The sequence below is a fragment of the Bos mutus genome, chromosome 6, assembly GCF_027580195.1.
Source record: "Bos mutus isolate GX-2022 chromosome 6, NWIPB_WYAK_1.1, whole genome shotgun sequence".
NCBI lineage: Eukaryota > Metazoa > Chordata > Mammalia > Artiodactyla > Bovidae > Bos > Bos mutus.
The window spans coordinates 70,482,452-70,626,630 of NC_091622.1; the positions used below are offsets into that span (position 1 = coordinate 70,482,452).

Genomic DNA, 144,179 nt, shown 5'->3' on the forward strand with positions numbered 1-144,179 from the left:
CTGTGCCTACAATGGGATATGTATTATATATAAAGCCACTGGCCAACAGAGGATTCCTAACATTAATGATATAATTGACTCTGGCTGTGTCCTTGTCCCCAGTTTTTCCCACCTTCCTGCCTGTCCCACAGACATAACCAGTTTCCTAAATTTTGTGTTTATCATCTCTTGCTTTTTAAAAATAGTAGACTACAAGGTAGGTATCCCCAAACCATCGTGCTTGACTCTCTTTGTGTTTTGCTATGAATAATATAGATTGTGCTCCCTTCTATTGATAGTATTATACATATACACAAGAGTTTCCACACTTAGGCCATAGAAATGTAATCTGTACTTATTTTAGATAGTGTCAAGTTGTTTTCCTAAGAAATTGTACTATTTTATAGCTCAACAGTAGTAAATAAGATTCAGTTTTTCCACACCCTCACCAACACTTTGTATTACCAGATTTTATCATTTTTTGGTTAATCTAGTGGGTGTGAAATGATATCTCATTATGATTTTAATTTGCATTTCTCTGATTACTCATTTCTTTTTTGCTCACCTAGTGGATGAACCCAGGTGGCAATAGTGGTAAAAAACCTATGTGCTAATGTAGGAGACACAAGGGAGACGGGTTCAATCCCTAGATCAGGAAGATCCCCTGGAGAAGGAAATGGCAACCCACTCCAGTGTTCTTGCCTGGAGAATCTCATGGACAGAGGAGCCTGGCTGGCTACAGTCCATAGGGTCACACAGAGTCGGACATAACTGAACGATTTAGCATGCACGCATGTACAGTGGATGTAAAATGATATCTCATTATGATTTTAATTTGCATTTCCCTGATTACTAAGGAAGTTAAGAATCTTTTGGAAATTCCCTGGTGGCTTAATGATTAGGATTCTGCATTTTTACTGCTGAGGGCCCAGGTCCCATCCCTGGTCAGAGAAATAAGATTCCCACAAGCCTCGAGGTGCAACCAAAAACAAAAACAAAAACATAGGATCTTTTAATATCTTGAATAGTTATCATCTATATTTCTTTTTGTGAATTACTTTATCAAGTCTTTTTGGATTTCAATAGGTTGCAGCCATTCTTTATATACTCTTCATCCTAGTTCTTTGTCAGATATGATTTCAGGATTTTCTTCCAAGTTTGTGGCTTATCTTTTTACTCTCTTTATGATATTTTCAGCAAGCAGAAGTTATTAATTTTAGTGAAGTGAGATTGAATCATTTTTTTCCTTTTTGGTTTGTGCTCTTTGTGTCTTTCAATTCCATAGAGAAAGAGGAATTCACTGTGAAAGGGAAAACTTTAAATCTTTTAGAAGAAAATACAGGAGAACACTTTTATAACCTTTGGGTACAGAAGGATTTCTTAAACGAGACCCCAAAACTGTTAATCATAAACCACTGCTATGTTAACAAACATTTTTAGAGATTGTTAGGATAAATCAGGAGGATAAGTTGAGCTCTAGCTGCAGTCGTTTTAATCATTTTCCCTGGAGGAATACATTGCTCTGAGCTGCCACTGAAGGGGCAGTTTCAGAACAATAGGCTGTCAGCCCAGCCAGGGCCACTGCCTCTGTCCTAATTCCCATCCTTCTGCCCCCACGGCCACCACCTTCCCAGAAGGGAGGCACAAGGACCCACAGCAGTTTCTTCACCTTTAATTCTTCTTTGTTACCAGTGCTGATGGGGGTCTGTTTCCGCTAATCTTAACTGTGGCAAAATGCTCCAGGATGTCTATTCTTCTGGTTACATATGGAATTTCCTGGATTTCAGTTGATTGCTTGGGATGGGGGCTGATTAGATGCAGCTATTTCCAGGCATCCTTGCCTTTTCTTTCCTGAAAAACCATTGTGTTAGCAACATATTTTTAGGTGGGGCTACATTATTCACATACATTTTCTTTTCTTTTTCATCATACAATTTCAAACTAAATCCCCTCCCCCAACACACACACACAAAATGCCAGCATCGAGTGTTACTTTCAACAGTTCTGTTCTTTGTAATACTATTTGGGTAATCCTTATAATATTTTTAACATTTTATCATTTTAAAGCCCATTTTTTTCCCCTCTCCAATCTCATGACGCTTCCCTCCCCTTCCCACTCCTTTCTCATATGCCTATTTATGGATCATTATCCCCTTTTCCATCAACATCGTCTCAGCTTAGTCCTTGGAGGGGACTCGGTTGATGTGAGGCTCTCTCATGATGAATAGGATTTTTTTCACTCTTTGTAAAGTGCTGGCTTCCACTAAGGGCAGCTAATTTCTTTGTAGCTACTTGGAGTAAGTAGGTTAGGTTACCAGTACTGCTGCTTATCTCATTCTAAAGTCAATGATCCAATTCACATGAACACCACCTATAAATGTGGGGAAACTATTACACAGAAGCCCTAGTAATTGATTAGTAGGTATTTCCTGAAATGAATTATTTACAAGACAATGCTTTGATTCCCAGAGTATTTCTGAGGCAATTAAGACCTCGTCAGTTGCTTATTTTTTGACTGTTGGATGATGGTCATTTTTTTCCTGGTGTAATATGTGAAATGGAGACTCATTTTCTCAGTGTTCCAGCCGCTGGCTCTTTCTCATTTCTTTGTCCTGTGTTTCTGTCTGAAATCTTCTCAGGTACATGCTTGTGAAACTGTTGATCTTGAGTTTCCATCTGTCTTGGTTTGGATTGCACTGAAACGTCATGGGTTGTTTTGATCATTGAAGAAAATTGTAGTCAAGATCTGCATCCTTCTTTCTGCCTTGCCTTCTCAGGTTCAGCCAGTCATGTCAGAGGGAAAGTGAAGGGGATTTGTGGTCTCTGCTCCTGAGACCTGGATACTCTTGGGGTATGCCCACAGAGAATGGCTGCTCTGCATCTTGCAAGGCTGCTTGAGGCTGGAATTCTTGATTTTCTATGCCTACAGTATTTATGACTTTGTATGCCCCAGGCACTATATTGCAGACTGTGCCTTAAAATCTGTGGGACAGGAAGTCAGATAATAATTTCTGTCTTACACCAAGCACTTTCTGTGAACAAGGTTTTCATGCTGTGAGCTTGACTTACAGCGTCTTATTTAATCTTAGAAACACTGTGTGTCCTAGATGTGATCATCCATATAAGAAACCCAAGGCTGGGAGAGGTTGGGTGTATTTTCCAGGTCATTCAACTAAAGAGTGAAGAAATTCAATTCAAACATAGATTTACCTAACTTCATAAGGTGCGTTTAACCACTACCCTGTCCTGCCTCCCTCTTAGAGAAAATAAATGATAGGCCAGAAATACATGAAGTGGTGTGAAAGTCGCTCAGTCGTGTCTGACTCTTTGTGACCCATGGACTGTACAGTCTATGGAATTCTCCAGGCCAGAATACTGGAGTGGGTAGCCTTTCCTTTCTACAAGGGATCTTCCCAACCCAGGGATCGAACCCAGGTTTTCTGCATTGCAGGCAGAATCTTTTACCAGCTGGGCCACAAGCGAAGCCCAAGAATACTGGAGTGGGTAGCCTATCCCTTCTCCAGTGGATCTTCCCAACCCAGGAACCAAACCAGGGTCTTCTGCATTGCAGGCGGATTCTTTGCCAACTGAGCTAATACATGAAATAATACCAGAAATACATGGTACTAACTAAAACGAAGTTACAGAAAGGTGAATTCATGGTAAGCTGGAGTAGTTAAGGGTTATAGAGCAGAAGGAAGGGGTCCATAGAGAGCCTCTGACCCCATGTTTCTCAAACTCTTCTAAGTTGTTAAAAAAAAAGTAACATTTAAAAAACATGGAATGTTTTGTGAGTTTCTACAGGGGCCATGCTAATTTTCTTTGATTCTTTCCAATTTTAGTCTATGTACTACCAGTGAGTACTCTTAAGTTTTTAACTTACAACCCACAACATGACATGTATTTTACATTCAGTTCAGTTCAGTCGCTCAGTCATGTCTGACTCTTGGTGATCCCATGCACTGCAGCACGCCAGGCTTCCCTGTCCATCACCAACTCCTGGGGCTTACTCAAACTCATGTGCATAGAGTCGGTGATGCCATCCAGCCATCTCATCCTCTGTCATTCCCTTCTCTTCCTGCCTTCAATTTTCCCAGCATCAGGGTCTTTCAGATCAGATCAGATCAGATCAGTCGCTCAGTCGTGTCTGACTCTTTGCGACCCCATGAACTGCAGCACACCAGGCCTCCCTGTCCATCACCATCTCCCGGAGTTCACCCAGACTCACATCCATCGAGTCAGTGATGCCATCCAGCCATCTCATCCTCTGTCATCCCCTTCTCCTCCTGCCCCCAATCCCTCCCAGCATCAGAGTCTTTTCCAATGAGTCAACTCTGTGCATGAGGTAGCCAAAGTACTGGAGTTTCAGCTTTAGCATCATTCCTTCCAAAGAAATCCCAGGGCTGATCTCCTTCAGAATGGACTGGTTGGATCTCCTTGCAGTCCAAGGGACTCTCAAGAGTCTTCTCCAACACCACAGTTCAAAAGCATCAATTCTTGGGCGCTCAGCCTTCTTCACAGTCCAACTCTCACATCACATCAGGGTCTTTGTGACCCAGTAGATGCATATATTTATAACTGAGACAAAATTTTACTTCAATACTGGCCCCAATTCTATGCAGCGTACCCCACTTTTCTTTGTTTTACATCTTTTTAAGAATTTTTAAAATGTGGACCATTTTAAAAATCTTCATTGGATTTGTTACAATATTGCTTCTATTTTATGTTTTTAATTTTTTGGCCCCAAGGTATGTGGGATCTTAGTTCCTTGACCAGAGATGGAACCCACACCCCATGCGTTGAAAGGCAAAGTCTCAACCACTGGACCTTCAGGGAAGTCCCTATATCATTCTTGAAAAATAATTCTGGTCCTAAATAGATTCTATGACCTACAAATCCTGATCTAAAAACTTCAACAGATGGGAGACATCAAAGCCTGGATATGCATTGAGTCCTCAGCATAGAGTCTTGCAAATATTAAAGCCAAATATCTTTATTTCTTTATATGACCCAGCACACTCATGTAGCACCTCAGTGGCAGACCTGGGATAGAAGCCAGATTTCCTGATTCCCAGTCCAGGCTTTTTGAGTCAAGGAAAGCTTGTCAAAAGGGAGAGACTCTCCCGTGGCAGAGTTTCTTCACAGGCACAGGGAGAAGTGGGAGGAAACGGCAGTAGTGGGACACTGACACAGCCCCCACAACGGCCCTAGTCCAAGGTAACAGAGTGTTCAAACAGAATTAATTCCAGAGCCCATGCTCCTTCTGTGGTTTTCTCTCTTGTTTGCTCAGTAAAATGACCTGGGAACCCTTCAGCAATACCAATGCCCAGGTGATACTCGGATCAATTAAATGCAATTATTTAGGGACAGAGATTGCCTTAAACCTTCCCCAGGTGATTTTACTAGATAGCTACCACCTCAGTGCAGTGTAGAAGGTATCCTTTAAAACCCTTCCTGTTTATCCTTCAAGCCTCAACACAAATGCCCCTCTCCAGGCCCACAGAGTCCTGACTCAAATTCACAACCAAAGTGACTGCCTTTCCTTAACTGTATTCATCCAGCTCTCACAGATCCTTTCATCCAGTTTGTCTCCCCTGCAACATGGTGCCCGGATTGGGTCCCAAGCTTATGCCTGACTCATCTTTGTATCTAAGTGTATAATAAAAATTTACAGAATGCCCTTTGCTCAGAAGGCTTTTCTTCCCCAAACCATCCACATCTCGGAAATTTACTCTGATCCAGCTCCAACTCCTACTGAGGGTGATGAACACTCTCCCCAGGATCCGTTCTACCAAGGACAAAAAGGGCACTCTTGTGAGGAACGGCAAAATCCCGACCAGTGAAAACAACAGTCGTCAAATGCAGTGAGACTGAGGCATCCCTCCCCGAATGGCCGAGCTTCCTCTCCCACACATTCCCCGCCAGTCATCTCCTCCAGGTTTTCAGATTTCTGACAAGGCAGTGTGGCCCAGTGGCAAGAACCCTGGACAGGAAGTGGGGAAGAACGGCCTTCCTGTCCTGATCATGACCGTTAGCGTATCCTGCTGTAGGACCTCACTTTTCTGTTTTATTAGCTAGGAATGACAGCGTTCCAAACTCAATTGTCACCCTGTGCCCCTTTCCCCTTGGGGATTATATAAGAACGCTTATGTATGAAAACAAGCTTTGTTCAGGTCCTTGAGCTTTTCTGAGGACTGTGTTGTATAAATATGAGATACCTTTTGTTATTGTTTGTAGCCCAGGGGATTTGCGGAAAGAAGTTGAGAGCCAGCGATGCTCATTTTTATAGGCAGAAAATAGCTGCTGGAAAAACAATCTGGGGGCAGAGCACAGTGTTCTTATCGAGCAGACAGAATTATCTTTCCCAGGCAGCCACGAACACAAAACACCTGGTGTACACGTTTCCTGCCCCTTCACATATTTTAAAGAAAGAGACCTTTACCCTGATCTGTCAAGCAGTGATCTTCATGAACTTCTGTCCACAGACCTCGACAGTTATCTTGGCCTGCCGCTGTGGAGTTAAATGGTAAACATAGCTGATCATCACTCGTAGGGCATCTTCTCCACATGTCACTCAGGTCTTATCAGGTCCACACATGCATTTCTTCTTCCTAAAAATACAGGCCCTGGATGGGCTAAGAGTCAGGGGCATCCTGACATATCCACCAAACACCGAGTTGGGTACTGTTGAGAAGATGGGAAACTTGAAGACTTGATCCTGATCCAGCCATAGATTAAAATCTTTGGAGAGAAAACAAAATAAATCCACTAAAAACATTTAGAGAACTGTACAAATCTATTTATAAGATTCACTCCCTACATTAAAGACTCAGGTGTTTAAAGACAGTAGAAATCAGTGTGGGAAAGCTCCATGGAGGATGGGGATGCAGTATACACAGAAGGTGCTTGATGGTATCAGTTAAGTGAATGAAGGAAAATGGAAACGGGATTTGAAGGACAAAAAGCATTTGAAATGATTCAAATGTTGTAGCGTTTAATATTGTCCTGGAGGTCTCTGAAATGGTAGTGCTGTGTACTAAGTCGCTTCAGTAGTGTCTGACTCTTTGCAAGCCAATGGACTGTAACCTGCCAGACTCCTCTGTCCATGGGATTCTCCAGGCAAGAATACTGGAATGGGTTACCATGCTCTCCTCCAGGGGATCTTCCTGACCCAGGGATCTAACCTGCGTCTCTTACATTTCCTACAATGGCAGGCAGGTTCTTTACCACAAGCATCACCTGGGAAGTCCTTGAAATGATGGAGGAAGGAGGAAATAGCTGTGTTGGGAAAGCCAGAGCTTAAGGATTGACTTTGGAGGGAAGCAGGCTGACCTGGGTATGCCACTCACCAACTGTGTGATTCTGAGCAAGTCAGCAAGACTTCCTGATTCTCAGCAAGTCTTAGAGCACTCTAAGCTCTACTTCCCTGGTCCATTATAAGTCAGCACTCACAATACCTCAATCATAATTTTGGAGAAGAATTAAATAGATTAGTGAAGGCAAAGTTCTTAACCCAATGCCAGCCATATAGTAACTATTCAGTGTTTATATATTATTATTGTTTCTATTAGTACTAGCAAAAATATAAACCAAGGCAGGAATTGCTCAGTCTGAAAATAGGTTTTCTCCATAATAAAATAATTAAAATACTTGATATTAAGTCATATTTATGTATAATAAATTTGAGCAGCCAGAACCTGCCCATTGCATCATTGTGAGGGAAAGAAAATGTCTATTTATACCTCTCTCAAGCTCTGATTTCCTGCTTCTTTCCCCATCCCTACTACCCCTGTATCCCCATGGTCCCACTGAGCACCCAAAATCTCTCCTCTTTGCCCTCTCGTCCCCCCAGTCCCCACCTTCTTCCCCAACCTGGTGAGAGACTGGTGAGTCCTAAGGATGGATCTACAACTGTAACCTTTCAGGCAATGATGACAGACTAAGGGGTCTGGGGACCAAGATTCTCTTAAATAGTTTTTGATCCTATCAAGTCATCTATGGACAGCTAATCATCTTGAACACAAGAAGCTCTGAGCAGGAGAATTTCAAGTTCCTTTATAGATCAAATTTTCAAGAGTGAAAACTTAAGAATTCTTTCAGGCAGAGACATAGATTCGACCACCAGTGTCATAGCTAAGCCATGACATCACAGATCATTAGGGCGTTGGTAGCTGCACACAGGGGCCTGCTGCAGGCCTCTGCTTGTCAAGCTGTGATCTCTCACACCTCTCCCTGCCCAGTGGTTGACAGTCGTGCTCCTACTGGAATGGTCTTGGCCTCACTCCTAGGTTTACAGGTCCGTCTTGACTTCAAATTATTCCGTCGATGAGTCGTGTCCAGCTCTTTGTGACCCTATGGGCTGCAGCATGCCAGGTTTCCCTGTCCTTCACTATCTCCCGGAGCTTGCTCAAACTCACGTCCACTGTGTTGGTGATGCCATTCAACCATCTCATCCCAAACTTCTTAGCCTATCAGATAATGGTCTTTACATTCATCCCTTCCTTATTCTCCACCTTCTCCTTAACTCCTGCCATGATAAACTTCTCCCCAGTGCCCTGAAATACCACATCCTTTAGGTCATTGTTCTTTGATCTGAACACCTTCCCTAACCTTCACCTGGTCAACCCTTGCTCACTCTACCAGAAGGAGCTTCAGTATCATTTCCAAAGTAAAAACTATCATCTCTTCTCCAGCCTTTGGACTCTACAATTCTTTGTTCTGGGCTGTTTAGACTCCAAAAGTTTGGTATATAGTAATATGTTCAAGAACTATTTCTTGAATGAGTTCAGACTTCAATAATAGCATTTGTTATGATGTGTGGTAATTGTCCTACTTAACTTGGTTTATTCATCAGGCCATGAGTTTCTCAAAAGGATGAGGTGAAGGGAAATTGTGTCCTTTATATTTGTATTCTAGGATTCTAGGACGTGACTCATAAGGCTTTAAGTTGAATTCTGACAAATTAAAATTTTCTAAAATTTATTTTATTTTATTTTTTAACTTTACAATATTTTATTGGTTTTGCCATATATCAACATGAATCTGCCACAGGTATACACGTGTTCTAATATGTTTTTTGCAAAACTAATATTTTTTTATTATTGTGAATTCTTTCTTTCATGATTAGCTTGCCCTTCTCTGTTAAATGTTGAGTTGAGGAAAGGGATAGGGAGATGTCTCCAAAATACAGCTCAGAATATGAATAGCAGGAAAGCAGGTGAAACTGTCTTAGGTTAGAGTCTCTGAAATTGAAGGCTGAGTCTCGTGCAAGTGCTCTCAGGGACACTTTGGAGGCAAAGTTAAGTGAGACGTGGCTTCTGCTGTGGTCCAGCCTTAGCCCAATGCCATGGGAAGCTCTGGGACAAGGGACAAGGATGGCCTCACAGAATTATCCCACCCAGAGGCAAAGGAGCTGGGATTTTATACCCTTGAATTTGTAGTTGGCTGCAACCACCCCTGGACACCTCCCAGGCATTTCTGGGTAGAGGAGCTCCTGTGGACAAAGAGCGAGTCTTCAGGGAAGGATCAAGCTGCAAGCCATTGGTCACCAGCTCACAGCAGCAAAGTGAAAAGAGAGCTGGCCTGGGAAAGGACCTGGGAAGCACAATGAAAGCTTCTACCATACCCCTAAAACAAAAGATGATGAAAGGATTTACCCCTAGAAAGGATTATGCAAACCTTTATTTAAAGCCTATCTCCTCTTATTTCATTAACAAGTCTATCTGGACCAGTTGCTCACTTCTTAATAGATGAGAAATTGCAAGAGAGTAGGGAGTGCAGAGACTCTTAAAGGTAAGTGCACTTGTAGAACCCAAAAAGAAGCAGGAATTCCAAACAGCCTAGCAGTCTGGAACTTTGTAGTATAGAGCCCTAGAGGGTTGTAAATTCAAGTCTAAAAATATGGAGATTTACAGCGATACCCTAAGTCAATGAGAAAGGTTAGCAAACTGCATTTTGCATCCTATGTTTAAAAACACAGGATGTGGAGAAGGAAATGGCAACCCACTCCAGTATTCTTGCCTGGAGAACCCCAGGGACAGAGGAGCCTAGTGGGCTGCTGTCTATGGGGTCGCACAGAGTCGGACACGACTGAAACAACTTAGCAGCAGCAGCAGCCTGGACCCAGGTGATCTGTTGGATTGATGCCTTTTTGTTTTTATTTCTGCTGTATCAAAACCAAGCAACACCAAATTAATGACAAAAACGGAAGAATGAAAGGTGATTCAACTCTTCTTGATTTTTTTTTCCTCCACTCGCCAAGAGAAAATGATGCTTAGAGAATTTTAATCTTACTTGACACCTTGCCTGGGTGTTAGTTATTCTTTTTTTTTTAATATAAATTTATTTATTTTAATTGGAGGCTAATTACTTTACAATGTTATATTGGTTTTGCCATATACTGACATGAATCCACCACGGGTGTACATGTGTTCCCCGTCCTGAACCCGTTAGTTATTCTTAAATGCTCACTCTCCATGAGGAAGCCCCTAGGCCTTCCTCATCTTAGAAGGTAGCTCCAGCTGCCAGCCGAGTGCAAGGAAGCTGGTACAGCCATGACCTTCCTCCTCTGTGCACCCCCCAGCCAAGACTGTTTCTGCAGTGCTTTCAGCTGGGGTGGGAGCCCGCTGCTCCCCGCATGCTTGCCTCCCCACTCTCCCCACATCTCCAAGTGCTCTTGCCACCTATGGCTGATACGTCACAGAAGAAAACGATGCACTGACTGGGACACAACTGGAAAACATGTGGCAAAGAAAGCAGAAAGGACTTGGACTACATGAAGTCAGAATTTTACACCTGTTTGTACAACTTAGGTCTTGGTGGGAAAAGCAGAAAATTAAAAAAAAAATGCTTCAAGAAGCTTAAAATAAATAAATAAATAAATAAAAACACAGGATGATGTGCCAAGTAGCTTTAAAATATTTTGTTCAAAATTTGGAAGCTTATAGAATGCAAATAATTACATAGTCATTTTATTTTTGCAGATTATCTCCTTTGCTGTCAGTCCTTCAATAAGTGAGGTGTCACTGAACTATGCCTTGGAAAAAATCTGACCTCCAGGAGCCTGTTGAAACTCCTTGGAAAGTAGCATAACTTCAGACTTGTTTGAACGTTCTGATGGTTCTGATGCCACCTGGCACATGTGATTACATAATCAGAGCTGATAGAAACCTCCAATCACCACATACACACAGTCTGGCATAGAGCGAGTTCTAGCTTGGCATCAGACATGTGGGGTTCAAGTTCCTCCACTGTCATTACATCTGTGTAATCCTAAACAAGTCATTTGTCTTCTCTGAATCTCAGTGTCTTTGTCTGTAAAGGGGGCATAATCATATTTATCATATTAAGACTTGTTATGTCACATATTACACCAGTGTATTATATGTACTATGTTACTATATTTATTATATTAACAATATTTTTTCATCATGTCTCAGCAGCCTGCTATGAAACACAAATGAGATAATGAGAAATTGTTCATAAGAGGTGTGAAATAATTAAAATGAAAGAGTATTTGGAAAAGTAAACACTTTCATTCCTTTATTCTTTCTGATGCAATTTTTGACAGTTTATGTAAACCTATAAAACTGATGCAGTAGACATGAATGCCATCTCCCATCGATTTACTCTGCCCAAGTGCTCTACCGCCTGTCTTCCTAGGCTGCCCTCCTGGTGGCCAGCCTGTCCCCACATTTCTTGCTCTGGTTTCAGAATGAATGCCTTTGGAGAATGGGCTTTCTCAGGAAGAACATTGCACAATCAGAAAAGGCTGATCTGCCAAGTCTGTAACATTTTTTTTCCTGGAGCCTTTTCAGGAATGTGTCACAGGAGGTGGGGGAGATGGGCCATGGAACAGAGAGTACTAGGCACCAGCCACCAGGTAATAAAATGTCCGAGCATTCCTTTTCAGAATCTAATGAAGACATCAATCTTCATTAAGTCAAAGGGTCTGGGGTCCACAGCAGTGAGATTCACTAAAGCTGCTTCAAAAAGCAGGAGGAACAATGACCAAAATGCAGGCCAGAAAGCAGGAGGCAGTGAATTCTAGAACTCGATGATGTCTTTTTTCAACAAGGGTTGAATTTGCCAATAGCTATAGCAATTTTCACTAAATATGAGCTTAGTGTTGTGCCGGAGTTGGCTTGCCCCAAGAGAGCCAGTTTCTCAAGGTTCTTCCCAACCCCACGCTCAGTGATGTCATATCGGTAGCTTGTCACTGACCAAGGTGGCAGTATTTACACCATGGAAACCAGCGGGTGCCATCAATAGGGTCCCTCACACCCCATCCAGAGAGCCAGCCTACCAGTACATCACTGCTTAAGTTTGTCTCCAAATGTCAACAAGATGTGTGGAATCCTGAAATAGCTTTCAGAAGAGCAGTGCTGTTCTTGAATTTCCGTGTGAACCACTGAGGGGAAAAGGTCTGTGTATATAAATATCAGAATTTTTTTGCTTTCGGATTCCGAATCACCTTCCTCATATAACCTTTCTTTTCCTTCAGGCTGAACATGGAGAATGGCTACTACTGAACTGAGAAAAACCTGAGTCACTGCAACATCCTTGGCATTGTCCATTTGATTGTTTTTTCCCACAAGTGTTTCCCAGGCTTTAGCTTCTGCTGGTACAGAGGACCCCCTACGGACACCAATTATCCCATGGGGAGTACACTCTCATTACCGGATCCTGCAGAAAAAGGAGGGGCAAGATGCTGCTCTCTGCTTGGAGGAAGTTTGTGAAACAGATTGGATCCAACTGAAAGTGTCCAACCCTAGTGGTGTGCTGTGCTTAGTCGCTCAGTCGTGTCTGACTCTTTATGACTCCATGAACCGTAGCCCATCAGGTTCCTCTGTCCATGGCAGTTCTCTGGGCAAGAATACTGGAGTGGGTTGCCATGCCTCCTCCAGGGAATCTTCCCAACCCAGGGATTAAACCCAGGTCTCCCAAATTGCAGGCAGATTCTTTACCATCTGAGCCACCAGGGAAGTCCTAGAATACTGGAGTGGGTAGCCTATACCTTCTCCAGGGGAATTTCCCAACCCAGGAATCAACCGGGGTCTCCTGCATTGCAGGCGGATTCTTTACCAGCTAGGCTACCAGTGAAGCCTGGCCAACCTTAGTTGGAGAACATAATTTTCTTTTTCTTTTCTTTTTTTTTGGTCACATGACCTGGCTTGTAGAATCTTAGTTCCCAAACCAGAAATTGAACCTGTGCCCTTAGCAGTGAAAATGCAGAGCCCTAACCACTGGACCATAGGGAATTCTCCCTTCTTTCTTTCCATACCAAACGGTAGGACTAATGGAGAATTAAGGGGAATAAAAATACAAACATGCACAATATCCACTTCCACAGACCTGTCTCTCTGACATCTTTGTGGCTGTAGCTGGTGATCTGCATCACTGTTCCCCATAACTTACCTAGAGGTTGAAAGGAAAAGGGGTGGGGAAAAATGAGCATTTCTAGAGCACTAACTGGCTATCAGATACTACAATGTCTTAACCTAGTTGCCACAGCAACCGTGCAGGAAAGGTACTATTACTTCCATTTTTTCAGAGAAGGAAAGATAAGAATTACCTAATGTTATCAAGGCACAGAAGCAGGAATTTGAATATTGGTCTCTGACTTCAGATTTTGGGCTCTTTTCACCATTTCTACTACTTTATTGACCCATGGGAAAAACAAAGCCCAACTGCGGAGCTAGTTCTGGAGACTTGGTGCGGGCTGTCTGCCTCCCCGGGGCTGGCCTTCCACAAGGATACACGCTGAATTGCCCAGTGGGAGAAAGCCAGCAGCCTTTCAGGTACAGGGTGTGCAGTTTCTCATTGCAGCTGCAGTTTTGAGACAAACCCCAAGTCTTTGCTGTCATGTTCACTAAAGATGTAAAGCAGGACAAGAGCATGGGAATCAAAGACAATCCTGGGCAAAGTTTTGAAGAATTTTTTGTTTTCAAGCTGTTCTGTCCTATAGCCTAAGTAGCCAACTCCTCCCAATTTAGCCTCAAATTATCACCTATGTTCTTCAAAGAAAGAAAGAGAAGAATGTTCTTTCCAGTAATTTTACACTAGGAGAAATACATGATGGTCTTACCTACAGACTTCACATCAGCAATTGTTCATCATTTCGTGTCATATCCCAGGCTAAGGAATGTGACACACTCCCTTTGGTTTCCTGGGATACACCCTAACAAAGGACTTGTCTTTCCAGGTTTCAGTGATAAAGATGTTATGGATATTCGTAACTTAAATTCATAGAGTATGCCAACTCACAACTCAGTGAAGTTAGTAGGTTTTTTTTTAGATTTTAGTTGAAGTGGTGAAGAGATATTGTATTGATTTATGCTTGCTACACCTTTACACATTCAAAGACAATCATTTATGCTTCCTCTAAATCTTCTTTTTGCCTGGGCAATGACTTCTTTAATAGACTTTTTATATTTTTTATTATGTAAATAATAGATATTCAAAGGTCAAATAATAAAAATTCTAATGTAAAATGATATAAAATAAGATGTTGGTTTAATTATTAAAGTGAACACTTTAACAAGAAATTATACCTTGGGAATTTAATCTTGGCACTTTTAATCATTAATATAAAATTTTATATACAATTTTATATAAAGTATTTAAATTTTTTTATTGTGATATCCTAAAGTCTGGACTTCCCTGGTGACTCAAATGGTAAAAAATCTGCCTACAATGCAGGAGATGTGGGTTCAATCCCTGGGTCGGGAAGAGTCCCTGGAGAAGGAAACGGTTACCCACTCCAATATTCCTGACTGGAAAATTCTGAGGACAGAGAAGCCTGGTGGGCTACAGTTTATGGGGTCACAAGGAGTCAGACACGGCTGAGCAACTAACAATTTTTCACAAAGTCTAGCAAGAAAAGAAAGAGAGAGAGAGAGAATGTGTACATGTATTATGTTATGAATATGCTCAGTTGAGGAGAAGGAAATGGCAACCCACTCCAGTATTCTTGCCTGGAGAATCCCGTGGACAGAGGAGCCTGGTGGGCTGCTGTCCAAAGGATCAGACAGAGTTAGACACGACTGAAGCGACTTAGCATGCATGCATGCACTGGAGAAGGAAATGGCAACCCACTCCAGCGTTCTTGCCTGGAGAATCTCAGGGACAGAGGAGCCTGGTGGGCTGCCATCTATGGGGTCACACAGAGTCGGACACAACTGAAATGACTTAGCAGCAGCAGCACGCTCAGTTGAAAGTGTCTTTATGATCTGCAGATGGAAATGTATGCAGTGGATATTCAGGTTTGGAACTTAGGAAGTTTTGGGCTTAAGTATAGTTTTGAAATTTATCAGTATATAGATAGCAATTCGGAGAAGGCAATGACACCCCACTCCAGTACTCCTGCCTGGAAAATCCCACGGACAGAGGAGCCTGGTAGGCTGCAGTCCATGGAATCGCTGAGAGTCGGACACGACTGAGCGACTTCACTTTCACTTTTCACTTTCATGCATTGGAGAAGGAAATGGCAACTCACTCCAGTGTTCTTGTCTGGAGAATCCCAGGGACAGGGGAGCCTGGTGGGCTGCCGTCTATGGGGTCACACAGAGTCAGACACGACTGAAGTGACTTAGCAGCAGCAGATAGCAATTGGAGCCATAAGAATGGAAAAGATCATCCAGTAAAAGTACATAGAGTAAGAAGAGGATAAAGTCTAGAACTGAACCCAGAAAATCCTCTACATTTGAAACCTACATTCAGATGTCTAAAGCCATCCAAATACTTCCACCATCTCCAGGCTGACTCCAGTGGGATTCTGTCTTCTTTTACCTGTCAGGTAAATTTTAAACCAGAAAAGAAGCTTCACTGACATTTCAGATCATGTTGGATTTTTTTCCACACCAATTTGAAAGCTGCATTGTGGGAGAATTGACATTTTAAGAAATGGCACGGGAGAACTCACATTTGAAGTCAGGATGTAGGAGCAGTCAACAGATACAAACCCAAAGATGACTCAGTTATTAGAATTATCATAGCAGGACTTTTAATCAACTATTGTAATATGTTAAATAAATTGTATTAAAATATGGATATAATAGGTAAAGAGATGAAGTATTTTAGGAGAACAATTTAAACAATAAAAAATTGAAAATATAAAACTGAAAAATATAGTATCTATGACACTGGTGCTTAAGAATAGCATTTAAATACTGTGGAGGAAAGGATCAGTGAATGGGAAGAAAGCACAATAGCAATTACTGAAATAGGAGGAAAGAGAGAAAAAGATAGAAAAATGAATAGATTATCAATAAGCATGGAATAAAATCAAGTTTCTAATGTACATGCAATCTTTTTAAACAGTCGCTCCCCATTCTTTCCTCTCCTCACCCCCTGGAAACTGTGCCTTCTTTATTTTTTATTTTGTTATTTTTTGGTCACACTAAATGGCATGTGGAACTTCCCTAACCAGGGATTGAACCTGTGTCCTCTGCAGTGGAAGCATGGAGTCTTAACCACTGGACCAGCAGGGAAGTCCATATCCATGTAATTTGAGTATGAGGGGGAGACAAATAAGCAGGCAGAAAAAATACTTTAAGAAATAATAACTGAAACTCTCCAAATCTGATGGAAACACGAACCCATGGATCCAAGATATTCAACAAGCCCCATGCAAGATAAATATAGAGAAAACTCCTCCTAAATATATGATGCCCAAACTGGTGAAACATAAACAGAAAGAGAACATTTTAAAAGCAACCAGAAAAATAAGATATACATACCAGGAACAATGATATGAATGATAGCTGATTTCTCATCAGAAACTATACAAGACAAAAAACATCTTAGAAGACAATGCAATATCATCTTAAAAGGAAATAAAACTGTCACCATTGAATTCTATATCCAACTAAAAGATTCTTCAAAAATGAAGGTAAAGTAGGGACATTTTCAGATGAAAGAAGGCGGACAGAATTTGTTGCAAGTAAATTTATACTATTCAATACATTATATGCTAAAGAAAAAAATCTCAGACTAAAAAGAAATTTATCAGATAGCAACTTGGATATACAGAAAGTAAAAAATGATGAGGAAAGGTAATGAGCTCCCAGTTTCCTGTCCAACATGTAAGAAACTTTAAGAAGTCACTACTCTGTCCTAACAGTGAAAAGCTGAACAAACTGGAAAATCAACAATTCTCAGACTTCTCTGCTGGAGAAATGAGGTCAGAGGTCAAACTGTTGCCCTTCAAATTGAAGACACAAGTGAATACAGAGAGCCACACTTATTGCAGCAGAAACTTACAAGTAGACACTTCTGTGGGAACCACTGCCTGGGCAGAAAAACCTCAACTGTAATTGACAAATTGCTGCAGGCTGAGTGTGGACAACTCCGAGAATTCTCAATGAATGGTAAAATTTGAAACTAAAAATGCCTACAAGGCAAGAAAGGCATCTATTTGGTTTTTAAGACAAAATAACTCAAAGAAGCACAGAAAGCCAGTTATTGAAAAAATCCCCCAACAAATTTTAACCACAGTCCCTGTCTTCAGCTTGGACTAGAAAACAGTAAACTACAGACAAAGCAAAACCTGCTCTTTTGAAGAAATCTTATTTAAAGAACAGAAAAGAGGAAAATAAAATAGTCTTTGAAATGTGGCAGCTGGTTTTTAGAGAGCCCTGGAAACTTGCCTTAATCATTCTGGTGAAATGGAATACATGTGGTCATTGGAAGATGGCCATATTGTTTCTTGTCAGTAATGATCTTCATATGAAGGGAGGATGCTGGCCTGGGCACCATTTGATGTCACTTAGGCAATCTGAGATATCAAGGTCAAGGAGCCTCAAGTCTTCCATTCCATATCTTCACTGAATCTCCCCCATATAAGTTTCTTGTTACTGGATGATGAGTGAATGATGGACTCATCAGGGTAGAAAGACATTTCACTGATGGACCCAGCATGGTTGGGCAGCTCTCACAAAATACTCCTGTTTCTGAAATCCTGCACAAACATAAACATGTTGACTGAGCCAGCTGCTATTATGCTTCCATCAGGTGATCAAGACCATCTCAGAAGATTCTTTTGAAAGTGGTGCCCATTTTCTTCAAATACCTGATTATTTACTTATCACCCTCCAAGATTAAATGTTTGTAAATCTAACAAAATATATACAAGATCTACATAAGGAAAACTACAAAAGTCTGATTAAATCAAAGAACTGAATAAATGGAGAGATATTCTGTATTCATGAATAGGAAAACAGCATTATCAAGATGTCAATTCTTCCCAGCTTGATCTACAGACTCAGTGCAATCCCAATCAAAATCCTAGCACATTACTTAATAGATATCGGCAGACAAACTGATTCTAAAGTTTACATAGAGAGGTAGAAGAACTAGAATAGCCAACACAATACTAAAAGAGAAGAAAAAAGTTGGAGGACTGATACTACACAGCTTTAAGACTTGTGTAATGTTGACAAAAGAAAATAGATAAAAGGATTCAACTGAGAGCCTAGAAAGAGCTTTCCACAGATATAGTCAACTGTTCTTTAACAGAGGAGAAAAAGCCATCAGTACAGTCAGTTCAGTTAAGTCGCTCAGTCATGTCCGACTCTTTGCAACCCCATGAATCGCAGCACGCCAGGCCTCCCTGTCCATCACCAACTCCCAGAGTTCACTCAAACTCACATCGATAGAGTCAGTGATGTGATCCAGCCATCTCATCCTCTGTCATCCCCTTCTCCTCCTGCCCCTGATCCCTCCCAGCATCAGGGACTTCTCCAATGAGTCAACACTTCCCATGAGGTAGCCAAAGTATTGGAGTTTCAGCTTCAGTATCAGTCCTTCCAATGAACACCCAGGACTGATCTCCTTTAGGATGGACTGGTTGGATCTCCTTGCAGTCCAAGGGACTCTCAAGAGTCTTCTCCAGCACCACAGTTCAAAAGCATCAATTCTTCGGCGTTCAGCTTTCTTCACAGTCCAACTCTCACATCCATACATGACTACTGGAAAAACCATAGCCTTGACTAGACAGACCTTTGTTGGCAAAGTAATGTCTCTGCTTTTGAATACGCTATCTAAGTTGATCATAACTTTCCTTCCAAGGAGTAACCATCTTTTAATTTCATGGCTGCAATCACCATCTGCAGTGATTTTGGAGCCCCCAAAAGATAGTGTGACACTGCTTCCACTATTTCGCCTTCTATTTCCCATGAAGTGATGGGACAAGATGCCATGATCTTCGTTTTCTGAATGTTGAGCTTTAAGCCGACTTTTTCACTCTCCACTTTCACTTTCATCAAGAGGCTTTTGAGTTCCTCTTCACTTTCTGCCCTAAGGGTGGTGTCATCTGCATATCTGAGGTTATTGATATTTCTCCTGGCAATCTTGATGCCAGCTTGTGCTTCCTCCAGCCCAGCATTTCTCATGATGTGCTTGGCATATGTTAAATAAGCAGGGTGACAATATACAGCCTTGACGTACTCCTTTTCCTATTTGGAACCAGTCTGTTGTTCCATGTCCAGTTCTAACTGTTGCTTCCTGACCTGCATATAGGTTTCTCAAGAGGCAGGTCAGGTGGTCTGGTATTCCCATCTCTTTCAGAATTTTCCACAGTTGATTGTGATCCACACAGTCAAAGGCTTTGGCATAGTCAATAAAGCAGAAATAGATGTTTTTCTGGAACTCTCTTGCTTTTTCTATGATCCAGCGGATGTTGGCATTTTGATCTCTGGTTCCTCTGCCTTTTCTAAAACCAGCTTGAACATCAGGAAGTTCACGGTTCACATATTGCTGAAGCCTGGCTTGGAGAACTTTGAGCATTACTTTACTAGCGTGTGAGATGAGTGCAATTGTGTGGTAGTTTGAGCATTCTTTGGCATTGCCTTTCTTTGGGATTGGAATGAAAACTGACCTTTTCCAGTCCTGTGGCCACTGCTGAGTTTTCCAAATTTGCTGGCATATTGAGTGCAGCACTTTCACAGCATCATTGTTCAGGATTTGGAATAGCTCCACTGGAATTCCATCACCTCCACTAGCTTTGTTCGTAGTAATGCTTTCTAAGGCCCACTTGACTTCACATTCCAGGATGTCTGGCTCTAGGTGAGTGATCATAGAACCGTTCAATTTTAGCTTTTTCAGTGCTACTGGTTGGGGCATAGGGTTGGATCACCGTGATATTGAAGGGTTTGCCCTGGAAATGAACAGAGATGGTTCTGTCGTTTTTAAGATTGCATCCAAGTACTGCATTTCAGACTTTTTTTGACCATGATGGCTACTCCATTTCTTTTAAGGGATTCCTGCCCGCAGTAGTAGATATAATGGTCATCTGAGTTAAATTCACCCATTCCAGTCCATTTTAGTTTGCTGATTTCTAGAATGTCGATGTTCACTCTTGCCATCTCCTGTTTGACCACTTCCAATTTGCCTCGATTCATGGAACTAACATTCCAGGTTCCTATGCAACATTGCTCTTTACAGCACTGGACCTTGCTTCTATCACCAGTTACATCCACAACTGGGTATTGTTCCTGCTTTGGCTCCATCCCTTCATTCTTTCTGGAGTTATTTCTCCACTGATCTGCAGTAGCATATTGGGCACCTACTGACCTGGGGAGTTCCTCTTTCAGTGTCCTATAATTTTGCCTTTTCATACTGTTCATGGGGTTCTCAAGGCAAGAATACTGAAGTGGTTTGCCATTCCCTTCTCCAGTGGACCACTTTCAATACAATGCAGCAAAGATAGTCTTTTCACGAAATGGTATGGGAACAACTGGACATCCACATGCAAAAAAAATAAAGCTACACACAGACATTATACCCTTCACAAAAATTATTTCCAAAAGGTCACAGACCTAAGTGTAAGATGCAAAACTATAAAACTCCTAGCTTCTAACATAGGAGAAAATTGAGATTACCCTGAGTATAGAAATGACTTTTTACATATAACTCAGAGTCATGATCCACAAAAGAAAATGATACTCTGGCTTCATTAAAATTATAAACTTCTTCTCTGTGAAAGACAATGTTAAGAGCATGAGAAGACAGTCCACAGACTGAGAGAAAATATTTGCAAAAGATACAACTGATAAAAGACTGTTATTCAATATATACAAAGAGCTCTTGAAACTTAACAATAAGGAAAAAATGATTAAAAAATGGATCAACTACCTCACCAAAAATGATGTACAAATAAGGTGGCAAATAAACATAAGAAAAGATGCTCCATAGACTATGTCATCAGGGAGATGCAAATTAAAACATCAGTAAGGTATGGATCACAATAAACTGTGGAAAATTCTGAAAGAGATGGGAATACCAGACCACCTGACCTGCCTCTTGAGAAACCTATATGCAGATCAGGAAGCAACAGTTAGAATTGGACATGGAACAACAGACTGATTCCAAATAGGAAAAGGAGTACATCAAGGCTGTATATTGTCACCCTGCTTATTTTACTTATATGCAGAGTACATCATGAGAAACGCTGGGCTGGAAGAAGCACAAGCTGGAATCAAGATTGCCAGGAGAAATATCAATAACCTCAGATGTGCAGATGACACCACCCTTAGGGCAGAAAGTGAAGAGGAACTAAAGCGCCTCTTGATGAAAGTGAAAGAGGAGAGTGAAAAAGTTGGCTTCAAGCTCAACATTCAGAAAAGTAAGATCATGGCATCTGGTCTCATCACTTCATGGGAAATAGATGGGGAAACAGTGTCAAACTTTATTTTTTGGGCTCCAAAATCACTGCAGGTGATTGCAGCCATGAAATTAAAAGACGCTTACTCCTTGGAAGGAAAGTTATGACCAACCTAGATAGCATATTCAAAAGCAGACATTACTTTGCCAACAAAGGTTCGTCTAGTCAAGGCTATGGTTTTTCCAGTGGTCATGTATGGATGTGAGAGTTAGACTGTGAAGAAAGCTGAGCACCAAAGAATTGATGCTTTTGAACTGTGGTGCTGGAGAAGACTCTTGAGAGTCCTTTGGACTGCAAGGAGATCCAACCAGTCCATTCTGAAGGAGATCAGTCCTGGGTGTTCATTGGAAGGACTGATGCTGAAGCTGAAACTCCAATACTTTGGCCACATGATGCGAAGTGTTGACTCATTGGAAAAGTCCCTGATGCTGGGAAGGATTGGGGGCAGGAGGAGAAGGGGATGACAGAGGATGAGATGGCTGGGTGGCATCACCGACTTGATGGACATGAGTTTGAGTAAACTCTGGGAGATGGTGATGGACAGGGAGGCCTGGTGTGCTGCAGTTCATGGGGTCGCAAAGAGTCGGACAACACTGAGCGACTAAAGTGAAGTGAAGTGAAGGTATTACCACAGCTATGAGAATGACCACAATCTGAAACACTGACACCACCAAATACTGGCAAGGGTGTGGAGTAACTGGAACTCATACACATTTCGTAGGAATTCAAAAATAGTGCAATCATTTTGGAAGATGGTTTGCCAGTGTTTCACAAAGGTAAACATACTCATAAAATCCAGCAATCATACTCCTTGGTATTTATCCAAAAGAGGTGAAAACTCTTGGCTCACAAAAACTTGCACACAGATGTTTATCTGTTTGAAATAACCTTATTCATCATTGCTTAAACTTGGAAACAACCAAGGTGTCCTTCAGTAGGCGTATGGACAGATAAACTATGGCACATCCAGGCAATGGAATATTATTCAGTACTAAGAAGAAATGAGCTACCAAACTGTGAAAGGACACGAGAGAACCTTGAATGTGTATTAGCAAGTGAAAATGTACATTACTAAGTGAAAGCCTGGGAAGACTACGTACTGTGTGGTTCCAACTCTACAACATTCTGGAAATGGCAAAACTGTGGTGACAGATCAGTGGTCGCCGGGAGGAGGACATAAAGGATGAAGAGGCAAAGCTCACAGGAATGTTAGGGCAGTTAGAATACTCTGTATGATATTATAATGATGAGTACACGTCATTATACCTTTGTCCAAACCCCTAGAATATACAATATCCAGAATGAACCCTGAAGACTTTGGGTGATTATGTGCCAATGTAGATTCATCCCTTGGTAAAAGATGAAACATTTGGTTGAATGATGTTGGTAGTGGGGAAGGCTATGCATGTGTAGGTGCAGAGGGTATGAGGGAAATCTCTGTACCTTCCTCTTAATTATGGTGTGAACCTAAAACTTCTCTAAAAAAATCAAGTCTGGGGTTTCCCTGGTGGTCCGGTAGTTAAGAATTTGCTACTAATGCAGGGAAAATGGCTTCAATCCCTGGTCCAGGAGGATCCCACAGGCTGCAAGGGAGCTAAGGCCATGCAGCCCAACTACTGAGCCCATAAGCTGCAACTACTGAAGCCTATGTGTCTTACAGCCTGTGCTCTACAAGAGAAGCCACTGCAATGAGACGCCAACAAACCACAGTGAAGAGTAGCCTCCATTCGTGCAACTAGAGAAAGCCCACAAGTAGCAATGAAGACCCAATGCAGCCATAAATTAATTAATTAATTAAATAAAATTGAATACATACATACATTGAAAAAATAAAGTCTTTTAAAAAGTCTTCAGAGAGTCATAGGGGCTCACAACTCGCAAAAACTCCCACACTTTTGTGAGTTTTACTTCTAAGAGTTTTACCAGGTCTTTACAGGAAACAGTAGAGAAATCTCTCAGTGCTTCTAGCAGAAAACTAGAAAAGAACCATTTTGAAATATGCTAGAGCATTCTGTTCTTCTTAGCAAGACCTGTACTCTAGAGAAACTATTCTATCAAAGCCCAACTTCCTAGGGTTCTATCAGAGCCTAAACTCACTGGAGAAAGGGAAATACCCAACTTTAGCCCCCACCAGGCATTCTGTCCTACTGAAGGACAGAATGGTGGGGAATAAAATTGAGAAGAACTGATGAAAGTCACTGTCCAGGACACAGGTCACCAAAAGACTGAGGCCTAATCATAGGATTAGTGAACATTTTCCCTCTCCCCAAACTTTACTATCATATTACTAAAGGCATATTTACTGCAGTTCCTTTATACACTACATGATGTCCACCTTTCAACAAAAAAGTATAAGGCATGCTAGAGGGCAAGAAAAATACAATTTGAAGAGATGAAACAAGCATCAGATCCAGAGCCAGAGATGACAGGAATTCTGGAATCATCAGACCAGGAATTTTTAAAACCATGATCAACATGCTAAGGCTTTATGGGGAAAGTAGATGACATGCAAGAACACATGTATGACTTAAGCAGAAAGATAAGAAGTCTTAATACTAGTTGAAACAAAATGTTAAAGACTAAAAATTCTGTAACAGAAATGAAGAATGCTTTTTGATGTCACTAGTGGACTGATCATGGCTGAGGAAAGAATCTCTAAGCTTGAGGATATGGTGTTAAAAACTTCCAAAAGAGAGAAGAAAACAAAAAGGCTGAAAAAACAGAGCTACCATGTTCATGGATTGGAAGAATCAATATAGTGAAAATGAGTATACTACCCAAAGCAATTTATAGATTCAATGCAATCCCTATCAAGCTACCAACGGTATTCTTCACAGAGCTAGAACAAATAATTTCACAATTTGTATGGAAATACAAAAAACCTCGAATAGCCAAAGCTATCTTGAGAAAGAAGAATGGAACTGGAGGAATCAACCTACCTGACTTCAGGCTCTATTACAAAGCCACAGTTATCAAGACAGTATGGTACTGGCACAAAGACAGAAATATAGATCAATGGAACAAAATAGAAAGCGCAGAGATAAATCCACGCACATATGGACACCTTATCTTTGACAAAGGAGGCAAGAATATACAATGGATTAAAGACACTCTCTTTAACAAGTGGTGCTGGGAAACCTGGTCAACCACTTGTAAAAGAATGAAACTAGAACACTTTCTAACACCTTACACAAAAATAAACTCAAAATGGATTAAAGGTCTCAATGTAAGACCAGAAACTATAAAACTCCTAGAGGAGAACATAGGCAAAACACTCTCCGACATACATCACAGCAGGATCCTCTATGACCCACCTCCCAGAATATTGGAAATAAAAGCAAAAATAAACAAATGGGACCTAATTAAACTTAAAAGCTTCTGCACAACAAAGGAAACTATTAGCAAGGTGAAAAGGCAGCCTTCAGAATGGGAGAAAATAATAGCAAATGAAGCAACGGACAAACAACTAATCTCAAAAATATACAAGCAACTCCTGCAGCTCAACTCCAGAAAAATAAATGACCCTATCAAAAAATGGGCCAAAGAACTAAATAGACATTTCTCCAAAGAACACATACAGATGGCTAACAAACACATGAAAAGATGCTCAACATCACTCATTATCAGAGAAATGCAAATCAAAACCACTATGAGGTACCATTTCACGCCAGTCAGAATGGCTGCGATCCAAAAGTCTACAAGCAATAAATGCTGGAGAGGGTGTGGAGAAAAGGGAACTCTCTTACACTGATGGTGGGAATGCAAACTAGTACAGCCACTATGGAGAACAGTGTGGAGATTCCTTAAAAAACTGGAAATAGAACTGCCTTATGACCCAGCAATCCCACTGCTGGGCATACACACTGAGGAAACCAGAAGGGAAAGAGACACATGTACTCCAATGTTCATTGCAGCACTGTTTATAATAGCCAGGACATGGAAGCAACCTAGATGCCCATCAGCAGATGAATGGACAATAAAGCTGTGGTACATATACACAATGGAGTATTACTCAGCCATTAAAAAGAATACATTTGAATCAGTTCTAATGAGATGGATGAAACTGGAACCTATTACACAGAGTGAAGTAAGCCAGAAAGAAAAACACCAATACAGTATACTAACGCATATATATGGAATTTAGAAAGATGGTAACAATAACCCTGTGTACGAGACAGCAAAAGAGACACCGATGTATAGATCAGTCTTATGGACTCTGTGGGAGAGGGAGAGGGTGGGGAGATTTGGGAGAATAGCATTGAAACATGTATAATATCATGTATGAAACGAGTCGCCAGTCCAGGTTCAATGCACGGTACTGGATGCTTGGGGCTGGTGCACTGGGACGACACAGAGGGATGGTATGGGGAGGGAGGAGGGAGGAGGGTTCAGGATGGGGGACGCGGGTGTACCTGTGGCGGATTCATTTCGATATTTGGCAAAACTAATACAATATTGTAAAGTTTAAAAATAAAATAAAATAAAATAAAAAAAAAAAAAAAAAAACTCAGCTCAAAAAAACAAAACAAAACAGAGCAGAGTATCCAAAAATAAGCATAACTACCAAAGGTGTTACAAACACATAATGGGAATCTTGGAAGGAGAAGAGAGACAGGAAAAGAAGAAATATTTAAAGCAATAAGGGCTCAGAATTTCCCCAAATTAACATTAGACATGAAAGCACAGATCTAGGAATCTCAGCGAACACTAAGCAGGATAAATTAAAAATAAACACAGAAACAAGAAAAGACACACCTGGGTATATCATATTCAAATTTAAGAAAACCAAGCATAAAGAAAAATTCTTAAAAGAAACAGTTATGTATAGAGGAGCAAAGATAACAATTACATCCAACTTCTCTACAGAAACCATGTAAGCAAGAAGAGAATAGGGTGAAATATTTAAAATGTTAATAGAAAAAACTTCCAACTTAGAATTCTGTATTCTGTGAAGTTATCCTTCAAAAGTGAAGGAGAAATAAACACTTTCTCAGAAAAACAGAAACTGAGGGAATTTGTTGTCAGTAGACCTGCCTTGCAAGAAAATGTTCAGAAGTTTTTTAGAGAAGGGAATTGATTTTGATTAAAAACTCAGATTTGCAAAAAGAAAGAAAGAGCACCAGATAATAAATAAAAGTAAAATAAAAACATCTATTTTTCTTATTATTAGTTTATATAACAGTTCATTCAAAATAATAATAGCAATAATATGTTCAGATATGAATGTTTGTACATATATAAGCATATATATACAAGCATACATATATACATATGTTTGTGAGTATTCATTATGAAAAAAGCTCAATTTTTTTTTAAGTGTTAGTTGCTTAGTCACATCTGACTCTTTGTGACCCCATGGACTGTAGCCCGACAGGCTCCTCTGTCCTTGGAATTCTCCAGGCAAGAATACTGGAGTGGACAGCCATTCCCTTCTCCAGGGGATCTTCCCAATCCAAGGATTGAACCCAGGTCTCCTTCATTGCAGAAGGATTCTTTATTGTCCGAGCCACCAAGGGAAGCCCATACATAGGTTTATGTATGCTTATATATAAATTAAATGAGTGACACCAGTGATATAAGGAATACAAGGCAGGAATTAAGAACATTCTGTTATTATACATATCAAAACGCCAGAAGAATAGTAAAAAGCACCCAAATAATCCAAGAAAAAACATGTAAGCAAGAACAAGGAAATAAACAATCAGAACAAGTTGAAAATAAACATAAGATGGTAAGCGTAAACCCACTGGTGTGAGTTTTAACACATGGTTGCAAATTCTCTGATGTCCACTCCGTTGAATGTTGAAGTCAGTCTTTCCTCCCTTGAATCTGGGTAGGCTTATAAGCACTTTCATCAATGTGACTTCTGAGGCTAGGTCATAAGATGTCACACAACTTTGGCCTTGATCCCTGAAAACACTCACTTTTGAAACCCTGAACCAGTACGTAAAAATTTTAACCACCTTGAAGCTGACATACTAAATCTGTGGCTTAGCCATAAAATGGAATGCTACTCAGTAATATAAACCACTGATGAACCACTAATAAACAAAAAAATATGATGGAAACTTAAAAATATTTTGCCGAATGGAAAAAGCCTCACACAAGACTAACTACTGCATGACTCTTATAGTTATAGGGAAAACTAATCTATGATAGAAAAAATGAGAACTATGGTTGACTTTGGTGGGTGGGAGTTGGCAGAGATTGACTGGGAAGGGCAAGAAACAACTTCCTGAACCTGAAGGTACTGTTCAAAAGAGGTTTGGGTATTACAAGTTTATGAATTATCAAAATCAGCATATATACTTAAGATAAATTAAGATTTGTTCTGTGCATTTATATCAAAACAAAAGGCTGCAAACAAATACCGAACTCTCCTTAACGTTACGCATACTGAAATATTTATAGGGGAAAAAAAACTGATGTCTGCAATTTGCAATGGAATAAAGAAAAGATGCATTCATGGATGGATAGAATCCATGGATGGATCCATCCATCCATGGATGGATCTGTTTTTCTAGAAACAGATGAACAGATACATGAAAAAGCAAATTTAGTTAAATGTTAGTAGTAGACTCTAGGTGGAAGGTGTCCAAGTGTTTACTGTCAATTTTAACAACTATACTATAATTTGAAATTTTCACGTTGAAATATTGGAAAATTCCCCCCACCCCAAAAAGAAGAGAAATATTTTTTTTTAGAAAAAGGGGAGTGGGACTGGAAGGTAGGGAATGGGTAATTAGGCAGTTGCTCCTTCTCCTTAGAAGATTGTTACTTCTGCAGAAGAAACTGCTTCTATAAAAACTGATTATACAAAGATCCCAGCAGAATGGAGTCCTACAGGATATCTATATTAAGTGGGTTTCAAATCCTTCCAGAATAGGTCGGAAACGCCCAGGTTCCTGAAGTTGTAGGAGATTTCCTTGCCTGAATTTGCCATGGCTCCTTCATGGCTGGTGGCCTGTTTGGGATTGAGCTAGGGATCCCCAAATGCAGCAAGCATTGCTTCCAAAGGTGCTTAGACTGAGATCTGTTGAGAGGACAAGGTCTCCAGATGGACATCTCAAAGGATCCATTATTCTAGTACAAAGAATATTGCCTATATGGCCCAAAAAAAGATACAAGGGGGAAAAAATCCACTGTGCTATCAACTCCAGGAAGGCAGAATCCAATTTTCTTGCTCACCATTTTATCTCCAGCATTTTAGTACAGTGTCCAGCACAAAGTAAAAACATATTAATTAATGAAGTAAGTGATGTTCCATCCTATTGAAAATCTTGGAGTAAATTTCAAAATAAATGATCCACACATTTCAACTGCCCTCTTTACCCAGCATCAGTGGAAACAACTTCCAGCAAGAAGTATAAAGTATAGAATTGATAAAGTATAGAATTGTGTATCTTTGTCAAAATGGTTAATATGTTTTTCTAGTGAGAGAACAAACAAAATGACAATGACTACTGTTATTCTATTTATTAAGCAGGTACTATAAAGCTAGGGAATATGTTAAGCACCTTACCTTGTTACCAATACTTGCAATAATCCTAAAAGGTAACTGTGGGATGAGAAAACCAGTGCTTAGCTAATTTACCAAACGATATACTGTGAGTAAGACCCAAAGCATTCGAATGTATGCTGCCTGACTCCAAAGTTTATTTACAACACATCACAGTGTAAGGTATACATGCTGTATACCGAATGACACATAAATAAATGTAGATTATCATCTAGTTAGGTTGCTTTTCACCATGTGCATATATGGAGAATCTACTCTTGGCAAACACCTACCGTAGAACATGGGTGTGAGTGTGTGTGTGTGTGTGTGTATGCAGTGACTGCCTAAACAATTAAAAGAAGGAAGGAAGCACATCCTCCCTGGCCTTTGGCCTCTCCCTTCCTCACCCTCTAGTAAATATAAATCTGTCCAAACCAGAAAGCTTTTCCTAACTGTAGTAGAAATAGTTGCCCTAGCATTATTATTCTCCACCCAACACAGTTTTTTAAGTTTTTTTTTAAATATCTTTTCTCATGAAAGGATGCTCCTGGGGGGTTGTTGTTTCCTCATGCCCTCAGTGGACACTCTAGAGCTCTGTTCCTCTCTCCAGTGAAGATCTGTTTGAACACTGAACAAGAATATCACACATACGGGCACATAGGAACCATCAGCCTGGGGAAGAAACTCATACTGCAGAGAATCAAGACGTACTTAAATTTCGTCTTCAGTGAAATCGACCACTCCTGGTTGGGGGTCACAAAGAGTCAAACACAACTGAGTGACTAACACACACACACAACATAGAAAGTAATGTACGAAAGAAGGAATTGAAAACAGAAACGAATGCATAAAGCAGTCAACAAAAAGTTGATAATGTTATTAAATCTAACTAAGAATAATCTTAAGCAGATGCAAATGAGAAAGGATACTTACGATTGGTTCTTATAGTCAAAGGCTGTTTATATAAAGTCCCAAGACAGACAAACCAAAATTATGCTGTTTTGGAACATGTACATACTTACTAAAACTGTAAAAAATGAGAAATTTTTAAGAATCATTTTTATTGGAGTATAGCTGCCTCACAGTGTTGTGTTAGTTTCAGGTGTACAGCAAAGTGAATCCGTTATATATATACATATACCTGCTTTTTTTTAGATTCTTTTTCCATAGAGGTCATTACAGAGTATTGAGTAGAGTTCTCTGTGCTTTACAGTAGGTCCTTACTAGTTATCTGTTTTGTATATAGTAGTGTGTATATATGCTTCAAAACCACATGAACCATGAACTTCCAGATGTTCAAGCTGGTTTTAGAAAAGGCAGAGGAACCAAAGATCAAATTGCCAACATCCATCAGATCATCAGAAAAGCAAGAGAGTTCCAAAAGAACATCTATTTCTGCTTTATTGACTATGCCAAAGCCTTTGACTATGTGGATCACAACAAACTGTGGAAAATTCTGAAAGAGATGGGAATGCCAGACCACCTGACCTGCCTCTTGAGAAATCTGTATGCAGGTCAAGAAGCAACAGTTAGAAGTGGACATGAAACAACAGATTGGTTCCAAATAGGAAAAGGAGTACATCAAGGCTGTATATTGTCAACCTGCTTATTTAACTTATATGCAGAGTACATCTTGAGAAATGTTGGGCTGGATGAAGCACAAGCTGGAATCAAGATTGCTGGGAGAAATATCAAGAACCTCAGATATGCAGATGATGCATATGCACTTTCACCCTTATGGCAGAAAGTGAAGAGGAACTAAAGAGCCTTTTGATGAAGGTGAAAGAGGAGAGTGAAAAAGTTGGTTTAAAACTCAACATTCAGAAAACTAAAGATCATGCCATCTGGTCCCATCACTTCATGGGAAATAGATGGGGAAACAATGGAAACAGGGACACACTTCATTTTTGGGGCTCTAAAAATCACTGCAGATAGTGACTGCAGCCATGAAATTAAAAGACGCTTACCCCTTGGAAGAAAATTTATGACCAACCTAGACAGTATATTTAAAAACAGAGACATTACTTTACTAACAAAGTCTGTCTAGTCAAAGCTATGGTTTTTTCAGTAGTCATCTATGGATGTAAGAGTTGGACTATAAAGAAAGCTGAGCGCTAAAGAATTGATGCTTTTGAATTGTGGTGTTGAAGAAGACACTTGAGAGTCCTTTGGATTGCAAGGAGGTCCAACCAGTCAATCCTAAAGGAATATTCATTGGAAGGACTGATGCTGAAGCTGAAATTCCAATACTTTGGCCACTTGATGTGAAGAACTGACTCATTTGAAAAGACCCTGATGCTGGGAAAGATTGAAGGTGGGAGGAGAAGGGGAGGACAGAGGATGAGATGGTTGGATGGCATCACCAACTCAATGGACATGAGTTTGAGTAAGCTCTAGGTGTTGGTAATGGACAGGGAAGCCTGGTGTGCTGTAGTTCATGAGGTTGCAAAGAGCTGAACAGGGCTGAGCAACTGAACTGACTCATTGAGTGTGTATATATCAATCCCAATCTTCCAGTTTATCCCTCCTCACCCTTACATCCTGGTAACAATAAGTTTGTTTTCTGCATCTGTAACTCTAAGAGATTTTTTTGTCACTAAAACTTGATAGTGACTAACTCTGATGACGAAGCAGGGGGACTTGATTTGGGAGGGTTGTGAAATGGTTTCTAGAACACTGGTTTAATTCAATTTCTTGAATTAGCTCATTGTTCTCAGAAGCGAATCTCTTGGGTATCAAGATGGATATTGACACTGTAATTATTATTTTAACTGTACATATAAATCCTTTCTACTATTCTTAATTATGATTTATCTCATGTTAAAATACTAATTTTAGAAAATTTAAGTTCTAGTTAATATGAAGATGGAAACTGGGACAGTATAAAATTAGTGCATTCTAAATTTCTATGTTATTTAAGAAGAAATTAGAGATATGGATAAAGTTTTGCTTTGTTCAAAACAGGTAGATTTTCTTACAGAACATTGTTTTTAAATATGGCTTTTACATAAAAAACATTTTAATGTTTCCTAATTTTAAAAATAATATTATCTTATAAGCAGTGTACAATAAAGCTCAGGTAGGATATATAGCCGGAGAAGGCGATGGCACCCCACTCCAGTACTCTTGCCTGGAAAATCCCATGGATGGAGGAGCCCTGTAGGCGGCAGTCCATGGGGTCGCTCAGAGTCAGACACGACTGAGCGACTTCACTTTCACTTTTCACCTTCATGCATTGGAGAAGGAAACGGCAACCCACTCCAGTATTCTTGCCTGGAGAATCCCAGGGACAGGGGAGCCTGGTGGGCTGCGGTCTATGGGGTCGCACAGAGTCGGACACGACTGAAGCAACTTAGCAGCAGCAGCAGCGGCAGCAAGATATATAGCTTTTTCAATGCTTTAAAATCTGATGAGATTTTACATTTGTAAAATTAGCTTATTTTGCATATTTCATAATATAATTTATATTATATTCTGGAAAATTTATTTCCTCCAAAAGAGATTAAATCATTAAGGGCTGACTATTCATTATGAATAAAGTTTCATATTTTGAAAAAATAAGTGAATCGAAGTGTAGTGGCTCAGTTATGTCCAACTCTGTGACCTCATGGACTGTAGCCCACCAGATTCCTCTGTCCATGGAATTCTTCTGGCAAGAATACTGGAGTGGGTAGCCATTCCCTTCTCCAGTGGATCTTCTCAAGCCAGGGGTTGAACTCAGGTCTCCTGCATTGCAGGCAGGTTCTTCACACTATAAGTTAAACTTTTATAAGTCTCCTGCTATGGGAATCAGAATACCTCAGCTTTCTGTTTGATCTTAGGGAAGTTACTTTAACTCTCTGGATGCTAGTTTTTCACATGTGAAAAGTAAAAGACGATCTCCAGAATGATTCCAGTAATGTGTTTCTAAAGCATTTAGTTGTTTCCGAAAGTTTACTGTTATAAAGGAGGCTGCCAGTAACATCTTTGTGCAAATAACCTTCTACTTTTGTTTAGTTCAGATTAATTCCTCAGTGTAAATCCCCAGGAACAGGATTAGTAGATATAAATATGTTTAAAGCTTTTGATACAACAGACCAGATATATTCTCTAAGTTGCTTTCCTAAGGCATTATACCACTCATCAGTTCAGTTCAGTTCAGTTGCTCAGTTGTGTCCGACTCTTTGTAACCCCATGAATCGCAGCACGCCAAGCCTCCCTGTCCATCACCAACTCCCGGAGTTTACCCAAACCCATGTCCATTGAGTCAGTGATGCCATCCAGCCATCTCATCCTCTGTCGTCCCCCTTCTCCTCCCGCCCCCCCCCAATCCCTCCCAGCATCAGAGTTTTTTCCAATGAGTCAACTCTTCGCATGAGGTGGCCAAAGTACTGGAGTTTCAGCTTTACCATCAGTCCTTCCAATGAACACCCAGGACTGATCTCCTTCAGAATGGACTGGTTGGATCTCCTTGCAGTCCAAGGGACTCTCAAGAGACTTCTCCAACACCACAGTTCAAAAGCATCAATTCTTCGGCGCTCAGCCTTCTTCACAGTCCAACTCTCACATCCATACATGACCACTGGAAAAACCATAGCCTTGACTAGACGAACCTTTGTTGGCAAAGTAATGTCTCTGCTTTTGAGTATGCTATCTAGGTTGGTCATGACTTTCCTTCCAAGGAGTAAGCATCTTTTAATTTCATGGCTGCAGTCATCATCTGCAGTGATTTTGGAGCCCCCCAAAATAAAGTCTGACACTGCTTCCACTGTTTCCCCATCTATTTCCCATGAAGTGATAGGACCAGATGCCATGATCTTCGTTTTCTGAATGTTGAGCTTTAAGCCAACTTTTTCACTCTCTTCTTTCACTTTCATTAAGAGGCTCTTTAGCTCCTCTTCACTTTCTGCCTAAGGATGGTGTCATCTTTGTATCTGAGGTTATTGATATTTCTCCCGGAAATCTTGATTCCGGCTTGTGCTTCTTCCAGACCAGCATTTCTCATGATGTACTCTGCATATAAGTTAAATTAGCAGGGTGACAATATACAGCCTTGACGAACTCCTTTTCCTATTTGGAACTAGTCTGTTGTTCCACGTCCAGTTCTAACTGTTGCCTCCTGACCTGCATATAGGTTTCTCAAGAGGCAGGTCAGGTGGTCTGTTGGCATAGTCAATAAAGCAGAAATAGATGTTTTTCTGGAACTCTCTTGCTTTTTCCATGATCCAGCGGATGTTGGCAATTTGATTTCTGGTTCCTCTGCCTTTTCTAAATCCAGCTTGAACATTTGGAAGTTCATGGTTCACGTATTGCTGAAGCCTGGCTTGGAGAATATTGAGCATTACTTTACTAGAGTGTGAGATGAGTGCAATTGTGCGGTAGTTTGACGGTTCTTTGGCATTGCCTTTCTTTGGGATTGAAAGAATGGAAAAGATTGGGAATGAAAACTGACCTTTTCCAGTCCTATGGCCACTGCTGAGTTTTTCAAATTTGCTGGCATATTGAGTGCAGTACTTTCACAGCATCATCTTTCAGTATTTGAAACAGCTCCACTGGAATTCCATCACCTCCACTAGCTTTGTTTGTAGTGATGCTTTCTAAGGCCCACTTTAATTCACATTCCAGGATGTCTGGCTCATAGCAGTTAATAAACTGGCAGTAGTTAATAAAGGCTTTAAAAATGTTCTTAATCTTAAGTCTACCACTCCACTTCTAGGAATAGATGTCTAAGAGAAAGAAAAGACAGTTATGTTTATCAAACTAATATTTATAATTTTTAAAACATGAGAAAAAACAAAGGTCAAAAACAGAATACTGGATTTTATACATTTAACAATGGAAGACTGTGACTATCAAAAATCAAGATTTAGAAGAGTATTTACTAACATGGGGAAATGTTCACAGTATATATTTAGTGAAAAAGCAGACTTACAAATGCCATGCATATTATTATACAATTATATACTTACATATCTATGATGACATACATGCTGCTGCTGCTGCTAAGTCACTTCAGTCGTGTCCGACTCTGTGCGACCCCATAGATGGCAGCCCACCAGGCTCCCCTGTCCCTGGGATTCTCCAGGCAAGAACACTGGAGTGGGTTGCCATTTCCTTCTCCAATGCATGAAAGTGAAAAGTCAAAGTGAAGTCACTCAGTCGTGTCTGACTCCTAGCGACCCCATGGACTGCAGCCCACCAGGCCCCTCTGTCCATGAGATTTGAGTACTGAAAAATCCCATGAACAGAGGGGCCTGGTGGGCTGCAGTCCACGGGGTTGCTAGGAGTCGGACACAACTGAGCGACTTCACTTTCACTTTTCATGATATCTAAAATATATATACACATATAGACATAAAATAAATATGTTTTGTGTTACTATTTGGTTTCTAATCATATATATTCTAAATATACACATATGTGCTAAATATATATAACCTATATTTAAAATGTGTATCTATGTGTTTAGTCGCTCAGTTGTGTCCAACACTGTGACCCCATGGACTGCAGCCTGCCAGGCTTCTCTGACCATGAGATTTTCCAGGCAAGAATACTGGAGTGGGTTGCCATTTCCTTCTTCAGGGGATCTTCCCAACCCAGGGATTGAACCTGCATCTCCTGTGTCTCCTGCATTGCCATCAGGGAAGCTCATTTAAAACATATGATTAGAGGCCGAGAGGGCGGTGCGGCGGAGGGTGGGTCCGCCCCGCTGTCAGTTACGGGGGAAGACCTGGCAGGCGGGCGGCGCTCCCTGGCTACCTCGTCGCTCTCTCGGGCGCGCTCCCTCTCGCAGTTTTGGGAAGTCCGGGCCGCCTGAGCGGCCGCCGCCACCGCTTTTTTAAAAAAATAAATAAATAAATAAATAAATAAATAAATAAATAAAATAAAATAAAATAAAACATATGATTAAAACCAAATTATAATAATGTTATTAGGTAGAGAGTAATGTGATTTTAATTTCCTAAATTTTAAAAATTTTGTGTAAAGAACATATAAGAAGAAAAGACTTGAAGAAAAGAAAAAGCAGTAAGGAACTTCCGTGTTGGCCCAGTGGTTAAGAATCTGCCTTCTAATGCAGGGGATGCTGGTTCGATTCCTGGTCGGGGAATTAAGATCCCACATGCTCAGGGCAACTAAGCCCATATGCTGAAATAAAGACCCAGTGTAGCCAAATAAATAAATAAGTATTTTTCAAAGCAGTAAAATGTAAAATAAAACCAAGCAAGCCATTCCAGTTTACCTCATCATTCACAGTGAATGGTCTCCTTCATCCAGACTTTATTTTTCTTCATAAGAGTTTATTCAGGCACATGGTTTTGTGCTTTATGGCAAAGCCATGGGTGTTGGCCATCTTACTTTTGGTTCCCAGGGCTTCTTGATAGATCTAAAGATAATCCCATTCTCCTTACCAGTGACTGACTCAGAAATGGCTAACTCTGACAAATGAGCCATCAGGTGAAGTCCAAAGTGTGAGTAGCAATCATTTGCTTGCCTCTGAGAGAGAGCCCAAGGAGGAGATGGTTTCTCCTTCACTTTCTCTCACTGTGGTCTAGACCAACCACAGCCATCTTGCAGATCTTTGCAACTGCTGCCGAAGATCAGAAACCAGAGAGATGGAAATAACCGGGGTATCAGGTGGCAGCGCAGAGCTGCTGAAGTTTTACATCCAGTCTTGCTGTTATGTGAGCTAATACATTTTATTATTGTTTAAATCAGTGTTTCATAACTTTCACTGTGTAACAGAATCTCTAGGGAGTTTAGAAACTACCGATCCCCAGGTTATTCCAAGGTTAAGTCAAGGTCTTCAGGGGCAAACCCATCTGAGTCAGGGTTTTCTGTTCATTACACCTAAAAGCATTTTGATGGATGAAGACACCTCTGCAGACACCTCCATTGCTATTTTCCTTAAACCTTCAAGTCAGGGATTTGCTTTAGGGTTTTCTCACATCAGTTCCTCCCGGGCTGAGCTTTTTGCCTCTAAAGTGCACCATGATCAATGTCTATTTCTTGCAGATCTACCAAACCCATCCAACGCCTGTTCCATGTGACTTTGCATATTTGTAACACATTAAGGATCAAGGATGTGGATGAATCTACTCAGGCATTCCATAAAAGTGTTTATTTTATGTTTTCAAAAAATATTTCGTGAAGACTGGGCTTCCCAGGTGGCACTAGCAGTAAAGAACCTGCCTGCCAATGCAGGAGATGTAAAAGATGCAGTTTTGATCCCTGGATGGGGAAGATCCCATGGAGGAGGGCATGGCAACCCATTCCAGTACTCTTGCCTGGAGAATCCCATGGACAGAGGAGCCTGGTGAGCCACAGCCCACGGGGTCACAAAGAGTCAGGCACAACTAAAACAACTTTGAAGCCGCTCAGTTGTGTCTGACTCTTAGTGACCCCAGGGACTGTAGCCTTCCAGGCTCCTCCATCCATGGGATTTTCCAGGCAAGAGTACTGGAGTGGGTTGCCAGTGCCTTCTCCATTTAACACAGTAGTTATATGATATTTTACTAAATGTTGAGTGTAACTATCAAGTGAATATGATATTTGAATATCTTATGTTTTTGGTTGGTATACTGTAGAAGGTATAGGATGCTAGAATCTTCATATATTCTATTTTTATAAATTGCCAGTAAGCTTCAAAAATACTTTTCATGAAAGTACATTCATAAAATCACTGTTAGCAAGGAAACTGTTATAAATAGTACCTGCTTAAAAGAATTCAACAAGGTCTTAAAGATGAAGTCTCTCAGAGCATCGATGCTCAACGCAAACCATCAAAAGCACGATGTCTGAACAGTTGGTGGGTTCAATGGAGGGGGTATGTATCATGACATACATAGTGAGAAAAAAAAATCAGAGAGCCATAAATAAGAATGACAACTTTCAAACTGACCCACTACTCTACTTAACCAGGCCCTAGAAAGCAAACTGGTTTCAGGAGGGCCAACCCTGCACCTTTCAGGGACTAACCCTTCATAGAGATGGCTGTACAATTAACACAAGCTGTGGGCTGCCAATGGGCTTCCCAGATGGTGCAGAGGTAAAGAATCTGCCTGCCAATGCAGAAGACACCGGAGACGTGGGTTTGATTCCTGGCTTGGGAAGATCCCCTGGACTAGGAAATGGCAACCCACTCCAGTATTCTCGCCTGTAGAATTCCATGGACAGAGGAACCCGACAGGCTACAGTCCATGGGGTCGAAGCGTGGGACACAACTGAGCATGCGTAACTGAGCACACAAGAATGCCTGTGGGCTGCCAATAAAGCATAGTGAGCTTGCCCCACAAGATGGCAGGACCCCTGTGGGAACCCAGTCCGACCCACCACGCTACTGATGGTGTTCATGCCATTAAACAGCAAGTTAATAATTGTAGTGGTTTATCTCAACACTCCCTGCTGCTTTTAGTGCTTAACTCAAATGTGATGTTCATTAGCTTTTGCTGGGAGCAAGAGGCAGAGCATTATCAGAAAATGTAAAGATCACTTTGCGATTATTATTTCGCCCTAGGGCAAGGCTACCCTAAGTGCCCCCACACGGCTCCTGGTGGGATGTTATCTCCTGAAGGCTCTGGAAATGAGTACAACGGCATTTAGATTTCCATCCATGCCTGCCCTACTCCACCTCCACACACTCTTTTTTAAAAAATTAATACTGGATTTACTTAAGTCGCACAAAGTGCCAATTGATAAGATATGGAATAAGCAATGTTTTTGTTTCAGCGTAGCCTGGCTGACCTGGTCACTCTACTCCAGTCCCACCTGGTTCTTGCTGACCACAAAGCCACTTACTTTCTTGTCATCCTAAGTCTCTTGCACAAACTCCTGTCATCTGGTGCACTAAATGCTCAAGGCAGCCATACTGTCCTACTCTGTGCATTTTACATACAGTGCAAAGTTTGAGGGAAACCATGGGTTAAGAACCCCAGCAGCTTGTGAAGATCAGTAGTGAGCTGAGACTTTTAATAAAGTGCCTGGTGGGAGACTCTCTCGTCATTTAAGAGAGATTGACAAAGCTTCCACTTAGAGTGAATCAGTCTCTAGGAATCTCCCATCACAAGTTGGTGGACAGAAGATCCAGCCAGCATCTTAAACAGAGCAGTGACTTCATTAAGCCATCACATCACAACCTGCTTTGGCAAGGAATGAGCATTGGATTCTTAGATCAGGCATCATCAGTATTCAAATATTTTTGATTAGAAGCTGCATAGAGGAGGCCAGAAGAGAAAGAGAATGTCACTTCAGAAATTGACATCTGCCACCCAGCCAACCCTTAAACATCTTATCCTGCCCAGGCACACAAACTCCGGGGAGCCTGACAGTTGGAGTGCTAGTTAGCTAATTCAAAGGAAAGAGGCTTTCCTAGGTTCTGCTTAAATATCCAAAATCTTAACTTGCAATGATTTCCCCAGCATCCCACCTGAAAAACAGGTTATTTGCAAAAAAAAAAAAAAAACAACTGTAGCTATAAAATATGAAGATACTCATAGAAATAATTACCAGTGTTTTCACTGATTGCTTTGTTCTTACAACATCTTAATAAGTTCCCAGACAATGTAAAGTTAACTATGACTTTTTTTTTTGAGCCCCAAATGAGTTTCTGAATGTCAGGCTAAATCAGGCTGACAAAGCAAGGGGGTGGAGAAGAGCATATTGTTATGGGCTCTATAACATATTTTTAAAATTTTATTTATTTTAATTGGAGGCTAATTACAATATTGTAGTGGTTTTTGCCATACATTCACATGAGTCAGCCATGGGTGTACATGTGTTCCCCATCCTGAAACCCCCTCCCACCTCCCTCCCCATCCCATCCCTCAGGGTCATTCCAGTGCACCAGCCCTGAGCACCTGGTCTCATGTATCAAACCTGGACTGGCAATCTATTTCATATATGATAATATACATGTTTCAATGCTATTCTCTCAAATCATCCCACCCTTGCCTTCTCCCACAGAGTCCAAAAGTCTGTTCTATACATCTGTGTCTCTTTTGCTGTCTCGCATATAGGGTCATCATTACCATCTTTCTAAATTTCATATATATGCATTAATATACTGTATTGGTGTTTTTCTTTCTGCCTTACTTCACTTTGTATAATAGGCTCCAGTTTCATCCAAAAATATGGAACACTTCATGAATTTGCGTGTCATCCTTGTGCAGGGGCCATACTAATCTTCTCTGTATCATTCCAATTTTAGTATATGTGCTGCCGAAGCGAGCACTCTACAACATATTTTTGTAATACATCTTATTTTGGGTTGATCTTGATACCAACTGGAGTCTGAGGAATGGCAAATTTCTCCACAAGCCTAGTGGAAGATGTTTCTAATGGGTCCTAAACTATTTACTGAGTTTCAGCATTTGAATCAGCTTCTGGGATTAAAACCTAAACCCACTATTTCTTCCTAACTGTACAGTTTTGTACAAATCAGTGAACCTGCCAAAACTTCTATTTCCTCATCTGTGAACTGGTGATAATATCAGTACCTGGCTCATGGGCTTGTTATGAAAACTATATTTTTATAAACTGTTTTGTACCCAGCCTAGCACAGACTAAGTTCCTAATAATTTATTGATTAATATTGTTTCTGTTATTTCTATGAAATCAATGGAGGTTATGAGGAGGTGCCATTGGTACTTGAGGGGAGGGCCATTTAGTAGCTACTTGCCCAGAAATGAGACTTTGAATCTCCTTCTGACGGATGCAGCTTTATTTTATTTCTTTAGCAGAAGGGAACTTTTTTTTTTTTTAACATTTATTTTTATATATTTATTTGACTGTGCCAGGTCTTAGTTGAAATACATGAACCCTTAGTTGCAGCACACAGGATCTAGTTCCCTAACCAGGATGGATTCTGGGCCCCCTGAATTGGGAGCATGGAATCTAGCCATTGGACCACCAAGAAGTGCCCAGATTCAGCTTTAATGGCCTTGCCAGGCATCCACAGCTGGCCATTCTGGAGGGCACTCGACCTTCACCAAGGTCACCGGGCAACCTAATGCCACAGTGCCAAAGCCTGTGTTAGCAGGAGACACTGAGCGAGCTGGCTGCCACATGGAACAGTGATGGGACTTAAAAGCCTCTCTCAGAGATGACTCTCACCCTGCCAATAGAAGGGAGACAAATTGGTCCTTGGTGGCTGTGGCTCCCCCAGGTCCTTCCTCCTCAGGGGCTTCATGGTTGCAGAAACTGCAGAAAGCTCAGCCTCTTGATCCATTATCTGTCACCATTCTAATGATCTGGCAGGGAAAAATACCTGCCCTCAGTCCCTCTGGGACAGACTCACATTCATTTATGAGCCAGCAGAGCACCCCTTCCTCACAACTTAATATGTTTAACAGCTAATTGCATCTGTGTAGGGATTACACTTTACATTGTGCAGCTTTATGGAAACAAACCCCGGGCTTCCTCAGATTCCCCTAAACAGCTCCTTATCTTGGAGAGTGAGATCCTTATCAGGGCCATATGTTAGAGGGCCTGGGCTGCTTCCAAATGACCCCAAGAGAGTCTGGGGCCTCATCAGGCTGCAGGCGCCCAAATAGAGTCGCAACCTGAACCAGCTCAGAGCCCCAAGCCAAGGGAGGAGCGTCTTCCCTGCCTTCTGCCCTCCATAAACCTGTCGAAGGCCACTCAGGGCTGGGGTGGCCCACATCAGCTCCTCTCCCCAGGTGATTTCCTGTGCTGTCAAAGCCTGGGGGATTCATGAGCACCTCATGCAAAATCACAGTGAAGCCTCTGCCTGTTCCCGGGGTGCTGTGGAAGCACTAACACATGGCTTTTTAACTCACTTAGGAGCTAATCCCTCTAACCCGTGAGGAAACCAGTTAACACTAATGGCTTCCTTTTGCCAAGATGGCAAGGTGGGCTCCAGCCAGAGAACCAACTTGTTTCACACACAGTTATCACAAGTCTCGGGAGATTCCTGGCCTTGGCAGACACTAAAAACACTTCTTCCCCTGGGTTATAACAATTCAGTGAGAGACCTTGTCTTAAGGAACTCCTGGGGGAGGGAGGTCGGCAGAGCGCAAAGAGCAGGAAATGTCTCCCAGTGAGAGGAGCCTGGAGCCAGAGGGGCCCTGCTGGAGTTTTCCAGCCTGTGACTCATGTGGCTACTTCCCTACTTGACCTGGCCTGGACTCCTGCTCCTCGGCCACTGTGTCTCAGCGCCTCTTCCTGTCTCCATTCCGCCCAGGCCCCTGAACAAAGCAGAAGTCTGGAATCCACAGCAAGGACTGAAGTGTTGTGTATATAGTTGGGCGTCATCTGTGGAAGCAGCTCTTTTGAAAACAGAAAATAACTTCCCTACCCTGAGAAGAACTTGGTGAGCTCTTAGAAGTGTCTACTTTAACAATTGGAGACTGAAACTTTGATTATCATCTCTTGAAAAAGGAAGACCTAGTACATTCGTTTTCATTGATTCATAGTAATAAGTAAGGCACTTGTCGAGCACTTAGGTGCCAGGCACTGTACTAAATGCTTTAAATCTATTACTTTATTTAATACTCACCACAACCTTTTGAGGTCTGTACTGTTGTTATCTCCATTGCATGAATGAGGAAACGGAGGCTCAGAGAGCCTTGTTCATGTACCTTGTACATGATCACTTAGCTACCACATGGTGGAGCTGGGATTCAAACACGGGTCTGTCTTATTCAAGCACTCAACTTCTTTGTCTCTAATATTCTGGGCAGAAAGGGAACTTGGAGACCAGCTGAGTCAACGGGTACTCTGATCCTCAACTCTTATAACTCCTTAACTCCTTTCCAACAACTTCACAGAACAGTCTCTGCTTACTACCAGGAAGGCAGACCCTGGGAGGCACAAAGGAAAGAGCATTAGGCATCAGATGACCCAGGGTCTGCCGTTCTCATGGTTTTTATCCATTGATCTAATCGCCATTTGGGAACACAGAAGAAAGTCAGAATACTCTCCATGGACACCTCTTCATATATGAAAAGAGAGTCCTTGCTTAGTCCCTTACATCTTCTCCAGTCCAACCAGTTCCAGTTTGCCAACCATTCTGTAAGTAAGGCCGTCGCAGGCACCGTCCTCTGGGTGTGAGGCAACCTGTTAACTCTTAAGTGTGGTTGCAAGAATGGAGAGTTAGAATTAAGTTGGTCTGATCAGCTTGGAGACAGTGGGAACCCTCCCTTCGTTATCTCCCCATACTCACCTAGTTATACAACTTAAAATTTCCTCACCTCTTTGGAAACCCCAACATACCCTGAAAATGCAGTCAATGAAAGTCCTTAAGGTGTTTTGGTCTTGCTGATGCCTAGGAAAGCAAGCTAAAATGCCAAAAATCAATTTGCAGAGAGCCAATTGGCTAAAGTTCTATCTACCAAATGATAGATTTTATCATTGCATTCCACAGATACTGAGTACCTACCACTGTCTGGACATTGTTCTAAACACTGGAGATGAAGCAATGAACAAAATAGACAGAAATTCTTGTCTTGATGAAGCTAACATTCTTAATATAATGGAATTGCTCCAGCCACTTTTAAGTTCTTCTGATTGCTTTGAATGTCACTTTACAATGCCTTAATGGGCATATGAGCATTCATCTAGTATTTCTAGCAGTCAGAAAGAACAATTCAGCATTTCACATCAGTGTGATTAGTTTGGATCCCTTTACAGAATTTACATATAAATGGCAAATAAATATTATAATTTTATGCTAAAATTTATGAACTTGAATGAATCATTGAAAATGATTAAATGTATTCATGGGAAATGTAAGCCTATGTCCATCAATTTCTGAAAAATTGAAGTTTCCATAAAATTCTTTTATGAAGACAGAGTGAAAACCAATCCATTACAACTTCACAGAAATTGTCAGTACAAATGGATGTAAACTTTGTAGATAATTTTTTAAATTTGGGGGCTTATTGATAATTTTTTTTCACTTTTTCAAGATTTTATTTTTTAGAACAGCTTTAGATTTACAGGAACACTGCATAGAAAGAACAGAGTTCTTCTATACCCCATCCCCCAGTGCTGTTTCTTCCATTATTTTTTAATAATTTTTTAACTTTTTATTTTTTACTGTGGTATAGCTGGTTAACAAACAATGTTGTGATAGTTTCAAGTGAAGAGTGAAGGGACTCAGTCATACATATACCTAGTACCTGATGAGTTAATTATTAGGCAAACCAAGTATCTGACAAACTGATTCTTAGCAAATTGGTCACTGGCTAGCTGATTTGGGGCAAACTGATATTTGTAAACCAATGTAAAGTTATTGCTAAACTGTGGTGCCCCATCCGAAAATATGTGCAGAAAAATCAAATTAATTTATTTGAGTCTCTGACCAGTGAGTTTTTCTGAATCCTGACTCTGTCACACTTCGGTCTTCCCAGGCACTTGTCATCCAGCAATTCGTTCCTCATGCTGAGTCCTTATGCCAGTCTTCAAATCCAAGGGATCAGGGACGGCAGAAAATTCCACTGGAGGCTTCCATCCAGTTTGTCAATGGTAAGTTAATTAGCAATCTTTGAATCATTCAACACGCTATAAACTTAACTTCCCTATCCCCAGCATCATCATAGGAAAATAATGACCTTTATTGAATACTTTCCACTTATCAGGCAGTATGGTAGATGTCTTATGTACATACATCATTTAATCCTCATCAGGCTGAGGGAAGGAAGACTCAAAGCAGTTAAGTAATTTTCATGAGACCATACAGCTAGTAACACACTTTCTTCCCTTTGGCAATCAGATGTTTATTGTTACACTAAGCTTTTACATTTAGTCAAAATGGTTTTAATTTATAGATAAAGCTGCCTGAAAGATGGGAATCCTGAAGGCAACCATATATTAACTAAGACAGTCTTCTCCTGGTGGCTCAGTGGTAACAAACCTGTCTGCCAATACGGCAGACACAGGTTCAATCCCTGGTCTAGGAAGATTCCACATGCTGCGGAGTAACTAAGCCTGTGAGCCAGAACCACTGAGCCGTGCTCTAGGGCTGGGAAATGCAACTACTGAGCCCAGGTGCTGAACTATTGGAGCCCGCATGCCCAAGAGCCTGTGCTCCGCAACAGAAGAAGCCACTACAATGAGAAGCCCAAGCACCTCAACTAGAGAAAAGCTCATGCAGCAACAAAGACCCAGCACAGCCAAAAATAAATAAAATTATATTAAAAAAACTAAGACACTTAAAGGTACCAGACTACCTTCACATGTATCTTTTCTTTGGTTTTGATTTATCAGAAGACAAGTCAGTGCACTGCCTTCCATTAGGATTCCATCCTGATTCCCATCCCAAATATGAGCATGTCCTCAAGATATAAGTAGACAAGATCTAATCCTGGCATGACCTTGCCTCCTGGGGCTTCAAATTTTAACTGCCAGTCTTCACTTGTAACCTGGTGATGATCGCACCTAACATAAGGGGTATGACAAGGATTTAATGAGATAGTATTTGTGGAGTGAATAGTTCAATGCTTGGCATATGGTAGACAATCAACGGTCAAGGTTATTTCTCTGTCTTTCAGGCTACTCGGGTCTGAGTGACTGCAGAGCTAATTGAAATGTTTATCACCATGAAACAGAGAAACATAATGAACGTGCAATCCATAATATATGTTTATCTAAAAACACTATTAAACTTGCTCTAATATATATATCATCCGAAATTAAAACTTATTGGTACTTCCTTTTAAAGTGAACATTGCCAATTCTGTAAGTTCTGACTCAGGAATGGTTCCTGGCATGACATTTTCTTGTCTTGTTCATCAGTCAGAGAAGCAATAAGCTCTCCTGCAGTTCAGAAGACTACAAGAGTGAAAGCTGGGCAGAACACTGAAATTTACTGATAAATGAGGTGATAAGGGAAGAATGAGGATCTTTTTTTCTGTCTTCATGACAGGTCCTCAAGGCAATTTGCCAACCATATTAGACAGCAGAGGTGGGGGGGAAAGGTACAGATATCATGATCTATTCACAGTGACTGAACTAAAAGAAAATTCTATTTCTATTGACTTCAGGTATATGCTGCTTAAAAGATTCTCAAGTTGGTTTATACAGGAGCACACTTTGATTTGTAAAACAGATATATTTATGAAATGTTACACCTTACCTGATAGTATTTTGAAATACCCAAAGGGAAGTCATTGTATACAGCAATCCCTACTGAAGAATTCCTAGTAAAACTAATGGCAGTGATGGAATTTACTCTTTCTCTACTTCGAATGTTCACTAACTGGAAAAGTTTAAAATGTGGACGAGTACTATAAAGGTCAAACAATGTTACTTATGACAAAACAAAAGATTCCTTCTGTGTTGCCATACAATGCCTGCCAACATGGAATTCTTCCGAAAGCATTATCAGAATCTCCTTTTGCTATATAAGTGAAATGCAAATTTTTCAACATGAGGTGAACCAGACCAAGAAAAGCCTCATTCCCCCAACCTGCTGTCAAAGAGCTTCTTACCTGATTTTTGCCATGAGCATTCTGACCCAGGTTAAGTTCCCCCACAATAGAATCTATGTATTGTAATACCTAGAAATGTCCTTGAACTCAGATCTTTGTTCAAAAATGACTGAAAGAAGAATGAGCCAATAATGAGAAATATGCTCAGTTGGTTAAAGGGATATCCTAAGAATATGTAGAGAATTCTGGGATAAGATTGAAATTACTCCTTTCCAGGGTTCTGCTAACTTTTAACCCAAGCAGCTAAGAAGACAGTTCTGACCACTAACTGTTAAGGTGCCTGGCACATAGTAAGTGCCTAACAAACATTGGTAGAAACCATCAATGAGCTCCTTTACTGTCTTCTACATGGGCTTGTCGCCGGATCTACACTATGATGCCTCTATCTTGCTTTAGAGTCTCTATTAATTAAATGGGTTAATATTAATAAACTCTTTTCAAAAGAGTGTCTGGCACAATGTAGCATATTTAAAGTACAGTTAAATACAAACAAACCAATATTACTTGCTTATAATTGAGTATTAAAGGCTGAGTCTTTGGTCCTGATTTCTCTGGAAGGCCTGCTCTCCCACTACAGGCTGCCAGTTTTCTCGTTAGCTTAGGCAATGAATGTGGAATGCTGTTGCCCACTGTGCATCCAGCCTGAATTCTCAACATTGGGTCTGGGCTTTCATAAGTCCATTTCTGCTCTTTCTGTGGCAATGAACAGAATGTTTTCAATCCCCTTTGTCATGATAAGTCATTTTGGCTTAACGAGATTCCCTATGTAAAGCACCAGGCTCCCATGAAATCTCTTTCCCTAACAATGGCTCAGAGGGTTCTTGATGAGTCATTTCTTGCCCCACATCCTGTGAAAGGCACATGGGATCAGAGTCAGTCAGTGCTACTATCCTTCCCACTGAAGAACTCAACCCCCTTTCCTGGATTTATTCCCCCCAAATATTACTCCTTGAAGAAGGGAGAGGACAAAGAATGGGACAAAACTGGAGCAGAGATCAGCTTCTCATTCCCTGCCTTTTTCTTTTTGTAGCACATCTAAAAGTCGAGACCTTCAAACAATTCAAGTATGGGGGTAGGCTGTCGCCAGTTCCTACTAAGTATGGTGTCATAGGTTCTAAAGTATTTAGTATAAACAAAATGTGAGACTAACATAAAAAAAAAAAAAAATCAAACCATGTGTTTTCATTCTTTTATTTTTAAACCGAAAACTATGAGTGAAACTGCTGAATGTAATACTGTTCTACAGAATCAAGACATTACAGAAAGGTCATATACTGTGTTGTGTAAAAAAAAAACCTAAGATCCAATCTGATGTCTTCTCATTAACATTCACTCGTCACATATCTGTCACAGTTTACTGTAATCCTGCTCTTATCAATAGTCTTCCTTAGAATAAGTCTAACTCAGAGCTCTTTCTTATCTCTGAGTCAGACCTCAGCTGAGTCTGTTATGTCCTACCACCTTAGCTCCAGAACTTCAAGCTAACTTGACTGTTATATTTCTCTCCAAGTTGCTACTTCAGATTTCCCTTCTTCTTTCCCTTCTGATCAAAACCAGAGTAAATGTCTTTTGTTTACCTTTTTAACCTCTATTATGTGGGAGCATTCTGTAACTTCCCCCCCAAAACATCAGGCCTAAAATTACTTTCACAAAGACTGCCCAGATTTTCACTTATGTCTAAACGCTTTTGTGGGAGAGACTCATGTAGAAAACACAATTTTATAAAAACAGAGTGGAAGCCCCTTTAATCTGTGCTCACTCCTTACCTGAAAGCCTGGGCATGATATGCCTACTGCCCCTATGGGACAAGGGCACACAAATGTGAAAAGTTGTATATTAAGAGCTACTCTCTGATTATATGCCAATTAAAAAAAATAGAGAAATTTGTTTTTCAAAAAGAGCTACTCTCTGAAAGGCATTCACTTTCTGGGTTTGCTATATTTTACAATCAGGGTGATAAATATCTGAGTGAGACTTCTAAGGCATACTAGGGGAGACAGGAAAACTGGGCTAACTACAAAGCGGTGGGTTTTAGTTTTTCCTTTTCTTCTTTCATTGAAACAAAGGAATATGCATTGATAAGAAAAGCTACTCTGTGGGTAATGAACTTAAACCTCCCACCACTCTCCTCTCTCCTGTGGTGTGTGTGGGGAGAAGGACTGCTGGTGGAGGGGGAGGTGGGAGGTTGAGAGGAGAGGAAGTTTAACGGAAAGAGAGAAACAGGAGGTGAAAGGACAGGGGGTTTGAGAGGAGGGAGAAGAACAAAGCAAGTCAAGGGAGAAAATGAGAGCAGCCAGGAGCCAAGGGGAGACAGCGTGGCCTCACCTAAAACACACCAAACATCTCCAGTGAAAATTCTGAAAATAAGGCCCTGCAGGAAGCACTTTTAAAAGCTACAAGGTTCTTTTCAACACAGGGGCAAATGAGGAGAGAAAAGGAGCTAAGAACAAGGGGCATGGGAAACAGAAGAAGGAAGGGGAGGGCTAAACCTCCCCTCTGAATTATTCTGTCTGAGTTGCTGAAAGCATTTCTTTATGAAGTGCGAAGTTTCAACTGAATCCAAACCCCTGGCATTGGAAACAGTGCCAGGGGCCACTTATGAGAAACAAAATCTCTTTTTCTTAAAATGAAGAACATTCTGTTTTTCTGTGAAGTCTTCTCCATCTTGAATAGCCTAGACTCTCCTTCCATTCATTTACTGGACAACATTGTAACAATAGGAAAGACAAGACCAGACCTGACCTACAGTTTCTCATCTCTCAGAAGACCCTGCCTCACTAACTCCAGCCAATGGCTCAACCTGTAAGTGCAGTGCCCAGGAGCCACACAAACCTGGAACTGCCCTCTTTTCCATCAGAAAGTTGTACAGAACGTCTAAGTGAAATGATAGGGTATGAAAAATGGTACACTGTGTATTTCCCCAACCACAGGGGAAAAGAGGTATATTTAATAAATGACGCTGCTACAACTGCTTGAAGAAAACAAAGCTAGATCCCTACCTCAGTCCATCGTTGTTGCTGTTCAGTAGCTAAGTCAGGTCCAACTCTTTGTGACCCCATGGATGGCAGCATGCCAGGCTCCCCTGTCCTTCATGTCTCCTGGAGCTTGCTCAAATTCATGTTCATTGAGTCAATGATGCTACCTAACCATCTCATCCTCACTCCCAAATCCCCAAAGGATTTCAATGTACTAAAAGAAAAAAGACAATTTAGAATTGTGCATTATTTTAGAATTGGGAAGATCTTCCTCAATATGATTTTAAAAACTTAGAAGACATTTAAAAATATACACAGGCATATTTTTTGACTGTATAAACATTTCAAAATCTTTTATGAAAAAAATCCCACAAAGAATAGGACTACTCTTCAGTGCCAATAATCTTTAGATAACTCTACTCACTGAATTCAAGCAAAAGTAATCACTCAAAATGGCAATGTTGGATCAGAGGTTCTGACACTGTAAGGATGGTGTGTGTTAGTCACTCTGTAGTGTCCGACTCTTTGTGACCCCATGGACTGTAGTCCACTAGTCTTCTCTCTCCATGGAATTTCCAGGCAAGAACACTGGAGAGGGTTGCCATTCCCTTCTCCAGGGGATCTTCCCGACCCAGGGATCAAACCCCATGTCTCCTGCATTGCAGGCAGATTTTTACTGCCTGAGCCACCAGGGAAGCCCCATAAGGATAGAGTAAAGCGTTATTGAAAACTATAAATATGCTCCATGCTTCCCTGCACTGCTGGGTCTGGTCACCTTTCTCAGATATCTTGGTCCCTGATTTTCATGGTTGGCTGTTCTGAGAGGCATGGGGGTTACTAGAGAGCCAGAAATACTGTTAAGAGTACTTATCACATATCTCTCAGTCCATGTTTTAAGAATCTCAAAAGTGCTCAGAATTTAACAAGAGTTTGTGTGTGTGTGAATTATTTGTGCTATGAAGAAGAGGGGAAGAAGCAATTATACCTCAAGCCAGAAATATTCACCCTCAAGACAGCTGTGATAGTATTATACCATTGTATTTTTTTAAACTAATAATACATTTGTTTATAAAGTATATAAGCATTTTATGAAAATATCCTTTATAAGAAGAATAAGAGAACAAGCGAAAATAAAAAACAGCCACAGGAAACGCTGTCAGAATCTCCCTCCTCCATTTCAGAAGTGAGAGAAATGATGGGTATAGTGATGCAACCTTGCAAAGGATTCCTTCAAGTTTTTCGCTTTTTTTTTTTAATAAAATGGCATCAATTGCTAAAAGCATTATGACCTTTGTTATGCTACATAATACTGATACAAAATGTGAATAGTACAAAGTTCATTATATATAATATAAGGTTTTAATATATTACATTTGTTTCTACATAAACAGACTATAAATATATGTGCCATAGCATGTTTTATAGTCATTGCTCCCAGCCTCTCATACTATGGCACCAAACAGAAAATACATCTTTTTTAAAAAGAAAAGAATAAGGGCAGAACCAGTAGAAAGAGCTTTACGTGTTAAAAGTCTAAATAATACAATAGGTATTGTTATAACTTGAGCTACAAGGTAATTTTGAAATCTGGCTAAGAATTACTCAGAGAGTGAACAAACCAAATCATATTTTACTAGGGCATACAGGTCAAATGACTAGAATACTGACTGGCTGGGAGTGGGGAGGTGGGGAAGGGACAGTCAGGAAAATACTGAAGGGAAGGGGAAAGACACGGAGAAGGGAGAAGGAATAAGAGTAAAATCCTTCCTGAAGCTTTGACACCACAGCTCCACACCGAATCTACTGCGTTCAGGCTCAGACATATCACATCAGGACAGATAGGTAGGTGTCCATCCAGAAGAAACCAGAAGCTGGTTCACACAGTCAGAAATCCTCAACGTGACACGGAGCCTCCGTCTGAGTGTCCTTTTCTGTGGCATCTTGAGCAAAGGATCAGTCTGGAGACAAGAAGCCAGAGCTGCATCATTTCCTTCCTGGGGCTTGGCCAGGAGACACGTAAGAGAACGGAAGGAACTCTCATTAGGAGTCGGAAACAGCACAAGGAACTCTCATTTAGCCCAAATGAGAAGAGCACGCAACCTTCTAAAACCAGTCACCTTGTCTGAAGCCTTTACATTTCCTCACCAACCCTACATCCACCACCTCCACACCAGAGCCAACACAACGCATGCGCAGATTCCAGGGCGCTCCCAAAGCAAGTCAGCGTCTTCCTTTCCATCAATCCAAACCCCAGAGGTAAGACATGGCTCCAACAAGCAAAGCTTCCTAGATGGATTTAGCTCTAAAGGTCTTTCCCATCTTCAACACCTAAAGCACTTCCATTGTCTGGTTTATCTTCTAGTTTTACGAGGTGTCCGCTCCCCGGGCACCGCTACTTCTCTGAGAGTGAAGTCATTTCTTGAACTTCTTTTGCTGCAACCCTTGGGGCAACCCAGGGTAGGGTGCATCCACCATGCTTTTTAAATGAATGAAAAAAGGAATAAGGTCAACACGGGGAGAAGACACAAACACATTCTTGGGTCACAAGCATCTCAGGAAATGCTTAGGGGACTGGCTCCCTGCAGTCTGAGGTCCTTTTTTTGAAATGAAAATCAAATGTGGCTACTTCCTGGTGGTGGAAAGAACAACACTTGAAAATCGGAGCAGCACCTCTCGTGTGATTTCCAGGACTGGGGGATGCAGGTGCCTCCTTTTAAATCGGAGGAGAGCTCAGTGTGGTCCCAGAGTCAGGCTGGAGAATCGGAGCTGCACTGCCGACCTGCGGCCCAATCTCCATCAGCTTTAAAAGTTCAGCCTCCTCGCTGGAGTACACAGTGGTGTCCGTGTCGTCAGAATGGTATCCCGACTGGTAGCCGCTCGTCTGGTTTGAGCCTTCGGATGCCACAGACTCCTTGCTTTTGCTGGGCATCAGTCCACTGCAGAAGAGATGGCAACCAAATAAGTTGGCAGAGAGAAGGCAGTTCTTGTGCATCTTATCCTAACCCCATTCCCTACCCCGTGTGGGCTGTCAGTTTCCTGCAGACACAGCCCATCCCTCCCACTTGTTAATCAACATAGCAGGTTTACTCAGACAACGTCTATTTTCAGGTACTAGGATGAAATCTGAGTTTCAGATAAGTCCTCTTATTCAGGTCCAAGTCTTTCAAGCCTGAGATGAGATGAAAGGCAGTTCTTTTGGATTATGCAAAGGCTCCAACCAATGGAACCTTTTTATGGCCTTGCAGACTGACAAGTTTGTGTACAAGAATAGGAGCCAAAGGGACTCTTTCATGACGTGGGAGGAAACTGGGATGTTCTGAAAGTCCAATGGTACTTGTCACACACTGCCAAGTAGGGGATCACAAGGCCCGTGTATGGTGTTAATAAAATTCTTGAGCAACTTTAGACTTTAGTAAGCCTGAAGTGTGTGTGTACAATCAAGCTAGACATGTCAAAAACTGCTTTTTACTCATCAAAACCACATTCTTTGGAAGCATGGAGGACTGGATCACTCAGCAGCAACCAGAAAATGTTTTCAATGGTGTGGAACTGTGGTAGACGGTAATCATGTCAAAGCTTAGAAAAAAGCTTAAAAAGGCCTTTTATAGCTGGGTGTAGGCTGTGTGGAGCTTAAGTCATTCTGAAGTATAGTGATTTCCCACCTTACTAGGTGTTTTATCAATCTATGCATGTTACAAACCAAAAAAAAAAAAAAGGATTTTATTAACTCTGTGTTCATATATGGTTTAAAAGTTATTTCAAATAACTAGAAATGCATCTTTTCTTTCAATCTAACCTCAATACAATGGACTTGGTGTCTCAGACAATGGAATGGTATATAGTCATTGCTAAGCAAATAAAATACTTTAAATCGGTGAATAAAACATATAATTGGCTCTCACAATTTCTCATCATGGGCCTAAGACAAATGATAAAATTGCACAATGGCACATTTTAATTTTTTTTTCTTAACATGAGCATCACTCAATAATGCAAGGGGGCTCCCATTTTATCCAACAGTTAGATTATAGGTAGATCAAAATCTTCTCAATTCATACCTTGAGTGAAACTTCCAGCAAATAAATAACCATTCTACATCCCACTATTGTTATAAATACAGAGTTTCTTATTTATTTATTAAGTTAAAAGCAGGTGGTGGTGGTTTAGTCGTTAAGTCATGTCCAGCTCTTGCAACCCCAAAGAGCCTGCCAGGCTCTTCTGTCCATGAGATTTTCTAGGCAAGAATACTGGAGTGGATTGCCATTTCCTTCTCCAGGGTATCTTCCTGACCCAGGGATCAAACCCAGGTCTCCTGCACTGTAAGCAAATTCTTTACTGATTGAACTACCAGAGAAGATACAGGAAGCCAACTGTAAAGGCAGGTACGTCTATTCAAAACAACTACAAATTCCTATAGAACCATGTGGAAGATATTATATTCAAAACCAAATTCACTGTTTTCCCCACAATTAAATACTCAATAATTCAGCCAATAGTATTTAAAGCAAGTAGACAATGGTTTACTTAAAGACAGGGGCACCCATTTCTGTTCAGGTTTGAAAATTCTTCACTGTGGAGTCCACAAAGATTTTAACTATCTCAAGAGTTTTATTAAAGATCAAGCCAGTGACCTCTTTGTCACTTAGCCAATATCACACAAACCACTGACCAAAGCAAATATGCTCAGAAATTCCTTAGTATACATAAAATCTGGTAAAAACCAACCAAATCCTCTTATTTCAGATTCTTTTTAGACTTGCCAGGTAATGTGTTTGTTTCTGTTCTTTATTAGTTAGGTTGATGCAAATTTGCCTAACCGATAAAGATACAAAAAAAAGAAAACTCTGCGCTTATGCTCAAAGTCCTAAGTTCCTTCCAAAAATTCCCCTTGAAATTTGTCTTTTCTAGTTGGCTGAACCTTACCTAAAAGATGGGGCTAACTTGGTTCTGTCTTCCAGGGTTTTCAGCTCTTCAGATGCAAGAACCATACCACTGTCCGTCTGGCTGTCCTTTTTAAGAGACAATGAGATGGCACAGTTGATTGAGTGTATATACTGACCAATCACTTAATCAAACTGATTTCCTAACCCATCTCTGAGACAGCATTTTCATGTTCTGCAGAGAGAGGTAAAGGTATTATAGCCAGAAACTGTACCGGCTATGAGAGGAAGCAACTGCTTCCACAATAGACCCAGGCCTGGAAGAAGAGAGGAATTTAGGAAGAAGCTAAGGAGACCCGTTTCTATCCCTCTTTCCACAATAATATTATTTACACTTCAATGGAATTGGGCATGAAGCTCAATTGTCTTGAGCCTTAACTAGGGGCTTCACTTATGGAAAAAACAAGGCAGCCCAATAAGTTCCATCGCTATAATGATCCCAAGACACATACCCACAAGGGAAGCCTCATAATGAGGCTCCAAGACTCCAATGCTTAGGCTAATATTTATCTAGCTAATGTTTCATCTTTGGTATTATTTCTAAGACTATTTTTAAAAGATGTACTTACATCTGGGATGACTTTTACTTCTGGTTCTTCCAACGGGATATCTTCAAATGTTTTTACACTGACAGGCCGGCTCTTTCGCTTACTGTTCTGCAGATACTGACTGCAAAAAAACAAATATTTATATTTTAGTAGTGGTATATAGTTGACTGCAGATTCCACAAGTGATACCTAAGTTCATTATCTTTGAACCACAAGTTTAATAGCGACCTTCAAAACATCCTCTGGAAAAAGAAAAACAAAACAAATATTTCTGCTAGCACACACCGAAGGCTTAATTTCCTGTTAAGTCCATTTAAAAGTATAATATAACGGAGGGGCCTAGATGAGTCCCCTTTCCTTTGAATCTTGCTTCTGAGGTCCAGGGCTGGACTGAAGACAATAACAGCAGACTCAGTGGTCTGCCTACTACTTGGCTTCCTGATTACCTGCGATTCCTCCACTAAGCTCTCAGCATATCGACGAGTGTTTCATATCTTTCTGGCCATCTACTAGGCAAATTATCTAGACAACGTCCACAGAGCAACCATTCCACGAAAGATGGGCAGAGGAAACACTCCCAGATTTCACTGGGTTCAGTAAAAGATGCTGAACCCAGCAGACTCTGGAAAGCACCTTCTCCTGCTATATGTAATAGAGGCTTAATGGGTAGAGGTGGGCTGAATCTCACAATCTTCTATTTTTGGCCCACAGAGCTGGGGCTGTAGTTTGAGAATCATGAGATATTCCGTCTATTTCCAAGTTTACCATGGATTACACAGACTTGGGAAAGCCACGAATATATTTCTATGTCCCTGTTTCCCCATCTTTAAGATGTACAGGCCAAAGCTTTCCTTCCCTCACTCACAAAGATATCTGGAGGATGAATGAGGTGATCAGTGGTGGGTGATAAAGGATCTTAGAAACAGTGATGATCCATCAACCAAAGCTCGTTTTCCTCCTTTGAATTTCAAAGACTACCAGTTTCTTTCAGGAGTCCAGAGGACAGGACATGTCAGATAGCACATCACCTGTTCCTTAGGGGTGCTTTTTCCCTGCCATGTGACTTCGGGTGAGTGGGAGTGGTTTTGTGAAAATCAGCCCAAGTGGAGAGAAGCAAAGTTGTTTTCATAAGAAGGGACAGCAAATTCACTCTTCACTTGAACCCCACTGTACTTCCCACCTGAGGAGCCTTCCAGATATATTGCATATTCCTTGTGTTTTCTGTGACCAAGTGAAGAGAGGACTCATTTGGGCAAAGGAGGATAATGGAAACCAAGTCTTCCTCCCCTGCCCGAGGAGGCTGGTTTTTCCTCTACAAAGAGAGAATGAGGCTCACCAGTGACATCCACACTCAGGAAACCCCATGGGAAAGAGGACACAATGTATTAAAAATAAGGAGATTGAAAACCCTACTTCTCCTAAATCCAGTCCCCAAAAGTGATAGTTCTACCAAATTACTGGTACCATAGTCAATCATTCATTCATTCACTCATTCAGGAACCCTCCCATGTGCCAGGCACTGTGTCAAATGATCCTCAACTACTATCTCATGGCATCTCCATGGTACCTCTCTAGGTGGGTATCCTTAGCCCAGCTACAGATGTGGAACTAAGACATAGAAAGGTTAAGGAACTTGTCCAAAATCACATAACTAGACTACCTGGATTATCATCCTGAGGGCAATGAGCAGCCACTGAAGAATTTTAAGCATGAGATTGACAAAGTCAGATACACCTTTTAGAAAGATGACTCTGGGTTCAGGAAGGTAAGACCCAAAATCATGAGATCAATTAGGGAGCTGTTCCACTTATCTAGGAGAAGGAAGGGCAGCTTGACCAAAAGGTGATGCCTCCAGGTCTGGAGAAGTAGACAGATTCCAGAGGTATTTGGGTTGTAGCATCAAGTAGAGTTGGTGAGCTTCCTTTGAAAGGCCACTTTCTTGGTTTCTGAGCCCAATAATTCCAAACATTGTTCAGCCAGTCTCAGTTGGCAAGGCATTTTCATATACATTGTTGCATCTGTTCTTAACAAATCTACACAATAGGTTTTTCTTATTTCTTATTTGGAAAAGAGGAAGTGATGGCTTAGGGGGGGAATAACTAGAACTGGAGCTCAAACTTAGGTTTTTAGAGGCCATGCAGGGTTGTTTTTGTTTGTTTTTACCTCACTCCACATTGATGCCCTTGGAATAGCATTAGGAAGGAGAAGGGAGAAGAGGGCACTGGATATGATTGTTCAGTTCTTTATTAAGCACCTGATATGCATGCAGCCCTGCACGCTCCCATGTGTGCACTGAGCGTGCAGTGATATGGAGTGGAGGAGGGGGAATGTGGGCTACGAGACAGACAAAAGGTGAAGAAAGAACAGGTTCATTTCAAGCAGTCTAATATCAGAGCCAAATCCAGGAGCATCTAGCCAGCAGGCTGTCCCTGGCATCAATCTACAAGGAGCATTTAAATCATCACTAGCAATTAACCAAAATGAGGAAAAAAAAAAAGTATGTGCCAGAACCTTTCTCTGGGAGAGAACTGAAAAGAAGTCTTTGATAAGCTGCTTGGAGTGGGGGTGAAACTCCCAGGGGAAACAGTGGACCAACTGCAGATGGTCCCTAAACTACCCTGTAAGGAAGATGAGCCCAATTAAGATGTGTTTTCTTGCAGGAAGCATGCAAACTGGGGGCCGGAGCTGATCCATAGGGAAATTAGAGACAAAGCAGAGTCTAGACACTAGTGGTCCTGCCTCCTCACCCCTCCCCTACATACCTCTCAGCATCTTCTCTAAATAAATGCTGAACAAATATTTTTTAAAATAGTTAATGGGGCAAGAAATCAGGAGGTTGGCTCCCACAGGGATGTCTCTGTCCTGCTCTATTTATAACACAATGAAATTGAAAATTATAAGCAGGAAGAAAGTGAGAAAGACACCTCTGCTCTCCTCCTTGACTGGCAACATGAAGATAAGGGAACAAGTCCCCTGAAGGGACCCCAACCTCTCCTCTTGCTCCTCAGGGAAGCAGAACCACAGGAGAGCATCGAAATGAAGTGTGCTGTGTGGAGACGCCTGGACTCTGCCTCTCTTTTAACCTAAATGATTAAAATGTGACCGTGGTGTCTTATTTTTAGAAAAGGGAAAAAAGTGGAGGGGATTGAGTGGGGATGCAGACGAGAGATTCCAACTTCCGTTTTATTTTTCAAATTATGGCTGGATAAAAGAGAAACTGGACTGCAAAGACCAATTCAAAAAGCACAGACAGCAAATAGCAGCCAGGCCTGCGCTGGGAGTGTGGTGTCACATTTGTCCATGCTTCTGGGGATAAATGTTAGCAGCCCTGCTTCAGATCCAGCATTGCATTTGGCACTTCCATCACACATACATGACTTCATCAACTCTCAGCACCATATGCAAAGCGCCCAAGTGAGCCAAGAGGCTGCCGGCTGGGTCCTCACCCCACCTCGTCACAGAAAACCCAAGGAACACAGCTCATGATCAAATGGCTTTCTGATCAAGCAGAAGGCAACAGTGTTGCAGGAATAATTACCACACCAGAAGGCCAGTTAAACTTGAACTAGGACTTTTTAAATATGAGGGTGGAACTACGGATTTTCGGATTTTCATTTCATTCCTCCTTCTATTTGAGGCCCCTTCCTTGGTTTGGGAGAAAACAGGCCTGAGTTAGATATCGGAGGAACAAGATTCATCCCCAGGATGTGTTTTAAGCAGCTCACATAATAGCTATTATTTATTGGGTATTCTCCAGATACCAAGCAGTTAGAAACTCATTATGTCATGTAATTCTCAAAGTCATCATTTTTGTACAACACCAGTGTCCTGGCCTAGGTCACACTGAAAATTTGCCCCAGATCAGAGCTGCAAAGAGCAGACTTGGGAATCCAACCCAGTTATGAAGTCAAAGTGTTAGTCACTCAGTTGTGTCTGACTCTTTGTGACCCCCTGGACTGTAGCCCTCCAGACTCTTCTATCCATGGGGATTCTCCAGGCAAGAATATTGGAGTGGGTTGCCATGCGTTCCTCCAGGGAATCTTCCCAACCCAGGGATCGAACCCAGACCTCCTACACTGTAGGCAGATTCTTTATCATCTGAGCCACCAGGGAAACCCAATTCTATCTGACTTTAAAATCTGGATCTTTAACCACAATATCATATTCTTCCAGGTAATTGCTCTGAGTCTCATATTCAACACTTACATCAAAAGATAATAGTATCTACTTTGCCTAACTCTGGCAAAACCTGGTAAGAAAACGTTCTTTCAAAAATGCCAAAAGTTCTTGACACAGATGGAATGGACAGCTTACTAGCTGGCTTCTACCCACTCTGAGCTTTCCTCTCTCCCATGGCAGCACTCCTGCTGCCCTCCCTGTGCAAGTCCACAGGGCACACTGACCAGGGTGACTCCCCACCTGCCATCTGGCACGCTGGCCACAGGCTAGAGCTCCATTCCCCCCCAACCCTGAGCTTCAAGGTGCTCCCTGCAGCCTGTGCACACTCAAGGGGGAAGGCTGGGCCTATATGGTCAGGGGTGCGGTTACAGGAGGAAAACACCCAAAGGGGTGGGAATGGGAACAAAGTGAAGTGAAGTAGTCCCAGGCTTAGGAAAAGACAATTTTAATATCATATTGTAGAAACCATATCAACTCTTTCCTTATGCACAGGTGCTGGGAGAGAATAAAAAGAAAGCTGCCTTTAGAACCCTTCTACAAATCAGGAAAATACTGTAGTGCATGTGTTTTAAATAAGCCCAGAAGTCCCATTATGCAAATAAAATGCTGAAAATCAGACTTGGGAGGGGCTTCTGAAGATGTGCTGTCCGGTCTAATTCAGGACGCATCCCCACGGCAACTGTATCCCAGCCAGAGAGGCAAAAGTGTGCTTTCATAAACGCACAGAACTCTTCCTTCCTGAATCTTTCCTAAGCTGTTTAATTCACATTAATAAAAGAGTACATGGGGATAATTTAAATACAGATGTCTTTGTAAACTCGGTCTCTTTTTCTGGAGATTAACAAACTATGGCATTCCAGCTATTTGCAGCTGCAGGGCTTAGGATTCTGAAAGGAAGAGCTTCGGCCGCAATGTGGACCACAGATGGGAAGAGATTCACCTACCCAGGCACCCTCCAAGGAGGACCTCTCAGGGCCAAGGGTGAACGTGCAAGTGAATGCAGCAACTTCATACAATGTCCTTCCTCCACCCGCCTCCCCAGGATGACCTTGAAGCCCCTTCCCCCTAGGGGATGTTGACCTTAGACCGTACCTGATTCCTGCTGTGTTGTCATAATGGAATTTGGGGTCACATATTTCCTCTTCCTCCATACAGGAAACAGGTGAGGTAGGCAGAGAGAGTCCCGAATCCTCTTCCATGCTCAAAGTCTCTGATATGGGAAGAACAATGTAGTCTTTGCCATCCTGAAACAATAAACATAGAGTGCTATTGTTATGGCTTCAGCCCTTCAAGAGCCTTTACATGAAAAACAAAGCCCACGGGGGCTTCTTGTTTATGGGGAACGTGGCTTTCATATCTGAAGGTGAAACTTTAAGACAACTTTAAAAATGGCTTGTCAAAAACACAAGGGCACTTGAAAGGGATGTGTATACGAGAGTATACTTAAGGAACGAACAAAACACAAGATGGGCAAAACACAGAGGAGTACGCAGGCTGTAGTTACAGCTGGAGCAACAGAACAGGCAGAGCTCCGCAGGGCTTAGAAATCATTTCTTCACAAAATCCTATCTACACCAGCCAGGTCCTTTAAAGGGCATGTCATCCAATTTTAGCCTCTACACTTCAAAGCAACGGAAAAACTGATGACAGTCTAAAGAAAAGCAATATATGTGCAGGAAAATGGGTCTTCTGAGAAAAGGTTATGCAACTTAACATTAATTCATGGAGAGAAAGAAATAAAGGGCAATTTGATACTTCTCAGTGTTTGGGAAGTTTATTGATAAAGACAGATTTGACACATTGTCCCCCAGCTGTTCAGAAGAAAACCAGGAGGAAATTGGCTTCCATTCACTGTGGTAAGAGGTGTTGACTGGAGAGTAAATAACTTTCTAAGGGTAAAGACTACAATAAAATCCTCTGATGGAAGTTATGGGGCCTGGGATTTCATGGAGGGGGAAAAGAACAGAACATTTATTTTGCAGGATTCAGATATTTTTTGTCTGAAGAATGTATTTAAAATTCCTTGAAATTCTGTCCACTGTTGATATTCACCCACTATTGATATTCACTTAATCAACGAGGTTTTGTTTTTTTCAATTTGGGGGTTTTATTTGTTGTTTTTGTTTGCTTTTTTTACTTCATAAGAGTACCCGAAGACACCAAAATATACATCAGTAAAAATAAATGTGATCAGCTGCCAGGTTATGAATTAGGATCTCATCTGTTTAAAGAGGCAACTAAGACTTTTAGAAAAGCATTACTGCTCAGATCTGGAATGTGGCTCCGTATTCAGTGGCTGAGAGGACAGCGTGGTGGCCATGAGAAGGCAGCAAGAGGGCCCTGGACAGCTACGTACTCTCTGCAGAAGCTTCTTGCATGGAGGTCACAAACCTGTTGAGCGTTAGCTTGTAACAGATTTCCCAGATGCTCCACCAGCTCTGAAAATGTGGGTCTCTGATTGGGATCCCCATGCCAGCAGTCAAGCATGGTCTGGTACCTAGGGAAGCAAAACACTGATGTCATCAACTGCCTCTTTCCTCCTGATCTGATGCTGAAAATAAGCACTTGAATGAGTAAACATTTATAAAGAGTCCACCATGAGCCAAGATGCTAAATAGGGATATGAAACTATGTAAGACATAGAGCCCTACACTTGGAACATGAAGTGTGTACAGAAAAGGAAACATCATAAATCAACATCTAGTAAAAACTGACTGGTTTGTACAGATAAACTGCTGTCATTTCAAGAAGGATGACTCTGTGGTTGAGATTATCAAGGAAGACTTCAAGGGAGAAGTAAGACACACACTGGGTCACAAAGGAGGTACACAGAATGCAAAGTCTTCTAGGCAGGGAGAATATTTGTGAGTAAAGAAGGAGGATAGAGAAATATGTGTAAAATCTTACATTTCTGGTGTGGTGTAATCAGGGGCTCTCATTCTAGTTCCTTCTTTCAGTCGCCTACAAAATTCCTCATCAATCTTGACTCCAGGATACGGAGAAGCACCTGAAAGAAAACAGGAATGGGACACAATTGATTAGATTTTCCCTTACAGAAATCCCTGAGTCTAATTCACATATATATGAGCCTGACTCACACCTTCTTCACATGTATACCTTTTTCCCCCTTTCTTTCTCTCTCTTTTTTTAAGATTCTTATAACCCAAAGCTTCCAAGTAAGTTTCATCCAATGAAGGTGAGATACAGGAGTAACTGACTTTTATCATTTTCTTTGCAGCATGGATGGAGGAACAAGGAGAAGGGACTTACCTAAGGAAAATATTTCCCAGAGCAGGACACCAAAAGACCACACGTCACTCTGAATTGTGTACACTCGGTCAAAAATCGTTTCTGGGGCCATCCACTTCAAAGGGAGGCGAGCCTGTAAGGGTAGAAGACAAAGAATGAAAACCCAACTTGGCAAAAACCTGAAGAAAAAACTTCCATTATCCCTGCACACAGCTTCTCAGGCTGGCCCAGAAGAGTTTGGATTCTGCAACTTAATAGATCGCAGGGTGCATCTTTGAAACTTACATCTCCTTTTCTGACATAATCTGGGTCTTTATAAATATCCCGGGCCAAGCCAAAGTCACAGATTTTAACCACGTTCTTTTCCGACAAGAGGATGTTTCGCGCTGCCAGGTCCCTGTGGATACACTGCAAAAAGAATTGTGTGCATTAGAGTTCAGCCTGGCTGATCTCTTCTACATCTGTTGTGACCTCATGCTTTAGAAAAAAAAAAAAAAAACCCACAGCAGAAAACCAACTGATTAACAAGCACTGGGTTAACATCTTTTATCAACACTTCGGGAAAAAAGAAGTCTGTGAGGTTCACTAAGACACACATCTGCTTATTTCATAAACAGCCTCAGACTCTGAAACTAAATAATTAAGTTATAGCATGCTGATGGAGTCATAAATAGACTTCTCTTGGGCACGATTAAGAATGTGTTTCTGGTCACATCCACACATCCCTTTTGCCTGGCACCATATCGGGTTAAAATATGTTATTCTAAGGAGGCCCTAGAATGAATGAATGCACAGAAGTCAGAAAAAAGGGGCTCTCCTTGGTTTGGTGCCCTTTGTTGGTTACTCCATTTCATATGTAACCGAAGCTGGACCAGCTCTGAGAAACAATTCTGAGTGGGGCTCACCCTGTTTTCAAAGTGCTGGCTTATCACAGAGGCCAGTGAAGGCACTCTCAGCCTCTTGCCCATCAAGGAGATTCTCTGATGCACACAAAAGGAAAAGCCAGTTCTCCTTGGCTTTCTTTCTACTCTGTTCTGTCCCTCAGTTTCTCTCTTCTCTGCATCTCCTAACTTCATCTAACTTCCTACACTAAGCAGTTCTATCTCCACTGGACAGATCTGTGACGGAACAAGAGCCTTGGGGAACATTTAGAAATGAATGAAAGGCTCAGATGAGACACTCTTAGGTCCGTGGAACAGTGATGTATGAGCCAAGCATGAGGGACCCCACACCTTGCATCTCTATAGCACTTTTCCTCTGAACAAGCAAGGCACAGGGATATATTGTATAACACGGGGAGTATAGCCAGTATTTTGTAATAACTGTAAATGGAGAAAAAAATTCTATACAAATTTCAAAAAAGTTTTTTACAAAGCACTTTGTATAGTATGATTAAGCAAACCAGGAGACTCCAAAAAACACAGTCCTTCCTCCTTCCTTCTCCAAGCCCTACCAAAGAGCTTCCTTTTTTGAAGCAACCAGGTGTTATTCAAGAATCAGCTGGTAAATGCAGGGAAATGAAAGGATCCTCTCCTCCATTCCCTTCCCTGTGAAAGGAGCCCTAACTAACTGGCAGGCTCTGACCTTTAAAACATAATAAAATAAAATCGTCAGGAAGGGCAGAAAGCCTTTCTCTTTGGGAAAATCCTCTAAGATTCCACTTCTCTCCCTTCTCCTTGGGAGCGAGAAGACAAGAGTTCCCAGGCAGAAACCTCTGAGATCCTGAGGCTCTGAAAGCTGTGACAAGCTTTAAACTCCAGAAAAAAGACACGGCTGAGGGATTTCACTCTAATTTAGAAACAAACAACAAAATAAAAATGTTAAGTCCTTCTTCTCCAAGTAGGCTGCAGCAATTGCATTCTGTCAAATGATCATTTTTCCTGAAACTTGATTTGAATTTGTCTTGTTCCATGTAAAACGAGCCACTTTACTCTTGCCAGGGTGGTGACTTCAACCTCACTCCCTCCACAATGTTTACAACCTTTGGAATGTTTGTGACTTGTCACGTACCCACCTCAGCCTTTGTTCAGCCTATTTTTCTAATTTTAGCTCTTTCAATTGCGCTCTCTAAAGGCTGTCCTTCCTGGTTTCTAATTATACTACTAACAAATACTTTTTGATGGATGGTGATGAATGTAAAAGAAATGAAAAATAGGCTCTCTTACGCCAAGATATCTGCAAGGCTCAGCCCCTCACCTCTTCCAGGCCATTGCTCAAATTCCATGTTTCCCTCAAGCCATGGGAAACACTCAGTTTAAAATCAGTGTACAGAGAGAGGCAGTTGTACATACAAACATACAGCTCCTACAGACTATAACTCTTTCTTGCTTATTTTTCTACACAGTACCTGCTCCTATCTAAACCACTTGTTTCTATTGTTTGTTCCACCCACTGGAACATAATCTCCATGCAGGTAGACAGTCTGCTTACTCGCCCACATGGTGTCCTTAGTGCTTAGAACAGTGGTCCCCAAACTTTCTGACACCAGGGATCACTTTCGGGGAAGACAATTTTTCCATGGACTGGGAGTGGGGGACGGTTTGGGGATGATTCAAGAGCATTACATTTATTGGGCACTTTATTTCTATTATATCAGCTCCACCTCAGATCATTAGGTATTAGATCCCAGAGGGTGGGGACCCCTGGCCTAGAAGACTGCTGACACTTGGAAGCTATTTATCACATGAATTAATTTCATGAGCTCATAATATCTCTTTAATGAGTAGAAATGGAACCTCCCCAATAGACTCTCTTAACAGTCCCAGGAGTGGTGAATGAACTACAGTTCCAGAAAAACACGAATGGCTGGCACTGGACATCTCATTTCCAAATTTGTAATGTAAAGAGATACTCTGTCTCACCTTCCGTGATGCCAAAAACTCCATGCCCTTAGCCACTTGGAAGCTGTAACAAATGAGATGCTCCAAGGTCAGGAAGTTCTTGTACAGATCTTCAGAAACTGTCAGAAGATACAGGAGCACAGAGATTGGTATTTCAGTCAGAGAGTATTTGTTTCTAAGCTTAATAGAGTAATCTTCATTTTAAAAATTGGGAGTTAAATTTCAGGAAATAGAAACAAACAAAAAATGCTTCTCTCTTCTGTAAGTATGCTGAATCATGGTATATTATTAGCCCTCATCAAACCTTTTAGCAAAATATTGGTTTTTTCCATTTTAGCCAAATTGGGTGAACAAATCCAGGAGGCAAAATGGAGGTGAAACTGGCATAGATAACAGGGAGGTAAAAGAGGGCTTTTACAAATTTGCTGTTTTAAACTTGTTTTTTTCATGTACCCAGAGGGATAAACAATAGTTTCATATCAAGAACTCTAAAAATAAAACAACAATCTCCAGGGTCATTGAATCTTTTCTCTACAAGCTTTGTCCTAGGATAAAGGCCAAAGGTCAAATTATAATCTACAACGGATAACTAAAAATACCAAAAATATATTTACTTCTCTCACTTTCAAGCTGAGAAAATGCTGTAAACACATTAAATCAGGCCTGTGAGGATACTTCTTTTCCTTCAAGGATATGAACCAGAGATGACAGGAACATCGAAAGAAAGATAAACTTATGTAAACTCATGGTATTTACTTCCGGGCAAGTGGTACAAATAAACACTAAGACATTACTGGGTGTTTCAACATGATCTCTTAACTTTGGTCAGATAAGATAAGACACGGCTTCTCTCTTGGAGACAAATACCAGAGTAAATGAAAACTCAGATGTAATACTAGCCTTGTAAGTAATAAAAACACTTGAATCTTTTTCTCAGTGACTTTCTATGCTTAGGGCTGGAGGCCTGTCCATGAAAAAAATTAGTGAAACTTCTTCCTTTTCTAAAAAAACGAAGGCAAAATTCCAGGCCAACACCCCCTCTACTCCAATGGTTCCCTCAAGCTCTTGGGTTTCCCGCTTACTGGCCACCATTTTGTGAGAGAGAAGATGGGGCAGAGACTGCTGCACTCAGTGTGCGCTGGGTTATATGAGCTCTAGACAACCCCACCATGCTTTTCTAGACCACGTTCTACCTCACACCGCCTGCTTGGCTTCTATGGGAAAGAGGTTAGTTTTATGTTCTGTGGCCTCATGTCAAAGGGAACAGAAGTGGGTTTCTTCCATACTTCATAACAGAACTCTTCTATGCTTATGCCTCAAGAAGAGCCAGATGTCAAGAAGCCCCATCTCTTCCTCCACGGGGCTGTCTCTGCTCCTTCTGAGGGAAGCAGATATACAGGGCATCCTGCAGATGAAGAGGTTCTGGAAGTTAGGCTGGGAGCACAGCCCCACTCAGAAAGAGCACCAAAATATCAGTGGGAGCATAAGTGGATAAAGAAACAGGTATTTTCCAAGACTCCTCTGAAGAAGTATGGAAGACTTGATAAGCCACTTGGGATGGGGTAGAGACAATAGAGGCCTTTTCCAAGGCCTACACTGCCTTGGAAAAGGTTGCGTATGATTAACTGAAGGACTTCTGTTGTGCCGCTACAGCAAACAAGGTGGGGCTGAACCCCTGTGGACAATGGGGAGGCTGATCAACCACTAGGGAGTCTCCTTCACACTGAGCTTCTCCTGCTGATACATGTTGAACCAACTCTTGAAGAGCAATGGTTTGAGTGTTGCCAATTGCTTAGCTCTCCAGGAACACCAAGGTTTCTCAGGCTAGCCATGCTCTACTCACAACCTAGCCCACTGCTTCTTTAGACCTTCTGCCCTTCACTTTTGGAGAAACTGAATGGAAGCCTTCTAGAAATTTAGGTCTCTTCCAAATACTAGGTAAGACTTTTCCAGGACAAAATTCTTTGTCACATCCCGTCACCTGGTCTGTTCCCACAGAGCATGTATTGGGCATGGAGGAAGCAATGGCAGGTACCTTCCTCCTCCTCCACGTCACTGAGGGACTTCTCCTCAACAAACCCAGAGCTGGCTGAGCTCTGGCTGCTGGTGATGCTGTCTAAGCGGCGTTTAGGATCCATGGTGATCTCCCCAACGTATTCTTTCCCTTGCCGGAATTGTGCCCCTTTGGTCTATAAAGAAACAGATGAACAAACTCCTTGAATACCAGAAAATCTCTAAGATATAAACTATAGAAGCAATTGTAACTATTAGAAGAAGATGAGGGACATCAATTTCAGGATCATGAAATCTCTGGGCTGAAATTTTGGGCAGGTGTGCTAAATAATATATTTTCTTCCATAAAGCCTGGTTCCTTTTTAACTTAGAGATAAAGGCCTTGCTTCCAGTTTCCCTCAGACACGCTCCCAACATTAGGGCATTTTGACAGTGAGATTGATACTCGATAGGGCCAAATATGGCCAAGGAAGAGACAGAATAATCCTGAGCTGTTCTCCCCTTCTCATTCTTTTTCTTTAATCACCCACCTTCCCCTACTCAGCATCACCTGTAATGGGTCAGTAGATTACACTCCCAAAAACAAAACACGAGATGTGTCCTCCAGAAGGTAAAAGAGAAAAATACAACAGCCAAGAAAGTAACATGAAAAGATTCCTCACAAGTTCCTCGCAGAATTTTACCAAAACAATTCATCTGTACCATTTTGAGTTTTCCTCTGCTTTACGATGTGGCCACAGGTGAGGTAGAGAATGACATACCTTGTAGGGGACAAATTCATTTCTCTTGCTTCTTAAGTAAGTTGACAGGTTTCCAAACTTGCAGAACTCCACAATCACCATGAGTGGCCCTGCAGACAGCACAGCATGCCAAGGAAAATGTATTTTCACTCATGTTTCTCACCAAGTGTTTAATACATCAGTGAGTCAGAAAACATCACAGACAAGGCTACAACCTTTCACTGGAAGCAGGATCATAGAAACCAGCTGCTTGCCATTCCCTTCCATTGTAATTTTTTTCTTTTTCTAACAGGCCTTTCCATAAAAGATTAGTCAAAATTTCAGAAGAAAATCCACCCACTTGCTTTTCCATACAACCATGTGAGCTGATTTCATTTTAGGGGGAACTACTCTTAAATTCCTTTGCTCTCAAATTTGGGAAGAAGTTTACTTTTCTCCTCTGAACACCTTTTACATAGGAAGCAAACTTTATTATAGTGATATGGCATTTTTTAATTCATAGGAAGTTCTAGAATAATCTGTAGTTCCCATTAAATCTCCATGAAATATATTTATATCTAGGAATCTGCCAAAGTTTCCTAACTTAAGCAAGGCCATGGGAGTTGGGTGGTTCCCTCAAATACCAGCAGAAAAGTATATGCTGAAATCCCACAACCAGAGCTATCCACAGACACTTACCCCCTGGCTTGGTACAGGCACCAAGAAGATTGACCACGTTGAGATGGTGGCCAATATGAATAAGGATCTTGAGTTCGGACATGAGGGCTCGGTGTTCACCATGTGTTGCTCCTTCTACAGATACAGAACGAAGAAGGCAATCGAACATGAGGGCATTACCTTAGGAGGGTGAATGCCACACTGCATGCATCTGTGCAACTTTCCCTCCAGGGATAATATAACTACGAGCCAATTTACAGACAAGCTACATTAAAAGACAAATATAAGTTATATTTTATAATTCTAGATCAGATTCTTTAAATGCTTGATATTAGAAGGAAGCCATTGTGAGGTCTTCTTGCAAAGTGGAGAAATACATCTGCAAATGAAATCATGCCCAGATTTTCTTCTTTTACAAAAGTGGATTTTCACATATCAGGTTTACCATGCTTCTTAGGGCCTGATTATTTCAGTGCTTCCTCATAAGGAAGCAACATCATGTATTAAATATCCTCATGTGTTATGGGCTCTGCTGAAGTTCCCATCAATCTGTGCCGAGCAGGAAACTTAACAAGGGCCAGCTGGCAAAGCCAGTTGGCACATGAGGCTGATGAGGCTAAGACTGTGAGTTTGATCCTGTCCAGATGGGTACACTTCACTGTGATTCACAGACATGGTCCACACCTCAGACCCTGATGAGCCACCTCAAAATTACACACTCCCTTGTCCACAAGGGAGAAGAGGCAAAAGGAGAGAGATGGCTTCAAGATGCACAAGACCTATTGGCAAAGAATCAGCAGCACTGTCTCCATTAGTGAAAGCACATCACAATTAGAGCACAGAGCTTTATAGGCATGACCTCCCCCAATTAAAATGGGAAGACCAGAATACCATTACTATTAGGCTTAACAGTTGTTTGCTCTTATTGTTTAGTTGCTAAGTCATGTCCAACTCTTTTGCGACCCCATGGACTGTAGCCCGCCAGGCTCCTCTGTCCATGGGATTTCCCAGGCAAGAATACTGGATTGGATTCCCATTTCCTTCTCCAGGGGACCTTCCTGACCGTGTCTCCTGCATTAGCAGGTGGATCCTTTACCTCTAAGCTACCAGGGAAGCCCCTAACAACTGTTTATTAAACTTTTAATTCTTAAAATGTCACCCATAATCCTTTTTACCCCAGCACAACCATTCTTTTGCATATTATCATTTATATACTCCAATTCTAGGGAACATGGCTAGTATTTTTACTTCTTAGATCAAATTTCTTTTTCTGCTTCTTGATTGTCTATAGTTATCTTGCTAATGCACCACAGTACACTAAGAAACAATTCTGAAGTGACCAAGCTTTTATTTTCCTATGGCCCAACAACTAAATATATATATAGTTGTAAAAGCTGTTTCTTGTATGAGGGCTCTCAGGCAAGGTGGGACGGTAGGGTAGCTGAAATCTATCCCAACTTTGCCCGCCAGGCCACGGACCCTGGCATGAGAGGAACTTTTTATCCAGTTTGCCCAAAGGCATTATACAGTCCGGCTGCAAGTTTGGCTAGTGGGGCCATCTAGCCACAAAGCCACTGATACAAGCCTTTCATCATGTTTAAAGGATGGGATGAAACAGATGGAGGGACATATCATCATATAGTTTTGCTTTTACCTTTCAACATTTTGACAGCCACTGTCTTGCAGGTTGCTGTCTTGTCAATTCCAAAGGCATCGGCTTCAATCACTTGTCCAAAGGCACCACGACCAAGAGGCTTACCTAGAGTCAACAACAAAACAGACGTCGACTTTATCACTATCGAAACCACAGGCAGAGATTCTGACTTGATGGGATGACCATACATCCTAGTTTCAGGGACGGTCCTGTTGACCCCCTCATCCTGGCTTAGTAATTTAATACCTCCCTCTTCCCTGGTGGCTCTGATGGTAAAGAATCTGCCTGCAATGTGGGAGACCTGGGTTCGATCCTGCGTTGAGAATTTCCCCTGGAGAAGCAAATGGATACCCACTCCAGTATTCTGGCCTGGAGAATTCCATGGACAGAGTTGCCTAGCAGGCTACAATCCATGTGGAGGGCAAAGAGTCAGACACAACTGAGACTTTCACTTCATTGGGCTTCTCCCAGTTCCTCATTATCTTCACTCTCCAAATGTCCTGCTCTGAGCAATTATACAAGCAGCATACTTCTCAGTGACTAAATGGATGATTACTTGAATTCAAGAGATGAAATGAATTTTCTAAACCAGAATCAAACATTTGAATAGACTAGATCTGTCATCAGCCTAAACGAGGATGAGACGGCCTGGTAAACCCAATAGCAAATCAATATCGATTGAAAACACACCTAGTTTCAGCCGGTCTCTGGGGAATTCCCATTTGCTGGCATCGTAAGGCAGGCGTTCACAGTGCTCGTCCAAGGGGAGCTCGTCTGGATCCATGACGATGGATAAGTAGCCCGTCTTCAGTTCCCCTCCATTGGCCTGGAAAGCATTACTCTTCCCGGTCACACACACTCTGTTGTTTGGCTGTTGTTTTGTGTGCTTGTTATTGTTGTTTTATAGAAGCCCCATTCTTGGTGTCTCATTTTCTAAATGGCTCATGGAGTGTGAGGGCTGTCCTAGTATAATTCTGTTCCCAGTGTCCCCTCAACCCGCAAATGAGCTCAGAGTTTAATTCTCAAATCTTAATTACACTAGACAGTCCAAGCCCATTTCTTCTCCAGTTGCTTCTATCAATTAAAGCCCAGTGGTCCAGCCAAAAGTAAGTGGGTAAGAATGTTATTGTATAGAAATAAAATTGTGCCTATTGAGCCAATAACAATGGAAAGAATCAACTCAAAGAACTCCAGTCAGCTTTCATTAATCATGAAAACCAATGTGAATGGGACAGAAGGAAAATTATTCTGTTACCCGCTTAACGGTCCGTAGAACGATGACAAGAAGTAGCCAGAAGAACATAGCAATCACTGCAGTGCCTACTAGAATAATGACTTCCAAGTTTGTCTTTTCCTGGGCACCTGGCAATACACAAATGAATGACCATCAACAACTGGAAACTCATACCTTTTGACATAAAACAACAAAGTTCAATCACTAAAGCAAAATTTCAATCTTATGAACTCAGAAAAATCCTAGGCATTAATAGTCACAATCTCTAACTTGGATGGAGCTTATAATATTCTTAATGGATAATTTACAGTTTGCAAAACATTGCTCATGAAAACTTCCAACACTAAAATTCTAAAGTAATTAAGGAGAGAAATATTAATATCTTAAAAGGGAAACAAGGTGTTTGTAAGAAGAGCAGACTTTGATGGAAAGAAAACAGATCATGTTCTATAGAAAAGAAAAGTATCGTATTTGGAGAAAATAAATGTATGATTTTGTGCTGATAGTCTATATTTTGATCTGTATGGAGTTTGAGGAGGACTGTTTAAGAAAACAAGCAGGGAAATAAATGTATTCCTTTGGCCAGAGAACTATTGGTGACCATGCACCTACTAACTAGGTGCACATCACTTTAAATATGTCATGCCACTTAAGTCTTCTCAATAACCCTCAGTTTTCAGATGGAGAAGACGCTCAGAGAGAATTAAGCTATTTCATCAAGGGCACACAACAAGTTGCTGGAATGGTCAAGAGTTGAATAAGGTCTGTTTAACATCAGCTAACATTACATTACCCCATCCTCATGTGGTAGTAGCCTCAGTGAGGAAAGAGAGAGAGCTTAAGTGAGTGCATGAGTGCACAATCACTCATGAAAGGACAGAGAAGAGAAAAAGCTGAAGGTCAGCAAGGAAGCTGCAGATGCTCAGGACTCCAGAGGACAGCTCTGAGGAGGGAAAATTAAGCCCAGAGGAGGCTTTCAACTAAGAATGATTAGCAAAGTGGTGATAAGGAAGCAATTATCACTTAGGGTCACCTGCCTGTTGGAGGAGTGCAATGTGAATCAGACTGGGCCACAAGCTGTGAGCGCGGCTCAGGCAGCCTCAAGAAGACAGGAAGACAAGTAATTCATTAGTTAGCAAAATAAGAGTTACAGTTGAGAGACAAGCATCAAGTCCGCTTGGAAGCAAGCAGACTTTGTTTTTCTGGTGGTCTTACTGAAGGATTTCTTTGTTTATACACAGAGATTGAAACATCTGTTTGTTCAGAGTAGGAGGTGCAAAGATACAACTGTCTATATAAGTTGGAGCATTAATACTCCCATATGAACATTTGGGAAACCAGCAGGAGCATTAAATACGTACCTCATCCTTTCTTAATATTCTCTGCTGGTGAAAAGTAAACATAATCTCAGTGCCAATGTTACCTAGTTAGGCCTCCTTGAAACCAGCTGCAGAAAGCTAACAGAGCTGAGGCAGGGCATGGGAGAGAACTGGAAATCTCCCTTAGGATTTGCCCTAAAGCATAAAGCAGTTTGAATGTGACCAACTGCCATGCCACTCGAAATCTTTATTTGCAAGTGCAGGTTATAAAATGGCAGTAAGCCTACAGATTCAAAACGAAGTCAAAGTATTGAGATGTAACACTTGGCATCATAGATTAGACAGATTAAAGGGACTAAAATCTAGACCCTGAGAGACAAATTAGGATGAGTTCAGAGAAATCTGTCAATTCCTCCATCTATCAACACTCCTCTCCTTTCCCCCTGCATACCATTCCTTCACCCACATAATACAGTTTCATTGTCCTGTTCGTGGCTTATTTTTTTTTAAGATAGGGACACACTTTTGAAGATAAAATATTCTGTCACAAATTACCTTTCCCATCTGAGAAAAATGCTAGATTTCACATCATTCCTGCATATTCATTTAGATAAGAACCCCAAATTTTCCATTTCAGAGAAGCAATGGTCCATTGTTCACAATTGAATCTTAAGTATCTCCAGTCCAATAAAAACTATGAACCTCTGTGACTCTCTAGATAGCACTGATTTTCATGACTAGGCAGTAATTCTACCCAATAAATATAGGGGCTTAATTTTCATAACTAGTTAATTGAGCCAGACATATGAAGAAAGAATCAAGGAAAGAAAGACATTCTACCTGCCGGGCTAAGAATTTTTTCTGCAATGAGAACTGCAGAGATAGAAATGTGATGCAAGCAGAATTAAAATAACATTAATTATGTTTTCTGGTTAAAATAAATATATATTTATAGTAGAAAACTTACAAAGTACAAAGGATATTAAAAACCAGCCATAATCCTCCTACCCAAAGTACTTGAGTACAGATACAAGCTAATTTTTAAAAGCAATCTGATTGTCTATGAATTCCCACTGACCTTCTACTATGAAAAATGCCTCCACTTTTCCACACCCAAGAACACTGCATGCCTGGCAGGTGTACAGGCCTTCATCCTCCTTCCTCACCCTGCGGATAGTTAGGTTTCGGTTCCCATCTTTTAGCACAATGCCTGAGAAAGGGAGAAAATGCAGTTTTTGTTTTATTCTTAAATTTTTATTTGAATATAGTTGCTTTATAATGTTGTGTTCGTTTCTACTGTACAGCAAAGTGAATCAGCTATATGCATACATATATCTGCTCTTTTTTTGGATTTCCTTCACATTTAAGTCACCACAGAGCATTGTATAGAGTTCCCTGTGCTGTACAACTGTTGTTTAGATGCTGGGGTGTGCCTGATTATTTTGCAGCCCCATGGACTGTAGCCAGCCAGGCTCCTCTGTCCATGGGGTTTCCCAGACAAGAATTACTGGAGAGGATTGCCATTTCCTTCTCCAGGGGATCTTTCCAACTCAGGGTTTGAACCCATGTCTCCTAAATTGACAGACGGATTCTTTACCATTGAGTCATCTGGGAAGCCATGCTATACAGGAGGGTTTTTATTTTATGATGTGGTCTGGTGGAGCTTTCCAGGAAAAAAAAATTAATATACATATTTCCCTTTATCTTGGGCTAGTGTCTGACTCCAAGGAGTCAGGGTCAACTGCTATCTCAGTACCCGTGGCTTCCATGAGAATTCAGCAGGCTCTGGATACTTGAGCTCTGAGTCTACAAAATGAGTCAGACCACGGACACTAATACTGCTTTTTGTTCTGCCTAAAACAAATCAATTAACAACATAGATGTTATACTATATGACCCTTCTATGTGGAATCTAAAAAATAAAACAAGCTAGTGAATATAACAAATAAGAAGCAGACTCACAGAGAACAAACCAGTGATGACCAGTGGGAAGAGGGGAGCGGGTAGGGGAAGATACCATAGGGTACGGGATTAAGAGGAACAAACTGCTATGTATAAAATAAATAAGCTACGAGGATATATTGCATAGTGCAGGGAATATAGCCCATATTATGCAATAATGATAAACAGAGTAATAATTTTGAAAAGTTGAGAATCACTATGTTGTCCACCTGAAACTTAAATAATATTGTACATCAACTATACCTTAATAAAAATAAATGAGTAAGTAACTAATTTTTTTAAAAAGATATAATATGGACTTCAGGTAATATCTATAGGAAAATTATGCAGCCAAGGTGAGATAGACATGCTCTGTTCACCTGAGTCCTCCACAAGCGTCTCATTATCTTTAAACCACGTAATCTGTGGAGAGGGATTCCCAGATGCTGTGCAGGAAACTTCGATGGTTTCACCAATACTTGTCGTCTGATTCTCCAGGTTTCCTGTGATCATGGGTGCCATGCGCTCTGTGTACACACACAACACACACACACACACACACAAATCACAGGACATTTAGTTATGACTTTTGAAACGGTTTTCATATCAGTAAACTATTAAACCATTTAGTACACTATTAATTTACTAAGCTGAAAATACACAGAGCTGGACAACAGGAATGTTGTTCACTGAGCAAAGTTAAATGAAACAAGTCAGTTCAGACAGATTACTGCATCTCTGAACATTCATACTAGTGATGTGACCTGGTAGTCAACACAAAATTAAAGTTGTCATTCTTATTGACTTCCCTCCTATCAAACAGATAGATAGATAGATAAATTCTAGCCACTGATACCCAAGAATTCTGCCATGTTGTTTCTCTTGGAAAGTATATAACTTCAGTGCAATTCAACAAAGAACACCTTATACGTATTTGGTGTTTTTTACAAAACTCATTTGTCCTACTTCTGTTGCTCACTGTCAACTCTGTGATGGGAGTAATAGTCTTATTTTGAAGATGAAATGGGTTAAACAACTTGTCCAAGTCCCTGTAACTAAGTTAACAGCTGAGTTCAGAATCTAGCTGGCCAAAAGGTTAGTTCAGCACTATTTCCACTAAAACATAGACAAAATAATAATACTCTAACAAAAGTCAAAGATTTTTGTTTTTAAATGAAGCCCATGGGTACTTGTTTAAATGTACAGGACAACTTTAGATTTAACCTTTCCTACAAATCAGCAAAATGCTATGGAAATAATTTGTCCAAACTAACTGAATATCAAAAGGAATTTTGTTGAAAGAATCCACTTCAATATTTGGCAAAACGACAGTACCTCAACAGTGAACTGCACTAGGGCTTAAGCAAATAGACTCTAGTCTATTTCCAAGAATAATTTTTGGAAAGCAACCTGGGAGTCCTTAGGGAAGCAAACCAGCCCACCGTGAGCAAGTGTTTCCTGGGCATGGCAAGCCGGAAGCCTCCTTTACATCTCTTCCTGAAGTTTTTCATTAGCTTGAAACAAGACCAGTCACCAAGATGAACAGAAAAACCATGTTCATATATGGGCTGTGATCTGAAGAGCCTTGGGATGACTACACTCAAAAAACCTCTTCTTTTGACACCAGAGTCTTAACACTAGCAAAATCGATCCTAGTTCCCGCCTGAAAATATGCCAAGGCCTTTGAAATGTTATTCGTCTGAAACTGCAGTCTAAATTAACTTATCTGGGCAGTTCTCCTTAAAAAAACAGAACATATGCATCCTAGGAACTAGGAAGGGACACTAAGGAGATGAGAAAATGAGAAGAGAGGGCACAAAGAAACTCTCTAAATTTGCCTGATTTCCCCAGAGACAGAGGCTGCACAGATTTTGTGCAAGGTGAAATGTTAGAGGAGGTGTAGAGAGTGGCTTCATGTGGAACTTACAAAGCCTTTTGCTCATTAGAATGATCAACTCATGACTTTGAGCTGTACCACAGAGGTACGCACACTGAGTTCGCCCTCCCAGGGGCTCTCACAGGTCTTAAACAACCCATCACCACACTCTCCAGGCAGCAAATGTCTTATCAAGCAGTATGCGCCACTATGTTCTATGTTTAGAGCTCAGCAAGGAGTAAAGCAGAAAACAATCCCAGTCTTCATGGACACAGAGCATTTACTGGACTACGACAGGCTGTCTGTGTTCTCATCCTACCCACCGAGTCACCACTGTGACCTTCCAGAACCCTCCAAGCTCATGGTGGGCATTCACACATACACGTCTATTTAAAAAAATGAATGCCCAAGAATGAGGCAGAAATGTCCCTGGTTTAGGGTAATCCCCTGAAGACAGCAGTGAGTGATCCCACCATCAGGGTTGGAAAGAATAGGATTATTTTCTCTTTTCAATACATCACTTCAGCATGATTAGCTTCCTTCTGCCTTGAGGAGTTTTGGTGAGTCAGATATGAGCTCATCTGTCTAATATATAAGCACATAGAAGACAATCTTCTCATGGGCCCTGAAAGCATTACATTGAAGGCAACCCAACTGCCTCTGGATGGTCCAGAGTGACTGCCCTACCTAGGACTGTGAGCTGCCTGGCCACACAATGTCTTTTCTTAGTCTTCCTGTCCTGAGCAAAGCAGACATAGTCTCCTTGGTCCTGCAAGGATGCATTCTGCAGCTCCAAGATCAAGATATCATTTGTGCTGTTAGAGATCATGGTGGCATTCATTTTCCAAAGAGCATCCAAGTTCTTGCAGACAGGTGTGGGTAAATCGCCCATGTGGATGGGCAGGGCCTGTGGGCCGAGTTTGTACCACGTGAGGTTCTCAAACATAGTTCTGTCCGCAGAGCACCGCAGAGACACATTCTCCTGCTCGGTGGGCTGGATGCCAGGTTGCAGTGTGATTTCAGGACCCCCTGAAATGTAAAACCCATGGTTAGAAGATAGTGATTTACCTTGGGCTTTCTGCTACTGCTTTCGTGTTGCCTTCAGTCTGCAATGAAGCACCAAGAAAAGTGAAGCCCTGGCATTCCCAGACAACAGATACAAGGAGACAACCAAACTGGACAATGTGGTTTCAAAACGTAGTGTTTTGCTAAAACACATTATTTGGAAATGTAAATGAATTCCTCAGGTTTTTATAAAATCTCCACTTGGAGTCTAAGTGTGGTTTTAAGATTAAAAAATGCAAATTGAAAGAGGATAATTATAATATGAGATTTACAAACTTAATTCCTCATTGATATGTAACACCCTCCGACAGGAAAGCTATGTTTATTACCATGAATTGGCCCAGACCGCAATATTTTATCCCAGTCAGCTAAAGCCAAACCGTAAATTAAGATGAACAGACAAAATCGGCAGCATTGGGATGGCACTGCTCCAATGTCATTACAACTGTCTCCCCAAGACCCAACTTGTCAAATGTTCAACAGCCAGCCCATAAATATTGATTGAATCTCGCTAAGCCAAGCACTGTGCTAAGACTGATGACAGACACAAAAACCATGGCGCAGGACTTGAGGGTCAAAGTCAGCTGTTCTCTCTCCTGTGAGGTCAAATGCACTGACTTCCCATGAGTCCAGGAGCTACCTGAGGAGTTCTCATCTATGAACAAAAGCATCGATTATCCACCCACGTTCCCTACCTAAACCCACTGCCCCTCATGGGAGCAGTCAGGACGACAGAGTATCTATCAGCCAGCCCAGCCCCTGGAGAGCACTTACTGGTCACATGGAAGGAGATAACCCTCTCTCCTCTTCCAGCTTTGTTCACTGCTTCACATTTATACAAAGCAGACACATTGGCCGCTTGGATAACAAGAGTACTTACAGTCTGTGAAAAAAATAAATCCCAGGCCATAAACAATGGAGCCTATGTTTATGCACATGCACTCAGACCAAAACTCAGTATCCTCCCCGCCACTGCTGCGACCTGCCTACTCCATTCATACTCCAGTACTGACTGCACTCAAATCCGTGCAATTATAATTATGCTGATGCTACTCACACATTCTACAAAATGAGCTTTGGAACCATAAAGTTTTAAATGTTTTAATACAACATTACATACCTTTTCTCACTTTCATGTTTATAAAATCAGAATTACCATACAGCTGATGTACAGTTAATGGCATATGTATTTTATGTTTCTCTGATACAGTAATAGCAAGTCAATCGTGCTTCTAAAAGTCAATGGTGTTTTCAAACTGGCTTAATATGCTAGTATTTTATCATTCCACTTACCTGACAGTCAATCTCCAATATTCCTCACCTATTATTTTACCCTGCTTCCAGTCCATCCGTCCTTAAAACAGAGACAGATTTTCAAATTTAAAAACGTAAAACTCACTTTGTTTCTTCCTTCAATTAGGGCAATCTGATTTTTGTTGACTTCGATTTTGTTTCCCCCCTGGAAGTCCTCCACGTTTCTCCATTCCTTACAAGTGTATGGGTTTGTCGTTAAGGCAGTGAGGCTGTAAGACAGAGGTAACAGGTGATGTCATGACTTAATTTTCCTTTAATTTAAATCAATATCAAGGAAAGGAGTCAGACTTTGGTTATTACGTTCTTAGAAATAACTTCGAATGCACTCCGCCGAGTTACAAGACTTGGCGCCAATTAAAAATAGGCCTCGGCAATGGAGGAAAAGGTTCTAGGTAGATTCATTCAGGATACAGGAGGGAAGCAGCTATTCTGGGAACAAACCTCCATTCATAAATCGGATCGACAAGACAATTCAAGTTAATTTAGTTCAAAGGAAGGCAAGGAAACTAAGAAGCCATTGGGCTTCTTAAAGTAATTTCCCTGGGACTGTAGCCTGTGTAGGAAACGGTCAGCATCTGAGGAAGAAACTAGAGAGGCCATCTCGAAAACAACAACAGGAAGTGCACTGCTTAGGGTGGTGGTGGGTGACTTGTTGTTGCTGTTTTTCCTAAGGATGTCTGGACTTGTGTGTTAGGACCTGATAAGCCGGGCCTGAGACTCTGAGGTATATCACTCCCTTGCAAGCATCAGCACTTCCTCTGAGATGGACCTTCTCACAGATAAGGAGATTGGGGTATTCACCGGCTGACTGGCATAGGAAGAAAAACCAAGGCCTGGCAATTAACAAAGTGGCAAAGAAACTGCATTCAGAGAGGCAGACATAAGGGCTAATTAGAGAGCGCTAATCTCAAAGGAGGATACCCCAAGGAATGACATCTCCTAAGGACACAGCACAGAGAAAGATGGAAGGAGATGACGAGCACTGCTTAAGGAATAACCTTAGAGATAGCCTCCTTGGCTTAGAATAGAATCATATCATAGCATGGCTATGTCCACCAACAGAGGAGTGGATAAAGAAGTTGTGGTACATATTTGCAACAGAGTACTACTCTGCCATATAAAAGAATGAAATGATGCCATTTGCAACAACACGGATGGATCCAGAGATTATCATAGTAAGTGAGGTCAGCCAGACAAAAACAAACACTGTCTGTTATCACTTACACATGGAATCTAAAGAATAAAACAAATAAATTTTTTTTTTAAGTGCAAAACAGCAGGGGCAAAGGGCGTGGTCCTACTCACGTGGGCTGGTAGGTGCACTCCGTCTCCAGCTGCCAGTACCAGCGAATGTGACTTGGGGGAGGAACGGCGTAGACCGTGCACGTCAGCGTTTGGGAAGTGCCGTACTGATAAGAGTCCACGGGAGACAGCAGAGATTTCTCACCAATCTGAGGTGGGACTGGAGATGGGAAAGACGACTTTTGAACTGTCAGTCAGCTTGGAGGAGTGGAAAGTTGCAGTTTTCAGCACCCAAAGCCTATGTTTTGCCAAGCATAGGATTTTTGCCCCCATTTGCTTTTTCAAAGAACATTTAGACTTGGAAACAGGACACCTGACTTCTAGTGATACTCATGATAATAATAATAAACTAGTAAGTTGGGTGACTTTGTGCCAGTCTCACTGCCCTATGACTCGCTTTTCTCATCTGCATTTCCTCGCCCTTCCAATTTCACAAGACTGGGCAAGCCTCCAGAAAGAAAATACTGTAGTTGTGAACAATACTGTAAGCAGATGTATTATGTGCTGAGCATTGTTCTAAGTGCTTTACACCAATTTATTCACTTAATCCTCACAGCCACTATTATTGTTCTCCACTTTACACATGAGAAAAATTTAAAAGTGAAATGACTTGACAAGGGCACCTACCCTGCCTCCCTCTTCATCTCTCCCTCCTTCTTCACCTTCCTGCCTTCCTTCCTCTCTCCTGTCCTTTCTTATCTTCTTGCCTTCCTCCCTCCATTCCTTCCCTGCCTGACCTCCTTCTTTCCCTTTTTTCTGTTTTTGGCTCCAAAGTCATTAATGTGAAACTATCTTCTCATCACTTCCAACTTAAGGCCCAAGATTATACTTTCAAAACTTGACTTCTTTTTAATGCTTGTTTTAGAGAGGAGGGTAAATGCTGGGGTGAATCAAATGTGGAATGACTTCCTGGATGAATGAGATGGTTATTCACTGTCCATTCTTACATCTTTATTTCTTGTTCATTTCCTTCTTCCCACCCTTCCTACCAGCTTCTCAGCTTCTCTCCTCTCCCAAACCCCTATATCCAACTGGCTCCTAAATGACATTTCTGGAACCTGTTTTCTTTAAAATACTCCTTGAAGCTGATGTCCCAGAAAAGAAATGAAGCCAAGCTCAGTAGACATACAGAGCATGGCAGGATATATAAGGAAGCACTTTAATATCACATGAGAAGGTTCTGAAGTTTTAATCTGCTATGCCAGTAGAAAGCATAAAGAATTACAACAGACAGGTATTTCCCAACCTGTGTCTGGAGCAAGATATTAATGGGTGTACAGGGGAGGGGTGCACTAGTCAAATGTTTGTTAGACCTCGGCTACTCTGTCTGTCTGCCCTCTCCCACTGGAAGATGGCAATACGCAGTGTCCATCAACTTAGCATCTCTTGCATTGGCTTAACCCTGATGACCTTCTTCTCCCACCCAGAAGACTTATTATAAATAAGCATCTTTCAGGTTGGAAAAATAAAGTTCAAATTATCCTTAAATCCAAAATTTAATATCTCCCCTTTACAGCCTCAGAGTCAGGTCCCAGACTTCTGTTGAAAAAAAGATTAAAACATGTCCAAGCAATGTCGACCTAGAAAAGCTTTCTGCATTGGAGCTACCTGTGCATCACTGATACATCAACCCCGAATCAAACTAAAACTTTCCCACAAAATTCAAGAAGAATCTTCAACATTTGCATGCCAGAAGCACAATTCAAAGGTACTGCAATTGAGCCTGATGACTGTCCCTGCTAGCACTTTTATTCCACAGTATTTAGCCGTGGGCTAAACCACCTACTTTAGTCTCACATTTGACCAAGGTTCGATCATCTGGCCTCATAAGCAAACGTGTCCAAAGCACACTGCTGCCACCTCGTTTCAAGCCACACTGTTCTGGATCATTTTTATACACAGGAGCCTACTCATGATGCCAGTGAGGCAGAGGTGCCCAGCTGCTCAGGAGGACATCATCAAATTATTTGTAATAGAACGGGGGCAGAGAAGGAAAACTGAACGGACTTACCATTCACCACCAGAGATACCATGTGGCTCTGTTTCTCCTTTGAAATGGGATTGGTAAGAATGACAGTGTAATTTCCTGTATCTTTCTCACTCACTTCCATAATAGTCAGCACATGTCCCACTTTAACTGTGTGATTGGACTCAATGGGCCTTCCATTTTTATACCTATGGGGAAAAAATTCCAGGAATTAGTCCAATCTGAGGCTTTGCTTTCATGTGGCACAAGGCTCTGCATTTATTTCCAGTCGTTACCATTTTATTTCTGGAGGAGGGTAACCAAGGTACTTGACAGGGACTCTCACACGTTCCCCCACGGTGGCTTCCACCAAGGATTCCATGCCACTACCGAAAGCAACAAAAGGCTTTTCTGGAAGAAAATAAAGATAATTTTTTCTCATAAATGGCAACTTCTTAGAAATGGCCATTTCTAAGAAGAGTTTCCAGTGAAGAGTTAAAAACTATGGCTCTGAGTCGCTGCGGTTCCCACACTCCTACAGGTCCCATTCCAGCTTCTCTCTCACCGCTGGTCTCTAGCTTTTGTCTCTCCCCCAGTCTGCTCTGCAAGCCTACTGAGCACTCCAATCTCACTCAGTCCAAGCATTTGCTTCTCTGTGAAGCTTTCTCTATGTCCCCCGGGAGCCCTTGGGTGCTCCTTCTCCTCTGGTCCCTTCACACCCTATACATAACTCCATGTGCACCAGGACTCGGGCCTCAGACCTCTTCTCTCTATCGACACCGCCTCTTGTCAATTACATTCCTCCTAAATTTACATCTCCTGCCCCAGCTTCTCTGGAATCTAGGCTAATATATTAAAGTTTTCACTTGGATGTTTAATGAAGCCACCAAATGAAGCCACCAAACCCTGGGTACCCAAATCTTACTCCCCTCCTTACCTTCTTTATCTTGGTTAAGAAAACTATCATTCACTCAGTTGCTCACACTAAAAACTCAGAGGTCATCTTCTAATTCTTTTCTGTACATTCCACAGGCAGGGAATCAACAGGCAGATGCTATTGGCTCTATCTTCAAAGTTATATTCAGAATCAGTTCACTTCTCACCACCTCTACTTCCACCAACCTTGTCCAGGCCACCCATCCATCTCTCACCTGGATGACTGCAATTAGCCCATCTCTACTTCTGCCCATACTTCTCTAAAGTATTTCACATTAGGAAAAAAAACTTATATAGTAATCCTATAAAAAACATAAGCCAGAGCATGTCTCTCTCTGCTCAAAACCCATCTTGCATTCCCATACTATAAAATCCAAACTCTTATGAAGGCCTGTAAGTTAGATGCCATACAAATTATCATCTAAACTGAGACATTTATGTGAGTGAAAGAGAATAAATGGGAAATTAAGTTATTTTCTCAAAGCCCCACAGAAACTAACTAAATATAGCTTTCATCAATTGCAAGGCTTATGCTTGCAATTCAAGGAAGCCTCTCAGGCTTGTAATTGAGCAAAACTTGTAAAATGATCTTAGATAAAAGCCCTCTGCTTATTATAGTGATAATAAGAATAGCAGCAACAACAAGTAATATTTAGTGAGCACTAACTACATCAGCTCATTTCAGCTCTAAAGCTGGGCTCTGAACCTAAGCTATGTTCTTGACCCTGAGGTCCTAACAAGAGCTCAAAAACATCTTCTGAATGAACAAAATAGGATTCACTAGCTGACCTAAACGTATTTGAATTATCTCACTTTTCAAGGCAGAGCATAATTCCGAAGGCAATCTTCGCTTACCATGTACCCGGACAAACGTGCTGTTCTTCTTGGTCATCAGCCCACTGGAAGCTGCACAGATATACCACCCCTGGTCACTCCGGGTTACACCATCTATAGTCAAGGTGCTCAAAAACTTCTTCATTTCAGTCCCAGACTGGGTTTTTAGGTCCCGGTTTATAAGTTTTTTATGCTGATGCTGAAAAAGAGGTTACTGAACTTTCAAAGGCCAGCATAACATTCCCCAATAGCTTCTAGATATGGACAAAAGTCTTGGCCCTTGGTGAACACTATTTAATGCTAATAGTAGAGACTTCTGAACTTTTAACATTATGCAGATGACAATTACATTTGGTTTCAGGAGAAATAAATAGAATCAACTGAATTAGGAATTTTAAAACCTCACATAACAGGAATGAGAGAAATATAAACTGCAGAAACACAAGGAAATATGACCACAGTCTACGGAGAACAATGTCTCATGCCACTTCTTGCAAAAAATTTCCTTAAAGGGAAAATAGATCAAGGACTTTGGAGAATGGAGGAATAATGCAAACTGGAAAGACGTAATCATCAAAAGAAAACTAATCTTCACAGCTTGGACAGAGTTCTTGATTTTGCCTCTTTCTTTCTATGGGTGCTGTATGTCCTGTAGTTCTTTTAAAATGTATGTATATGCGTGTGTGTGTTAGTGTGAGCTAAGGCCCTTCAACTTTATCTGGCTAAAGAGGTCCCTGTCTCTCTCAATCAAACTTCAGTGGAGCTTATTATCAAAGTATTTGGAGGTCTGGCTTTGAGTTGTTAGTGTTACCTTCAAAGAAGGGTATTCCCAGTGGAAGTCGATCCCCACATTTAGCTCAGTTCTTGCCGTACAGTTTAAGATGAGCTTCTCTCCAACAGACAGCTCGACTCCGTGAGGGGGGCTCAGGACCACATCATAAATCTTGTACCCTGGAGCAAGTAAATTGGAAAAAGAGAAAGTGAGAGGGAAACCAAATCTATAACTTGGCTCACATTTTTCAGAAATGAAGCAACTTCAAAATTTATCACATCATTTTCCCCTGAGGGCCTCCCCAAACCTTGGGAACTCCCAGGAAAAATGGCCTACAGAGATTCACAAAGCAGCTCTAAAGGGATTTCCAATGTGTTGTAGCCCAGTGGACAGAAAAGCAGTAAAATATGAGAAGTCAGTAGTCACTGGGGCCAGCTTTAGAAAGTTACTGAACTTCCCATAAAATAGGTATACTTAAAAGAACTGATGCCAAGCAATGCTTGGAACATTGAATTTTTCATAAAATATACTCCTATAATAGAACTCTTATTTATCCTTGCTCCTGATAAGAAAGGAGAAAAACCTCAATTGCACACAGGTTTGGAGAAGGAAATGGCAACCCACTCCAGTGTTCTTGCCTGGAGAATCCCAGGGACCGGGGAGCCTGGTGGGCAGCCGTCCATGGGGTCACACAGAGTCGAACACGACTGAAGGGACTTAGCAGCAGCAGCACATAGGTTTATTGGATGGAGAAAGAGGGGATGTAATGAACTGCTTAACACTAAATCTTGAATTAATATATTTCTCAATATCTTTTGTCTTCCAGGATCTTAATATAAAAGCCAGTTTTTATTATCTAATATTAAAGATTAAAAAGGAATTGTCCTCTTACCTATAACCACAATTATGTACATAATAGACTGGTAACTTTCATCATTGATTTTTGCTTCGCAGAAGACCACGCCAGCATAACTGATCATATAGCTGGGAATACTGAAGCCTTTCTGGCTGTCCCAGGAAATTCTGTTACCATCAGGAACAAATCTTTTTTCTGGATACCTCTGGGTAGAAAAAGAAATATCAAATATTTAATTGCGTTATCCAAAAGTGAAAACCATGAACACTAAAGAATTCATCTTAAGATTACAAATTGGTTTTATTTATTGTCATATTGACCCTTTCTAAAGTTTCCTTTAAAATTCATGTTGATTTTAATGTTATATAATATATACAATATATAATATATATAATTACAATATAAACAGGCTAACCATCTTAATATTAGCTAAAAATTAAAGGTAAGAGATGATGGAAGAAGATGTAACTTACTGCACAGAGTGACACATTGAGGTCTGAAACAGTCCCCAAACACGGAATCACCACAGTTTTGTTTTTGTTCTCAGTGATGTACACAACTTCATGCTGGTCGCTAACAGAAGCAATAAATGGAGACCTGTAATCTAGATGAGAATGTAATTTCATTCATTAATGGCATTTACTAGAAAAGCTGGTCATCTTTCAGGTTCATAAACCCTAACCAGAGAAGTGAATGACTGGGAAAGATATTTCTCACTAGGCAAGGGAATCTGGAGGTAGGTCATCTGGTAGAAATCTGGCAGATTGATCACTACAGTTCTCAAAGTGAAAGAGCGCATGTCTTTATTTTCATAAACATTTTCATATACATTATACATCTCTCATATACATAAGTTTTAAAGTAAATTTAAAGTTAAATCTGTATAGTTTGCCTATCGAATTTTATTAATATTTTTAAAAATTCACATTCTTTCTCTTGAAGCAAATAATGTGTCATGAAAGCAGATTAACGGCTTGCAAAGGATCTTTAAAATAAAGAAATAACTGACCATTTTTAATTCAATTCAAGAGAAAGCTTATGTATTTTAAAATTGTGAAGAGTAAATATAAGATTCTGTATAAGGTAATGTTTAATAGTCACTGCATTTAGCTTAAGATTCGGTAGTCATTAATATTTTCAGTGACCAAAACATGAAAAAACATCATGGCAAAGACTGAGAAAAAAACAAAAGAGACTTTAATGCTGTTCAAACATTGATCATATGATGTTAATATGGTGCTGGGAAACCACTCCTTTCCCCAGAGACAGAGTTGGGGTAAAATCATGCTTGAAATCTCTGAGAGATAATGGGTCATACCAATACCCCCAACACACCTGACCAAGCATTTTCACAGCTCTTCAAGGTCACTGGTCCAAGTGAAGAAAGAGTTAATTAAACCAAAAGGGTAAAAGCAGCTAATTCCCTGCAACAGCAGAAGTTTGATTTCCTTCCCAGCTGGAAAACACAGAAAGGCAGCCAATCCAGGCCACCACATGCCACAGCCATTATCTTACGAGGCCAAGACCCACTTCCTGGCTCCATCATTGCTGGAGGGAATGGGGTCAGAAGACTAAGGAAGTAAGGTGGGGACCAGAGGGGATATTAAAGGACTATCCACAGGGAATACTTCAATGTTTTCTTTTCCATTGTTAAACTTCATGACCAAAATCTTGGACAACTCACCTCCTAGAACACTAGGCTTAGACAGGAAGTAGAATTTGATGGTATTCTCAAAGACAGGCAGTGTACAAATAAACAGTGCAGGAGATGGCTACTTCTTAGTATTACCTATCTTTCAGCTACATGCTATGAAATATTACATAGCTTGCTTATAGAGCAAGTGTTTGGAAGCTAAATTAACCCCTTGACATAAGACTAAAGCTATTCAGTAAATCAATTCTATTTCAGTACCCCCCAAAAAGGAAATAAACAAAAGAAACCCAAACAACCACCCATCCTCTCAAAATAAAATATTTACTGGAACTCATGAAATGAATTTTCGCATGTCTCCAGGTTTCCTGACTTGGGAAGAAGGAAATAACGAGATATTATGGGAGAGGTTCATCCCAGTAGTATTTCCAGACAGCCCGAAAGCAGGAAATCCTTGCAATCTTCTGAGAAAGCCTGATCTCCCAAGACTGCCAGATCAAAAGGAGCCAGAAATTCTCAAAGATCTGAGCCTTGTCTCTTTCAACTTCTGCAGAAGGGAGGAGGACACAGAATCTATCCTGGGTTGTGCTTACCCTGCACAAAAGTAATTCTCAAATATTGTGCAATCCAGGAGTGACATACATTATTTGACGGTCCTCCACTGCACTGACCATATTGCATTACTGAAATGTAGATGGCAATATGCAAGCGTGCTTCCCAAAGCTGATGAAATCCCTGATCTGTAAAAGATGCTTCTGGAAAAAAGTCTAAGCCATCCTCATCTGCCTCAGATTCTCTGGGATGTATAGAGGTATACAAATGTATAAACAAAATTTAGCTCATCTTTACTGAAAAGAAAAATATTCAGTATATCTAAGCAAAATACTATACTATCCAGTTAACACCCACCAAAGTTACATGATTGGTATCTCACTAGTTAAGTCAGTTTTCCCAGGAAAATTAAGTTAATATAAGACTTTTGAAACACAAAGGAAAGAATAATTCAGATTATAAATACTAAATACATGTGTATACCTGTGGTGGATTTGTGTTGATGTATGGCAAAACAAATACAATATTGTAAAGCAAATAACCTCCAATTAAAAAACATAAATTTATATTAATAAATAAATAAATACTAAATACACGTGACATGTATTGTACCCTATGTGGATGGTAAGCTGGCATCCACAGTGTAAATTCCAAATTGCAAGCTCTAGGATAACAGGGCACATCATCCAATATCTCAGACCACACAAGCAAAGGAAAGAAATCCTGTCTTCAAAAGGCTCTTTGAGTCAGTGTCTTCATTTGCGTGAGTGTATGGAAACTTGTTTTTCATAAAGTGTAAGAGGGGGGAAAAAAAGCTCTTATGAACAAAAAAGCTCCAGAGCCCTTGGCTGATTCCCTGTGCATTCTTGGGGAAATCTCTGAATCTGCTGTAGATAACCTATCTCTGCACAGAAACTGCTCCATAATTCATTCCTGAATCTTCCTTTTCAAGGATTTCAGGGTTTTTTTCCTCAAACATCAGAAGGCTTCTTATAAATCTCCATTGCCAGTTGCAAACACAGACTTCCCGTAGAAACAAAGATCAGAACCGAACTAATTGGGTAAAAGAGGTGTAACAGGGCCCAAGCTGCAGAACAAATCACTGAATCTTGTCCTCAGAGGAGGGCTTAGGAGTGAGGAATTCTGTGGATTCCTGTTGGCCGACAGCCTTCAGAGCGAGCCTTTGTTGTCCTCAATTCTTCTGTGCACCTATTGTGCTTTGTAACTGGTAAACCAACAGGAGAAGCGAACTGCATTTAACCACTCACCTTGAACATACACGTAAAGAACAGAGCCCATGTCAGTGTCCTGGTAGAAGCACTTGTAGGCTCCAGTATCATTTCCAATCACTTCTGAAATTGTGAGCATCTTACAGAAGACGCCATCACTGCAGTCTGTGACCTCCACTCTTTTCTCAGAGCTGCTCTGATTGTTGGGCCAGAGCCACTGCAAGTCCCTCTGACCCCTGAAAAATTCATTCCAAGCAAGTATTTAAGTGAAATGCCTATGAGGCTGTTTCTAAGAAAATAGAAGGTTTAGTTCTCCAAATTATACAAACTCCTCAACAGACAGATTCACAGCCTTTTTACCTGTGATTACAGGATATTATGGACAATACGACAAAAAGGCAGAGTCTTAATTTCAGAAATTAACTCATTCATTCATTCAACAAATATTTATTAAGCATGTGCTATGTGCCAAACATTGGTAAAGACTGAGAATACAGCAGCGAACAAACCAAACTAAAATCAATGCCTTCATGGAACCTCAGTCTAACTGGAAGACACAGGCAAAAAAAAAGTAAATAAACCTCAATGAAGGTAAAGCGTTCAAAAAGTGAATAAAATATATTGTATAAAAGGTAGTGATAAGTCCTATGAAGAAAATTTAGAAGATGCAAAGAAACAAGTGAAGAGCTAGTTCTGGAGGGAGGCAACTTGGTGAAGTGGGCCGTATGTATATTGAGGGGGACAGAGCTTCAGGCAAAGGGGAACAGCGATATCAAGGCCCTGGGGTGGATTCCTATCTGGAGTGTTAGGAGAATGGCAAGGAATCCAGAGTAGCTACAGAAGAATGGGCAGTCGGGAGAGTAAGAGGTGAGGTTAGGGTGGAAGGGAATGCAACTGTCTAAGGGCCTCACAGGACGTTGAAAGGACAGCATTAAAACACAGACTGCTTTCACTGAAGAATTTCTCTGCAAAGCCCCAAAGAAGACGGTCAACGTGAAGACAAATGTAACATTATTGACCCTTCTTTAGCGAACTTGATATCAAGTTGCAGCGACATTAATGAAGTTACTTTTAACATACTCTATCATTTTTTTCACGACATAAAAGGAGTACAGAATCTCAGGGGGTTTAAATAACCTTTCTTGTCAAGGGTGGTTAAGAGGAAAATCTATGGAGAAATGCATCTTGAAATAGGAAAGCTAAGCCAACAGCACCTCTTCCTATGTTTCTTCCCCAAGGGCTGGGTATTGGTGACCTACCCTTGATAAGGGGACTAGAGTATCCTTTACACTCGGCAAGCTAAAATAGATAGGTGTCACTGTGCTGAACACTTCGCATTCATCACGCAGAAACAATGGCAACAAGCGCCCCAAGGTTCTTTGTGGACCCTCAGCACTCTTCTCAGAGGGCAAGGTTGCCTCCACCCATCATTTCATGCCAAAGCCACACTGGTCCCAAGAAGCCTCTGGGTCTGACAAGCATAATCACTACATTAAACCCTAAGGTCTCTTCCTTTTCTTCCTGCGGTAGGGGCTGGAAGGCAAAATTTTAAAGCCTCTTTTTCTTGTCAAGACGACCTATTTCCCCAGTGAGCAAGAATCAAGAGCATGACTTCTTGCTAGCTGGTGAGTGACAGACATGTCAGAACCTCAAGCCAGAGCATGAGATTCACTCAGTAATATTAATGACTGAATATTAACTTGCTACTACAGTCAGAATTTTATCATAAAATAAAGTTCTTGAAAAATGTTAAACAGATGTCCAAAAGCCATGCTGAGAATAACAAATATGTCCCCAAACGTCTTTAACTCTTGGGGTACATCCTTGATAACATTTATTTATTCAACATTGATAGAGTATATATAACATACCACATGCTAGGTGCTACCAATAATGGTTAGCAGGTTGTATGTGTGCTGGTAAAGGACTGTAGGGGAAAAAAATATCAGTAAAATTGCACAGAATTTCGGGGAGAAGACCTTTCTCATGTTTTCATTATTACCTTAGTTCTTAGAAACCTCACTACTTATAAACAATTACAATGACTCTATTATAATTCTGCTGTATGAAAATTATTTTTTCTTTAATAAACAATAAGATATTTGACACAGGAAATCTGAATCTAAAAGGAAGCCTTACCTGCAAGTAATCTGAAGCGTTGTGTTAGCCATAACTCTAAGTATGTCTTTTTGGATGCTGAGCCTGGGGGGATCAAGGGAAACACTAGAAAAACCTAGAAACAAATTAAATAAATGAATGCAATTACCACTGAGTCAGGGCCAATAGGAAACACCTTCCATAAACATTACACACTCTATACTTTAAAAGTCCTCTTCAGCAGTTCATTGTGTAAAACTTGTGAATTTACTTTTCACCATTCCCAGTAAAAGTTCATAAACTGTGTCATAACAGGAAGAATGGGCAGATGGTCATAAACCAACACAACAGTTCTGCAATTCATGGAGCGAGGGTGGAGTTCCTGTTTTCCTGCACTGCCAACTTCAAGGTCTTACAAAAGGATATGGGACATTGAAACCAAATGAACCTTCATCTGATGACCTCACTCCTTTGGGAAAGGACCCGCTGACATTTTTTATAAAACATAGGACGCACATTAGTTGACCAAACCGCTGATTACTGAGTACTACGTAGAGCAACTTCTACATAGTTCATCGATGTACTTTGGTGGGAAATGTCCATGACCTTATTTTCCTTTATCAATTTTCTAATGCACTTACTCTGGTAACTGAACTGCCAAGGTTGAACGATCGTACATTAAAACTAGGTGAGAGGAATTGAGAAAAGAAACATTTTCCAATGTCATATAATATGCATGTGCTTTTCCTCAGAGAACAGGACTTTAAAAAGGATAATGCTAATGAATTGCAAGTGGGGAATCTCAACTTATTGATCAAAGTGTTGAGCTTGTTCTGACACCAAGCGTGGAACACAGGAAAAGTGTCTACCTAAATATACCACACAGTTTCCTTGCCATGGGTCACTCCACAGCAAGAAAACTGAGATCTCTGCCAACTAAATGCAAAGAGCTACCAGGTGTTAAAAAACCATCAGAGAAAGAAAAACTGTCCACCATGCTAGGGTCTTAATTGATATCCAGATTTTCAAAACACCACCTTAAAAAGTGATTGATGCTAGGTAAGCACCCAAGTTTCATAAGACCCTTAACTCACATCCACTAAGAACAAATGACTCTATAGGCCTAAACTGGGATTCACATTGTTGAGCAAATAAAAGAGTATTAGCAAATATGAAAATGTATGAATAAACAAGTATGAGCAAATATTTAGTGTAAATGTGCAGAGCACTGACTCTGTGGACCCCAGCGTGAACATCTGCAGGCAAAACAAACAACTGATCACACGTGTTCTCACACACTCATTCAGATGTGCAAAATACATTGTTAGTAGATTTGTTGCTTAATATCAAATTTTATTTTAAAAACTGGAAATTGTTCTATCAATAAATCTCAGAAGCTAATAGGCATTGGACCTGACATGTTTCGGGGACAGCAGTCTTAACCTTAGCATGTATCACAATATGACTAGGCCTACAAATCTGCCTTTTAACAAGCATTTCAGGTGAGGCAGGCATACATGGTTGATGGGCCACTCTTGGATAGCTGTGGTCTGGGGGGTAATGCTCAGTTATTCAGCAGAGCACTTTTCAACATGAAGGAAATAACCACCCTCAAAGTAGACAAACAGTAAAGCAAAATGTTTAGAAGCTAAAGAAAAGTCTTCCAATAATCGAGCCCTCCTGCATTTAAGGAAAGGAAAACGAAAACAATTCATTTGGATGAGCACAGATATCAAGTGTGACTGAGACATGCTCAGTTGAGAAACGTGTCAAAAACAGTAACTTAATACAATTCACATGATGACCCAAATGAGAAACAATCCATTATTTGTGCATATTCACAAGAGAAAAAAATGGTAGTAAAGACTAAGCTCTAAATAAGCTATGCTCCCACCATCACCAAAATAAAACATTCCTGAAAATCTCTGGTAAATCACCTCCACAGATTATCACACACTTTGGACACTCTTTCCTATGTTAAAAAAAAAAAAAAAGTTATCCATTCATAGGGAACGAAAACAACATCATACTACTCTAGAGATGTATCTCCAACAAAAAACTATTCTACAAGGCTATCAATAATGATAACTTCAAATTCATACATGTAGACCAACGCTCAATTTCTTTTTGCTCCAATAAGCTTCATTCATTTTCATTGGCAAGTTTGAGTTCTGCTTTTCAGAAAGTTCTAAAGAAATAACTCTAAGAAGTACATACACTGCTACTCAATAAAAAGCTCTTCTATGTTCAAATCCCATAACCAAAATTAATTCATTTGTGCACTATTACCCTTCCAGCTCAAAGACAGGAAGGAGAAACAACAGTGCCTCTGTCTCTAAAATCTGATGGCATCAATTATAGCCCGATCCAATTAAGCATGTCACACACTCCAAAAGGGCAACCTCATCATCATATTCAGGGCAACCAGATTACAGTTCCTACTGCTGTGCTATGGAACACCCTGGGCTTAAAAGCAACTCACATCTTTGGGAAATACAGAACAAACCGCAAGTTCCAGAACTTCACTCTCTACCCCTAAAGGGAGACAGAGAGAGATCTTGTCAGGGACAAATGAGTGTCCCTGGTAGAGCTGGCATGGATGAACCAAGTCATTATTAGGAAAATTCAGTAACTACAGACAGATAACCCTGTTACTGTATATGCATGTGAGTGTCCTTAAAAAAAAAAAAAAAAAAAAAAAAAGACAGGTGATTCTTTAATTTATAAGGAATTTTAATTTTATAAGAAGTTTCCCCTGAATTATGCCTTTTTTTTTTTTTTTTTTCTTTTTCACCCTCTTCCTTCTGGCCCTCGGAAGAGTGGAAATCTGGAAACCAGCAAACTGGCTACAGAGAGATGAGAGAGAAAGGCGGGGTAGAGGAAAAGGGGGAGAAGGGAGAGAGAGAAAGGAAATTTATTGCAACAAGGGCATGTGTGTTCCTAATCTTGAAGGACAGAAATTTTAGACGGCAAGGAGAGTGACGAGTGACACCCAATCTAGGTACCAAATCGCTCAGAGTTTTCAGAACGTGAACTTCTGACCATGTGCTTACCCAAAAGACCAAAGCGTTCTGAAAGATGTTAAACTAAAACTGTTTTACAATAAGAAGGTGTCTATTACTTGGAGACACTTTCGGAAGCTGTCACAGCCCCGGGTCCAAGGCCCCATTCCCCTTTCTCTCCTCGAAGAGAGTGCTGTCCTGCACCAGGAAGAAGAAAACGTTTCGCTCTCCTCTGGACCCCACTTCATACAGTGGGTGTATACAGATGAGCTCGAACCAAAAAGGAATATCCGACCATCAGACAGGGGTCCCGCTTCGACTACTACAGAGGCAGAGCTGAGCGCACGGTGCCCTCCGGCCAAGCTGGCTCCCGGCTCCCAGAGGGCTTCCTTCCCCGCGCTCGGGCAAGGATGCGCGCAACCGGACAAGGTTTCACCGCCTGTTCCCGCCTGCGGGGGCACCTCCTGCCTGCCAGCCCGGGGCGCCTTCCCACTCCCGCCTCCCAAGAGCCGGAGGGTGTATCGGCTTCTGCAGGACACTCTCCAGCCCAGGTCCCCGTCGGAAAACAGAGTCGTGGAAATGGAACTAGGCTCAAGAGACTACCAACTTTCTGGGTAAACTTGGGCTAGTTCAGTTCCCTCTTTGGTAAAAGAAAGAACACAAAGTGTCAAGTCACTTTCACCTCTCCAGCTTTATCAGTCCCGATTAGGTCCAGCTTCCAGGTCCTCTCCTCATCCCTATCTCTCCGCCCGCACCCGATCTCTCCGTTTTCTCTCTAGGGAGTGGGCTCCTTACCCACAGAGGCAGCCCGGGTCTCCACGCAGAGCCACAGAGCAAGGGCCAGCAGCGCCTTGCTCTCCATCCCGCACCTCGCGCCGGGCGCAAAGCCCAGAAATCAGGCGCCCGTTCTCTTTCTGGTCCTGCTCCGCCAAAAAGGCGCGGAGATGGACCGTGCGCAGCCGCGCAGGGCTTCGGGGCGCTCAGGGCGAGGGTGCCCCAGCTCCGGCCGCGGCTGCAGGAGCGCCTGCGGTGCCAGTGGGAAAGGATGATCCCGGCTGCCGGACAGCTCCTGGCTTTCCGTGGCGCGCAAGTGATGCCTCGCGCGGGCAGAGGAAACGCAACCATACACCTCCGGCTTTCTCGGAGTCCTGGGACTCAGTGCTGGGTGGGAGCCAGAGCCGAAACTCTAGAGCGCGGGGGCGGGGCTATGCAGGGCGGGGCTTCCCTTCGAGACCAGCCCCGCCTCTCAGCCGGGTTCGGTGCGTGGATCCGGTGCTTTCCCACGCCCACTCCATCTCTGCATCTCCCCCACTTGCCCACAACTGCGTCTGGCCCAGAGTGGCCCAAGGGAGAACGTCCCGGGTGCAACAACCCCATATCTGGCAGAAAGAAAATGTAGCCCGCAACGGGTTCTGAGGTACTACAAGATTTAGTTGGTCACTGCCTCCTCCAAACCCCCGAGATATTGGGGAGCAACACCGGGAGACCGGCGAGGGACACTGCGCCGTCAGGAGGCGCGCCAAAGTTTGGGACAGTCTTGGCTCCGCGCGCGCCCGAAGTGACTGGGGGACGGGCCGAGGCTCAGCGGCAGGTTGAAGCAACCCGGGAGAATCGGATACTGAGCCGAAGCGAACGCAGGATCGCAACCTGGTGGTGACTCCAGCCAGACTCGAGTGTTTTGCTTGGCCAGCACAGTTGTAGTTTAAAAATCTGAATCTGAATGCCTTTAGTCCGAATATTCACTTGCCCAGTTCTCCAAAGTTCCCACTATTTCCTCTTATACCTGATGGCTTCGAACGTTCTCAAGTTACCTGTCTCGCCCCCTAAAGCATTTAAATCTGAGACCCTCCCCCTGTACCTACCTTTCACCAAAAACCTATCTCGGGCCTCCCAGGAGCTGGAGGTACCCAGGGCTCTGGCGTACCTTGTTCGTGTGTGAGTGTCTCCTTGAAAAGGAGCTTTTGTCCACCGTGTGGCCTGACCAGGAGTCCCTAGCGTGACGCTTCCTGGGCCTTCTCAAGAGCACAGCTTCCAGACAGGATCCCCTTAGGCGGAGGGGAAGGAGGCCTGCAGCGGCCGGCTTCACTGGAGGGGCAATGAAGCAAAGCTCCCGACCCTGGGCACCCGGAACGGTCTGTGCCAAACCTCTCGACTTTCTCGGCAGGTGTAGACTCTTGGTGGCTCTGTTAGAGGAGAACTCGGATTCCTTTCTAACCACATGTATTATTTTCTCTCCATTTCTCCCCAAACCTGGGAAGTGACAGCACATGTCCTCTAACTTCATTAAGTAGGATCTTCTAGATCCATCTCTTACTTTCCAGGAGCTTTTTTCTTTTTCCTATTTTTTCTATTAAAAAAATTTTTTTTTACAATATTGTGTTGGTTTCTGCCATACAACAGTGCAAATCAGTGGTGAATATACATACATTGCCTCCCTCCCTAGTCTCCCTCCCCTCCCCCCATCACATCCCTCCAGGTCATCAAAGAGAGCTAGACTGGGCTCCCAGTGCTGCACAGCAACTTCTCACTTCCCTGGTGCTTTTAAATGAAAACTTAAAGGACCATCTTTCAGGAAGATGGAGAGCTAGAAATATTTCATTTCTACATCTAATCCAAATTCCTCCTCCTTGAAATACACAATCAATGTAAAGTCTTCCTTTTCTTCTTTTTTTTTTTTTAAGCTGACTATATCTGTGCTGTGTTGTGCTTAGTTGCTCAGTCATGTCCCACTCTTTGCGACACCAGGGACTGTAGCCCTCCAGGCTCCTCAGTCCATGGGATTCTCCAGGCAAGAATACTGGAGTGGGTTGCCATGCCCTCCTCCATGGGATCTTCCAACCCAGGGATCCAACTGTCTGAGCCACCAGGGAAGCCCTTACTGTATCTACTCTTCTACTTTGCCAGGTTGACAATTGAAATACTTTAACTTCGAAATGTAATGCATGTATATGGTTAAAATTATTTTTTGTATGGAAAGTTTTAGAATGAAAAGTCTTTCCTCCAGCAGAGGCAAGCATATTTTTAAAATATTTATTTATTTTTGGCAGCACTGGATCTTGGCTACTGAGTGTGGGCTTCCTCTAGTTGCGGTGAGCAGAGCGTAGAAAGACTGCTCTCTAGTTGCAGTGTGCAGGTTCCTCATTGCAGTGGCTTCCCTTGTTGCAGAGCACAGGCTCTAGGACACAAAGGTTGCAGTAGCTGTGGCATGCGGGCTCAGCAGCTGTGGCTCCCTGGCTCTAGAACACAGGATCAGAAGTTGTGGCACACAGGCTTAGTTGCTCCAGGCATGTGGGATCTTCTTGGCCCAAGGATTGAACCCTTGTCTCCTGCATTGGTAGGCGGACTCATTACCACAGAGCCACCAGGGAAGTCCCAGAGGCAAACATTTTTACCTTTCCTATTTTTCCAAGCAAATAAAGGTACATCATGATCCTCCTTCCAAAGGGTAGCCTTGGTATAAATACCATTTGAGTGTTGGCTTTTTTCACTTAAAAAAAAAAAAAAACACTTGGAGATCATTCTACATCAAGTCTTAGGGCTCCATCTTGTTCTTTTTAATAGTGGCATGGTGTTGCACTATATAAATACACTAATATTTAATCTAGGAGCTATTTGTCAGGGCCAGGGGTATACTTAAAAGAAACTCTTCTCTTCCTGCAAGTAAACTTAGCAAGGAAAACAGGATGCACTCTGGCAAAGTTGGATAAGGGGGAGGGAGATGGAACCTGGTTTGGAGCAGGCAATTTTTCTCCATCTCCAAACAATTCTTCTCTCTCAACTTTATTTACAATTCGTGACACTTCCTTTTCCACGTCTCACTTAAGAAGATAGTGTCTCCTCTGAATGCAAACCAGAACCTGCAGGCCTGTGGTAATAGCCCCCTTAGAAGTCTTAGAGGAAATGATGCGTCTTTGATGGCCACAAGACCAGAATTTGGCAGGATCTCAATGAAATCAGTCTACCACATTCCCTCCCACACAGCACAAAGAAGTGCCTTGTGTTCATGAAAAATGACAAAGTGTGTTTTTTTCTTTTTTAAGTCTGTTCCACGTGCAATACCCTCCCATTATCTGGCACCGCTGCAAAGGAGTGATTTGTGAGTTAATCAGGCAGTACAGGTAAGATCACTACCTTTCAAAGTATGCAAGTGTGTTCAGCTTCCCATAAATGGTATTCAGACATCTTTAGGAACCAAGAGTGGTGCTAAGTACACACAGGCTACCGGCTTACCTCCCAGGTCTACCTCTTACTATCCACATGATCTTGACCAACTTACTGGTTGCATATCAGAAACTAAAAGATGATAATAGTATCTTTTACCAAGGGTTTTTGCAGGAATTGAATAAGTTACTGTACATAAAGCATGACTTAACAACTGGTAAGTACAAGCACCTAGCACATAATAAGCACCAATGCCCATTAGAAAGCATTCTGCAAAGATTAATTACACTACAATGCCCAGTTTCTTTCATGTTGCTAAGATCTGAATGGCAAATCAGGCTCATTTCTTCAACAACAATTTCTCATCCCCTACTATGTGCCAGATACTACATGAGGAACTAGGGTATAGAAGGTAAAAATATAGACAACATGAACAGAAATGAGCAGTCCTCACACTAGCTCCACCCAAATTTAACTTAATCACAGTGTGCTCTGCATGTCCAGCTGTTTCACTGGGCTTTGTGCACAAAGAATATAAATGGTTCATATCACCAAAGCATAATGCATCAGTTACATTCCATGGGGCCAACGTTGGTTCCATCACCACCAGTATTTTGGACTTGATGTCTTAAAAAGTATGAAGGCTAGCAAAAGATTAATAACTGTGGAAGCTGGATGATGAGTAAAAAAGGGTTCATTTTACTATTCTCTCTACATTTACACATTTTAAATTTCCCACGATTAAAAAAAATGTTTTAATTAACTATAATCAAAGTGCTGCCTGGTCTTGTATAATACCACTGACTTTTCCACAGTCAGTTATCTTGACATTACCTCTGGGAAAAGGTTGGAGCAGAGAAGCAGATGGATGGGAACTTGAACTTTTTAATTCATATATTTCTACAACATTTTGTCAAAATGAGAACGTGTGACTTGTACAAATAAAATATATAAATCAAGATCAGCTCTCTCTTCTAGCAGCTGTTATATTTTTCAGCTATTGCCATTTGTTGATTACATATTTGCATGTCACTTTCCCCTGTTTACTTCACTTAATTTGTTTCCAATATTTGTTTTTGCTCTAACCTACCAGAGCCCTGACTACCTTGCCAGATGTTGGCTGCACTTCACAGCCCATTGTACTCATGACACTTATGCACTGGGAGATCACGAGCACCCTTTATCTCTCCGTATCCATCTTCGTTACACACCCATGTGTATTTTACTCTCTTTGTGACTTATTTTTAACTTAAATTTAAAACATATTTGTATGTTCAAGAAAAAGAAGATTTTCACCACAAAGCCAGGCTGCCTTGGATATTTCTATCAGTGTTTGGTTTCATTCATAAAGTCCCCCATCCTTTTGGGGAGTCTGCAATATATTTATGAAACAGACTTCACTACTTGCCACCTGCATAGGAAAAATCTCAATTACTATAAATATGCATGCCTATGTGCCTTCCCCAAGCTCACCCATATAGTTTCTTGTTATATCACACAAGGATCAATGTAACAATTTTAAAAAGTGGAAAGCATGCAGAGAATTTAAATAATCAACTGAAAATCCACATGGCACCAGAGGATGTTAGAAAATAATAATAGCAGCCAACATTCACTGAGTACACTCTGTGAGCAGGTACTGTTGTGAATGCTTCACTGCATCTCTCACTTCATTGCTGCAACATCCCATGAAGGCAGCAGGCACTGTTAGCAATTCTCAGTGAAGAAGTGACAAAAAATCACCATCCTTAAATAAATGTTCCTTTGCCTTCCTCAAAGTTTTCCAAAACAGAAAAGAAGTTGTTTCATCTCTCTGCAAACAATCCATGCATAGTTTTCTTACAATTAGTTAATGATTGGCTAAAAGCCAAGAGACTCGTTGCTTTTTAAAAATAAAAATAATAACAGTAAGTCAATTTTTGGAGCACTTTATATGTGCTAGGTATTTTCCTTGAATTATCTTATTGTAATGTTTACAATAACTCAGTGGAGAAGATACGATAATTATTTTCATATGGGAGTGGGGGCAAGAGATTTGCATGTTTAAGAAATTTTCCAAAGTCCCACAACTATAAGTGGTAGAATCAGGACTTCAAAGCAGAGAGGCAGTAAATATACAAGAAGCACTCTTCCAAATACATACAGTTTCTTGAAGGACTGGTCTCCTTCAGGGGATGAGGCTGAGTCAGTAGGTGTCATTGGCTTCCTCAGCCTCTCCATGATGATGGCTTCCGTTTTGCTGGGTGGATGGAAGGCCAAGGGTGACTAGGAGAATCACTCTGGGTGAACGGTCAAGGCAGAATTAAGGACACATCACTAGATCTCTCCACCTCCCATTCCAGAAACCCCATCTCAACTGGATCTTCACTTTACCCTTCAGGTAAAAGCAGGTACTCCTGTATACATAATTACTTGTGCATTTGGAGCATTTGTTCTCTACCATGGTTTTGGAGGGGTTCTTTAGTCTCCAGGACTTCTATTTGTCCTTCAATACCCAGTTCAAATGACCTTCCCAAGTAATGGTTTAGTTCTTTATTCAACTGCCTTCTTCAACTGAGATCTTCCCCAAAGAAATAGGCGGAGGTTAAATCTTACCTGAGCAGGTAGCTGAGTTTAGCAGGATGGTTATTAAGGAATAATAAGGATGATGAAATGCATGATGTTGATGCTTATTTAATAAAATGTACCCTGTACATTACATACTTATCATGTTATGTCCGATTAAATAGAGCTATTGTCAAAAATACTGTGGGGTTCAAATTATATGTGCTAGCTATATAAAATGTACCTTACAAATCATTCTGAAATTCACATTTATAAAATACTCATATAAAAATATAAATATATCCAAAGCTATACTGAATTTATACTTTACCCTAGAACAAGTTAGTTTGGACTATTTTGTTATGCACAGAGCTAAGAAATTACTTTCTTTTTCTTATATACACATAGCACTTACACAATGTATGATAATATGACTATGTTCATGTGAATGTTTCTCCCTCAAAAGCAGGAATCAAGTCAAATCTATTTTGCATTTTCGATGCCTAGCACAATCTCTGTGTATCCTTCCTTAATACACTGATGAAGCTCAAACTATTTTTATTATTTTGTTTTCTGCCCTTCTTTGTTTCTTCACTTTTTTCCCTCCTCAGAATTATGTGTCTCTTGGGTATCCATCACAATTACCTTTACAGAAAGCAACTTCCTGGAATAAATAGAACTACACAACATCAACAGACACAGAGTGAAAAAGTTCTCAATTTATTAATCAGTGAATATTGGAGTTTTGTTTTTTGAGTAACAAAAAAAGCATTATAAGATTTGCATGTGCTATACAAAAAATGTGTGACCCAAATTTCATGTCTGTGCCCTTTGCAGATTGTAACCATTTTCCAGTGAATTAATGCCATCTCCCCTTAAAACCTTATCAAGCTTTCAAAGAACTAAATAGCGCAAAAACAATTGCTTTGTCTCCTAGAGAATAATTATAAGTCACTCATCCCTCACAGGAAGAATATACCCACTTCCAGGTTAGTTGTATTAGTTTTCAGTGCTTTTCACATTTCTACAGAATAAAGACAGCGTTTCCCAGTAATGTTGCTTCACCAGCAATGAGAGCTAATCAATGAAAGCAGAAAAGTTTCACGTTCTTTGTATATAAATTTAGTCCCCAGAGTTTCCAAAACACTGGTGAGGAATCCCTTGAGGCACAAATAAAAATTTTCTCTCCGTGTGTTTCTGAACATTCATTTCTCACATGTCACTGTTTGGTATACGTAATAAAACCAAGTGGAACAACTCAGCAAGGAACACCTCACACAGAGGGAAAGTTTTAAATAAAATAAAAAGTATAACTTCAGATCTAACTGATAATCATCCCCAAATTGGTCAGGCTGGTTATAGGCAGATGAAAGGCCATAAGGGAGTCATTTCACGCATCTGACCACATAATATAAATAGAAGTTCCAGATGTGGAGAAAATGAGTCTAGTAACAAAGCAACACATCGAAAATATTAGACAAAATGATCTTTGGATTGTATACAAAAACACTTACATTTCCTTATCCTAAGGAATAAGGACTGTGACCTTGAGTCTCCCTAAGGCTACTTGGTTGTTGGTTACTTTAACCTTTCCTCATCTAAAACTTCTGGAAAGAGAAAGGCCATCCCTCATCTTCTCTTCTCAAACACAGTAGCTTCTTCTCAGACTTGACTCTGCCCAGCTGCCTGGTAGGCTACAGTCCATGGGGTCGCAAAGAGTCGGACACAACTGAGCGACTTCACTTTCACTTTTCACTATCATGCATTGGAGAAGGAAATGGTGACCCACTCCAATATTCTTGCCTGGAGATTCCCAGGGATGGGGGAGCCTGATGGGCTGCCATCTCTGGGGTCGCACAGAGTCGGACACGACTGAAGCAACTTAGCAGCAGCAGCAGCACCTCGACCACATCTATTCATTGTCAAGCCCATCTTGAAGCTCTGTGTTTGCTTGAGCCTCATTACACTGTATGTGCCTACCTCTCCAGCCCATGCCTTTCATCAGCTTAAGCTCCTTTGCTCAACTCTGAAGTGAAGTGTTAGTTGCTCAGTCATGCCTGACTCTTTGCGACCCCATGGACTGCAGCCCAGCTGGCTCCTTTTTCCATGGGATTTTTCAGGCAAGGTTACTGGGGTGGGTTGCCATTTCCTTCTTCAGGGGATCTTCCCAAACCAGGGATTGAACCCGGGTCTCCTGCACTGCTGGCAGATTCTTTACCGACTGAGATACGAGGGAAGCCCTTGCTCAACTCTAGACATACTGCTACTGCTGCTGCTGCTAAGTCGCTTCAGTCGTGTCCGACTCTGTGCGACCCCATAGACGGCAGCCCACCAGGCTCCCCCGTCCCTGGGATTCTCCAGGCAAGAACACTGGAGTGGGTTGCCATTTCTTTCTCCAATGCAGTAAAATGAAAAGTGAAAATGAAGTTGCTCAGTCGTGTCCGACTCTTAGTGACCCCATGGACTGCAGCCCACCAGGCTCCTCCGTCCATGGGATTTTCCAGGCAAGAGTACTGGAGTGGGGTGCCATTGCCTTCTCCGACTCTAGACATAGGGAATCCCCAAATCATTCTTGGCCGTCATCCCTTTTCCTCTCCCGTGAATTTCTCAGGAATCCATTTTCCCTTGTGCCTTCAACTCTCTTCTTTATGGGGATAACATGCAAAGTTGTGCTTTCCAACTCTGACATCTACTCTAGCTCCAGACTCTAATTCCAATCTGTCCTGGATATATCCACGTGTATGTCCCACCAGTCTTTTAAATTCAAAGTATACAAAACTGAACACTTGTCTCTGCACTCCTGCACTGCCTCGTGCAGGCTTCTCAAGCGCAGAGTCCATCTAAATGCTTGTACTCCATACCTTCAGCCTTGCTACCCCCCTGCCTTTTTTCTTCCACCCAAACCAATCTTGTCTACTTTCTTTATATCTCTCATATCTAACCCCTATTTTGCTTCACAAACTGCCCTGATTCATGACCATTTGCCTTTGTTCTGGAATTTTCCAATCCATCCATCACTCTGCTGCCAAAGTTATCTTCCTAAAACACCAGGTTCATCTGTCCTTTATCTTTGACTGTTGGCACTTGCATTCAACATAAAGTCCCAAATACTAAGCCTGGTGCTCAAAGCTTCATTCTTTGTCTGCTTCCTGTTTTTCCAGCTTATCTTCTAGTATACCATAGACATACTCTATATCCAGCAATACAGAGTCCACTGATCACTTACAAAGAAATGCAATATACTCTCTGGTCTCCAGGCTTTTGCCCAATGTTAGTTCTCTTTGCTTAGAATATACTTTGTTTCAAAGTCTGCCTATAGGAGGCTGGCCTCCCTTCAAAACCAGGCACTAAGAAGTCTCCTCAACTCCTACTGCTGCACCCCCATCCAACTAAATTATTCGATCCCTACCTGCAATAGTCAGAAGTCCTTGGATTGTATGTACATTGTTGACGAGTCGCTAAGTCGTGTCCAACTCTTTCCATCCCCGTGGATGTAGTCTACCGGGTCCCTCTGTCCCTGAGATTTCCCAGGCAATGATACTAGAGTCAGTTGCCTTTTCCTCCTCCAGGGGATCTTCTTCACCCAGGGATCGAACCCATGTCTTCTCTAGCAGGTGGATTCTTTATGGCTGAGCCACCAGGGAAGCCCCTTTGGATTGTGAGCAATAGCACATGTATACCTGTGATGGATTCATTTTGATATTTGGCAAAACTAATACAATTATGTAAAGTTTAAAAATAAAATAAAATTTAAAAAAAAGAAATAAACCAACTCAATCTGGATTAAATGTATCAGATCATGTTGCTATAAGTTATGGGCTGACTTCAGATAATTTTATCTAGAATCTCAGTGTGTCATCCTGCTATTTTTCTGTATAATTTGCTCAATTCTGTCATCAGGCTCTCCTTACTGTTAAAAGAAAATAGCTGTACATCTCCATACCACAGTATACACAAAAAATTCTTTGCCAGGATCTCTTGAGGAAAAAAAAAATGAGAAAGACTCTTTGTCTTCAGCAAAAATCTTTTGCATCTCATTTGCTCATCCCTATAGCAGTTACAAGGAGGCAGTGTCTTAGTCCATTTGGATTTCTATAACAAGACACCAAAGGCTGGGGAGCATTCCAACAACAGAAATTTGTTTCTTACAATTCTGGAGGCTAGAGGTCTGAGATAAGGGTGAGGACCCTTTTGGGGGTTTCTCACTGTGTCCTCACAGGGCAGAAAAGGCTGGGGAGTTCTGTGAGGTTTCTTTTAAAAGAACACTAGATCTGCCTGGTGGCTCAGATGGTAAAGCCTCTGCCTACAATGTGGGAGACCTGGGTTCAGTCCCTGGGTTGGGAAGATCTCTTGGAGAGGGAAATGGCAACCACTCCAGTACTCTTGCCTGGAAAATCCCTGGTAGGCTACAGTCTTCGGGGTCGCAAAGAGTCGGACACGACTGAGCGACTTCACTTTCACTTTCAATCCCATTCATGAGGGCTCTACTCTCATGACCTAAGCACCTATCAAAGGCTCCATCTACTCATACATCATCTTTGGGGGTTATGATTTCAAAATATTAATCATTTAATATTAATCCCTTTGGGGAGGTCACAAACATTCAGACCAGGAAGGATGCCAATAGGGTGAGGTTAATCAGAGCCTGGTAGTGGTAGTGTGTTAGTCACTCGGTCATGTCTGATTCTTTGTAACCCCAAGGACTATAGCCCACCAAGCTCCTCTGTCTATGAAATTTTCCAGACAAGAATACTGGATTGGGTAACCATTCCCTTCTCCAGGGGATCTTCCCAATCCAGGAATCAAACCTGGGTCTCCTGCATTGCAGGCAGATTCTTTACCATCTGAGACACCAGGGAAGCCCATGCAATTAAGAGTGGGGTTGATAACATCAAAACCACAACTCTGAAATGGGGTAGGGACTATTTCTCAAAGAAAAATCTAAAGGTTTTTGTAGAAAGTAAGGGGATATGAATGTTAAGGGGACAACCAACCAAGAACTACTATATTCTCCATACTCCAATTATTATTTATAATAATATATTATTATTATATTTTCCATACTCCATTATTCTATATCTGTTGTAGCACATATGATACTCTGCTTTATATCATATTTATTGGGTCCGTATTTGTTTTCATTTAATTGTGAGACTGAGGACAAGTTTAATGTAGTTTTCATAGCTATTTTCTCTAACCTTCCAATTAATTGAACACAAGCTTTTTTAGTCTTCCTCTGAAATATTCCACTGTCTTCCAATGTTGTCATCAAAATGCATCATAAATATAACTAATTAAAATTTATTAAATCAGGTCTTCTTGTGTACACTTTATATGTGTTGACTCCCTTAATCGTCACTAGTGTCTTACAAAGTAGGTACTATTATTATCTTCACTTCATAGATGTGGAAACTAAGACTCAGAGAGGTTAAGTAACTTGCCCATTGCCACGTAGTTTGCATGTGGTGGAGCCAGGATATGAGCCAAGGCAGGATGAATCTAAAGCTGTACTCTAAAGCAGATTCATGGAATGGTCCAGTGGTTAAGAATCTACTTTGCAATGCAGTGGAATCGAGTTCGATCACTGTTTGGAGAACTGAGAACTAAGAACATGGAGAACTAAGCCATGGAGCAACTAAGCTGGAGCAGGCTGTAACTCCCAAGGCTGCAAGCCACAACTAGAGAGCCCGTGCGCCGCAAGGGAAGACTGCACAAGACCCAACTCAGACCTGACGCCGCCAAATAAATAAATATTTTTTCAAAAGTTAATAAAGCAGATTTGTGCTAGTTCATCTCTCAGTAAAATACACCTCTTGATAAAACAGTCACTAAAAAGCTACTTCTTGTCTTTCAGCCCTCCCATTCCAAGCATCACTCAATATTGCCAATTCTTCTTTCCTAACATATTGGTTCTTTGTAACTTACTCTTATATTAAGCTGACCATCAAGTTCTAACCATATCTTGCCTCAACTTTTAGAATAATATATTTGAAAATCAATCTCGTATGTTGACCCCAAACTACCCTCCTAGTCTTTACACTCTTCTTTCTGACTTGATCTCCAATATCAAATAGCTAATGTTTTTCTCATTATCATGTAGCATGTAGTGCTACCTCATAATCATGTAGGTAGCATGCTACCTCATAATCATGTAGCGTAAGGAACTGATGTTGGGTTATATTTGGAGTTGCTTCTGACAATAATTCTTATGAGACTGCCTGTCAACTAACTCCTTGATGCTGTCCCTCCCATGAAATGGAACTCAGAATTATAGGGGCCCTTATTAGATTACTTAACTCAGTCTCCTGTCTTCAGTCAACAGCCATTAGCCACTCAAGACAGGTCTTGATTAGTTCCCTCTTGAAGAAGTATTGAAAAGATTCTCTATCACCACACTCAGCAGCACAGAACCTTCTCTATCGTGTGGCAGCGACAGAGTCTTCCCAAGATGTCAACACCATAAGGTCTCACCTCACACTCTGTACCCAGAAACCCACTTTAGTACCAGAGGTCTGCTCCTTGAGTACAGATGGCAGACTTCTGGGCAATCCCTATTCATTCAGCAAATTATTCATTTCCTTTTTCATAGCAAGGGAATTATGACATATATATGTAAACACCAGAATTTTAGACTTTTTACAAGTAATTGAACTACATATACAGTTCATGTTTTTTATTAGAGGCTTTATTGTATAGTTCTTACATTTGTTTTTAAATTACATTATTTAAATTACATTTTTATTTATTAGAAAATTCATTTATTAACAACAAAACAGTGGTTCTCAATCCTGACTACACATTAGAATATCCTGGGTCTGGGGAGCTTTGAAAAACTACCAGTACCTAGAATCATCTTACATCAGTTCAGTCAGAATCTCTGGGAATAAAACCTGACCAACCGATTTTTTGTATGTTTTAATGTGATTCTAATATGTAACCAGAGTAGAGAAACATCATGTTAAACTCTTGTTCATGAGAACAGAAAAGACCCCAAAACTTTGAAATTAGCACATTATAGCTCCAGGACTATTTCATGCACTGGATACTACAGTCATAGTGAGCTTTCCAAAGGGTACAAAAATTTGTGAGAAATTTTAACAGTATAACTCATAAGAATGAAATTATTCTTAGCAAACTCAAAATTATTAAGACTTTTAAATATTTTTCAACCAAAAAAATCTAATGTGAGATGGCAGTACCTTTGAATGTATTTGCCATGATTCCAGATTTGGTGCATCTTCCAAGAGTAAGAGCATTTACAACATAAAGAGACCTTAAATCCTCCTTAATAGAGTATTTCAAATTAGAATTCAGTATTTAGAGCTTGAAATGTTCTTATCTACTGCTGAAGAAAATATCAAGGAAGTAAAAGAGTCTGAAGTCAACAGTATGGTAACAACCATTCATTTTGATACAAAGAATAATAGCTTTAAACAGAAGATAAGATTTTTATGTTTATTGAGGCAATTCTTCCATTCTTTCTGAGTTATGTTTTTTGATAAGTGGTATTCTGAGACAAAGAACTGCTTGGGGGAGGTTGTAAAGGAGGAAGACACCAAAATGGAGTTTCAAGAAAGATGAATTATCTAAATCACTTTCTCTGATCTAGAAACACTGTTGAACACAATGCAGTTTGTGATGTCATTTTTCACTCTTCTTTAACTCCTAAAATCAAAAGTTAGATTCCAAAGAACTGGAGTACTATGGAGCACTAGTTCTGATAACCAGTTACAAGAATTCTTCAGGGTCTAAAATGAGGACACTGGACTACAAACATCTCTCAAATTCTTCAGGAGCTTTCAGTTCAGTTCAGTTCACTCACTCAGTTGTGTCTGACTCTTTGCGACCCCATGGACTGCAGCACACCAGGGTTCCCTGTCCATCACCAACTCCCAGAGCTTGCTCAAACTCATGTCCATCAAGTCGGTGATGCCATCCAACCATCTCATTCTCTGTCATCCCCTTCTTCTCCCGCCTTCAATCTTTCCCAGCATCAGGGTCTTTTCCAATGAGTCAGCTCTTCGCATCAGGTGGCCAAAGTATTGGAGTTTCAGCTGCAACATCAATCCTTCCAATGAATATTCAGGACTGATCTCCTTTAGAATGGACTGGTTGGATCTCCTTGCAGTCCAAGGGATTCTCAAGAGTCTTCTCCAACACCACAGTTCAAAAGCATCAATTCTTCGGCACTCAGCTTTCTTTATAGTCCAACTCTCACATCCATACATGACTACTGGAAAAACCATAGCTTTGACTATATGGATCTTTGTTGGCAAAGTAATGTCTCTGCTTTTTAATATGCTATCTAGGTTGGTCATGGCTTTTCTTCCAAGGAGCAAGCATCTTTTAATTTCATGGCTGCAGTCACCATCTGCAGTGATTTTGGAGCCCCCAAAAATAAAGTCAGCCACTGTTTCCATTGTTTCCCCATCTATTTGTCATGAAATGATGGGACCAGATGCCATGGTCTTAGGTTTTTGAATGTTGAGTTTTAAGCCAGCTTTTTCACTCGCCTCTTTCACTTTGATCAAAAGCCTCTTCAGTTCCTCTTCCCTTTCTGCCATAAGGGAGGTGTTATCTCCATATCTGAGGTTATTGATAATTTTCCCTGCAATCTTGATTCCAGCTTGTGCTTTAGGAGAACAAAATTATTCTTAACAAACTCAAGAAGTTGGAAAATGTATGTGTGTGTTTGCATACAGAAAACAGACTGAAAACTTGAATAACCTCTGAGTTTAACAGAGGTTATTCAATAAAAAATATGGAGAACTTAAATGATCTTCAGGAATCACAGAGTACTTTTTACTCATATATGCAGAAAAGAAAACTGATGAAGGACACATATGAAACTTAAAAGTAATAACTCCTGAGGACAAGGATGGGAATGGTAGTAGAAGCAGTTACATGTATTACTCTATCCTCTTTTGTGTTTTTTAGTATTTTCATTGATAATTTAGAATCATAATTTAAATAATAATAAACACAACAAGTGTTGGGTTCTCAGAAAGCTCTTAAAGGCAATCCTCATCCTCTGTAATTTATAAGTGTCTTTGTTAGCATCTCATTTGCCCATGTGGATAAGAGGATGTGAACAGAAGTGCTTGCACTTCTCTCTCCTGCTTAGAGAGCATGGAGCAATTCTCCTGGAATACTCCCTGCTTCCTCGTGGGTTTCATGGAGGTGCCAAAGCAGGAGCTTGATCTCAGAAAAGCCCGAACTTATCGATAATAATTAAGAGCTCAAATGTATTAAGTACCTGCTATACAAAATGTTTCTTACACATTATCTCATTTTCTCTTCAAAACAATCCTATGAGACTCAGAAATTTTAGGTATCTTTGACAGCCCACACCAATAGTAAATGGAAGAGCCAGGATTTAAATCTCTATCTTTATGGGCCTTCCTGGTAGCTCAGTGGTAAAGAATCTTCCTGCCAATGCAAGAGACATGAGTTTGATCCCTGGTCCGGGAAGATCCCACATGCTGTGGAGCAACTAAGCCCATGCACCACAACTATTAAACCTGTGCTCTAGAGCCTGAGAACCACAACTGCTAAAGCCCACACACCCTAGAGTCCATGCTCCGCAACAAGAGAAGCCACCACAATGAGAAACCCATGCACTGCAACTGGAGAGTAGCCCCTGCTGTTCACAACTACAGAAAAGCCTGTGCAGCAACAGAGACCCAGTGCAGCCAAAAATAATAATAATAAAGTGAATAAATAAATAAAAAGTATACATCTACATCTTTCTGGCTTCACAAACCAGTGTCCTAAAATAGAGAGAAATTAGAATTGTGAGACAATGAGGAAATTTGAACAGTAAGTGGATATCTGCCTAAGTTGGTAACATTTCTGTTACTATAACCCTCCTTAAAACTTTGTAGTTCTCCTACAACTCTTCTTGACTCCATGAGTCAAAGTCCACAACCATAAATCTCTTTGAGGCAAGTGTCTCTCTACCTTGGGCTTCTGCTGACATGGCTGGGGGACAACGGCCCCAAGTTTCTTAGAAACTCAACTGTTTGAATAATCCCGAATACCTTCGGTCTTTCTGCTAAACTTGCTGCCTCCAGTGTTCAGTGATATTTTCCTTCTAGCCCTCACCAGCAGGCTTCTCAAATGTCATCATGCTTTTGCTAGCAACTTCAATATTATTTTTTACATATATAATTCCTCCCACACATACATATTGTAACAGTTAAAAAATTTTTTTTGTAGAGAAGTTTCAAGATACTAGGTTTGGTCCATATTACTTTTTAAAACTTTTACATTGACTGATTGCAAGTTTTGATCCCTGTTCAATTCTTCAGCCTAGGTCCTTTCCTCATAATAAGCTCCTAAATAATGATCCTCATGACTGAAAAGGGGGAAATCCTTCAAAATACATCTCCCATAACTGTGAAGGGGGGAGACTCCTTAAAATACAATAGGTGATTTTTCATGAACATATATATAATATATATAATAATACCTTATGTGTAAAGGCTGCCATTGTTTCTTTTCATCGATTTCCTATGGAGTAACATACTGTATTTAGTTTCAAAGGGCTTGTTCTAAAGATATTTCCCTCTTGCAGTTTCCCATATTTGTTTGAAGGGGAAGTACAATGATGTAGTGGAGGAGTGGGAGCTTTGGCGCCAGATGAACCAAGATTATAATCTCAGCTCTGCTACGTGAGCAATTTTAACTGTGCTCAACCCCAGTTTTCTTTTTTAAATTTTATTCTACTTTAAAAATGTTATTGTGGTAAGAACACTTAACATGAGCTCTATCCTCTTCATAATAAAATATAGTACTATTATCTACAGGCACCATGTTGTACCGCAGATCTCTAGAATTTATTCATCTTGCATAACTTAAACTTAATTCTGCCAAACACTTAGAGCAGCATTAACACTAAACTTTTCCCCAAAAGATGTAGAGGAGGGAACATTTCCACACTTCTTTTGTGAAGTCAGCCTAACTCTGATACCAAAGTCAGACAAAAAAAGAAAACTGAAGGACCATATCCCTGATGAACATTGATACACAAATCCTCAACAAAATACTAGGAAACTCAACTCAACAGCACATCAAAAGGATCATACACCAGAACCAAGTGGGATTTATCCCTCAGATGCATGGATGGCTCAACATATGAAAATCAATTAATGTGATACACCATATTGACAGAATGAAGGATGAAAATCACAAGATCATCTCTTCAATATCCCTTAGGTTTTCACTAACAAGCTTCTCAAAATCCTGACAGACTCTTCCAGCTGCCACATTTGAAAGCCACTCCCACATTTTTAAATGTTTGTTGTGGCAACACCTCACTTCCAAGTACCAAAAGCTATGCTAGTTTTCTGTTACCACATAACCAATTATTCCAAAGGCTAATGGCTTCAAACAATAGGCATTTATTGTTGCAGAGTTTCTGTGGTTCTGGAGCGTGGGAGCAATTTAGCTCAGTTGTTCCAGTTTCAGGTCGCTCATAAGGTTACAGGCAAGATGTCGGCCTGGGATGCAGTCATGTGAAGGCTTGACTGGGGATAAAAAAAACTCACATGACTACAGCGAAGGAGTCAGATCCTCACTGAAAGTTGGGAGTCTCCATAGGGCTACTTGTGTCCTCAGACAAGGAGGCTGGCTTTCCTAGAGCAAGTGATCCAAGATAGCAAGGTGGAAGCCCCAGAGTCTACCGTGACCTGGAACTGAAAGTCATACATGATCACGTCCACAATATTCTATTAAGCAGTTCAACCCTATTCACAGTCTGAGGCCATTAATACAGGGATTAAATACAGTAGACAGGGGTCACTGGGGATCATTAAGGATTTGGCTATAATTTCTGTTAGTGTTGCATCGTTTTCAGCATTCAAATCTTGACCATATTTTAACAGATTTTCCCCAAAGCTTTTCATGTTCATTGATGCCATTTTAAGTTCTAACTTCCAATCGGTTTTCACCATTATATAAAAATACAATTAATTGTATTGTCCTAGTAACCTCTGCCCTTGCTAGACTCACACAGAAGTTCTAAGTAGCTTTTTGGTAGATTCTTTGGGATTTTCTTTTTCCTAGTAGATAATATTTCTGTGAGTAAAAACAATTTTGTTTTTTTCCTTTTTAATCTGTATGCTTTTAATTTGTTGGCTTCTCATATAGGCTAGAATCTCCAATATACTGTCAAATAGAAGTGATGAGGGTAGACATCCTTGCCTCAAGTCCATGCTTGAGAAGAAAGCAAGCAGAAAGCACAGTCACATTACTGTGAAATTGTAAGTTTTGCATAGATTCCTTTCATCAGGCTGAAGACGTTTCCTTCTAGTCCTAATTTATTAGAAGTTAATATGAATGCTGAATGCTGTCAAATGCTTTTTCTGAATCTGTTGAAACAATCCTATGGTTATTCTGGTAAATCGCATTTATGGATTTTTTTGAATGTTGACCCAAACTTGCATTCCTTGGATAAAAATGCAGTTCCTTGCATTCACTTGGACATGATGTGTTACCTTTTCCATATTTTGCTAGATTTGGTTTGATAATAAGGATGCTTAAAACCCAATTTTAGGAGGGATATTTGTCTATAATTTACTTTGCTTGTAATGACAGTTTCTGAGTATTTTTTTTTGTTTTTTTAATCATGGTAATAGTAGCTTCATAAAATTAGTTGAAAAGTGTTCCCTTCTCTTCTATTTTCCTGGACCATATATATTTACAGGTGAAATGATACCATTATCTTGGATTTGCTTAAAAGTAATTTGGAAGGAAGGGAGGGATGAATGTGAATATGGATGAAGTGAGGTAGGCCAGGAGTTGATAATTACTGAAGCTTAGCAATGGGTATGTAAGGATTTACTAAACTTTGCTCCTCTGTATATGTTTGAAATTTTCGATAATAAAATATTTTCTCTTAGAAATGTATGTGTCCTTTCCACAGCTCTCCCCTACTTTCCAATGACTATGCTAGACAAAAGGGTGCCCCACAGTTTCAGCAAAAAGTGAAGCAGAAGCTCAGACACTGAAAGTTTCCAGGTCCTTTTAAAGACTGCACTGATCATGAACACCCAAATGTGCACTAAGAGGAGAGTAGGATAAATCAATTACAGCTTCAGTTTAGACGTAGGATTTAAAAGTCTTAATTTCTTGGCTGTTTCTCCCATTTAGCTTTGAAAAATTCTATTCTGTAACTCAATGGTTTCAAAATCTAATGTACATGAGAATCACCTAGAGGGCTTCTTAAAACACAGATTGTTTAAGGCAGTGAAACTATTCTATGTGATACTGGCATGGTGGATCCATGTCATACATTTGTCAAAAACCATGGACTGTACAGCACCAAGAATGAGACTAATGTAAACTAGGGACCTTGGGTGGTAATGATGTGTCAATGCAGTTTCATTGACTATAATACATGTACCACTCTGGTGGGGACTATTGATAGGGGAGTAGGCTGGATCAGATCAGATCAGATCAGTCGCTCAGTTGTGTGCAACTCTTTATAGCAACTCTCTGTATTTTCTGCCCAATTTTGTGGTGAATCTTAGAGTCTAATTAAAAACCAACAACAAAAACACAGGTTGTTAGACTCTATCCTCAGAACTTTCCATGCAATAGATGTGGGGGAGAGCCCCCAAATCTACATTTCTAACAAGTTCCCGGGTGATAATGATGATGTTGACCCAACAACCACAAAAGAACTTCTCCTTTAATATAAAGCCTCAGATTTAAGCAATTCCAATTTTCTCACAGTTTAAACCCTGAGTCCAATCCAAGTAGAATATTATTTAGATCAAAGCTTCAATGACTCTAAATTTTGTTTGTTCTGTTTTGGCAAACTTTGAATATTAACCATGTACCAGGTCTTTTGCTAGCCTCTGGAGATACAAGGATACATATTAATGCATTGGCCTTGCCATTGAAATTTGATAGTCCAGTATCCTGGAATGTGAAGTCAAGTGGGCCTTAGAAAGCATCACTATGAACAAAGCTAGTGGAGGTGATGGAATTCCAGTGGAGCTGTTTCAAATCCTAAAAGATGATGCTGTGAAAGTGCTGCACTCAATATGCCAGCAAATTTGGAAAACTCAGCAGTGGCCACAGAACTGGGAAAGATCAGTTTTCATTCCAATCCCAAAGAAAGGCAATACCAAAGAATGCTCAAACTACCACACAGTTGCACTCATCTTACATGCTAGTAAAGTAATGCTCAAAATTCTCCAAGCCAGGCTTCAGCAATACATGAACCGTGAACTTCCAGATGTTCAAGCTGGTTTTAGAAAAGGCAGAGGAACCAGAGATCAAATTGCCAACATCCGCTGGATCATGGAAAAAGCAAGAGAGTTCCAGAAAAACATCTATTTCTGCTTTATTGACTATGCCAAAGACTGGTGGATCAGAATAAACTGTGGAAAATCCTGAAAGAGATGGGAATACCAGATCACCTGACCTGCCTCTTGAGAAATCTGTATGCGATCAGGAAGCAACAGTTAGAACTGGACATGGAACAACAGACTGGTTCCAAATAGAAAAAGAAGTACATCAAGGCTGTATATTGTCATCCTGCTTATTTAACTTATATGCAGAGTACATTGTGAGACATGCTGGACTGGATGAAGCATAAGCTGGAATAAAGATTGCTGGGAGAAATATCAATAACCTCAGACATGTGGATGACACCACCCTTATGGCAGAAAGTGAAGAAGAACTAAAGAGTCTCTTGATGAAAGTGAAAGTGGAGAGTGAAAAAGTTGGCTTAAAGCTCAACATTCAGAAAACGAAGATCATGGCATCCGGTCCCGTCACTTCATGGGAAAGAGATGGGGAAACAGTGGAAACAGTGTCAGACTTTATTTTGGGGGGCTCCAAAATCATTGCAGATGGTGACTGCAGCCATGAAATTAAAAGACGCTTACTCCTTGGAAGAAAAGTTATGACCAACCTAGATAGCATATTAAAAAGCAGAGACATTACTTTGCCAACAAAGGTCCGTATAGTCAAGGCTATGGTTTTTCCAGTGGTCATGTATGGATGTGAGAGTTGGACTGTGAAGAAAGCTGAGCGCTGAAGAATTGATGCTTTTGAACTGTGGTGTTGGAGAAGCCTCTTGAGAGTCCCTTGGACTGCAAGGAGATCCAACCAGTCCATCCTAAAGGAGATCAGTCCTGGGTGTTCATTGGAAGGACTGATGCTGAAGCTGAAACTCCAGTACTTTGGCCACCTCATGCAAAGAGTTGACTCATTGGAAAAGATCCTGATGCTGGGAGGGATTGGGGGCAGTAGGAGAAGGGGACGACAGAGGATGAGATGGTTGGATGCATCACCGACTCTGGACATGAGTTTGGGTAAACTTTAGGAGTTGGTGATGGACAGGGAAGCCTGGCATGCTGTGATTCATGGGATCGCAAAAAGTCAGACACAACTGAGGGACTGAACTGACTGATCCTTATCTTTAATCCTGTTTATAAATTTTATAGACTATTTTGTTCAATTGTTACCTAAGCTTTTCATTTATAGTAGATTGTTTTTAAATTTGTCTTGGTAAATTAACAGTTAAGTTCAACTGATAGTATAAAAATTACAGTGTTTTTTTCCTATATCGTGGTTTCAGGGTCTAAGTCTTCCCAAGCTTCTTCCAGAAGAAAACTTAGAAATCATCTCATTCATTCACCACCTCCATTTCACAGCTGAATAAACAGAAAGTCCAGAAAAATGTGGCAACTTTCCCAAGGTCACTAAGCTAGTAAGTGATAGAACTAGAAAATCCAAGGCATTGGACTCCAAACATGGTGACCTTCCCAAGACATCTAGCCTCATGATTTAAATTCCAAAATCAAGGAAAATTATAGATTCCTGGTGACTGCAGCCATGAAATTAAAAGATGCTTACTCCTTGGAAGGAAAGTTATGACCAACCTAGATAGCATATTCAAAAGCAGAGACATTACTTTGCCAACAAAGGTCCATCTACTCAAGGCTATGGTTTTTCCAGTGGTCATGTATGGATGTGAGAGTTGGACTGTGAAGAAAGCTGAGCACCAAAGAATTGATGCTTTTGAACTGTGGTGTTGGAGAAGACTCTTGAGAGTCTCTTGGACTGCAAGGAGATCCAACCAGTCCATTCTGAAAGAGATCAGCCCTGGGATTTCTTTGGAGGGAATGATGTTGAAGCTGAAACTCCAGTACTTTGGCCACCTCATGGGAAGAGTTGACTCATTGGAAAAGACTCTGATGCTGGGAGGGATTGGGGGCAAGAGGAGAAGGGGACGACAGAGGATGAGATGGCTGGATGGCATCACTGACTCGATGGACGTGAGTCTGAGTGAACTCCGGGAGTTGGTGATGGACAGGGAGGCCTGGCGTGCTGTGATTCATGGGGTCACAAAGAGTCGGACACGACTGAGTGACTGATCTGATCTGATCTGATATTTAGGAAATATTTCACAAATTTCAGTGGAATTTTATGGTTACATTAAATTATTGACAATCTTTGTGAATTAAAGGAGAAAAGGTGGACAGAAAAAGATGAAAGACTGGAGTAGTGATGGCTGGCATCATAATAGGATTAGTAGCTGTAGTACAGTATAGCAATAATAGATGACTTCTTGCGTGCTGTTTACTGTGACTTTCCTAGAATGTTCACTCTTCTCAACAACACCACAAGAAAGGTACAATTATTATACCCATTTTACAGATGAGGAAACTGAAGCACAGAGAAGTTCAGTCATTTGTCCAGAGAGACATGGCTTTTGTGCTTGTTGTTGAAACATGTCTGACTCTGTGACCCCATAGATTATAGCCCACCAGGCTCCTCTGTCCATGGGATTTCCCAGGCAAGAATACTGGAATGAGCTGCCATTTCCTTCTCCAGGGGGTTTTACATTCCATCTAATGGCCTTGACTATAATGAATCCCCAACTAGGGTTAAATTCTGCTAGGAAGAAAATTTAAATAATATTTAATCATTGTGTAAAGTTGCATAGCTCTTCAAAGCCCCAAATCCTTTCTGGATAGCTTAACAAATCTCAGTGAGATAGTTGAAAACAAGGAAATTTGAAACTCTTTCATCTATGCCTGTTAGAAACCAATTTAAAAACTCTATTCTTCTGAACAGGTCAAATATTAAATCAAAATATTCTTTGAGTAACTGGAATTCATAAATGGGTCACTAGGCTTCAGTGGAGTTAGAGCACCGGGCACACACAGACACAGACATGTACACACACACCCTCACTCAGTCTCACGTGTAAACAAACCTCACCTTATACCCTTGGGAATTATTTTTAGCTATCTTTAGCCAAACTGGTTTCACTTGGCAAACTATAACCACTACAGGTGGCACCTATTCTCTGTGAAGTGTTTCCTTTTCCCAGAACTGAGACATTGGCACCACATACCTCCTTACCCTTTTCGACATCTGTGTCTACTTATGTGCCAGCTGAGGCCACCTGACCCATGAAAGGAAACAAAACAAAGGTTCATGGTCATTGTCTACCGAAATGTCGTGTTTTGGTCCAACCAGACCTTGGAAACACAGATTGGGATATGAGATGCCAAGCATTGGGCCACCTTAGGAAGGGGCAGAGGAAAAAATATTTCCCTTACCCATCAGATGGTGCTGGATAAAAAAAAATAAGGCAGGACTCTAGAGAAATCAATTTATAAAGCTACTAAGTATTCACTACCATTTTCAAAGCATTGCATTTTGCTTCAGAGGTGCTACAAGGGACATAGAGAGGGCCAAGCTTGCCTTGAAGGGGTTTATAAGATTATAATCAAGTCACAGTACATACATTAGAAAATAAATCTGTAAGGTTAAGTACATGAGCATGTCAAATTTACAAGACAAGCAGCAAATATCACAGGCATTTCTTGAAACAAAAATTGAGAGTTGGAAAGGATAGGAAAACCTCAGTGATGGTAAGACTTGAAGAAGAAAAACATAATTTATTTTGTGACAAATGAAATCACTTTCTTCTAAATAGTTTACCAGGATAAAAATTACCAAGTCACATCTCTCTTAAGAGCTGAACTAGATGACACCCAAGAAAATCCTTGTCCCTGTTTCATATATACTTTTCAGCTTCTCTTCTTTTCCTATCGTCAGCTTTCAATTATCTGTAGCAGTTGAGGATAGAGACCAAAGAGGATAAATCTAGGGACATGTCATACCATTTATTTTTGCCTCCAGGTCTCTTTCTAGTTTTCAAAACTTTGCTTTTGAAAACTTTAGTAATGAGTACCAAAATCTAATGATTTGAAGACATATACACACAAATCTCGGAGAAGACAATGGCACCCCACTCCAGTACTCTTGCTTGGAAAATCCCGTGGACGGAGGAGCCTGGTGGGCTGCCGTCTATGGGGTCACTAAGAGTCGGACACGACTGAGCGACTTCACTTTCACTTTTCACTTTCATGCATTGGAGAAGGAAATGGCAACCCACTCCAGTGTTCTTGCCTGGAGAATCCCAGGGACGGGGAAGCCTGGTGGGCTGCCATCCATGGGGTCACACAGAGTCGGACACGACTGAAGTGACTTAGCATATACACAAATCTGCAAAGTTGCCTATAACAAGGATATTCATTGCAATGTTAGACGATTAAAAGATTTTGAAAACAACCTTAATATCCATCAACAAGGAGGATTTTAACATATTGCAAATCGAAAAGATAGAGCAGTAATGTCTCATATGATCCCATTTAGTTAAAACAAAAAAGGACACCTGTACCCCATGATTGCCCCTCATCTTCCAACCAATTCCAGGAGGCAATGTGAGACATTGTCAATAATGTGATAACTGTGACATCAGTAGACTTTTGTTTTTATTTAGTATTTTCTGTGCTGGTGAAGTTTTTTAAAAAAATGTTTCACAATTATACTTCTAAAATAGTTTAAGTAATTTACATGTACGTATATAATTTTGACATTTTTGTTTTTCAGATATTCTGCTTTGCAAATGAATAAGCTAGAGATATCCACTCAAAGTGAGGCAGAATATTAACAAAAGGGTCCATAAAAATGAACCATCAGGCATGAAGAATAGTCACTACATACAGATTTTTTTTTATTTCAGTGTATTGGTCATTCCCTCACAGAAAATTATAACTTCCTTAAGTAAATCTGATGGATAGATGGATGAATATTTTGATTTTGGGGTGCTAATCAATAGTTTAAAGCCTCATAAGCTTGAATCCTGCAGCTGAAAAAGCACATGCTTTTTCAGAAAAGAACCATAGAACTAACCATAAATTGTGAAAGGCTAACGTAAGGGTTTAAGAAGTGGGAAGCGTGTGGCTATGATGCTCTCTTAGTTGATGACATTCTGTGACAGCTGCCAGCCTTGAGCAAGATTGAAGACTTCCGGACATCCAAGTGGCCTTTCTCCTCCTTAGCCTGCTGGAACTCCAAACAGGGCAGCTGGATGGCCATGAACTTTGTGCGTGAGATCAGGAGGTAAGTGGGAGAGGCTCAGCCCATTCTGCTGATGCACCAGTTCAGAGAAAGTTAGATGACGCAGCCCTTTGCTTTCCTCTTGGCTTGAATAAAATCAGGAAAAGTGGTTTAGATTCAGTACTTTCTCTGCTCTTCTCAGGGTCCACATGTTTCCTGACCTTTGCCCCTTTTTTCTGTCCAGGGGCAGTCACCTGCACATGGGATTAGCTGACAATGACATCCTATTCATCTCTATGTTCTGGACCCATCATTCTGCTTCATCAGGTTGCCCATGTCCCCTGCAGAATAATTCACTTCCTATCCAGCCATCACCTGTCCACACCATCACCTGACCACACCATCACCTAACCATATCACCAAGCTGGGATTTTTTGGTTTAGGAGGAACAAAACTTTTTGAAGGAGGTCTCTATAAAACTAACTAATTTATATAGTTAAACATAACCCTCAGGAAATTAATTGGAGCTCCTTAATTTTTAAGGAGAGTATAATGGCCAAACCTTTGAAGCTGGTAATAACACATCACTCAACACTGGCTGTTCAGTTCTTTCTTTCCTTCTAGGAAAATTCATGGGATTCTCCAGGCAGGAATACTAGGAAACTTTCTCTAAGCCTTCTTTACCTCCTTTGAACCCTTTATTCCAACATTATGGGGGGGGGAAAGCCATCAGACGGAATGCCTCATCTCCCATTGTTTACCATGTCAACCTACATACATCTGTTCCTGTCTTATTTTTGTTTCTTCTGACCCCAAAATGATCTCTTCTTCTATGCTTTGTCACCCATCCTCTGCCACTTTCTTAGGACCCTAACTAACAGTTTGTTGTTCAGTAGCTCAGTTGTGTCTGACTCTTTCAACCCCATGGACTGCAGCACGCCAGGCTTCCCTGTCCTTCACTATCTCCTGGAGTTTGCTCAATCAAATATGTCCACTGAGTCAATGATGCCATCCAACCATCTCATCCTCTGTTACCCCTTCTCTCCTCCTGTCCTCAATCTTGCCCAGCCTCAGGGTCTTTTCCAATGAGTCAGTTTTTCACATCAGGTGGCCAAAGTTTTGGAGCTTCAACTTCAGCATCAGTCCTTCCAATGAATATTCAGGGTTGAGTTCCTTTAGGATAGGCTCGTTTGATCGCCTTACTGTCCAAGGGACTCTCCAGCACCACAGATCAAAAGCATCAATTCTTCAGCACTTCAGCACTCTAGTACTTCAGTACTAGAGAAGTTAAAAAACACAGGCCTCTGTGTGCTTCTTTATGGTTCAACTCTCACATCCATACATGACTACTAGAAAAATCATAGCTTTGACTATACAGACCTTTGTCGGTAAAGGTCTCTTTGTCTCTGCTTTTTAATATGCTATCTATGTTTGTCATAGTTTTCCTTCCAAGGAGCAAGCATCTTTTAATTTCATTAAAATGCAGTCACCGTTCACAGTGATTTTGGAGCCCAAGAAAATAAACTCTATCACTGTTTCCATTGTTTCCTCATCTATTTGCCACGAAGTGATGGGACCGGATGCCATGATCTTAGTTTTTTGAATGTTGAATTTTAAGCCAGCTTTTTCACGCTCCTCTTTCACCTTCATCAAGAGGCTCTTTACTCCCTCTTCACTTTCTGCCATAAGGGTGGTGTCATCTGCATATATGAGGTTATTGATAATTCTCTCGGCAATCTTGATTCCAGCTTGGGCTTCATCCAGCCCAGCGTTTCTCATGCTATACTCTGCATAGAAGTTAAATAAGCAGGGTGACGATATACAGCCTTGACATATTCCTTTCCCAATTTGGTCCATTGTTCCATGTCCGGTTCTAACTGTTGCTTCTTGACCTGCATACAGATTTCTCATGAGGCAAGTAAGGTGGTCTGGTATTCCCATCTCTTGAAGAATTTTCCACAGTTTGTTGTGATTCACACAGTCAAAGGCTTTAGCGTAGTCAATGAAGCAGATGTTTTTCTGGGATTCCCTTGCTTTTTCTATGATTCAACAGATGTTGGCAGTTTGATCTCTGGTTCCTCTGCCTTTTCTAAACCCAGCTTGTACATCTGGAAGTTCTAGGTTCACATACTGCTGAAGTCTAGCTTGAAGGATTTTGAGAATTACCTTGGTCTTACCCCTGCAGATGTTTCAGTGTCCACTCTGTTGCATTTAATACTTTCTGCCTGGCCCCTGAGGTCACTGAAGTTTATGATGCTCACCTTAAATTGATAGTATGGTGTATATCCTTCATACTTTTACACTTACATAATATAAATATATTTATTATATTTAAAGCTCTTATATTCTTAACTCTTATGGAGTTAAGATATTCTTTTTAGTAGCTGTATCATATTCTATGGGCTTCCCTGGTGGCTCACTGGTAAAGATAACACCTGCCAATGCAGGAGATGCAGGCTCAATCCCTGCGTGGGGAAAATTCCCTGGAGAAGGAAATGCAGCCCACTCCAGTATTCTTGCCTGGGAAATTCCATGGACAGAAGGAGCCTGGTGGGCTATAGTCGATGGGGTCACAGAAGAGTTAGACATGAATTAGCAACTAAACAATACAATCATATTCTATTATATGAATGTGCTATAATTTATTCAGTTATTCCTTGATAGGCATTTGGGTTGTCTACAGCCTCTAGGTAAATAATTCTCCAATATATAACCTTGTCAGTAAATCCATACATCTGGCGCTTTTGTTTCTTTTGGGCTCAGTTCATAGGTGCATACTGTTAGGTCATAACTTACATCAATTTAAATTTTTAATGAGTACAGACATGTTTTAACAATTTCTAGAAATTTCAGCAATTCATCTTACAATGATATATAAGGGTATCTTCCCTCCCCCCTCCCCAGCTCAGGCCTATATTGGATGTTATCAATATTTTAAACTTTGACCAACTTAGTGGGTTTAAAAAAAGAAAAAAGGCCATTTCATTCTTATTTGCATGTCCTGAGTACTAGAGAGAATCCCAGGGACGGGGGAGCCGGGTGGCCTGCCGTCTATGGGGTCGCACAGAGTCGGACACAACTGAAGCGACGCAGCAGCAGCAGCAGCAGCAGCAGTACTAGAGAAGTTAAAACACAGGCCTCTGGCAAGATAATATATCAAAATGTTAATCAAAGCGTTTTCCATGTTCTCTCACTGGTACCTTTGATCTCGGATGGTTATTTTTCTATCGCCCCACCCCCTACCACACTCTAAACTGAAACAAAGACTCCAAGATGCCTCAGGCCCAACTGCAGAACAGGAAGAGTTTAATGCCTGCTTTTCCTCTCCCAAAGGCTCTGGCATGAAAATGGAAATTGGAGGCAGAAGATCCATCCTAACTGGGGGCAGAGAAAGAGATGGAAAAGATTCCAGATCACAAAGTAGAAATGAGAAATGTCTTTGGCTAAGAGGACCAGGAAACAGAGCAGCAGGAAATCACTGCCAGGTAGCTCTCAAGTGTTTGCTTTCTCACATCTCACTCCCCAGCTGCTGACAACCCCTCCACCCAGCAGTCTTGGACTCTCTGAACAGAGAGAGGGTCAGGAGGAACTTTAACATCATGAGAGGTAATGGGGTGGAAGGTGGGGTGGTGGAGAAAAGAAGGGGGGTGGGGAAGAAGACAAAGGAAAACCGTAGTTCCCTGACCAAAGCAAAACCAAACAAAACAACTGGGGTTTCCCTAAAAGCCTATTCGCACCATACACGTTGCCACTGTTATCTATTTATTGTTCATTTGCATTTTATCTTCTGTGAATTGCCAGTACACATCCTATTCAAGCTGACTTTAAAAAATATATATATCATTTTATAAAAGTTCATTGTATAGTACAGACACAAATGCTTTTTCTGTCAAATGTATTGTAAATATATTTCCTCTTTGGTAAACACTGGATTTCTTTATTTTACTTGTGATATCCTGTCAACAGAAAATTTTGGTTTTGTTTTTAATATTGTCAAATGAATGTTTTTCTTTATTTTTTTCTGGAATTTCTATCTTGCTTACAAAAGTCTCTCTAATAGAGACTAATTGTTCCTCTGGATTATCTTTTTACAGTGTAATGATGTTACAAAGATGCTCTTTTATACAGTTAGACTTTTAATCCATCTGGATTGTCAGTTTTCATATTATAGCATAAACCAGGTAATGATCTGATTTTATGGCCTGGGTTCATATCCTGACTCTACCACACTCTATTAGCTGTGTGACTTTGGACCAGTTACTAAACACCCCTATGTTTCTTTTTTTTTTTTTTTTAATTCAAGTAGGGACAAAAAACAGTTTCTACTTCAAAAGCTTGTATTGAGGACTGAGTTAATACATGAAAATATCTTAGACTAGTATCTGGCACATAATAAGTGCTCACTAAGTACTAGCTGTTAACTGATCCAGTTGAAAAATCCTGCCACCATCTACTAAACAATTTTTTTCAATCAAAAATGCCCATTTTAGCAATATGAAGTAAACATATACACTTGGGTCTGTTCCAGATTCTCTGTGCTCCATCAATTATATATGAATACTATGTTGTTTCATTATTACCTTTACAGCAAATTTTTTAATTTGGTGGTGCAAGTCCTTCTCCCTAATTTTCTTTTTCAAAACTTTCTCAGTGATTTCCCATAGTATTTATCTATATAAACTTTAAAACAATATTATCCTCTAATATTCATCTATGAAAATTTAAACATTTCAAAAATAATTTTGGACATAAGAACAGAACTAAGATACCAGCTTGACCCTGCCTGGAAAAGAACTAGTACCAAACTACAAAACTCTTACCAAGAGTGGAGATCAGGTCTACCTACTTCTACTTGAAGGCACCCACAACTTTGGGCATGGAATGCAAACTCCAGAAGTTGTTGGGGAAAGAAGACCTATCCCATTCATTCAAACAAATTCCGTTATTTTGCTATGCATCGCTACATTATGGAAATCCAAAAATGTACCCCCACAGGAGGACACACAGGCAAAACAAGTCATTTAGAGACAACTGTCACACCAAATTATCCTTAATCTGGAGAAGTGCTAGCTTCTCCCAACACCCTACCCATGAGGTGCAACACAAGGCTTCTTATGTGTTTACTTTAAACTTTGTTTGGCATTCATGCTTTCTAGGATAAAATAGTTTATCTGGATTTGCAAAATCATTTCCTGTCGTTCCAAGATCAAGCACCATCTTGACTGTAAACATGTACTCTTCTGTCTGCCCGAGCAACTTAGAGGGCACCAATTCAGGTTTCCCTTCCGATTGTGACCAGGAAGAGGCCCAATAAATATTTCAAACATGAAAGGATTGTTATAACAAAGGGGTCTTAAAATCCTCCTGGGTTATCTGAACAGCTTTCCGTTTCATTTTGTTTTCACCTCTACCCCACTGAAATTGGAAGAGATTTTTTTTTTTCCCCTCAGGATGAAACAAAAGTTTATGCATAGAAAGGTTGAGATTAGAAAATAAAACGAACAACAAAGGCAACAAAAGTAAAGGTATAGATATGAAGGGGGAGAGAAAGCTATGTGAAGACGATGATCTGACCACAGGCCAGCCTTGGTAATTCCCAATCAGGATGCACCTCCTGATAGCAAACAATTCCTGCCTCAATGACAACTCCATGTATTTGTGTCATAAACACAATCCCATCAAAGCAAGTATTACACATACCTTACTGTCACATGGCAAATGCTGCCTGGCTTCCAAGATAAGCTTTATGGAGAGTGAAGAGGAAGGGACAAGAGAAACAGGTGAGAAGCCTAGGGAAAACACTTCCCTTAATCCTTTGATGTTACCAAAGTGATCAGTGATGAAAGAAGCATCATTCTTACTCCTCCTCGCCACTTCCTTAGACTGAAACCAGAGGCCAAATATCACCCAACATGGTTCTCCCTTTAAGGAGATGACTTTCTAAGACCATCAAACCAAAACCCAAAGCAAAGGACAGTGGATGTGTTATCTGGGCAAGGTTGCAAGGCATTTCTCCAGCTTTATTTCTTCAAAGTTGCTCATAATGAATGCCATTTTGAACCAAAAGACTTTATTTTCTTAATCTTCTCTAGATTAAAAAGGGGAAATGATAACCACCTTGCTATTGTTACAGAAGCCTGACAGCCCAAGGTAATTGATGAGAGGTTTAACTTTACAAAAAGTATACATTGGCAATGGAGTATTTAGCTCAATTAGAGATGACAATATCTGGTCCTATAGAAACAAATCACAGTATAACAAAAGCATCTGGATAATTAAATGAGTTGAAGATATATATATTGGTTGTTGTTGTTGTTTAGTTGCTCAGTCATGTCTGACTCCTTTACAGCCCCATGGACTATAGCTCACCAAGCTATAGTGAGAATCCGAGAATCCCAATCTGTCCATGGGATTCTCCAGGCAAGAATACAGGAGTGGATTGCCATTTCCTTCTCCAGGGGATCTTCCCAACCCAGGGATAGAATCCAGGTCTCTTTTGTCTCCTGCATTGGCAGGTGTCTTCTTTACCAGTAGCACCACCTGGGAAGCCCAGAGATATATATATTCAGTTCAGTTCAGTTGCTCAGTCTTGTAAAACTCTTTGTGACCCTGTGGACTGCAGCACGCCAGGCTTCCCCATCCATCACCAACTCCTGGAGCCTACTCAAATGTGTCCATGGTGATGTCCATGGATGGTGGACATCATGTCCACCACGTCGGTCATGCCATCCAACCATCTCATCCTCTGTCGTCCCCTTCTCCTCCCATCTTCAATCTTTCCCAGCATCAGGGTCTTTTCTAATGAGTCAGTTCTTTGCATCAGGTGGCCAAAGTATTGGAGTTTCAGCTTCAGCATCAGTCTTTCCAATGAATATTCAGAACTGATCTCCTTTAGGATAGACTGATTGGATCTCCTGGCAGTCCAAGAGATTCTCAAGAGTCTTCTCCAGCACCACAGTTTAAAAGTATCAATTCTTTGGCGCTCAGCTTTCTTTAGAGTCCAACTCTCTAATCCATACATGACTACTGGAAAAACCATAGCTTTGACTAGATGGACCTTTGTTGGTAAAGTAATGTCTCTGCTTTTTAATAAGCTGTCTAGGTTGGTCATAGCTTTTCTTCCAAGGAGCAAGCATCTTTTAATTTCATGGCTGCAGTCACCATCTGCAGTGATTTTAGAGCCCAAGAAAATAAAGGTTCTCACTGTTTCCACTGTTTCCCCATCTATTTCCCATGAAGTGATGGGACCAGATGCCATGATCTTAGAAAAAATGGAGTAGCAAAAATAGAAAAAATAGTCAACTTAGAAAAAATAGTCAACAAAAGAGTCTGAAATGCAATTCTTGGGTGCAATCTCAAAAAGACAGAATAATCTCTGTTCATTTCCAAGGCAGACCATTCAATATCACAGTAATGCAAGTCTATGTCCCAACCAGTAATGCTGAAGAAGCTGAAGTTGAATAGTTCTATGAAGACCTATAAGACCTTCTAGAACTAACACCCAAAAAAGATGTCCTTTTCATTATAGGGGACTGGAATGCAAAAGTAGGAAGTCAAGAGCTACCTGGAGTGACAGGCAAATTTGACCTTGGAGTACAAAACAAAGCAAGTCAAAAGGTAACAGAGTTTTACCAAGAGAACGCACTGGTCATAGCAAACACCCTCTTCCAACAACACAAGAGAAGACTCTACACACGGACATCACCAGGTGGACAACACTGAAATCAGATTGATTGTATTCTTTGCAGCCTAAGATGGAGAAGCTCTAAACAGTCAGCAAAAACAAGACTGGGAGCTGACTGTGGCTTGGATCATGAACTCCTTATTGCCAAATTCAGTCCAGGTTCGATGCACCATACTAGATGCTTGGGGCTAGTGCACTGGGACGACCCAGAAGGATGGTATGGGGAGGGAGGAGGGAGGAGGGTTCAGGATGGGGAACACATGTGTACCTGTGGCGGATTCATTTTGATATTTGGCAAAACTAATACAATTATGTAAAGTTTAAAAATAAAATAAAATTAAAAATTAAAAAAAAAAGAAATAGATACATCACAAAATTTTTTTAGGCTTAGTTCTATGAAGGACACTGAGGGGAGGGGCATAAGAAAAAGTACATGATCTCTCTGCTCTAAGGACTGACCTTCCTGTTAGAATAATACTTAGGCAATAAAATGAAGTAATACAAGGCAATATATGATTACACTTTTAAAACAATGCAGAAACAATACACACAATTAGACTTCCATCAGGGAGAAAATAGTTCTTTGGATTTGATTGCAATGAGATTATCATGTAGAACTCAAGCTGCAGGCTCAGTCCTTTAAATTATAAATTATTCTAGTTAAAGTATACTTCTTTATCTTAAAATACAACTTTGGGCTTTTTTCCTCCTCCAAACTGTTATTTAGTTGTTTGGGGAAGGTTTTCTTTTTCTTTCTCTCTAGAGTTTTCAAGTACATATTTAATATATTTAACTTTATTCAACTATTTGAAAATAATCTAACCTGAAATAACATCAATAATAAAATTGTATTCTCCCCCTTGAACAAAGTCAGTTTGAGTTGAACTGTGAAGCCTCACATTAAACCATTTAATAATGCTTAATTATAGTTCTGCTGCTGCTGCTGCTGCTAAGTCGCTTCACTTGTGTCCGACTCTGTGCGACCCCATAGACGGCAGCCCACCAGGCTCCCCCGTCCCTGGGATTCTCCAGGCAAGAACACTGGAGTGGGTTGCCATTTCCTTCTCCAGCACATGAAAGTGAAAAGTTCTAAATAAGGTTAAATTAGATATAAGAAATAACATGGAAACAAAGCCAATTATTCGTCATTCTAACAGCCATTTTCTACAGAAAAAATGAAAGGTCAACAGGCAATCATGGAGAAAATGAACTGAACAGTTGAAGATGACGTGTTAGTAATATATACCCAACCCTCCCAAAAGTCACTGACGCAATCATAAAGGAGGCTCATGTTATTCAGACCAGCTGTCCACACTGATCAAATCCTACAGACAGCTCCTTACAACAGGAGTCATTCAATAAATATTTATGAAATTGAGCTGAATATTCAACTCTCCACTTTAAGCAGTTATACCCTAAATCATGAGATGAATCAGACAGCACACGGAGGAGTGCATTTGAAATTCACTTAATAATAGCTAAAGTTTATACAAACAATAGTTGATTATTATGACTTTCACTCAGAAATTGCCTCACTTGCCCCTACAGAACCCTGTGAGGTGATTAAGAGGTCATTACCGCCTCACAATAATGAAGAAGAAACTTGAGTCTCAGGAAAGTTAAATGGCTGCTCACCTTACCCAATGTAAACAGGCTGGCTGGCACTGCCACCCATGCTTGCTGAGCTGCAAAAGCCGCCCTGCCTGTGCCTGTGTAACTCAATTCATCAGAAGCACACATACATGAAATGTTTCTAACTTTTCCAAATAACTGTCACCAACTGCTCTGCGGACAACTACCCGCACCCCCTTTTCCAGCTATAAAGTATCTCCTTTAATCACATCTCAGTCCAGTTCCCTAACGTCTCACCCCCTTTCAGTTAATAAAGTCTCATTTTGGCTAGCTCCCTTCCTTCCCAGAACAGGCAGGTAAGGGTAACCCAGGGCTTGGAGTTGGGGCGCAAAGGGCAGCCCTGCCCATGCATGGCAAGGTGGCCGTCCCCTTTCATGGGCCAGCAGAGTGGCAGGTTGCTAGGACCTTGTGGAGGCCTTGATGGGAGGTGCCAAGGGCAAGTTCTGCCAGGGGGCCCCAGGCAGGTGTGCTAAAGCCTGGTCTGATCTCGGCAGAGAGTGCCACTGTGGGCCAGGAAACGCAACTCTCCCATGTGGCTTTTGTGATCCCCAGTCAGCTGGCAGCCCAGGCTCAGAGGACCGGACCCTGTGGCCCTCGTCAGAGATGAAAACTCCTTCACTGGCCAAGTCTTCCAGCCACCCCATCACTCCGCTTCTCCCGGGGCTCTTGCTCGAGTTCCCAGCCAGGATAGGTGTCAGTCTTGCCTACTTTCAGACATCCACAAAATTCAGATCAAAATCTTTTGAAATCTGCGTTACTTCAGAACTCACTACTGATCTTTATCCCCAGCACTGCCAGGTAACCTCTAAGGGTAGAAAAGGAGCTAGGAATGCCCCCAAGCTGACCATATGCTAGTGTGTGTGGACGTGGAGTCAGATTGAAGTAAAGTGTTTACCTTTCCGTATTTATTGTTTCAGCTTCGCTTCTAGGCTTCATCATGTGCGTTGCACAAAACAGGCTCTCAACAAATTATTTTTTTCAAAGCTATGTGACTCTTACCTAGATGAGTTTTATAAAACCTGCTTTTAAAGAACTTTTTGTGTGTGTGTGTGTTGTTTCCATTCACTTCACATAATTGCATTCATTTTTTATACTCTACATTTTTATCCTTTCACTGTGGATTTGAAGTGGCCTTTACAATAGTAAGTAAAACTTTGCAGCTCTTTAAGTTAAAAATAATTGCATCAGGTGTTATTAAAGTTAGCATACTGTAAACCACAAGTTCCAGGATACGTATACAGTCTTACTCAAATGACAGTTATGAGCTGTTAAAACTTCATTGTAATCATAGTATTGTAAACTTTCACTCCCACAGCCATTACTGTGTGTCAGACTCTATTCTAAATGTTTCAGGAATGCTTACTCAGTTGTAAGTGTCAAATCATGTAATCCTCAGAAGCTGTGGAGATAGACAACTGTATATCTCCATTTTACAGATGAGAAAACTGAGGCTAAAGGCTCGTGACTAGAAAGACAGCAAGATTTGACTCCAGGGGTTGTACCACTCTTAACCACCACACAATATTGTCTCTCTGACTTTATGCTTCTGGAGAATACAAAACATCTTACTTTAATTTCTATCAGCTCTAGTCATAGAATTGCTAGCATTTATGAAAGCTTTATACTTTTACAAAACTGCTGAGTAAGAGCTTTAAGAGTGTCATGTCACTTAACCTCAAAGTCTGCATCCCCCAAGCCTACCCACAAGCTAGATGCAACCCCGCATTACAAATGTGGAAACTGAATCCCTAGGATGTTAAATTCCTTGGCTAAGTTCATGATATTAGTACGTGTCAAAGTGAGGCCACAAACCTGTGTCAGCCGACACCAGATTCTGTGCTCTAAACCATGACACTTTGGGTTCTATTCAAAGTGAACTAAATTAGGTTTAAACACAACCCAACTCCCAGCCACCGGGAACTGTCACCTATGTTATTATCAAGTCAGTGGTTACAAACGGATGACTCTGGGTTCCAGGCCCTCTGGTGAAGCATATAAGATCCAACAGCACAGAGCCCATGCTGCACGTGCTCATGGCCCTCCAGTGGAGCTGAATAGTGACAGAGTTTCCTCGAATCATGCAAGCAAGTACTCAGGCCCTACCCAGTCCACTTCACCCAACTCTGCCAGCTGCCTGGCACCAGTAGGCATTTGAGTTCCCAATCCTTAATCTAGAGATGCTCAGGCGAGTACTGGTCTCATGGTACTACTGACCATTGCAAACTGGTGTAGAATATAAGCTGACTCATTGGAAAAGACCTGATGCTGGGAAAGACTGAAGACAAAAGGAGAAGAGGGCACTAGAGGATCATATGGTTAGATAGCATCACCAACTTGATGGACGTGAATTTGAGCAAACTCCAGGAGATAGTGGAGGACAGAGAAGCCTGGCATGCTACCATCAATGAGGTCACAAAGGTTGGGCATGACTTAGCGACTGAACAACAAGCAGAATATGAAATACATACTTACCAACTGAGCATAGTTTCCTACTATATAAAGCAGACATGGAGTGAGGCAGTTCCAATTTCTGTGCCCCTTTGTCATTAGGCCAACTCTATTTTACAATCCCACATCAAGAGTCTAGGAGATGGCTCCTGGCAAAAGATGCGTGGCACTAACTCTGCTCTCTGGGGAAAAGGATTCCTTTAATATAGGGCTAAAGTCAACCTGCTTTTGCATGTGTGGGCTCAGCAGTCTTATTTCTCTCTCTGTAGACTGTCATCATACAGCTACATAAACCTTCCAGGCCTTCTCTTTTCCTCAGACTGGGAGGGGTAATAGGCTATTCTGTACTGTCAGCATGATTCATGTGTTAACGTGGGGAGGTGCTCATCTGAAAAGAGAAACTTGGCTTCCACCTTCCACAGAGCTTCAGATAAGACCTAGGATGTGTTGAGTAAAGACAAAAGAGGGAGAAGGGACACCTAGTCTCTGCAAAACAGAGATCCGCTAAACACGATAAGGCTGGACAGCCAGGGGATTTCTACACGAATGCTGGCTATCTGAATACCATGTGCCTGTCAGAAACAGATTTGGGAGCCAGAAAAAAAAAAATAATACGATTCCTCATCCTGACACATTTTGGAAACAAGCCAATAGGGAAACAGTCTTATCATTGAGATATTTTCCTTTTTTCAACACCATGAAAATTAACAGAATATTCTGACACTTCATTTCTCTAGGCTATAAATTTGTATATTGGTAGTCTTCCTTTCCAGGTATAGCATCCTTAGAATTCAAGTTGTTACCGACTTGGACAACAACAGAATACTTTTTGTTTGTTCATATAACAAACATCCAAGTAGTTCTGGCTTTAAGTGTAGCTGGATCCCGATACTCGTATGGTGTCATCAGGAATTAGTATCCGTCCATCCCTGGCTCTGCTCTCCTTTATGTTGGATGTCTTCTCTGGCAGGCTCTCTTCCCGTGGTAGCAAGATGACTTCCAGCAGCTCTGGGCGTGCATGTTGCCAGCTTAGCAATCCCAGCAGAGAGAAATGATCTCTCTCCCAAGCATCTTAGCGAGAGGTTCAGGGCTGTGTCTGTTTGCTCTGGCATCAGTCAAGGGTCAAACTCAGCATTAGTTACTGTGGCCGAGGGATGCAGTGTTCTCATTGGTTGGATCTGAGTTCCCACCAAAGCCAGAGGGTTGTGTCCTTTCCATCCAAATCATAAGAGCAGGGTCGGGGACATGTGATTTCCTTGAAGAAGGAGATGACCCCTCTGTAGAAAAAAGGCACTGGGCAGGCGGACCACAGATGGTCTCTATAACAGTCAGGGCTTGGAGAGGCTTCATTAATTCATTTTTCCTCTGGTCCCTTTTTCAAGTATTGAGTTCCTTAGCTTCTTAGTCCAACCCACAAATAAACCAGAAAAGTAAAAATTATTATTTTCATTAGATCACTGCACCAAATATAATAAAATGAGAGCCAATATATCAACCAAAGAACTCTGCATAAGATTTCCTGGCTAGTCTTACAAACCCAAAAGTTATCTCCAGGTAATAATAAGCATCAAAACATTATTCACCCAAACTCCCACATATTAATTCTGAGGCTTCCACATTACTCATACAGAGCCAACTCTTTATTATTAAATGCATAGAATATGAGAAACCATGGATAAAACCCAACATCTTGTTTTAGCCAACATCCTCAGCCTCTTTCCCAGATGGACCTTCACCTCAGCTGCAGGGAGCAACCGCACTGACTAATTTGACTTTCGCATCTGGTGGAACTGCTCCCACACATACCTAGATAAGTCATACACTCCTCGACACACTTCACAGAGTCTGATTAATTCCTATCAACTTACCCCCAATGCAAAAGGAGGGCACTTTATCATTTTGGCAAAAAGACTCAATTAACCGAGACTCAAAAAGCCAATAGTGAAAATCAAGTCCAAAGGGTAACATTTTAAACTGAATTCCTTCCTGCCCTACCCCCAGCTCCTACATTCCCAACCCTCTTTCCTCCCATTCTCATAATATAAAATCACTCCTTTCTCCTCTGTCCTTATTCTCTAAGTTTCTGTCACCACCAAAGCATAAAATGATCACTGGGGAGAGGCGGTAGATGAGAAATGGCAAAGGTGGAAGAGAGAACCTTGAAGGCAGGAGGATGCAGAGGAGCCAACTGTCCAGAGACGCTGGACGGGATGTGAACGGGATTTTCCAGTGGAAGGCAACACAGAAGGGGTTGCCTGTGGCGTCCACTTGGTGGTCAGTGTTATTTCACGTTAAGGTTCTCCTCATCCCATTCACTCCAAGAGCCAGACAACCTTGTTTTACTCATGTAGAAGCCTTCTCCTTGCTCTCTTTTGGAAGCCTGTGTACATGGAACCGATTTAATTACTAACAAACTGTCCAGTCTCCATCCTAGTCCGCTGCTGCCACTGCTCCCTGCTAATTCTGATTCAGGCCCCCAGTGTGCCAGGCACAGTGTCAAATGCTGGGCATGCATTCTTTGGTTTGACTCTCACAATAATCCCACAGAATGGGATACTTTTGTTATCCCCATTGTCCAGATGAGGAAATTTTCTTAACTTGCCCAAGGTTAATCTATTAACAAATGAGAGGGCAGTGACAATACACAAAAATGGAGAGAAGAAAGAAGAAACCTAGAAAATCTACGTATTGCCTAATGGGTTGTTCCATGATCAGACTGTGATTATATTAAGTACAGCTATGATCCTCTTTTTAGAATGTCCACTAAGCAAATAGTTGATAAAATATTGTATAGACTGTATTCCTTGATGTAAGGCTTGTTAAAACATTAGGAATAATTAAAACTATAGGGGGGATTAGATAAAGGTGGTCAAAAGGTAAAAACTCCCAGTTTTAAGATAAATAAATACTTGGGCTGTAATGCACAATGTGGTTAATATAATTAACACTGCTCTATATTACATACGAAAGTCTTAGGTGAGAAAATCCTCAAAGTTTTCATCATGAGGAAAAAATTGTTTTTCTTATTTTTTTATTTTGTATCTATGAGCTGATGGATACTCACTAAACAGGTAGTAATCATTTCATGATATATGAAAGTCAAATCATTATGCTGTACATCTTAAACTTATATAGTGCTGTATGTCAGTTATATCTCAATAAAACTAGAAGGGTTTCCCTGGTAGCTCAATGGTAAAGAATTCACTTGCCAATGCAGGAAGACATATGTTTGATCCCTGAGTTGGGAAGATCCCCTGGAGAAGGAAATGGCAACCCACTCCAGCATTCTTGCCTCGGAAATCCCATGGACAGAGGACCCTGGCGGGCTGTAGTCCATGGGGTCACAAAAGAGTCAGACACAACTTAGTCACTAAACAGCAAAAACTAGAAGAAAAAATCCTATAGGAATCATTTTTCAGGATCAGCATATTCTAGTTACACTGAATTCCAAAGAAATACTTGTTTTTTTCCTAGGAGCACAAATCCCTCTCTTATCTGAGACAGAACAGAGACCCTATAAGAGTGACTGGCTTGGTGATTTAAGCTTAAATTCTGACTCCCAAGAAGAAACCACATGTACACACAAAGCCATTGCAATTACAGCACTAAAAGTTAGTGTACAGTGGGATTCATACAAGATATGGATCCAGGAATTTCATTTATTGATTAGCCATGGGACTCAGGACACATCTCCTAACGTTTACCGGTTATGAGGACAACCATGATACCCATGCATGAGGTTGCTGTAAAGGTTCAGTATGATGGTGAAGGGGAAAATATGCTGTCAAGTACTAGGTGCTCAGAAAATAAATTTAATTGAAATCTGACATACACTATTCTTGGACCCAGCAATCTCACTTGTAGGAGATAAACTTCAGACAGAAAAGCAAAAGGACATAAAGATGAACATAGAAGTGTTCATTAAGTGTTGAAATTACAAAGAAGAAAAAAATCGGAAAGGCCGACAAGTCATGGTCCCTCTAGGGCACAGTGGCTGCAAGTTGAGCGGGGACTGAGCTGTATCAGTGATGGAGCTGACTTGCCTGAGCTGGGGTCCTGGACACACTAATGTCTATGAACCTGGACATATCACACAGCTTCTCAAGGCCTCAGGCTCCTCCCTCCATAAAATGGGAATAAGAAAAATGGTTACCTCAGAGGTTGTTGTGAGGATTATAGTTCATTCTTGAAAATGCTTAGAAGAATAAATAATAATAAAACAATAAATAAACAATAAAATTCGCTAAATATAATTTTGTAACCCCTTTTTTTTAAAAAAATAATTCTAAGTGCTGATGTAGAAAATCAAGTTAAAAAACAGCAAACTACATCCTGCTCTGTTTAAGAAAGTAGGTGTGTGTGTGTGTGTAATTGCACAGTTAACAAAACAAATGAGAGGAATATACAACTTTTTTCTTGACAATGTTACCCCAGGGACATGGAATAAGAGAGCTGAAGAAGACATTCTTCTTACAGAATTTGTTTAAGTGGTCAGAATATGAGTAATTTTTTTATCATCTTTAAATATTTTTCAAAGAAATAAAACCATTAATGTTACCTGAATCTATTGCTCCATTGGAAAGGAACTTCCTCCTTTCATAGGAACACTGCCAAACAGATGCTAAGGCTTCTGTTTCTCTGAAGGGTCTGAGGAGCTAAAAAGAGGGGCTCCAGGGGGTTGGTCAAACATGTCACAAAGTCCAGGAAAAATTATGCATTTGCCAGTAAGAAGGCAGCTTACTATAGCTTAAGCATTGTGTGTCTCTGCTTCTGCCCCAAATTACATTAATTCAGCGTGATAACACTGATTATATCAGGCTGATGAGATATTCAGAGGGGTAGCTTTATTCTTTACAAATCATGATTAATTATAAAAACAACTTTTGGCTGAATAAATGTTGCTAGTCATACAAAGTCTTTCAAAACACAGAGTTCAGAGGGTTGAAAGATGGAAGACCAACGGGCCAACTGACCTTTGCTGCCTGCTACCACTTTTAAGACGTTTCAAAAACCTCCGGGATGTTCCCTTTACTGAAGCGAATGCAAGTAGTGTCTCCTGGCTGTCCCTGTCTGATACTAAGAACTCTTTAAAGGCTTCAAGTCAGGCAGCAGTTTTCGCCAATTAACAACTTGATGGTCTCCAGGTCCAATGTAACTGCCCTAATTGCTCACTTATTTTCACCAGATAGGGAGTAGTTAGTAATACCCTTCAGCTGAACTGTCCATCTCTCCTAAGTCACTTCTGGCCCCTCTTTCCACCGTGGCCATGGCCTCACCTCTGCCGGGTAAGCCCAGAGTGTCTGAACGTTTAGTCATCACTTCAGAGCCATTCTTCCAGGAAAAGGCTATTGTTCCTGTACTTCCTGATCACTTACTTCCTGTCTTTTTTTTTTTTTTTTCAGAAGGGAAAGAATAAAGCCCTTTCTAAAATCAGAGGATTCTGCTCAATTTCATAATTGTAGTTCACTGGATTATAATTATTTACTTGATTTGGCCATCAAAACACACCAATACTAGCCTACCCTAATCAACAGTGTCTCTGAGCCATGGTCAACTGCCACATGAATGCCCAATACAAGTATCACCTTTTCAAAAATTCACAAGACCGTGTGGTTCACAACTGATTTTGCTCCAAGACGTCAAAGAAAGCTTGCAAGAGACTCCACCTTATCAATACTACCCCCTGACCCATTTGATGAGGAAGATAATCAGGTACAGAAAGGGTCAGCCTCTCCCTTGGCTGAAAAGGAGGTGGCAGGCACATGAAAACCTGGAAATGCCTCCCCACCTCTCCGCTCTTGCCCTTCCCCCGACTCACACGAAGATAATAACTGGGTCAGAAAACTAAGTCTCACTGTCCAGAGGGACTGAGTCACCGGGAGGGGAAAAATGAAGAGGTGGGGGCTCAGGAAACCAAGAACCTGGGTTTGAATCCTGGCATGCACACACATACATATACACATACGCACACAAACACACACTTGCTTAAGGGCTTGAGATATATGCCATCCCAATTAATTCTGACAACCCCCCCATAAGGTAGGTATTTTTATTCTCCCAACTTTACATATTAACACACTTGTCTAAGTTTAGACAGTAAAGCAGTTGACTCACACTTGTCTGACAGCAAAGTTGCACCATTAACCCCTCTATTTGCCGTGTGACTTCTGTGAGTCACCCAAACATGCTGAACCTCAACATTCTTATCTGTAAAACGGGAATAATAAGGCATACAAAATCTGCCTGCATATTGAGTTGAGAATTAAATGAATTTAGGTATATAAAGTATTCACAATACACAGAGGTGCATTTCTCCTTTCCTTTGCTTTCGTTTGTGTGCGTGCTGCAGTCATGTCCGACTCTGCAGCACTATGGGCTGTGGCCCGCCATGCTTCTCTGTACATGGGATTCCCCAGGCAAGAATGCTGGAGTGGGTTGCCTTGCCCTCCTCCAGGGGATCTTCCTGACCCAGGGATCAAACCTACATCTCCTGTGTCTCCTGCATTGCAGGCAGATTCTTTACTGCTGAGCCACTGGGAAAGCTCCCAACTTTAGTTTGCTTCTAGGTAAAATGCTTACATCACCAGGTTATTGTAAGATTTTAATGAGAAAATATACAAAAGTGCCTTGGAAATGATAACTTGCTATATAACATTAGTAATTATTATTCTTAGATATATTTTAAACAAAGATACTTGACCAGGTAGTCTAACCTAATCATGTAGTTTTCCAATTATCAGAATGGCAAAGATCCGAATGTTTGACATTACATATATTAGGGAGGTAAGGAGCATGAGCCAGAGAAGGCAATGGCACCCCACTCCAGTACTCTTGCCTGGAAAATCCCATGGACAGAGGAGCCTGGTAGGCTGCAGTCCATGAGGTTGCTAAGAGTCGGACACAACTGAGCGACTTCACTTTCACTTTTCACTTTCATGCATTGGAGAAGGAAATGGCAACCCACTCCAGTATTCTTGCCTGGAGAATCCCAGGGACAAGGGAGCCTGGTGGGCTGCCGTCTCTGGGGTCGCACAGAGTCGGACACGACTGAAGCGACATAGCAGCAGCAGCAGCAAGGAGCATGAGCAAGTTTATGGGTGTATAAATAGTCACATAAGAAGACAAATGACATTTGTCAAAATTAAAAATGCAAATAAAGATGCCTTGATCTAGCTTATCCAATTGCATCAGTGTGGTAATATAAAAGGCTACTATTATGGCATCATCTGTAGAAACTGGGGGAAAAAACTTGAAACAACTCAAGTGTCCAACACTTTAGGGCTGAAATATAATGCAAGCTGAAAATGCGAGCCACATATGTTAATTTAAAATTTTCTAGTTGCTACAAAGTAAAAAGAAACAGGTAAAATGTACTTCTGCTGCTAAGTCGCTTCAGTCGTGTCCAACTCTGTGCGACCCCATAGACGGCAGCCCACAAGGCTCCCCCGTCCCTGGGATTCTCCAGGCAAGAACACTGGAATGGGTTGCCATTTCCTTCTCCAGAATATCCAAAATATGATCATTTCAATATGCACTCAATACAAAAATTATATATGAGATATTTTGCATTGCTCTCTTTTTAAGTCTCTAAATCATGGTGTGTTCTACCCTTAAATACATGGACTAGCTACCTTTTCTGCACTCAGCACAGCTACATACACATTAACCCATACAGCAGCATGTCTTTATTGGACATTGCAGGTATAGTTACCTCCAATAACAACAACTGTTGTAACAACAGTTACCTCCAGAAAGAACCTCCTCTCTGGGAATGGGAGTGAAAGGGAAAATTAATTTTCACTCTATGCCTTTTCATGTTTTCTTATTTTCATGCCTTGGGCATGTATGGCTTTTTCAGAATAAAACTAATAAAATAATTTGTACAGTAATTCTTTACAGTAACTTTTTAATCACCCTGGCTTACAGTTAGGGACAGATGATTCATACAACATGAAGACAATCATCAGTGGTGACTGACTCTCCTATTCCTTTTACTGTTGTCATTATTTAGTAATTCAAAGAATCTGTCAGAGAGGTGACAGGAGAGCCATGGTTTGCTACTAATAGAATGGTGTCAGGCTGGGAAATATTTTTAAAGTGTGGAGGTCAGTCAAATTAGAAAGGCGGTTTTATTACTAATTTACTGCCTAGTAAGTGAAATTCACAAAGATCCTACCTGGTGGGGATTCTCTCAAACAAGCCCACTATGAGCTAAGAGAAACCTCATGGCAGGTCACAGAGCAGGAAATAGTGGGGGGTACATGAAGGCAAAGACAGGAAGAAGGGAACAGGAAGGACAGGTGAAGAAAGATGAGGTTTCCATAAACAGGAAACAACCGTATGGCCTCTTTACCTCTTAAATCTTATGTGGAGACAAGCCGAGAACCCCACTCCCAATCAGGAGGGAGGACCTGACTTCTTCCATCTGGCTTAGCCTAGTAAACACTCAACTAGATTCAAGTGAGGTAAATAACACTCCTTCAGTTCCTTCACTGTGGGTCAAGGTGGGGTTCTCGGGGGAGAGACAGAGTAGGGTGGATTGGTGGGTTGAAGGGAAGGGGACAATGGATGTGCCATGGGGATTTCACGGAAGTCAGAAGGACATGGAATCCAGGAAAGCAGTAACCAAGAAGACAGCTATGGCTGTTCTCAAAGACTTAGCCACCAGGACATTTACCAAGGCTTTGTTCATGACCCAGAAACACACCCCAGGATTTTCATATGGGGATTACTTGTGGTATAATTCAGGGGGGAAGCAAATTATAGAATAGGACATTGTAATTCCACTCAAAAATAATTCTACACACACAGATACATACACCTACACACACACAGGTGACCAGACTGGACACATATTTATTAAAATAAAAAGGAAAGAGGTGGGACCCTAGATATTAATTTTCCCTTTTAGATCATTTGTATTTTCCAGATATTTCAATAATGAGGACACATTCATTAACAACAATATAAAACAATATAAAAACAATATAAAGCAGAAATGTACTTCACAGCCTTTAGATATACAGAGAAGACGTAATTTCCTTAATTGATCTGTAACTAATTCTTTAAAATAACCACTTATTAGAAGAGAAATGCTACCTTTTCATCCTTTCTACTTTAAAATATAGTTCATTCAGGACATTAAATAGCCTCTCCAATATACTAATTTTCCTGTATGGTAGTCACTAGCCATGGGTGGCTGCATAATTTTAAGTGTTAATTAACTCATATTTAAAATTCAGTTACCCACACCACTGTATGATTTGATTTCCCTTTTAATTCTTTAAAATAATTCTCACAAAACTACAAAATAAGGTTTATTTTCACCGCCCTTTACTCAGAAATATTTTGGCTTTCTTCCCAGACATCCTTAGAGATAAAATAATTAAAAGCTGATTTTTATCTTGTATGTGTTCAATGGTTTTTAAAATGTAAAACTAGATATATTGTTGTTTAGTCGCTAAGTTGTTTCTCTTTTGCAATCCCAAGGACTGTAGACTGCCAGGCTCCTCTGTCCATGAGATTTTCAGGCAAGAATACTGGAGTGGGTTGCCATTTCCTTCTCCAGAGGACCTTCCTGACTCAGGAATTGAATCCTTGTCTCCTGCATTTCAGGTGGATTCTTCACTGCTAAGCCACCAGGGAAGCCAAAAAAATAAATAAACAAAATAATAAAGATTCAAGGATTATATACAAATAACTTTATGTTTAAGGTATAAGGATTTTAAGTCATACTGTTTGACTTACCTATTAATGTCCTGATGAAACTATTTTAAGTTCTCCATTTATGTTGTTGTTTTTTTAACAATACAAATAATGGTTAAAATTTAAAAAAATTTCATTTTCTCAGAGTCTCTAGCCACACTTCAAGTGTTTAATAGCCATATGTGGCTCATGGCGACCATACTGGACATTTAGAATGTCTGCATCATTGCAGAGTGTTCTATTGAACGGTGCCACTCCAGATAATGTTCAGGCTCAGATTTCAGTCATTCAGCTCCTCCCTGACTGGACAGGGTCTGGGTGAGGTCTCAAGGTGGTCTGCTATATAAAGAAAGGGGTGTGACTTCCCCTCCTCCACACCTATGACCTGGGGCTAGTCTTCAGTGAGTTCAGGCTGCATCGACTTTGAGGTCCCTCAGCAGCCATCAAACGCTCATACAAACATCCCCCCAACTCAGCTTCCTGATTTCAGAGTCTCATGGAGGCCGAGTCTCTGTTGCGTCCACTGATAGGATCCTCCAGTCCATGAGGAGTCCTGAGAGGGGTCAGGAGGAGGCCCGCTAGTCTCTCTCAGTTAACCACCTTCTGTGACCTACTCTGCAGTCTAGGTCCATGGAATTGTCTGGACTTCCCATCACTCCAGCCTCAGTGCGAGCCCTGTTCCACCAGAGCCTCCCCCAATCTTAAGTCCGAAGGCTGCCCAGGTTTTCCAGAGTCTGAGGCACTGAGGGAGACGAAACTGTAGTCTCTCTACAAACTCTCTCTCGGTAGACTACAGTGGTCCTAGGCTGCGCTCACAATACATGGCAGGTCCCCAGCCCTCAGACGCCTTAAAACTCCTCTGGCTGAATTTAACACACATCCTCCCACAGAAGTTTCAACCCAGAGTGGGACAGGCTCCTGTTTCTCTCCTCTCTACTCTCTTCCTTTCCTCTCCGCCCATTTCTCTTCTTCCTGTCACTCCTTGGGGCTGGAAAGGAGTGAGATCAGATCAGATCAGTCGCTCAGTCGTATCCGACTCTTTGCGACCCCACGAATTGCAGCACGCCAGGCCTCCCTGTCCATCACCAACTTCCGGAGTTCACCCAGACTCACGTCCATCAAGTCAGTGATGCCATCCAGCCATCTCATCCTCTGTCATCCCCTTCTCCTCCTGCCCCCAATCCCTCCCAGCATCAGAGTCTTTTCCAATGAGTCAACTCTTCGCATGACGTGGCCAAAGTACTGGAGTTTCAGCTTTAGCATTCCTTCCAAAGAAATCCCAGGGCTGATCTCCTTCAGAATGGATGGGTTGGATCTCCTTGCAGTCCAAGGGACTCTCAAGAGTCTTCTCCAACACCACAGTTCAAAAGCATCAATTCTTCGGCACTCAGCCTTCTTCACAGTCCAACTCTCACATCCATACATGACCACTGGAAAAACCATAGCCTTGACTAGACGAACCTTTGTTGGCAAAGTAATGTCTCTGCTTTTGAATATGCTGTCTAGGTTGGTCATAACTTTGCTTCCAAGGAGTAAGCGTCTTTTAATTTCATGGCTGCAATACCATCTGTAGTGATTTTGGAGCCCAGAAAAAATAAAGTCAGCCACTGTTTCCACTGTTTCCCCATCTCTTTCCCATGAAGTGATGGGACCAGATGCCATGATCTTCATTTTCTGAATGTTAAGCTTTAAGCCAACTTTTTCACTCTCCACTTTCACTTTCATCAAGAGGCTTTTGAGTTCCTCTTCACTTTCTGCCATAAGGGTAGTGTCATCTGCATATCTGAGGTGATTGATATTTCTCCGGGCAATCTTGATTCCAGTTTGTGTTTCTTCCAGTCCAGCGTTTCTCATGATGTACTCTGCATAGAAGTTAAATAAACAGGGTGACAATATACAGCCTTGACGTACTCCTTTTCCTATTTGGAACCAGTCTGTTGTTTCATGTCCAGTTCTAACTGTTGCTTCCTGACCTGCATACAGATTTCTCAAGAGGCAGATCCGGTGGTCTGGTATTCCCATCTCTTTCAGAATTTTCCACAGTTTATTGTGATCCACACAGTCAAAGGCTTTGGCATAGTCAAAAAAGCAGAAATAGATGTTTTTCTGGAACTCTCTTGCTTTTTCTATGATACAGAGGATGTTGGCATTTTGATCTCTGGTTCCTCTGCCTTTTCTAAAACCAGCTTGAACATCAGGAAGTTCACGGTTCAGATATTGCGGAAGCCTGGCTTGGAGAATTTTGAGCATTACTTTACTAGCGTGTGAGATGAGTGCAATTGTGCGGTAGTTTGAGCCTTCTTTGGCATTGCCTTTCTTTGGG

The 144,179-nt window shown here is 41.1% G+C and overlaps 1 protein-coding gene, 1 non-coding gene and 1 pseudogene across 2 annotated transcripts; all 3 read right to left on the reverse strand.

Annotated features, from left to right (window-relative positions):
- Positions 1-3,751: 3,751 nt before the first annotated feature.
- Positions 3,752-3,843, reverse strand: LOC138988320 (U6 spliceosomal RNA; annotated as a pseudogene).
- A 36,394-nt stretch (positions 3,844-40,237) lies between these two features.
- Positions 40,238-40,344, reverse strand: LOC138988351 (U6 spliceosomal RNA). The gene has a single exon (XR_011464653.1). It is a non-coding gene; the product is annotated as a U6 spliceosomal RNA (small nuclear RNA).
- A 10,535-nt stretch (positions 40,345-50,879) lies between these two features.
- Positions 50,880-95,454, reverse strand: KDR (kinase insert domain receptor). Its single transcript, XM_070372417.1, has 30 exons — positions 95,101-95,454; positions 91,346-91,439; positions 89,246-89,442; positions 86,248-86,378; positions 85,811-85,979; positions 84,958-85,097; positions 84,168-84,345; positions 82,673-82,787; positions 82,422-82,585; positions 80,414-80,570; positions 79,194-79,317; positions 78,569-78,677; positions 77,417-77,758; positions 75,234-75,380; positions 73,991-74,122; positions 71,615-71,721; positions 71,050-71,185; positions 70,360-70,464; positions 68,727-68,840; positions 68,070-68,158; positions 67,331-67,484; positions 65,317-65,414; positions 62,741-62,863; positions 62,477-62,588; positions 62,114-62,213; positions 61,598-61,703; positions 60,299-60,450; positions 55,049-55,148; positions 54,463-54,548; positions 50,880-52,475 (listed from the first exon to the last, which is right to left on the reverse strand). Exons 1-30 carry the CDS (start codon positions 95,165-95,167, stop codon positions 52,253-52,255), a joined length of 4,071 nt encoding a protein of 1,356 aa, XP_070228518.1. The 5' UTR covers positions 95,168-95,454; the 3' UTR covers positions 50,880-52,252.
- Between the last annotated feature and the right edge of the window lie 48,725 nt (positions 95,455-144,179).

What these genes read in the sequence shown, in the direction of transcription:
- KDR (XM_070372417.1), bottom strand. Translation starts at nt 95,167, where the DNA reads ATGGAGAGCAAGGCGCTGCTGGCCCTTGCTCTGTGGCTCTGCGTGGAG. An exon ending in TCAATGTGTCACTCTGTGCA is followed by an intron (nt 85,980 to 86,247) that starts GTAAGTTACATC and finishes TTTTCTACCCAG; the next exon opens with AGGTATCCAGAAAAAAGATT. An exon ending in GACGCTTGTGGAGGACTCAG is followed by an intron (nt 74,123 to 75,233) that starts GTGAACAGAGCA and finishes TCCCTTTCTCAG; the next exon opens with GCATTGTGCTAAAAGATGGG.